At 42.8% G+C, this 143,853-nt stretch overlaps 5 protein-coding genes across 5 annotated transcripts in view; 3 read left to right on the top strand and 2 right to left on the bottom strand.

Moving 5' to 3' along the window:
* Window positions 1-5,750, bottom strand: part of TTF2 (transcription termination factor 2) — an 18,153-nt gene extending 12,403 nt beyond the window's left edge. Inside the window, exons 1-8 of the mRNA XM_080613617.1 lie at window positions 5,648-5,750; window positions 5,457-5,568; window positions 4,890-4,976; window positions 4,145-4,211; window positions 2,677-3,651; window positions 2,478-2,589; window positions 1,120-1,311; window positions 734-891 (exon numbers count right to left, since the gene is read on the bottom strand). Of these exons, the coding sequence (XP_080469743.1) occupies window positions 734-891; window positions 1,120-1,311; window positions 2,478-2,589; window positions 2,677-3,651; window positions 4,145-4,211; window positions 4,890-4,976; window positions 5,457-5,568; window positions 5,648-5,732 (1,788 nt within the window). The 5' untranslated portion in view covers window positions 5,733-5,750. The remainder of the gene's footprint in view (window positions 1-733; window positions 892-1,119; window positions 1,312-2,477; window positions 2,590-2,676; window positions 3,652-4,144; window positions 4,212-4,889; window positions 4,977-5,456; window positions 5,569-5,647) is intronic.
* A 2,724-nt stretch (window positions 5,751-8,474) lies between these two features.
* Window positions 8,475-16,286, bottom strand: GPR161 (G protein-coupled receptor 161; the record flags this gene model as incomplete). The annotated part of the gene is made up of 5 exons (XM_080612299.1): window positions 14,981-16,286; window positions 13,724-14,448; window positions 12,179-12,283; window positions 9,431-9,550; window positions 8,475-8,722 (listed from the first exon to the last, which is right to left on the bottom strand). Exons 1-5 carry the CDS (start codon window positions 15,418-15,420, stop codon window positions 8,475-8,477), a joined length of 1,638 nt encoding a protein of 545 aa, XP_080468425.1. The 5' UTR covers window positions 15,421-16,286.
* An 8,230-nt stretch (window positions 16,287-24,516) lies between these two features.
* On the top strand, window positions 24,517-36,523 carry TIPRL (TOR signaling pathway regulator). The gene is made up of 7 exons (XM_080612205.1): window positions 24,517-24,737; window positions 28,289-28,468; window positions 29,302-29,401; window positions 30,499-30,630; window positions 31,014-31,109; window positions 31,866-31,928; window positions 33,600-36,523. The coding sequence occupies exons 1-7, from the start codon at window positions 24,637-24,639 to the stop codon at window positions 33,747-33,749; spliced, it is 822 nt and encodes a 273-aa protein (XP_080468331.1). The 5' UTR covers window positions 24,517-24,636; the 3' UTR covers window positions 33,750-36,523.
* A 1,125-nt stretch (window positions 36,524-37,648) lies between these two features.
* Window positions 37,649-44,138, top strand: SFT2D2 (SFT2 domain containing 2; the record flags this gene model as incomplete). The annotated part of the gene is given in 9 exon segments (XM_080613493.1): window positions 37,649-37,835; window positions 37,918-38,037; window positions 38,112-38,197; window positions 39,529-39,615; window positions 39,928-40,013; window positions 41,087-41,168; window positions 43,153-43,188; window positions 43,307-43,362; window positions 44,105-44,138. Coding segments are annotated over 9 exon segments (774 nt in total).
* Window positions 44,139-47,336: 3,198 nt separating this feature from the next.
* TBX19 (T-box transcription factor 19) lies at window positions 47,337-68,203 on the top strand (the record flags this gene model as incomplete). The annotated part of the gene is made up of 9 exons (XM_080612772.1): window positions 47,337-47,446; window positions 55,226-55,452; window positions 61,089-61,353; window positions 62,899-63,033; window positions 63,797-63,858; window positions 65,299-65,360; window positions 66,116-66,217; window positions 67,071-67,203; window positions 67,969-68,203. The coding sequence occupies exons 2-9, from the start codon at window positions 55,256-55,258 to the stop codon at window positions 68,201-68,203; spliced, it is 1,191 nt and encodes a 396-aa protein (XP_080468898.1). The 5' UTR covers window positions 47,337-47,446; window positions 55,226-55,255.
* Window positions 68,204-143,853: the final 75,650 nt, after the last annotated feature.

A 143,853-nucleotide genomic window follows, 5' to 3' on the forward strand; every position in this document is an offset into this window, starting at 1 on the left:
AATCCACCCAAGCCTACCTTGCTCACAACAGACATCACTGTCAAGGAGAGGGATCGAGAACATTTCTTTCTCACCAAGTCCAAGACCTACACTGACTCTTAAAACAAAGCACGAAGGACTACATACTATCATCGTGAGATATTAAACAGCCTTCCCCAGCACTGGAAAGGTCTCAAGAGGATCTGACAATGACACAACACACATACATCACACACCATCTTGCAGAGACATGTGCCTTCCAATACCTTGCAGATAACCTCAACTATGGGTTCTGCACCAACTGATAAAAAACTGCTTTTTCAAAGATCAGAACAGACTACTCCAGAATCTGTTGGGCTGCATGAACTCAATCATCTACAACACTTTTTAAAAAGACTTTTTATAGCTCACTGGGAGACCTAACTGGAGAAAAGATCAATAAGAAGGTTCTCAGTCTGTTCCTCATTAGAGGCCTGCCTCTGTTCTGCCGGTCATGTACAAATGGTTGTGAGTTGGTTGTTTTGTCTGAAGCACTACTACTTCATTCAAGCATTAAATATTCTGAAGAAAACCACAGCAAGAGGGTAGAATATCAGTGCAATTCTCATGGATGGAAAGTAATTAAAGCACCTCCTGCCAGCAGGATGAAAACTGCAAAGTGCTTCGAAGTGCGAAAGGGCAGGATGCTCTAGGATATCACCCAGATGTTGCACCTCATTCATCAGCATAACGTCCTCCGTCCATGCCAACTTACCTTCAATCCAGAGGGATCTTCAGCTACTGTCTGATCTTCTGGACAAGATTCTAAAGATTTGTGAAGATGATTAACAGCTTCACTTATGGCACCGTGTACAGTCCTGATTCGGTCTTCTGTCATTATTCCTCCATACAGATTTTGCATACCAGAGTTCACTGTAAAGATGCAGTATTACACAGGAGATGTGTTTACACAGCTAACTTCCCAAACAGATCTTTCATCTCCGAGACTGATCTCAGTGGCTACAGATGCCCAGTGGGCAGTACGCAGCTCACAGTAACAGAAAAGGTTTAGTACTCTCACACATATCCACAAGTTGCAGGTTATTTTAGAAATAGTTCTTACCAGTGTTTTCTTTAATCAAAAAGTCTATCTGTACTTACTTCCAAAACTGTGGCCACAATATTCACTGGAACCCAAAGCAGCAGCAGCAGAGGGGTGACTGTGTGAGCCTGAAAGGGTCCTTGCTGTAGGATCCTGGAGCGGTAGTGGTGTTACCAACTTTGTACCACCTGGCCTGCCAAATGGGTTAGGCAAAGATTCCTCACAGCAGCTGCTGCTTGTGCTTTTCTCCCCTTCAGAAGAGAGAAATAGCAGGTTGGCAAGGTTGCACAATGGACTTCAGAGCCTTCTGTTACAGCCCAGAGAACTGCCTTTTTTTCCCCCCAATAATCTGCTTGCAAAGTATTATTAAGTGGTCCCATGGATTTACCAGGGTAGCAGGTTACCATATCCCTCGAGCCACTGCAACTACTACCAGGCCTTATCTACTGTTAGCCTGCTCCTACATGGCAGGCAATGCAGCTCTGCTCAAGCCTGAATGTGTGATTTATACCAACACTGTGAACTTTGCAACTGTGATCAGGTTAGTGGAAACACAAAGTCAACTCTATACGCTGTTCCCACAGGGCTTAGATGTTTTTAAAAGGGATTTCTCATCGATGTTTTGGTCAAAAAACCCTTTCAAAATATCCAAGAAGAATAAACAGATCAAGAACTCATTAGCTTTTATCTCCTTCCTGGAAAAGTCTGTCTTGCTTAAAAAAATATACAGTACAAGACACTGGGACTGCTTGCTGTGTGGTGGCCTTCGAGTTACTGCTTCCTTGCTAGAGATCTTCAGTTTCCAGAGTTATCAAAGTATCTTTTCATCAACACAATTGGTATTATGATCACAAAGTAACTGTCTTGTTGAGGTGATCATACAGGTCAAAATGCCTTTCTTCCACAGATGATTAATACTAGTGAATAGAATTGGGAAATCACTTTATAGGAATGGCATACTGGAAGCTGCTATTTTGTATCTGTATCTTGTATCTGAAACATTCAGACACAGCAGCCAAAACACGCATAACCAGCATTGTTTCCTTCTGCAACAAAGAGGAAGTTAACACTTCACTGGTTCTCAGAGGGACATCTGCCACAATCATGTAGCCAAAGCTAGACAAAGAACTAGCCCTGGGTCTTAGCTATGGGAGGAAACTCTTCTGGGAAGTCATCACACTTCAGGGAAAATGCCCAAGTTGTTCCATGCATTCTCTCCCAGACACACACTTTGCAACTAACACTTTTCACCTTCAGTGAATCTCAACATACAAACTTTATATAGATCACATGCCATATACAAGTTTATGCTATATTTCCTCAATAATAACAACTATATTAAGACAAACTGTTTTGCAAAGTTCTGGGAAAAAAAAAAAAAAAAAAGCATAAATTTAACCCTAATTTCCAGTAGTACCTGCTGTTGAAACGTTAAGAGTACTAAGTGCAGCTTCCAAATCCTGCACTTGCTTTAATAATCGTTCCCCTTTATCTGGCAGCAGCTGAATGTTCACTGTAGCCAATGTACTCTGCAAAACACACAAGAATCCAAAAGCTGAGTGTGCTTTCTGCCAACAAAGAACAATCAGGTCAGAATAACAGGTCCAATAAATTACCTTCTTCTGCTTCAGCTGGACTACAAGACGGTTATGAAGGGCTTTAGGGTCCTGAGGTCCTTCCACATGATGTGATGCTGCAGCTCCTGGCAAAGATGTCCCCTGTATACTCTTTCCTGATTTTCCTGAAGGAATCTCTCTTGACTGCAAACTCTCAACTGATTTTTCAGGTTTACTTTTACCTAATGAGGAAGAGACAAATTCTACATCATCACTGTCACTACCAGAGACTTCATCAGCAGGCTGTCCCAGCCCTGGCCTTATTTGTGTCTTGGGCAGCGCTGCCTCTGCTCTTCTTGCCTTGAGGGCAGCATGTTGCAATGCCAGTTGTGGCACTGCTGGAGAAATCACATCTGTAGACATCAGTTTCATTTCTCCTTTCTTCCAACTAACGTATTGTTTCTCTCTGGTTTCTTTATCCCCACAGCTTTTTAAGCTTTTCCCTCGAAGCTGCTCCTCCTCTGGAGGTTTGGTGGTTGTGCTTTGCTTTCCAAGACTTGGTGGAAGAGGCTTTGATCTCCCGCCTGCCTCCTTCTCCACACACTCTGAAGATTTCTTGGATTCCCTGCCACCACCATCATATTTCTCTTCCTCCAAAAGCATGTTTTTCCCTTTCAAGGTCTCAGAAAGGTCAAGTTTAGATTCAGACACTGTGCTCTCCTTAAGTTCTGGATCGCTCCCGTATCCCTTGGCCTGCTTCTTCTCAGTTTTCAGCCCTTCTAGAGGTTCTTTCTCTAGGGAGAAACCAGAGGTTGATTTCTTTTCTTTATGTGACACCAGGATGCTCTCTTTCTCTGCTTTTCCTTCATTTGCTTTACTTTCCTCTCTGTTTCCTTGCTTCATTTGTTTGCAAGATGATGGTTCACAATTCTTGTATATCACTTTGAACGGATTTCTTTGCCCACTGGGATTGAAGAGAGGTGCTGTGCTGGGGTGGGATTCTAAGGCTTTTGACACTTTGGTAGCTTTTGGATCCTGCAATATATACAAGTAAATGCTAATGTGTAATTATGAAATCCTGCTAACTATACACACAACCTGATTATCTTTAGCAAAACTTTATTCTCTACAAACATCTTCCTTCCTATCATGTTAACAGGACCAGGATAAACATTTTGCAAGGAAAACAAAACAAAAATACTGGGTTTCTGCTTTCTTTGCCATTTCCATGTTTTGTAGAACCATTTCTTTGCCATTCCATGTTTTGTGGGACCAAGTCCCAACAGCATCATCCTCAAGAAAAGAGGACAGCCAAAGATCAAACCCAAAGGGGTTTTTTAAGACTGAAGAACACTTCACACAATTGAGGAGTAAGAGAAGTCTCATCTAGAAGACAGCAGGTGATGCACTTTTCAGCTAGAAAATACAATCTCTTCCTCTATGTAGTCTCAGAGGTTATTACAGTATACAGAATGAAAAGTCATGCTGGAATAAGCTGATATTATAATATAAATGAAAAAATTCATACCTTCCATGGGATGCTTCCACACCACTTCTTTCCATTCAACTTACTTTTAAGGCATCGGTAAAACAACCTGCTAAAGAATAAAACAAGATTTGAACTGCAGGAGCCAGTAAAGAACTGTAAGTGCTCTTTAAAAAGTACTTTGCACCAAAAACATCCCAGATAAATCCTCTTGATCTGCACTTTACATCCAGACTTCTCTATAGGAAAAGGCCATGAACACTCACCAAAAGGCTTTTTACAGAAGCACTGTTCTCTGGCTTAGGACCCTAAGAATTTTTAGGGTTTTGGGTTGTTTGGTTTTTAATTTCAGCAATAAAAAAACCCCAACAGCTCAAGCAAAAATATTGTCTATGCTCAGAGCCTCAGAAGTGCCCTATGATTTCAAGGTGTAACGAAACAACTATTCTTTTAGTTACACTACCCAGGCCACTTCATCTTAAAGCACCTCAGGAACAGAAATACTTTGGAACAGGACCGCCAGTTTAATGCAAGAACTTTATCAGAATTAAAATTGGTGAATTTGATGCAATCATCATGAGTCTTGGATGAACACAACCACAGAGACATGTTCAATTCTGTTAAACATATCTGATCACTGAATATAGTTGCTAAAAAAACAACAAACATTTTGAAACATGCTAAGTGAAGGCCTCCAGGCTGGATGAGCCTTTTCAATTTTAGAAGTCAGCCCCCATCAAACAAGTCCAGACGTTCAAACCAGTACCACAAACTCTGAGGACCTTACTGGTATTCATCCGTGTCCTGAACCTGAACCAGGACTTGCAGCTCCACCACGCAGCCCTCATGGATCAAGCATTGAGAAGGAGGAATACTGAAAAGAGGAAAAAAGAAAAGAGGAAGAATAAAGGCAAGAGGCATAGGGAACAGCAGCAGCAAAAGCAGTTACTTGGGACAAAATACTTGGAGAGTCTTCTCAAAGACTATGTAACTAAGAAAGCAAGTTTACAATGTTAAGAAATTCTTCATTATGAGGGCAGTGAGGCGCTGGCACAGGTTGCCTAGAGCTGTTGCTACCCATTCCCTGGCAGTGTCCAAGGCCATGTCAAGGTCCTTGAGCACCCTGGTCTAGTGTGAGGTGTCCCTGCCACAGCAGGGGGCTGGAAGTAGATACGCTTTAGGGTCCTTTCCAACACAAACCATTCTGTGACTCGACAATTGCTGACACAGCACTGAACTTCCCTCAGAACAGCGATGTGCCGCCATGTGCGTCCCGCCCCGCCCCGCCCCGTCGCACCGCCCCCCCAGCAGCACAACAGGGCGCAGTCCTCCCGCACCGCCACCCTGCACCTACGGCGCCGGGAGGACGAAGCCGCAGGCCGCGGGACCCTGCGCGCCGCACACGTAGAAGCTCTTCCCCTTGTTGGGGCCATCGCGGACGCCCGTCTTCAGGAAGCAGAGGGACCCTGCAGGGCGGAGGAGAGCTCGTCAGCGTCAGCCCCAGCCCCAGCCCGAGCCATACGGCGGACACCCGCAGCCCCTTACCATGCTCCGCGCACGGCACAGCCTCCATCGCCAGCCACAACCGCCACAACCAAATCAACCAATCAGAGCTGGGAAAGTGAGCCATGGACCCAATCGCCACTGCGCTGTGAAGTCACTAATCCCCGGCCCCCCCTCCCCGCTGCTCCACTCCCAGCTCCTCGCAGGTCACGCCTGGGAACACGGCGGAAAGGGCGGGATGAGGAAGGCGCACTGCCATTGCGGATGCAGATCGAGGGGGCGTGGCTAAGGCTAGGGGGCGTGGCCTTCGCAGTGGTGTCCCCCGGGTTCCCGCTCAAGCCACGTGGGAGTAACTGCAGTATAAACACACACCGCACACCATGAGAGCCTGGAAATAGTTTTGCTTTTCTTTTGTGTTGTGTTTAAGATGGGGAATACATGTTTACAAAATGTGTGCACTTCTTACTTACTGCTTCTGTTAGTGACAATTCAACTGAGATAGCAACTGTGGTAGTAACAGAATTAGGGAAAGGTTGTAATGCATGTACAAAAATATTAACAACATTTATACTAAGTAAGGGGTCAGTGATATTAACAGGGACAGCCAAATTCAGCCACGGTATAAACTGGCATAGCTCCAGCTGGATTTGACTCAGTATGTCTGTAGAAAAACAAGCTTCTAACAAAATACAACTTTGTGCTTTCGCACAAGCCTTGGCATTTTTCCTCCTAAAATACTATTCTGGGCTAGCACTGGCTTCCCCACGTGCATACGTACTCAGATGTGCTCTTTCTACATCCAGCAACATTCAAGTTTGCTCAGCTTGTTTTGAAGCAGGACTAGGAAATGGGATGCAGGTAAAATTCTTCCAGCCACCTGATGCAAGTGCACAGCTTAAGGAGTACTGAGTACTGCGAGCAACAGTGACTGTAATGTTAATGACATTAACAGTGATCTCAGTGCAGGGCATTTTCAATTAAATACCGGGATTTTTTGGTTTCTTTTCTTAAATGAGTGCCTATGGTGCCAATTTATCCAACACACTAGAAGCAAAAAATTCAGGAGTGAGGACCTCACTATTATTAGTAGTTTCATTCCTGTGTTAGGCGAAGAGCCATTTTACTGGTGCTCAAGTGTTCTTGCTGTCACAGCCTGTTCTTTATCAGCAAATCATGTACTGAATTTTAAGCATGCAGCTGTATCTTACATGGCAATGTAATGGGATTCAGGCTAGTTCATAAAGTCAAGCTGCTTTGTCCAGAGATGGACATAAGCTTGTGCTGAAATATGTTTCCAAGGTGGGAACACAGGCAACAGGGTGTCTATGTACAGTACTGGGGCTCTGCCTCAAGAACAGTTTGCTTCTCTGCCTCCAAGTGCATCACACAGAGCCATAATTTAACAAGTGTACATCCAGTTTTTGCCCAGATGGAAACATCCTGCCCCTTATTTCCAAACCATCTGCTGCAAAACCTCAGACACATCACTTCCAGGGAAAGGTGGAGGCACTGGGGGAGTGGGCACAGAGCAAACATGCAAAGCCTTGGTCCTTAGGTCTATTTGCTACTGACATCCCCAAGAAATTATCCTACTCATTTATGTCTCCCTCTCTTTGAAATAAGCAGTAGGTCAGGGTTGCAACCCCCACAAAGTAAGGAAGGGGCCAGCACAGGAAGGCACAGAAAGGTTCCTCAAGCTGGGCATCCTTGTATGATCCACCTCATCCCTCTTTTCCTGACAAAGCTTTTCACCTTTGCAGCCTGTTTAGCTGCCAACAGCTTGACTGTTGCAGAGTTTCCCTTCTTTGGCAAGCAAGGCTGATCAACCCTCTCACAAAGGCCTAGCAAGGTCATGTTTGTACAGTGCTTACGAACATGCGAAGTGCAATGTAAGTGCCAAATGTTCCTATTTTAGAGATTCACGAATATTCCAAGAAATAGATGCACTGAAGTACCTATAGCTTAAACACTACATTCCCTCATGATTAAAAAAAAAAAAAAAAACAAAGCAAAAAGCCCTCATAGAACTTCTGTCTCTGGAAAAGATGAATGCTGGATATGAAGTGGTAATACCTTATTTATATTCTGTCAAGCTTATCAGAGCCACAGAGTGCCCTTTTAGTAAGAGCAAAACCAGAGAAGTGAATTGAAGTTCTCAGAGAAACTAAGAACTCTGCATTGATGATTTCCTCAAATACTGTCTCTGTAGTATTTCTAGCACAAGTCTGCTCCCACCTACTACATCTAAAGCAGCTGCTGTCACATAAGGCAGAAGCAACACATAGTACACTTTCAGATCTAGTGTTCTGATGATTGAACAGCCAGAAATATCCACTAGCAAGGGTAAGAAACACTGTAACTTGCATGAGCTCTCTGAAAAGTTCAGGTTTTGCCCTTAATAAATGCCATGCTCCTCATTTGGGAGTCTGTGACAGTAAGGCATAGTATCCAATGAACAAGCTCCTATCAGAGCACTACAGCTATTAAGTATAAACTGATTATCCTGGTGTACAGAAAAGGACCTATGTAATAATGAATTAAGCACTGCACATACATTTCCATTTTTCATTCCTAAAGCTTTGGCCGACAATGGGCCCAGATTCAACAGACTAATGATCTGGTCAAGGAAATCAAACCCTGCATTCCTACACACTGTGTGATACATTTAAGACATGGCACAAGAGTCAATAGCACCCTAAATAGTAAACAAACACTGCTGTAAAATGCTGATGCAAGTATCAGAATTTTTCAAGTGTTGAGAAAACACTGAAAACATCCTGAGAAGATACCCTGGTTCTGTTGAAACACCAACAGCCGTAGTAGGTCCCGCTCAGTGGTTTCTTTCAGGTTTCATACTCCAGCGCTCCTGTCAAATATTCCCTTCATCAATGCTCTGCAACTTAAGTCTCTGGCTAGCATGGGGCCTGACACCACGCCGTGTGTTCATGGTGGTTCCTGGTAGAGTCCGTGCAGGGAACAGAGATCCTGGTAAAGCATCTTCCCCAAACAAGCTGATCTTCACATCAGCTTCAATAGCTCTTGCTAAACTGGATGCGTAACTGTCCAGAGATTTATGGACTTCAGCTTTTACATGAAGAACAGAATTCTTTGCAGATTCTGGAGGAAAAAAACCAAGCAAACAACATATCAGAAAACAAAGAGGATCAACATGGCTGTGCAATTGCTTGAAGACTATATTAACCCTTTTGTCAAGGTATCATCATGCCCTCTGAAAATACTTCACATGTACAATACTTTACATATGATTGCAGCAACTTTGCTAGCACAGAATCAAGTAAGTTAACTGAACATAAGTGAATTGGTTCATCTATTTTCACCCAGATCTGCTGAGAAACACACTCAAAAGTAAGTGGAGTAAAAAAAAAAGGTAAATGAAAGTGAAATTATATTCAGACCATTTAAAGTCTGTAGATGGAAGAATTTCAAGTCTGTGAATGACAAAGTTCAGAGGAGGCAACAAATGAGAAACATTTGGATAATGGAATCAAAGTATGAGGACAAGAAAATGTATTCCTTGGGAAATGCAGAACCAGATGCAACAGACACCAGATGAGCGGAGTTGCAGAGAAGATACTGCTGTGCAACGTAAACGATAGGTATGCAGGGAATCCCAGCTTCTAACTTTTGTCCTTGTCGCTTCTTGAGAACTGGAAGAAAGACTAATCTTACTTTCTGTTGTACCTGCATGAATGGTCAGGTCTGCCAGGTGAACAGTGGTCAAATGTAATTTAAGTTTCTGGGAGGCTTCCTGAGCACAATTATATAGTTGATTCTGAGCATTTCCATATTTACCCCTAAACCCACCTTTAATTTGCTCTACTTCATCTTCAAACGTCACTGAACTCCTCCTTCGAGGAGGACAGACACAGTGTGGGGCTTGAGTGCCATCTGAGCTATAATCTTCAAGAAGCATTGTCTCTGTTCCTGAAACAAAGCAAGAGTTCTCAAGCAAAACAGAGTAATGCTGGGATACAATATTTATGTGGTGGCAAAAACCTTCCCATCAATAGCAGCTCCTTCAAAAGATGTCTAAACCCAGCATTTGCGAGTAAATTTCAGCTTGAATTAAACACTGCACAAAAAAAGAATTAGGTCAGAGTTTTCACTCGAACGATTTGGAAATCTTTTATCATTAGCTATCTAAAACCTCAAGCAGCTTCTCTAAACGCTCAGCTGCAGAGCTTATAATGTCAATAGGACAGCCAACAAAGGTGCAACCTTACCTTCAGAAAATGAAAGATAAAGCTGAGGGCAACTTCCCCCTGATGAAGACAAGAGACTAACACTGGCGACCTGAGAGGCAGACAACCATAGCTGCCAAATGTCAGGCTTGTCATCAGACCTGGATGAAAATGTGAATGGGAGAATTTTTGTGTTCAATGCAGTCTGTATCTAAAAATCTGGTTTTACTTTCCTGAAGTATATTTTAATGGGGAAAAAAATCTCTTGCTGGTTGGGAATGATTTTTATCTGATGAGTTGTCTTTTTTTCCAGTTGAGGAGTTTTTGGGCTTTTTTAATTTCATCACCCTACATTTGTTTTGCACCTTTCCAATATAAAATAGAGTTTACAAGTACAAGGAAATTAATCTTGGCATCTCTGCAATGCTTCTACACAAAGGGCAAGACTGCAGCCCAGACCTCCCTTGCAATGCTGGTCTCTGCTGTGTACAGGAGAAGCAAAACAAGCACTATGGGGAGATGCCAGGACAGTGCTGGGCGAACAGTCCTCAGGGAAGTCCATTTACTCCTCTGATGTGACAACAGGCCTAGGACAAAAAGCCTTCACAGCTTTTAGAACTCTTCCAGAGGGTGGCTTCCCATATCTCTTCACCCACTTGACTGCTTTTGATCCCCAAATGTATTCTTTTTGCACTAAGGAGGTGTTCCAGCACCCATTTTACAGAAAGTGAAAGACATAACTGGGAGTGTACCTCTAGACACAACACACTGCTCCATAATTCTACTCTTTGCTGACAATTCACTGCAATATAGCAAAGTGGTAAACTCCAGTGTTATGTCACTTCTCCCTCCAGCAAACAAAAACTAGCCACTGCCCTAATACACAGTCCCAAATAAGCTAACAACCTCCTCTGCTGTTCTCTGGATCAGCTGGATTTAAGGCTATCTGCTGAAAACAGTAGACTCTTACAGATTTCCAAGGGTACCGGATCCTCCTCAGCAATACAGTGTGCAGTGGAAGGGTGGCACTAGGAAGAAAGATACTTTTTCTCATGGAACAGAATTTTAGTGCGTTTTTTTCCAAATGCACTACTTGAGTACATTTTTTTCAAATGAGGGTAGTGAAGAAACTAGCCTCTTGTTCTTACAGGGTGGATCATCGTCCTTTGAGTAATAGATCTTAAGGCAGCATTTACAGCAATTAAAACTTGGGTGTCACATCACATTTTGCGTATAGCTGGGACTACTTGGATTCTTGTCCTCTCCTACTACTTCATCTCTTTTTCACAACATGAAAAGCTCAGCTTAAGTTTACCAGAGCAGATGAAGACACAGGCCACGGGATCAGGTACTGCCGCAGGCAGCACTGAAGAGGTACTAAGACTTCTTTCTGCTCTTTAGCTCCTCACAGTATAGGCATCCAGTGAAACAGTATTTCACAGTGGATCACTGCATTGACAATCCCTGGCTCTGGAATGTAGTTGTACTTCTAACAGCACTCAGTGTGTATTTAATTTGCTCATTTGTTTAAACTGCTCAGTACCATTCCTCAAAAGATAATAACAGAACATCCTCTTAACTGAGATACGTTTACCAGGATGCTATTCTCCTTTACATACAGCTGCAGAATACCTACAACAGGCATAAAACTACCAATGTAGAACAACCACCAAAATAAATCCCAGCTCCATAGACTTCCTTTACAAAAGTGAGAAACAAACCTCTAACACCAAACATTAGATAGTCACCCTCTGGTGTCTCTAGAACAGTCATACTCTTAAAAATAACTGCAGTGCAGTTAAGGAGAGGTAGCTGATTTAACTACCAGGAAAATCTAGCTACAGTTCTGGATAGAAAATTACCAGCAGAACGTTCCCCTTTCCCAAACCATCTTCAGTTGAGAGTTCTTAAGTAGTAACAAAATCATAAGCTGACACCACCCAATGTGTTTATGTTTACACTGCAGGATGACCAAGACATGGTCTCTCACAAACTAAGAAACAGAGAAGCACATTCTCTACAGCACTTTGTTGCTCTGTTCCCCATGGGTACAGGGAAAGTCCCTGAAGAGCGATCAAAACTAAAGAAGAAGGGCACAAAAACAGCAGTCCTGCTCCCAAGACACATTATCAGGGAGGGTCATCATTCCTTAGAGTAAACGATATTTTGCAAGTAAATATATTGAGAGCAAGGAAGGAAAAAAGCAACTGCAGCAGTTTTGTTAAGTTTTGTTGTTAACAGCTGGAACAGATGCTTCATGTCATCCATCCACCAAGAGACATCTGTGTGTTTAAATACAGACTGTCCTAGAGAGTTCTGCCAAGGTACAAGTGCAATCTTCTGCTCAAGAGAGCAAGACACTTTTAGTTACCTGAATCCTGTGAGCAGCTGAAACCTGTGTCTCCTGTGCTGCTGCTGTTTCCTAATGGCCGCCCACCTGCCATGAGGGCAGTGAGATGAGGAGATAGCCCCAAATCTGCAAGAGAGACTCGTTCTTGTTATACAATGAATGTTTAAGGTGTCTGCTGTAGTAAAAACCTCTTCTAGTAATGCCTTCTCTACTGCCTTATTTATTATACTACATAAAACTTACCTTGCTGATCCAGAGTCCACAGCATCTGGACTTCCCAACTCAGAAATCCAGTCAGCAGCTTTCAAGTATCCTTGCAGTCTTCCCATATGGCAAGTCTCCTTTTCTACCTGCACGATCTCCCACTAGCTCCTTTTGCAGTCACATGTTTTATCAGCCAGACAGGCTGAACACGGAGCATACACACTTAGAGAGATGGGGATATTTACCATACACCTTCTAGACAGAGAGTAACCTGGCAGCCACCAGCAGCTGTGACAGGCCATTAGAGTGACAGGAAGCTCATGAGCAAGGCTGAGGCACTGAGATGCCTGGCTTCTTTCAAATCCCCAAAACAAGAAGGGAGGAGATTCTAGGATTCTTATAGCTGTGCTGTCTTTGGATCCCACTTCCAAGATTTTGTTGTGGGTTTGGTTGTGGGTTGTTTGGTTTGGTTTTTTTACCCTATTAGCTTTCAGCTAACACACCTGATAAACTTGAAGCTGTCAACTTCTTATTGCCTGGAAAGAGAAAGAAATTTCCCGTTTTTAACCACCACCAACCCCCCCCCCAGTTCCCAATGTATTCATCCATAGCATCTCCTGGATACAGATTTGCCAAAGCACCTGCAGCTTGTGATGTGGTTGCAGCTGCAAAACTCTTTCATTTAGATGGGAGCCTCTCCCAGGTTGCAGAAAAGACAACAGAGCCTTGGTGCTCTCCTCTTCCTTCTGCATTTTAGATCTTCCTTCTCAATTAAATAACTTCAGTTCCTGCTTCTGCATGAAATGTCCCAAGGGACATTTCATACAGAAGCATGAAGATGTTCAATTTTTGGAAGCTCCTGAACAGGACCATGGAAATTATAAAAAAAAATCAGAATGTTGTTGCATCGCTATTTTAAAAATGGTAAACTGACCAACTGAAGCTCTCAGCCTCTAGCTTGGGGAGATATCAAATAGGTTTATTCTTTTACATAGTTTTACTTTGTTTATGATCGTTTCTTCACAACCATTAAGCCTAAAAACTGAATTTACAGAAATAGTTGCACCAATGACACTGTAGTAGATCTCAAACAGTTGAAACGCTTGAGAGAAGAAAATAAACTGGTTTTATCACCATGTTTTCTCTGGCAGAGAAAATTTTAGTAGGAGAAAGAGGTTATTTCCCACAAAAAAAGAGAAATTCTCCTTTCAAGTGTCCACAATAACCTGAACAAAAGACTGCTGAAACCTCCAAAAACATCCCAGTTTACAGAGCCCAGAAACATGCCAAGCACGCACAGACATTTAAGTCTTATTCTTACTGGTATTAAGGAAGAGTGGCTTTTGTGGCCATGCATCTTACCTGTGATCCTGTTGGAAATGCTGAATAACCTCGATGTCCTGTGCCGCTGAACAAAGGTCTCTCGATAGTACCGATCCCCAAAACACATTCCTAGTAGTTCTTTGCGCACTGTTTTGTTCCACAGTCCATAAATTAGTGGATGGCAAATGGCACTGGAAAAGGACAACCATGTAGCTAATGTCTCCAAGGCAGGGGAAATACTATTCTTTCCCCAAAGTGCTTCTGATGTAATTACTACCATGTAAGGCCCCCATGTAATCACGAAAGCACCAATGACAACCAAGATGGTTATGAAAGCTTTGCACTGGTTGGCTGAATAGACAACCCCCTGGAAAGTATTCCTTCTGCTGCCTGAAGAGGATGTGGAAGTGTTGGAGTTCTTCCTCCCATTCCTTTGGGAGTCCTCCTCCACAATGATGACACTACCACAGTGGATTTTGCGGGCCTTAATCCTGGCCACTCGGAATATGAATCCATAGCAGATCATCATGATCACGAAAGGCAGCAACGCGCACCAGATCTGCCAGAAGGCAGTGTATCCAGCCTCTTTATGCCAGGCTGCCACACACATCCACTTGAACTGGTCAAACTCCAAAGATGACCAACCGAAAAGTGGAGGGAGGCAGCCAATAAGGGAATGTAGCCACACATAGATAAGAGCTACCACTGCTCTGTTGCCTGTTATCTTCATTGGGTAAATCATCGGGTACAGGACAGCATAGTACCTAGTGGACAAGAAAATAAAGAGTCAATGGAAGCACAAAAGAATAAAAAGAAATATAAAAAGAATATAAAGAAATAAAAAAAGGACATATTTTAACGATGTTGATATCTAGTTCTCCTTTCTCCAAACCCTGAAGTGAGTTCAGGGAGCCTGTTTACAAAAATAGTTACATGTAAAAATATGTATCATTGCAGTCAAGACTGTAAAACTTGGCTAAAGGCATACATGCAGCTATTAAATCTGTCCCTACATGCGAGTGCATGGGTATAGGGTATAATCTGGACTTTTTAAGTCATTATTTCTTGTTTCTCAAGTAGTATGTTATTATACAATCAATAGCTTTAAAAACCTCTAAAGGCATGTGTGCATTTTGCATTATTGATGACACCACTTTCTTCTGTTGTGCATCAAAATTTCACAAGGGGCTGAAGGAAAAAGGACTCCACAGTGGTATGCAGCATTATCCACTGATATGAACACCCTATGGAATGATGAGGCAACTCATTACAATTCATCAGAAAAAAAGTGCTTACCGGTCTATAGCTATGAGTCCAAGAGTAAGCATGCTGGCTGAGCTGATCAGCATGTAGAGCAGTGCTGAGAAATTGCACCAAACAACTCCAAAGATCCATTCTCGCCTGATGGAGCTGGTGACAACAAAAGGTAGCACCAGTACAGAGAGCAGAAAGTTGGAGAGGGTCAGGCTGAATACAAACTTGTTGCTCAACGTGAGAAGGTAAGACTTCCGATACAGGGTGATGACAATCACCAGGTTGCCCAAGCAGATGAAAATAGCAATGACAATTATAGCAATGGACTCGGTGACTCTGACTGTCCCGTCTTCCTGCGTGGTGAGGTTCCTCAGACCCTTCACATTGCTGAGGGAGGAATTGCTGCTCATGGTCAGAGTATGCAGAGCTGGATCAGCCAAGACATGCTGAGCAGCTAGAAGCAGCACAACGCTCAGAAACATTCAGTCAAGACTTCTTCAAATTCTCTGCAAAGACTGGAGGTCCTTTTGCCTGCATTAATAAAATTTACCTGTAGAATACAGGAAACCATTTTAGATAGGAAAGCGAAGGGGCAGAAAATTGCTTATGGGTACACCAAAGAGGTCAGTGACAGTACCAAACCAAGAACATGGAAGAAACTGTCTGAAAGACAACAAGTGGGGGGACAAGGAAGAAAATCAGCACATTTTACTTTAAAATTTTCTAAGTATCTTACTTGTTTCTAAACCGTACTTACCAGCTGTGCATCTCATTCAGTCCCTTCATCTAGGCTGTGAAGAAACAGGAATGTCACTATCAGTCTTTGATTCGCACTTTAAAATAAGTAACTTTTGTTTGGTTGGTTTTTGTTTTGTTTGTGGTTTGTTTGGGTTTTTTTTATTTCTGCCTGTTTATCCTGCTTGTTACCTATTCTGCCTACACAGCATTTGCTGGTGGTCTGTGGATGCCCAGCTAATCATACCCTGCTGACTCTTTCTTAACAGTTGCTATGTAACATTCAAAGACTCAGGGATCATTGCATGTACTCTCCTACCATCACTTCTCCATGTTCATAATCACTTTAGCTACAGTGGTGATTCTGTTTTACTGCCAGTACCAAAGGACTGGGGAAACTGCCTTTCTGTACATGAAGACATTTTTCTGTACATATTCTTTGCAGTGAGTGTGGTGAAATACTGGCACAGGCTGCCCAGAGAGGTGGTGGGTGCACCACCCGTGGAGACATTCAAGGCCAGACTGGATGTGGTTCTAGGCAACCTGATCTAGTTGAGAATGTCCTTGCTCATGAGAATGTCCTTGCTCATTGCAGGGGGCTGGAGTAGATGACCTTTGAAGGTCCCTTCCAACTCAGACTATTCTATGATTCTATGAAGTTCAAAAGACACTTCCTTGCATTAGGAAGTCCACCTCTTGAGACAACCTTTAACCCCTGACTTCTCAGTGCTAACATCCATCCCACCAATTCACAACCTCCATTTGTGACCCTTAGTTTTTTCTCCCAATTCCTCAAGCAGCCATCTCCCTGCTGCCTCCAACTCCTACCTACTTCATTCAATCCTTCCCCCACCCGCAGGCCAGCATACTGAAGAAAAAGCACCACCAAAACCTCCAACAGATATGCAAACCCGAAAACTAGAGAGTCCACCAATTAATGTGAAGTTCATATTAGCATTCTTTTTGTAAACTAGAGACTTGGGAAAAGTTATCTCAGCTAACTCTGTGCCCATCCATAGCTCCCGAAAGGCCAGGAGTACTCACAGAAACACTTCTGTCTGCGCGGCTGCGGTGGCTTTAGGCGGCTATATCAGGCGGGAGAGCCACGTTTTTCCCATTTTTATCTGTGCTTTCCTAAGAACATAATTAAAGACATTACTGGGCCGTGCTTTGTAAATGTAACCTAGCTCTTCTCTAGTGAAGCTCTCTGCCAACTCTTCCAAAAGTGCTTCTCCTCACGTTTCTCTCCAGACGTGCCCGCACACCTCTGTGAGCCTGCCGAACACTTTTTGACGACTGCAGATTTTGGAAAGACGGCTACCCCTGAGGAGCTAAGGCCGCTCCCTGCACCAGCGCCGGCCCGGGTACCTCTGACACTTCCCGGTCCCCTCACGGCCCTGCTGCACCCTCAGGGGAGAAGGTGGCCTCCGTGAGAGGGCAGGGCAGGGCAGCATCCCGTTCCGTCCCGTCCCGTCCCATCTCATCCCATCCCTGCCCGGCTGCGGGCAGCGCGGCCAGGCGTGCCGGCACACACAAAGCCGGCCGTATCGGTGGGAAGGACGGGGGTCGCCATTTTGCCCCCAATAGCCAACAATGGGCGAGAGCAGGGTCCTCCGCTCCGGGCATCCATCGTTCCTCCCTACTCCCCATCCCGGCGGCCCGCCGCTCCCACCACCCCTACCGCCCGCCCCTCCACGGCCGCCGGTGCTGGCACCGCACTCACCGCCCTCCGCCAGGGCCCCTGGTTACAGCGTCCCAGACCCTTCGCCGCCGCCAGAGAGGCCCCGAGCCGCAGTCCAACCGTCCCCGCCCGCCGCAGCCATCGCCATGCCCCCTCCCCGCCGGCCCAGCCCGACTCGGCCCACCCGGCCGTGTCCTCCCGCCGCGACCCCTCCCCTCCATCGCCGCCCGCCATTTTCGCTGCGGCCGCCGCCGCTGCTATCACCACTGCGAACTGTAACTGGTCTGCGGCTTCTTAAACAAAAGACGGAGAGTCTAGTTTGGAAAGTCCCAAATCAGCAACAGTTTCTGGCGACCCAGGTGGGACCCTGAACTCGGACTGGACCTCGCTCGGCAAACCATCGCAGCAGAAGGGATTTGCTACACGGACTCCAGCACCCACCGGTGACATTCCCCGGGGACTCTACTGACGAACCCCCCGTTGTGGTGAGTTTTTGAGCAGAGCTCTGTACAGAGACATTGTTAGTGTTGTTTCGGTTTTGATCTCCCTCCCCGAGCAACTTGTATCAGAAAATACGGATCGGAGGGGTAAAAGGTACTTTAAAGTGTCCCCGTGCAGGATTAAGGTGACGACCAATCACGTGGAATTTGGGTTTTTGGCATAGTCCTGGGAATTGGTTTGCTTATTTCGGAATTGTCTTTATTGTGTTGGTAAAATGAATTGTTTTGGATGCTCCGGTAAAGGATGTTTTGCTGCTGCTGCACTATTTCATGAATTCATAGAATAGTTTGAGTTGAAAGGGACCTAATAGCTCATCCAGTTCCAACCCCTTGCTACAGGTAGGGACACCTGACACTAGACCAGGTTGCTCAAAGCCCCGTTCAGTCTGGCCTTGAACACTGCCAGGGCAGGGGCATCTACAGCTTCTCAGGGCAACCTGTGCCAGTGCGTCACCACCCTTGTAGTGGAGAATTTCTTCCTAATGCCTGATCTAAGCCCACCTTCTTTCAGTTTAAAGTCACCTTGTCCTGTAATTACCTGCCCTTGTAAAAAAGCCTCTCTCCAGCTCTCTTGTAGCCCTCCTTTAGGCACTGGAAGCTGCTCTAAGGTCTCCCTGGAGCCTTCTCTTCTCCAGGCTGAACAACCCCAACTCTCTCAGCCTATCGTCAGAGGAGAGGTGCTCCAGCACTCTGAGCATCCTTGTGGCCTTTTCAGGACTCGCTCGAGCAGGTCCACGTCCCTCTTTTGTTGGGGGCCCCAGAGCTGACCACAGTACTGCAGGTGGGGTCTCACGACAGCAGAGTAGAGGGGCAGGATCACCTCGTTTGACCTGCTGGTCACGCTCCTCTTGATGCAGCCCAGGATACAGTTGGCTTTCTGGGCTGCGAGCGCACACTGCCGGCTCATGTTGAGCTTTTCATCAGTCAACACCCCTAAGTCCTTCTCCTCAGGGCTGCTTTCAGACCGTTCTCCACCCAGCCTGTGCTTGGGATTGTCCCGACCCAGGTGTAGGACCCTGCACTTGGCCTGTTGAAGTTCATGAGGCATTGGCCTACCTCTCAAGCATGTCAAGGTCCCTCTGGATGACATTCCTTCCCTCCAGCACGTCGACCAAACCACCAAAGATCAACAAGGCCAAGTGCAAGGTCCTACACTTGGATCAGGGCAGTCCCAGCCACAGCTGCAGGTTGGGTGAAAAAATGTTTCAGAGCAGCCCTGCAGAGAAGGACCTGTGGGTGTTGGTCGATAAGAAACTTAACATGAGCCAGCTTCAGTGTGCGCTCACAGCCCAGAAAGCCAATCGTATCCTGGGCTGCATCAAAAGGAGCGTGACCAGCAGGTCAAACGAGGTGATCCTGCCCCTCTACTCTGCTGTCGTGGAAATCGACTAGCAGGTCAGGCTGCTAAACAAACAGCAGAAGGACAAGTGTTACTAATACTGCCAGGAAAACACCCAGTACTGGAAAATAGTCCAGAATATCAAAAAGAAGATGATCAATTAGCTGAGTTACTGAAGGCAAGAAAAATGAGAAAGGATGCTGGATCACTGAAGACAACAGTAATCTTAACAAGCCCTCTCCTAAAGGAAATGATAGATCAGGAACACAAGAGTACCCATTGGGGTGCAGAAACATTAGTGGACAATCTAAAATTGTAAGTGTTAAGAATAGGAATGGGAAGAATTCCTAAGAGTATTGTGAAGAAGTGTGAAATATGCCAAAGGAATAATCCTCAAATCTAACCGCAACCTCTTCCCAGAGAAGTGAAGAAAGGAAATACAGCAGAACACTATTGTGAAATAGATTTCTCAGAATTACCCCGACAAAATGTGCATTGGTATTTATTGGTTTTGGTAGATACTTTTTCAGGATGGCTGGAAGCTTTTCGTTGTGGAACAAATCAGGCTAAAGAGGTAAGGTATTATTAAAAGGGATTATCCCAAAATAATGGAATCCGAATAGGAATGTCATCAGATAGAGGGCCTTGTTTTGTAGCTAAAATAATCAAAAAACTAGCTTAAACACTACACATAAAATGGCATCTCCATACCCCCTGGAGACCCCAGTCCAATGGAAAGGTAGAAAGAATGAATCGGTCAATTGAGAGACATACAAGTAAAATGTGTCAGGAAACCAAATGAAAATAGCCAGACATACTGCCTTTGGCCCTGTTAATAAGAATAATCCCCAACAATAGAGACAAAGTAAGTACATTTGAGGTTTTATATGGGCAACCTTACCAGGTGATGAATATGAACCACGTTCTGCCAGTATGCCGGGACAGGGGTATTTAAAGGACTATGTAATGTCTTTAGGAAAAGTGTTATTTTCTGTCAACAAGTATTTGCAATTACATGCACGATTAGGATTGGATACAGCAGTTCATTGCTTCAGACCTGATTTGGTCTACCTGCGGATGTAGAACAATGAACCTCTAAAGGAACATTGGAAGGGACCCTTTCAAGTCTTGCTCAACCTACACCATGGCGAAACTGCAGGGAGTGGAACTGTGGATCTGTAAAAAGTAGTAAGATAGAATTTTTGCAGTCAGCCATTAAAGTTAACTGTCAGAACAAGATAACGAGATGGTGGTTAAGGTGGGAACTGGGTTAGTGGTTACAGTTCATAACAAGTTCACCAATGTGCAGCTTTGCAAATAAGGGAAGGGGGCTCTTAAATTAGAGTAGTGGGAGATGCAAACAGGGGTGGGAGTTCACATGGGATGTTCAGGTGCCTTGGATAGGCTGTAAACCTTGGAGTACCCAACCAGTGGGAAACAAAGGAGGGTTGTTGCAGTCAGGGATAGGGAATATAAGGAAGAACTTTGTAGTCACTGGGTGTGCCTACTTATTAGGAGACCTGTTTTTGCAAAAATGTTTAATAAATCACTGTTTCACTGTTGCATCTAACCTGAGTCTTTACAAGAAAAGTTTTGAAGTTTCTAGCAGATCCACTACACTTAAAAGAAGGCTGCAAATCCAGAGAAGTGGGAAGTAACTCCAGCAGAACCATTAAAAGTGAAATTCAGAAAAAGAACTTGATAAAATGTCGGACTTTAATGAGATACGATTGATATTACTAATAATTCTTGATATAAATGCCAAGATAACATGATTTTGAAATTGCTGCAATCCTTTGGAAAAATGCACAATGCTAGTAGCCCTATGGCTTGCCAAAACCAGCAGAGCATCTTGTAGAATGCGGGGTGTTAACTTTTAATTTATCTCTTCTATGGAATTCCGTCCACAATGGGTCCCAGGTAATAAAAATACCTAGGGATCAAAGAATGTATTGTAGTAATAATACACATTGTTGGACAAAAATGTGTATTATTACACATTAAACTCCAAAATTATTACATTATTAAACTCCTTTTTGGAGAAGAGATTACTTGGACCGTATCAAAAAACCTACGTTGTAGTGGTAACTACAACACTACATACAGGAGAAAAGATATGTTGGGATATAAACTCAACTCCTCTTAGAAGAAAACAAGAACTTGTTACAGAAAATAAGACATGGGTTGCCAGTGACTACAGTAATATATCTTGGGACTAAATTTACCAAACATGGAAAATGACTGAAGAAGGGAATTGGCATTATGCTGAACAAACAGATAGGTGTTTTGAGAGGGTAGGGAATCCAAGAGGGCAATGAAGAATATCAGAAGCCTACCCAAATGGAATATACAAAAAGATAGAATAATGAGACTTTACTGCACAAAGGTATATAACTGTTCTAATTATCCCCAAGATTTTCAAAGGATTAGGCTCTTGGCTAGAGCCCTTGGGTGACATGGTCTAGTGTGAGGCATCCCTACTCATGGCAGGGGGTTTGGAACTAGATGATCTTGAGGTCCTTTCCAGCTCTAACTCTTCTATGATTTTATGATACTATGATTACTAACTTCATGTCTGTATGGAGAAAGAGCATGATAACTCCTTATGGCATCGTCGAAAGGGATACAGTAGATGGTTGGCAACAACTGTCTACTGGAACTAGGGTAGAATGGGTCCTAGAATCTCTGCAGCCCACAGTCAGTGTCCTTACAGAATAGATTTGCAATAAACAGCATTACTGGACAAATGGAGGTTCTGGCAAATGCTACTAAAACCAGATTTTCGGACCTAAATCAACAGGTGCAAGCCAATTCAAAGATGACTTTGCAGAATAGACAAGCTTTAGATTTATTGTTAGCCCAAAAACATGGCCTGTGCGGATATTTACATTTGGATCCTGACAGGTGTTGTACACCTACACCTAATGTCACTGAACCCTTGCAAAAACAGTGAGAAAGAATTAAACAAGTGACTAAAGCAAGTAGAGAAATTAATGAAAGAATAGAAACCAGTATCAGCTCTACTTCATAAATGAGGCTTATCTCTGCCAAACTGTCTCTCGAGCATAATGTAAACTCTGTTATTATAGTTATTATAATGATTGTAAGAATCTGTATAGGAAACGTTTGGAAAGCAATAGTATATGGGAGTACTAAAATTGTATTGATACTGGATTATTTAGTTAAACTAGGCTGAGTTAACATGGTAAAAATTTTTTATGTAAAGAAGTATAAGCTGGAATATACAAGACACTCCAATATTTAAACTAGAAATCTTTAACTAAACACCCCACCCTATTGTTGTTTTACAATGATACAAAATATGGAAGTGAGACTTCCAAAGGGGGAAATAATGCTTGCAACATCTTAAAAACCAATGCTAAACCTCAAAGGACTGAGCAAAATGTGTAAATGTTTGCAACATCTTGCGAGAGGATGCTTGGTACAATTGTAGTTCTGCTACATAACTGTGATAATGTACAAAGACTTCTCTAAACAAAGAACATCCTTCTTGCTTCTCTGGAAAGTGAGTCAGGACTGATAAGGAGGAACATCTGTCTCCAGCCCTTGGAAAACAGCCTAGAAGAAAATGAGCAATAATTAGGTGGGGGAGTGGGGGGCAGCCTGACCACCAACTCAAGAAACCCATTGACTCAAGAGAAAGGCAGAGCCTGCATGCCTGATCAGCATAAGACGTGAGAGGGACCTTTAATATTCCACCACCAGTATGGGATAGAATACTAATTAATGAACAAATCATATAACTCTCAACCAATGAATGCCGATTTCTTTGTTTGTCAAAATGTATAAATAGCTTAAAGTTACAATCATGATTGATTTGTGCTTGATTTGTGGAGACTTCCACAGAGAACTCTGTGCAGAATAAATATCTCCTTTCCTAACTAGACTCTGCGTCTTTGTTTATAAAGCCCCCAATGGGCAACAGAGCCAGCCTCTACCTGTGATGTGAGGTGAGCGAGCAGAGCCTCCGGGACATTCCAGGTCCTTGCAGAAGGCTCCTCACCACCACAGGAGTTCTGCCATGTCTCAGCTGAAGGTGAGCACTGCTTCTACCCCGGGGCACAGCCGCCACACTCCCTGGCACCACAGGGCAATTCTCAGCCCTTCTTTGCTGAACATGCAGGAATCCAATTAAAACGAAGGAGAATCCATATTACACAGACCAGGTGAAGTGACTTGCCCTGTAACACACAGAGTGTGAGTTAGCTACAGAGCTGAGCCAATCTTAATTGCTAGGCTTCCTAGCTCCCAAAATGCCATTAAAAGTAATACAGATACAGGCTGTGGGAGTTTTCCCACACACTCCGCTGAAACAAGACACTGGTGAGCACAGTATGAAGGGTAAGTGATTAAATGCCATGCTTATGTATCCCTAATTCCCGGGTTCCCCACAGCTTGGTTCCTCCTGCACACAGAGGATGACTGCTCTGACTTGAGCTTTGCTGTGTTCTGATTGCATTGTGGTTTGGAAGAGGTGGAGTGTTTCACAATATGGGCATCACATCCCCATGGCTGCCACCTCACCTTGCCCTGATGCTGTAGCAGGTCCAACAGAAGGAGCTGGACCATGTGAGTTGTACCCCTATGCCAAGAGCAGTTCTCAGGGAGTTAGGCAGTCCTTTCAGTGATGCAGAAAAGCAACCAGGATAGTAAATATGTGTAGTTCTCAACCAGTACAGCCAGTGCTTTTTGACAGGATTTTAGGCTTGCCATGCTGTCACATTTGGCATTTTTAAAAGACCATCTTTGAACAGGATCCAGGGAGCTACCCGACCATTGCAGAAGATTCCACGCATACATGTGCACATATCTGAGATGGCACAAGGCTCGTGTCTTGTGTGTCGGTGCAGGGTGATGCTTGCTGAACCTTTGGGCATGGTCAAGAAGACCGCTCCTACCCTCCCTCAGCAGCAGGAGCCTTCCATAGCACACGAATGTGCTGCTCAGCTCGGTATCCCCGGGGGTGGGGCTGGAGGCACCAGCGCCCGCCAGCCACGCACACATTTTGTTCCGGCTGCTGTGCTGCAGTCCGGTTACCCGGTTCCAGAGGCTCAGGTGAGCTCGCCGGCTCTTCGCACCCAGCCGCCGGGTAGCTGAGGCCGAAGACGCCCGGGAAGAGGGACGTAGCTCCCGCCCGCGCTCCCATTCTGCAGTACTACGGCTCCTGGAGCGCAGTGCCCCGCCGTCGCTAAGCCGAAACGCGGAAAGCTCCCGCAAGACCCCGCTGCCGCCGCACCGCTTCCGGGATGCATGGGCAGGGGCGCCCCCGGAAGCGGAAGTTGGTGGTGGAGGTGGTTTTGGCGGCGCCGTTGCTGTTAGGAGAGTACAGGCTACAGTGGAGAGGCGGGGTGGGGCGGGATAGGCTTTGTCGCCTCTTCCGGTGTCGCTTTCTCCTCTGCGGGGCTCTCCCCTCCTCTCCGCTATGCATCCCGTTTTCCAGAGCAGCCGGCGTGACTTCACCTTCGGGCCTTGGAAGCTGAGCGCCGCCCGGACGCACATCATGAAGTCGGCGCAGGCCGAGAGGTGAGACGGCTTGGGGCCCGCTGCGGCGGACGGGACGGGGCCTCTGTTGCTTGCTGCCCCTCTGCAGCTTGTGCTGGGGCTCGGGAGGAGCCTCCGCTGGGCTGGGACCTCAGCCTCCGACAGCGAGGGGTCTGGGGCGCCTTGTCACCTTGTACAAGAAATAACGTTCTTTAGGCGGGGAAGACGCTGCTCAGTCCTGCAGTATGGGCGGGGTGGTGGTTGTTAATTCGGTTTTGTGAGGGTAATCTTGATTCTTTGGCTTGAGAAACTGAGGTGATTTGGGTTGCAGATGGTCTCCAGAATTCTGCTTTCAATAATCGTTTAATGATTTTGGAGACCTGGCATGCTAATTAGAAGCCTATTTTTCCTTAATTACTTTTTAATGGTGATTAAGGTTCTTTGACATGTAGTCCACAGACTCATATGCTATTTTGTGGTAATGGCTATTTGAAGATAGTGGTTCTCATTAAAAATGTATTATTTGCATTTTCCTTGTAGTAGTAATTTGCACTGCTGTCAAGCCGCTGGAGAAAATGCTCCTGTGTCAGCAGCAAGTGCTTGAGTCAGGTTTGCTAATGGGGCACTGAGCAGTTCAGCTATTTGGTGCCATAGGTGACATCAGTGGCAGCTGAATTTGACAGATACTTCTTGGTTTCAATTTCTGGAATAAGTACATGGAAATCTCATTGGTCTTGTTCAGTGTATCTTAATACATGTTGCTTTTAACCTTTGTAAGGCTGATTTGTTTGATAAAGTCCCATGTCTTAAAACAGTTTCTGTGGTTGGTTGTTTTAACTGGGTATCTGCCTTAAAACAGGTAAAACCTATATTCCTTCATTCGTCTTTGTTTTAAGCTTTGAACTTAGGGTAATCTTCTCAAACTGCTTCTGACTAATGGTCCTTTAATTTTTGCATTTACAGGTAAGAAAACTTGAATCGTGTGATTTTAGTAATTTTTTCTGTAATGAGGATTCCACACCCAGCTAAACTGTACCCATGTCCTGCAGGGGGAGGGGAGTTGTTATTAGATTGTCCAATTTTTATGGCATCTTTGTAAACACTTATTTTGTAGGATGCTACCTCTTAAAAATGAAGGTCTTTATTAAGATCAGGAGGATGTTAACTCTTCTTTTCCCGTGAACAAGAAAGAGCCTTGAACTAGCAGTCTAGAAGCCAAATTGCCTACTGTACTCATCTGATCTATTCAATTTCTTTAACTGTACCTATTTTAAAATGCACAGTCACCTCTGTAATTGTCAGAAATCACCTTTGTCTGTTTAGATGTTTTTGAAGACCAGTAGGTTTGGGTTTTTTTTCAGAACATGTTGAAAAAGGCTGAAAAGTAAAGTTGTAAAAGGCACAACACAGCATGAAAGAACAGATAACTTTGCAGAGTAGGGAAGTCCAAAAGTGGCTGTTTAGGTCTTGGTACTTTAGATCTCCAAAACAAATCCTCCACTTAAAATCTGAAGAGTCAAGAACTATCCAGTTGTAGTGCTTTTAGTCAGTGTCCTTTTACAATCAAAAGGAGCGTGACCAGCAGGTCGAAGGAGGTGATCCTGCCCCTCTACTCTGCTCTTGTGAGACCTCACTTGGAGTATTGTGTGCAGTTCTGGTGTCCTCAACATAAAAAGGACATGGAACTGTTGGAACAAGTCCAGAGGAGGGCCACGAGGATGATCAGGGGACTGGAGCACCTCTCGTATGAAGAGAGGCTGAGAAAGTTGTGTCTGTTCAGCCTGGAGAAGAGAAGGCTGCGTGGAGACCTCATAGCAGTCTTCCAGTATCTGAAGGGGGCCTACAAGGATGCTGGGGATGGACTATTCATCAGGGACTGTAGTGACAGGACAAGGGGTAACGGGTTCAAACTTAAACAGGGGAAGTTTAGATTGGATATAAGGAAGAAATTCTTTACTGAGAGGGTGGTGAGGCACTGGAATGGGTTGCCCAGGGAGGTTGTGAATGCTCCATCCTTGGTGGTGTTCAAGGCCAGGTTGGATGAGGCCTTGGGTGACATGGTTTAGTGTGGGGTGTCCCTGCCCATGGCAGGGGGGTTGGAACTATATGATCTTAAGGTCCTTTCCAACCCTAACTATTCTATGATTCTACAATGTATTTCTCTTGGCATTTTACATTTTTTTTATTGCTTGGGGAACATGCATCTGTAAGGGTTTTATTTCTGACAAACATATCACAAAAATCCTTGGGAACCTCTGTGGAAAGGTGAAGGATTAAATGTGCCATATAAAAGAACTCCTTTCTGGGCTGGAGTTGGTCTTGGCAGGTCAAGGGGCCTACACTTGTTGGAACAGAAAACTTCATAACCTTATTCTGCCTTCTTTGGGAAAGACATAGGATCTACGAATTTGCTATTTTTGTTTGTTTGGTTAGCATAATGTTCTTTTGTAGGCAGAGTGACAGAAATAACCAGTTTTGTTCAGGAAGGCCGTATTATCAATGTGAAAGTTGCTATTGGGACACTAGTGGTTTTTTTTCTTGCTTCCTTATAATTAGTGTATTTCCTGGAATTCTCTCCTTTCCAGATGTCACATATTTCTTTTTGATCTTGACAAGTAGGTAGTGGGAGGGAGGAAAAGAAGTATGTGAAGCTTTTTGGTAAATAAGGTCAGTATGTATACAAAGTAGTGGTGTATGTGTACATGTGCATTTACAGTGTATGTATATATGTACACATGTATAAATAAGCATAAAGACTGAGGTAAAAGAGAATGTGAAATAGGGTGCTTTGAGATTTCCTGCAGGGATAATGCTTACTTGGTTCATGCAGTCCTATGTTCAGTTGGGTCTGTGGCTATGGCTGTGGCTTTTGTGCCTGAGGTTACAAATACTGGTGTGTATTCTCTACCAGCTTGAGAAGGTAGTAGAGCTCAGTAGCATCTTCTGCACTTTCCACATATTTTTCCAAGGTTGTTTTCAGCCCCTTTATGTAGGCTTCTAAAGTTAGAGGTGTGAACGACTGTGTACTGAATTTAAACTTGTTGACAATGAGTGCTCATTCCTAAAAGTTCATTTGGGGTACTTGCTGAAGTGGTTAGTGGACTATCCAGAGATTTGCTACAACAGGCTGAAAGCTGCTACTTCATGCTTACCAGATTTTTTTTTTTTTTTTTTGATTCCTCATGTCTGAGACTTCTGTATGAGCCTGATGGAGAAGGAATGTTTCAGGAATACTTTTGTGGTGGAAAAGTGACATTGGATCAATGACTGTGATTCATGTAAAATTATTAAACTGGGAAAACAACAAAATTGTAAAGAACACATTGATGATGTGACTTCTAAATGATCATGATATTGAGATTTTGCCTGGAAGTGTTTGTTCAAGGCCTGATTGGACAGGGTTTTGAGCAACCTGGTCTAGTGGAAGGCGTCCCTCCCCATGGCAGAGGGGTTGGAACTAGATGAACTTTAAGGTCCTTTCCAACCCAAACCATTCTTTGATTCTAAAGAATACTTATTCCAAACCAAGGACTGCTGTCACTGAACTATAGCTGACTGATCTCTCTTTATGGGACTTTTATTTTTCTGTGCAGACTGGCTGATGAATTACACATGCCCTCCCTGCCAGAGATGATGTTTGGAGACAATATCCTAAGGATACAGCACGATCATGGTTTTGGAATTGAGTTCAATGCAACAGATGCTTTAAAATGTGTCAATAATTGTCAAGGTATGATCAAAGTGGCTTGTGCAGAGGAGTGGCAAGAGAGCAGGTACAGTATTTTATCACCAGTGGGCAAGTACTGGTGTGTTGCATGTGAAATTGTCATAAAGTATTTAGAAGAACAGGCTGAACTCTTGAAGACCATGTTGCATTTGGTTATACCATAGATACAGTGTGTGATCATAGGAATCACTTAGCTTTTCTTTGCCATGATCATCCTATCTGTTAAATGGGGTCAGTTCTATTTTTCAGTTGAATCTTGGCTTTCTTAAAATAAGCTACAAGTTAATTTTAATGCTGTTTCTATTTATTCAAATTCTTGGGGCCTCAAGCATTACAAGATTGTATTGTGTCGCATTTCAAAGTGCAGAATGCTGTGCATGTTCAAAATCTTAGCCTTAGGAATATAGCAGAACAGTCACTGTGTATGAGAACTAATTGCACTGCTTAGTATTTACCAAATGAGTTGCAGATCACCTAGAAATAAAGCACAGAGAGAAGTGAAAGGTGTCATGAAAACTAAGGCAAATAGCAGTGTTAATGATTGCTGTGTGTTATCAGCAGATTGCTTTCTGCCTACTTAAAGAAAAAAATGATCTTGAAATACAACTCTTTCAACAACACTGAACCAAAATCTCTGACTCCTAGGACTGAGGTAGTGTTTATAGCGTAGGAATTCTGGTAATGGTTTTCTAATCTTGTACGGAAACAGATGTTGTGGAAGAAGCAATACTGTACAATTAAGTCTTGACATTGTCATTGCAGCACAGACAATGCTGCTGTTTTTCTTCTTGAAGAGTGTGGGAATTGTAGTACATATTCTTTGTGAGGTGATAATTTTTTAGGAATTGTTACAAAGAATGTTGTTTTGCACTTCTTAAGGAGTGAGCCTGAGCACACTAAGGAAGTTGTCAAGCCATATGATTGGACTTACACAACAGACTACAAAGGAACACTGCTGGGAGATACTGCAGCATTAAAGGTAACCATTTTCTCCTGCTTAAATGCTGATTGCAGATAGTTTCACTCAAACACAAACACTTGTTTTTAGACTTTCATTTACCTTTCAGTAGGCATCTGTAAAATCTGTCATGTTTTGTAGTTTCTGACTTTAAAGTACAGTTTGGGCTTTTCATGTCTCAGCATGTTATTCTTATCAAATCATGGGTTGGTTTGGGTTTTTAAGCAATTTAGGATCATATAAAAGGGTGCCGTTGTGTCCCTTAGTGAGTACATAGAGAGTAAAAATCTTCATAGCTGAAAATCTTGCTGGATGACCTTCTGAAGCCCTGGGGTCCTCACACACAATGGAACTATTAACTGTGTAATTCTCTGCTACCTTTACTCTTTGTTAGTTGCCTGTTTGTCTAAGCAGATATGTAGATCTGGCTGCTTTCTTCCATGGCTTTATATTTTTTTCTGCAACAGCAAAAACATATGTAAACCTACAGGCCCTCCCTTGTCTTTACTTTCAAATAAGACTGAAGTTCCCAGTTTCTCTTTACTGTATACAGATTGCATGCTACTAAGCACGTACTCTGTATTAAGAGTTACAGATTACTTGATTTATTCTGGAGTTAAAAGTGCAGCATAGAAATAAATGGTGTCTTGTTGGCAGTGGAAGCATATGAGTGTCTATGGAGATCATGAGATGGAAAATGCAGGTACTTGATTTCCATGGAGAGGCTTTATTAGAATCCTGTTTAGGGTTTGTAGTGGGCTAGAGATAGTAAATGAATGGAATCTTGTTTATAACCCAAAACTTCAAATCTTCAAATGTTTTGCAATACAGAAATTGAGTAGAATTGTTTGCAGCTGAAACCCCACTGAGCCTGTCCCCAGAGGAAAGTTTATTCAGAATTTTCCACTCTTGGTGTTGCTTTGATTGGTATTTCCTCTTGGAAACTTTGGGTTTTAATTTTAACTTCTTCTCTTAGAAATCTTGCATGTTTTAAGCTTAGTGCCCTGAAAGCTTTTTCCTTTCTAAAACCAGTAACTGTGGGATTTATAGAACAGGACAAACTTTATGTAGCTTGGCAACAAATTAACATGCTACCTGTTGTTAATCTTTTTCTTTAGGTTGTTCCTACAACAGAACACATAAATACAGAGAAATTGAAAGCCCGGGAACAAATCATGTTTTTTGAAGAAGTACTTCTGTTTGAAGACGAACTTCATGATCATGGAGTATCAAGTTTGAGTGTAAAAATAGTGCGTAGCGAGAGGTGTATCGAGACACTTGGTGACTTGGTTAACATATGCAATTCAGCCTTTTTTTTTTTTTTTTTTTTTTAATGCTTTTCCTTATGGGATTTAAAGTTTAAGATGCAAAGTTTTTTATCCACAATCTTAGAAATACCATCTTACTGGAAATTATGTTGTCTTGACATCTCTTTGTTGGTTGCTTCAGGGAACAATCTTTTCCTTCTTTTGAGGCTGTCTGCCTTGATGTCCAATGACAGCTGTAGCATATCAACAGCCCAAATTTTGACTTTACTACTGAAAGCTCCTCATACTATTTTTCACTGTGAATATCTGAAGTAGCTGAACTTTGTGAAATGCTGAATGAAACATCCTTTTTTTCTTTTTTGCAGAGAGTTATGCCTTCCAGCTTTTTTGTCCTGTTGAGGTTTTTCTTGCGAGTTGATGGGGTACTTATCAGGATGAATGATACAAGGCTTTATCATGAGGTAAACCGTTCTTCTCCATCATGAATGTTTTACAGATGCTCCTTTGTCATGTTACTTCCAGAGAAGACTTGCTGATATTCCTGTTATTTAATACTGATGTTTGGGGTATAGAGGTTACCTGAACTGAGCTTTCAAGTATATTTATTATTGTGGTGGTGCTGAAATAGCAGCCAAGTGCTGAATGCCATGGGGGCTGGCTAGGTATTGTGTGAGCAGAGTAGGCTACCCCTCGTGTGCAGTTATCATTTAAATATATTTTGCAGACACAGATTAGAGAAGAAGTACAAGAGGGAAAACGGGCAACTGTAAATGGTGTGATACTGTTCTTATCCTTGTCTCCAAGTGCAGGTTTTTTGGCTTATCTAACATACAACTGCAAGTTTTAACTTTAACTGTCCATACTGTATTTGAGTTCTAGTATCTCATATGTAATACAGAGCATAACAGTTGTGGTTTGTTTATTCTCTCTAGCTGTATTTGTACTAATGTAGGAGTTCTAGCTGGGTAAAGATTAACAAGCATATGTAGTCACAGAATTTTTTTTCATGAATGCATGCAGAAGGGTGATTTTGGGGAAAGAAAACACTGCTGAGTATCTTTCTCTGTCTTCATGAGTTTGAACGTCTGTTTCTGCTCCCAGGTGACAATCTGTGGTCAACCAAATCCAAAAGCTTACAAAATTCAATGTATTTAAAATGCTCTTTTTGCTTTGATAGGTGATAATTCTGTAATTTCGCCTTTTTTTTTTTTCCTTAGGCTGACAAGGCGTACATGTTGCGAGAGTATACCTCCAGAGAAAGCAAAATATCAAGTTTAAAGGTACTGCATTTTTTTAAATGGTTTTTGGTTGTTTGTTTTGTGTTGGTTTTTGTTTTATCTTCTTCTGTTTGCTTTTTAAAACTGTTTTTACAGTCAGCATAGAAAATACTATGTAAGTCAACTGATTTCTAGGTTTGGAATTGATAGAGAAATCTCCTTTCTGCTTACACAACGCTTTGGTGATTTTCAGGGCAGATGTGCATTTGTAAATGCTCAGATCACATGACAAGAGTGAGTTATTTTTGAATTAAAATATTTGTTTTATTTATTTTTTCATAGACCTGTTCAGCCACAAAATTGGGGAGTCCATGTCCCGTGATGCTAAATTTCAGGGCTGGTTGTATGCTTGCAAGTAGTATTAGGGGTTAAGATCTGTTTGGTAATAGACTCATTCAGTTTTTCTGAAACTGAATAACCTACCTTAAAACTCCAGTAATGGCTCAGAATAATTTGTGGCACATTTGCAGTTGCAGCTGTTGATTTTTATTCCTGACCCAAGACTTGATCTTGGGTGTTCTTGTTACTTTCCTTCTCCCTTTTTTAGGGTGTTTTTCCTTTACCTGTAAAAAAAGTAACTAATGCGTTACTAACCTTCTGAGGGAATGTTTTTGCAAAATGGTTTCCTTTTTGTGGAAGGTGGCACTTTATCATTTCTTAACATGTGATCCCTATAAACAGGACTATATTCAGACATGAGCTTTTTGATACTTGTGTGGGGTATGATATATAAATCAGTGATGTAGGTTTTACTTCACCTCATATTTAAAAAACATCATCTGGGCTGTTGAATAATTTTCACTGCTGTTTTAGAGAGGAAATGCATCCAGCTTTCCAGTTCCCTAGATCAGCTTGCATAGGTAAAGTAAGGCAGATTCCTGCTTCACTTAGGTTTGAAACAGTTAAAACAGCAGCATGATTCCTTGTGTGTTAGGAGTAGCCAAAATACAGGTTGCATTTGAACAACTCTGAATACATTTCTTAAAGTATGTTGCTAGAAAGTTTGTGGTTTTTTTTTTTTTGTTTGTTTGGGTTTTTTTGATTTTTTTTTGGTTTTTTTTTCATCAAATGTCTTGCATCTGGTGAAGTTGTCAACAGGAATCTCCAGGGAAAGATACTGATCACCTTAGTGAAACCCCCTAATTTCGTTAAATGAAATAAAAATTCAGTGAGTTTTAGTATTTCATATAAATGTCTGACTTCATAAAATACCGTGCATGTTGAGGTGTATCAATTATCAGTAGCTAAATCGGAGCAACTCCAGTTAACATATAGCAATGGCTAGAAGACATTAAACATTGGATCCCTTGTGGCCATCCTAGTCTCATCTAGAACTAGAACCTCAAAAAGACTCTTTGTTACATGCACATGATAAATTTATTTAAAAAAAAAAACATTGCAGCTGTTCATTAGTGTCTCTTGTGCTCTTATGATCTGCTGCTTAAAAACATTAAATACTTTTCCTTAGCATATTGACCTACACAAGGAGTAAAAGACTGTATGTACATTTGAAGTCATAAGGTAAATTTTAATAATTATACCTGACTTCAGATGTTTAAAACAGGTAGATTATAGATTGTCTGTAAAGTTGGGGTTTGGAATACCTTTAATTTTTTTTTTGTTCCCTCCCCTTCCTTTCACTCACTTGTTTCATATAAAATCTTTGCTTCTTAGCATGTTCCACCTTCCCTGTTCACGGAACCTAATGAGATCTCTCAGTATCTACCTATAAAGGAGATAATCTGTGAAAAACTAGAATTCCCAGAGAAGATGGAGCCTAAACCAGAAGCATCACTGGAAACCACGTGTGTTAAGTCTAAATAAATGTGACTTTATATGGACTTGAAATAAACTGGAGGTAACATGATTGTGTAACCATTGCCATGGGGGGCAATTTCACTACTAGTGGAATAAAGAATTCGGCTAATTTTCTATAGCCCTGAGAGAAAACATTTCAAGCAGGTTTTGCTAATGGTGTTTTTTGGTTTTTGTTTGTTGGGTTTTTTTTAACCTGTATCTGGAGTTAATGATAGACTGGTGGTGAGTTACCGTTTTCAGCAGTACTGGAGAAAGACTCACAATTTAAGAGTCTGAGTTCTGTTTAACTCACTGGGTAGTAGGCAGGAGTATTGTCTGGACCCTCCACCACAAACACTTCTATGAAGATTTTATTACTGCTTCTTCAGATACTGAGACTACCGGAGTCTTAAAATTGACATTTTATTTTTATTGAGAAACCATCCAGAAGGAAAGAAAAAAAAAATAATCTCTTGAATTTATTTTGAGCTGTCAGTTCTAAACTACACATTTCACTTGACTTCCCCTACTGTAAGCTGATAACCTACTAAGTTACATTTAGGCGTCTCTGATCCAGACTTTAAAATATTCATTTCATCTGAGGATAGGCTTAATGATAGGAAAACGAAATAACTGCATTTGTCTCACACTATATAAAGGTAAAATTATCTTATTTGTGAGGCATTTACTCCAAAGCAGGAGAAAGCTGGAGGTTAACAGACACACACTGCAAAGTCTCTTCAGAAATACTGTTTATTCTAGTATTCCCTAGAATACTCTCTAGGCAGTTCTGGAGAATTTGGGGCCTGTATGCTGCTACAGTCATGTCCTACATTGGAAATGCATTTCACTGTATTGACTTTCTGTTGGACGTACTGCATGGTGCCCATGCATGATGGTTATCCTGCCCTGACAGTCAAATTGCTAAATTGCAGAGTGGCCTAAGGATCCAGAAAAGAGAGGCGTTTAGTCTCTAGACCCTAAGGGATGCTGGTATTTGCAGATTGAGAAACAAGATCCTACATAGTCTTGAAAGAGTGCCAACGTGTATTGCAGATACATCATTTTGGTTTATTTTTAAAATTCTTTAATTCCTGATACTAACAAAACTGTTCTGTGTATAGTCATGGGTTTTAACACTTTGTAGATTAAACTTTAAATATTTGTATTGCTTTTGGAAATCCTCAATTATGTTAATAGTTTGGCCTAAGAATGGAGGAACTAGAGACTTGTCTAGGTTTACTGTTCACACTCAATGAAGTGAAGAAGGAAATGGCTGTAGCAAAAAGCAGGCCTTGTGGTTGATGGCACATAAGAACGTGTACAAGTTCTCATGGCTTGAGTTTTCTGTACTTCATGGCTTAATAGAAAAAATCCAGCTCAAAACCTGGTATTCAACCAAGTCTTTTGAGAAATGGCTTCCACTTAGAAAAGACCCTGAATTTTTAGGAAAAAGTCTACTGCCATCTCAGTGACTGTTTTCTTAATAAAAACAACAAAACACTTTGTTTCGCTTTTATTTGAGGCAGCCAGGTCCAATGAGCTGATCAGCAGGTTGAAAGGCAGGAACTAAAGCCAGTTTTTTATGTGTCACGGATTTACTCAGACCACAGGGAACTCACTTCTCTGTGCCTCAGTTCCACGTATGTGAAAATAAGAATTAGTAAATGCTTATCTTAATGAGGGTCTGTCAGGATTATTTTGTAAAAAGTTATTGATTAGATTTATTTTTTTTTCCTCAATATGCCTTCAGCTTTATCTTTGGAATCCTTTGTAAAGGACTGTTGCAAAAAGTCTTGTGATCCATAAGATAAAATGAGTGACCAGAACTGAAATTAAACCGTTTCTGAAGTAAATTATTATCAGATAGCCATGATGTGGGGTTTTCCAATAGGTGAGTTTATGCCACTCTGAAATAAAAGTGAGGTCCTCTGTGTTCCCCATTAGAGTCCTAAATTCTGTTGGCTTTTTTCATGTTCCTGCATTTGTTTCCTAAAGATTTTATGTCAGGATGAAGAAGGGGCTGCAAATGAATGCAGCATGGAAGTGATCAAAATTCATTTCGATCCACTCCAGTGATAAAGGGATATGGAGAGTGAAAAGTAAGGGCACAACAAATGGGGGTGAAGAGATACTTTGTTTTTAGAGGTAAATTATGGAACTTATTTTACTTTAAGCACATATTATTTTACATGCCTTAAGGGCTCAAAAAAATACACTTTAAAGATGGTAGTGACTGAGAGCTGATATAGTGCTAGCATGAAGGCAACTGTATCCGCATTCATTAATTAAAACTGTGATTTGGGTTTGGTCAGTTGTGCTAGCATTAATCTCCCTTGGGCTGAAGTGTATGTTGGGGGTGAACCCAGAGCATCGACACCTAGCGATGAAAAGGGTGCTCTGCATGTTTAGCTTACATGCTGTATTTCACCTTGTCCATATTGCATACTGAGTTGTGACCTCCCGATACAGTTGTCTTGAGTGGACTTGAATCCTGAGTCTATAGTTACATGATATCCATCTACTTTGGGTGCTCTGCATTTAAGTGGAACACACATGTTGGGGAACTCATAATGTTTAGGAAGTTACTACAGAGTAAAACCTGGAAAACTTTGTGACTCTGTCATACCACAGAGATTACCAAAAAGCAGCAGTATAAACTGGTGTACCACAAACTCTCTGGTAAAAATTTTACACAGAAAAGTACCACTTTGGATACGTAATTTTAGGAGAAGGGAGTGGGGTGATTCTGTAGCTATTTTATGGGAAATTTAACGTGGCGGTTTATATTCTTTCTTGTATGTTGCTAAATAAAATGTACCAATCATTTTACAGTTCTGTTTTTGTCTGAGCAAAATAAACTGGAATAACTACTCCTGATGCTGAATTTTGCATGCTAATAAGGTGTTGCATCCATGTGCCTTTGCCTCTCATCAGGCCACTCTGGCTAGTTAGGAAAATAAAGTGAGGTTTTTCAGAACAGGGGAAGAGTCACAATAGTGGGAGCAAAGTTAAATATATATTAATATTTCTGTGAGCGTCACTATTTGCAAATAATTGGCAAAATGGGTGGGAGGAGATACGATACAACTAGAGAAGTAGAACTGGCAGAGGGTGTCGACTTGTTTTCTGAAGTCTGGAAAACATAGGACAGTTTAGATGTCAGCTGCTTTATGCTTGTGTTGTCCCAAAATCAGGTTCTTCACCTGGTGGGCAGAGATGATTAACACAGAGTTGAGGTATTACATGTTCCGGTGTAAGCTGCTTTAGGTGACCTTGCCTTGGCACGGGGGTTGGACTAAGTGATTTCCAGAGGTCCCTTCCAACCCTACTGATTCTGCACAGAGATGGGTGCTAGGCGGTAACTGCACAAAGCCAGCACACCCTCAGTCTGCCACTTTTACACATTTCAAGCCGTGATGGTGAGTGTTTTCTGTATAGGTAACAGTCTGTATCTACAATCATTGACCTCCAGGTTCTCTTGTCTCAGTTTAAAGACATGGGATATATTAATTCACTACACACGTTCCATAACGGTCTCTTACCTCAAGAGGTGTGATTAGTATTCAGATGAACCAAGTTCCTTTAGGAACACAGGTACCTTCTGCTTTGCTAGGCTTTTCAAAATAACTTCTGCCTTCCTAACCTTTCCAAAGTTAGCTGTTACACTTCTGATGATCCAGCTGGTTCATCTATTAGCCGCCCAGCTCTCCTCAAGGTCTGTGAGCTTGCAAGGAAGCATAGGTTTTCCCTGCTGCCTACAGTTCCAAACTCTAGATTTCCAAGCTTTCACACATACAGTCCTTTACAAAATCTTAACTTCCTTACTGCCAGGTAACACTTGGAAGAGTAAGACAGCCCTGGCTCCAGGGGAAAGTGGGGTGCCTACTGTCTCTTAAAAACCCAAACCAAGCATATGAGTTACTATGAAGATAATCCCTCTCCAGTACGTGAACCTGAGCACTGGTGCTAGGCTGCTCTTTCTCAATCTCACGTGCAGTCCGTGTATCTGCTCCCTGAGAGCCGTCATAGGGCGGCTGCCCTGTCCGGAGAGCACAAGACCAGCAGCGCCGTTTTCACTGCCGTTTCTTCAGCGTCTCTCGCCCGACCCCCGTGATGTCGCGGCACCATCCCCCCAACAGGCTCAGCTGCCCCAAAAGGTCTCACTGACACTTCTCCCCTCGTAACGCTGCAGAGGCGGCCAGTTTGTGCCCCTCACCACCAGGTGCGGCCCCGCCTCCCCCGCCCCACGGACTACATCCCCCGGCACCCTCCGCGCCGGCGCCGTCGGCCTTCAACTACCTGCGGCGTGCAGGTAGCGCGGTGCACGCTGGAGCTGGTAGTCCCTGAGAGGAATGGAAGAGCTGTCCGGCAGCGTGTGGGGCTGAGCTGCGCGGGCCGAGGCGGGCGGTGTGGACAAGCTGAAGCGGGTGCTGAGCAGCCGCGACGCGGAGGAGCCGAGCGGTCTGGCTGAGGTAACCTGGCACCTGCCTCCCGCCCTCCCGTGGTGTGGGGGGAAACCTGAGTGCCGAGGCCAGGGCGGCGGGGAGAGCAGTACCCGGGTCGCCCCTCGGCGCGGGTCGGCGGGACTGGTCTGTGTCTCCTCAGCCCCTCGTTGGGCTTCCGGCTCAACGGGACGGAGCCGGGCGGGGGCTGCCGGGAACAGTGGCTCCTCCGGAGCTGCACTTACTCTTACAGTAACGCGTGTTTTACCCCGCGAGCAGCCGCTGCTGGGAGAGGGGCCGTGGCTTCAAGAGGTGACTCGGTCTCCCGAGCGAACCTGCGCCGTTCACGGAAGTAAAGTGGGGGAACGGGAATGTGCGCTTTGTGAGGGCAGGGAAACTGTCCACATACTTCACTGTGAGGTTGATGAGGCACTGGCACAGGTTGCCCAGAGAAGCTGTGGCTGCCCCATCCCTGGTAGTGTTCAAGGCCAGGTTGGACGGGGCTTGGAGTAACCTGATACAGTGGAAGGTGTCCCTGCCCGATCTTCAAAGCCGCTTCACACCCAGACCGTTGTGTGATCCCATGAAACCCAGCGCCCACCTGTTTGTCTGGGGAATTGGTGGAATAACAAAAGTAAAAATATCGCCGGTGTCGGGACGGGTAGCCCCCTGTGCGTACAGACCGGTGGGGGCAGCGAGAGGAGCTCCAGGTGGTGGCTTCTTGACGGGGCTGCCCCTTGGCAGCAGCCCACTTCGTGCAGGCCGCTGAAGAGAGTGCTTAGAAACGGAGGCACCGCTTGAGCCGGGAAACAGTTTAGCATCTGGAGGGAATTTACAGACTTGATCTTGTATTAAACCTGATAAATAGGTTAGTAAATCTGTTAGTGTTAGTGATAGACTCATAGAATAGTTAGGGTTGGAAAGGACCTTAAGATCATCTAGTTCCAACCCCCCACTAAACCATGTCACCCAAGGCTCTGCCCAACCTAGCCTTGAACACTGCCAGGGGTGGAGCATTTACCCCTTCCTCAGGCAACCCATTCCAGTGCCTCACCATCCTTACAGTAAAGAATTTCTTCCTTATATCCAATCTAAACTTCCCCTGTTTAAGTTTGAACCCGTTACCCCTTGTCCTGTCAGTACAGTCCCTGATGAAGAGCATCTTTGTAGGCCCCCTTCAGATACTGGAAGGCTGCTATGAGGTCTCCATGCAACCTTTTTTTCCCCAGGCTGAACAGCCTCAGTTCTTTAGCCTGCCTTCATGTGGGATGTGCTCCAGTCCCCTTATCATCATCATCCTGGATTTGCTCTCACAGCTCCATAAGTGATAACTTGCACTCTATTTTTCTCCACATTTCTAGGTTATTGATGCAACTTCATTAGGCTGGGGCACCAGAGTGAAAGGCTTCATTGCTTGTTTTGCATTAGGATGCCTCTTCTTGCTCTTGGTAAGGACTTTTTGCATGACCTTTCCTGATACTTGAGTCTCAGGAGCCCAGATAATTGCAGCCTTGCTGTATGCCGCTGCTTGATTTTTCTGCATCTCAGGGAAGACATCTGACTCTGCTCCAGTTAGATGTAATGCACTAACTCTTTATAAGAATGGCCATAAATGCAGTTTACTCTTGTGTGTATATGATTCTGCAGTTTGGGTTTAAGTTTGCCTAAGACTTCTTTTGTGTTGTGACATTTCTGGGATATGTTTATTTTGCAGTTTAAAAACAATATTAATTTTCCTGCCCTCTATGTTCCTTTTTTAGGGTAGTTGTCTGCTGTGGGTACCAAAGAAAAGGCTGCTGCTCTTTGCAGTGTTTTATACGCTGGGGAATATTGCATCTATTGGGAGGTAAAAATCTTTGGATTTATATTGGCTCCCTAATAGAGATGAGAAGGTAAAAGCAGAATTCTAGGTGAGAGTGCGTAAGTGGTAGAAACCGTTGTATTTGTGTGACAATATTTGCTTATGTAGATCACTGTCTTGTTGCTGAATTTTAAAGAACAGTATTTCCCCAGTAGTGCCCTGAAATGGTAGTGGTTTTTGTTATCATTATTAGCAATGCATTCAAGGTAGAAGTTACTCATCAGTAAAGAAGAATCAAACTCATACTTTGAGCATTGAGGGTTTTCTTTATTTTGTTGTTACACACACACACACACACACACCCCAAGATATGGTAACTCTTTTCATTTTGCATTTGGTAATGTTCTGTGTGTTGTGATGAATATATCTGGGACAGTCTGTCTGTCAGGGTAGCTGTGTTTGATAAGCCTTCATGGCCACTGAGGTTCCTGAAGCATAGCCCCTCTGACTTCATGACAGCACAACCGTCTGAGAGTGAGGAAACTTGGCAAGATGTTAGAAATCACAAGGGATGGAACTGGAAATAGCATAGTAATGAGGCAGAATAACATGGTATATGAGGCAGAAATAGCACCTTAGATAAAACTTTCACCTTCTATAATTCATGCAGTATCAATCACCAGAGCTCTTAAATGAGGGCTGCAGATCTGGTAAGGCATCAGAGAATGGATCCAGGCCTGAAAACAGCCCTTTATGTAAACGAGCTGGATTACTGGCAAGCTGTGCAGAGCCTCTGTGGCTGGTGGTTTTGAATGGCAAGTTAAAAATCATCTGTTAAGATGTTAAGAATGATCTAATTGAAGCTGACCTTGACCTATGCTTCTGGCTTGGTAGTTTTGCTTACTTAGTTAGTTGTAACTGAACAAGTGTGAATAAAATTATAGAATAAATACCTTGCACAGAGAAAAGCAGAAATAGATTATCTTATTGTGTATCCTGTTTCCTTGCCCCATGTGACAGCATACAAAATAATAAAATAATCCTCCTTAATAAGGAATCTTACCTTATTCGACTCTTGCCTTTCTACCTCTGTGTTCACCTTGTTTTCTTTTTCACAGCCCCCTTTTTCATATGGAACCAATGAAACAATTGAAAAGGATGTTTGACCCTACACATTTGATTGCTACTGTTGTTATGCTAGTAAGTGTCAAAGGAATATGTTTTAACTCATGCTAACCTCTAAACAATTTCCATTTTAAAGTCCTTTCACATGCATTGATCTGACATCTCAAGATGTGTTTGTGAGTGGTTTTAGTTGGTGGGGATTTTTGTTGTTTTTTTCCCTTAAAACATTGAACATCCTGCACATCTACTATAGTAGAAAGGTATGTGTAGCACCAGCAAACTACCTTCCTATTATGAAAGACTGAGCTGAAGCCAGGTTGTTATGCTGCTTAATGCAAATTGTTTGTGGCTGGCATTTGTGAACCATGCATATGCTTTTTGAGGGTGCTTGAAGTCACAACATCATATTTTCATGTTATTTAAAAGATGAAAGATGGGGAAACTACTTTTTTTAAACGTTGTACTATGGAAGTTGTTGGATATTCTGTTTTGTATAATTTCGCCTTTTTATATTCTACCTGATGTGCTTTAAAGAGTTGTGTAGATATTTCTGCCTTGATAATTGTCATTTCCTGACAAAACAGAGGGGGTTGCCTTGGTTACCTTGCATTAAAAATCCAGAAATCGTCCCAGTTGGCTGATGGCTTCAGCTGAAGTCAGCCCTTGGAATTATTTTTTTATCTTTGGAAGGTGGAATTGTAACCAACCTTCTACTGTGTGTGTGAAAATTGCTTCTAAGTTTCAGACTCTTGTTCAAAGTGCATTGTGCTTCTTGGTCTTTTCAGCTTTCTCATTTTCTCTTGGAAAGTCTAAAAACTCGAAGGTGGTTTAAACTTGCATAAAACTGCCCTCCCATTTTCAGTGTGAATGTCTTTGGAGTGTTCGCTAGGCATCATATTTTCTCTCTAAACACCCAAAGAAGACTGCAGGCAACTGATAGAGCTTCAGAAATTGACTATTTGCTGTCAGACCAGCAGCAAGTAAGAAGCTTACTGTGGGGAGTGTTTGTTTTGTATGCATTCAGGATGCCTGGAGCAAGGAGGATGCCTGGAAAGTCGTTCACTGGAATAAAGCCAGTTGTTAGGTGTATGATGTCGTATTTAGACCAATATCCAAATCACCACCTTAAAACTAATGGAAAAACTATGTTTAATGTTGATAGTTGTGGTTGAGGTGAAGTGTATGATTTTTTTGGCAGTGTGTGTGTTACTGCTTTGAATATGCAGTACTAAATCATTTTTTACTCAAGCAGAAAAATGCATGTCAAAATCTTCAGTAGCACAGTGGTACATGTGTATTGAAAGGCTGTTAGATGTTGATGAAGGAAGATCAAGTATTACCATCTGTCACAGCTAAATGAGCTGTCATGTCTTAAATTGAAAATGAAGAATTGAAAGGATGCTCCTGTTAAAACAGAAAAGAATCCAGAGTGGCCTTCTCCTCCCTAAGGTTTTAACTTAGTAAAAACACAGTGCAGCCCTCCCCCCCCAAAAAAAAAAAGTGCTTGTTTGAATGGCTGTGCTGGACCTCATATCAAGCAGGAGAGCTATGAAGCAGTAGCTGAAAGTTCTTGAAAATGTAGTGTATTTTTAATTGGTAAGAATTAGCTAATGACATAACTTCAACCCCTTGGTAACCTTGAGAATCAACAGAAAATGTGGCATGTACAGAAACAGAAAGACTAGTTATAACTGGAAAGTCTTACTTAGGCAAAATGATGCAGCGTGATTTGTGACTGTGACACCAACAAGTGTGTGGGATGAAGCAGGAACCTGCTGATATTGCAAAAGTACTGTAAGAACCTCTTCCTCTTGTTCCTTTGCAGCCATAAAATTACTTTCTGGAGTTACTGTGCTGATATTTCCTCATTGCTTTAATTCATTTCAGAAACGTAATAGCAAGAGCATTTTAAATAAGGGGAACTTCTATGCAGGATTGGATGAAACTATGAAATTATGTAGTCTCTTTCCATCTCTGGAGAAACCTGTTACTGTGTTACAGTATCAATAAAAACTGGAGTTGTTTCTATGTTTAATAGAAATTCTTTATTTTCTTCTAGTTGTGTCTCGTACTAACACTGTGCTCTGCTTTCTGGGTGAGTACTTGAGTCCTGTATGCATGTATGGCTGGAGTATATTTTAAAAACAAGATTCTTACACTGTTGTCTCTGCCATGTTTCTTCCTCCCTCCCCCCTTCTCTCCTCTTTCAGTGACATAAGGAAGGACTCGCTCTGCTTTTCTGTATCTTACAGTTTTTTGCTTTGGCATGGTAAGTGATTTCTTCCCCACACACTTCATTTTCTATTGCACCTGACATCAGTAGCAGAATTGAATGGATTTTGACCTTATGTGAGTTGGGGGAAGGAGAATTTTATCTTGCCATCCTGCTAGGTGCAAAACAGTGCATGAATGAGAAGCTGACTTGTTCCTGCTTCTTGGTCTATCGTGCCACTTCAGAGGCTTAGGAGATGGAGCTCAGGGCTCCATTTCTGGGAAAGTTCCTTAGAAAGTGTTTAATTTCTGTCAGCTTGAAGTACACCTGCTTTTTTTCTTTCACTTTTCCATCAATTTGTTGCCTGGGATTCCTGGTACTTTACACTCTCCTAAATTTGTCTTGTTAAAAGACTTAGATATGCCAATCAAATTAAGTGTTGGTGTTCTTTAAGTTAACATATGCTCTGTGTGATGTCACAGAAGTAATACAGAAGCTGATATGATCTAGTCAGCCCTTACCTTCCTGTAGGCAATGGAGCATGGAGAGTATTAGGTGCAGGAGAACTACATTTAAAATGCTTCTACAGTACGTCGCCTGCTTTTGCCATAGTGTTTCACAATCTGGCTGGGCTAAGATGACTTGCAAGGATATGAGATTCTGGTGCTCACAAACTTGTATAACCAAAATGAAGCTTTATCTTCCAGTTACCTGTTTAGAGCATTGGAAGAGTTGTTCTTGTTTGTGACTTTTACTGAAATCTGACATAAAGAGTAACTTAAAAAATCTTTCTTCTTAGGTACAGCATTTCCTTCATACCATATGCAAGGTAATCTTTCCTACTCCATTACTTTTTGTTATCTTGAAGTTTAATTATGAAAGCACAGAATGGTTTGGGTTGTAAAGGATCTTAAGATCATCTACTTCCAAACCCCCTGCCATGGGCAGGAACGCCTTCCACTAGACCAGGTTGCTCAAAGCCCCATCCAACCCAGCCTTGAATGGTGATATAACAATACAGAAGATTTGTTTATAGAACTGTTGTAATGTATGGGTTTAGAAGTTTCTCTATAGTGGTGTTTTAGGGGGAGGAAATGCATGTAGTTGAACCTGAAAATGAAACTGAGCATTTTCTCTAGTGGGAGAACATGAATGTAACAAAATTAGAGGGCTTCCCATTTAAAAAATATGTAAGTGTGTGACCCCACACTGAACTTAAACTTTGCCTTTGGAATGCGTAAATGTTGTCCAAAATACTATTAGATAATTGTATTCTTCTGTGTACCTTTTTTTTTTTTTTCCCCTGTTGTCCTCCATGAGCACTATTCTGTGTTTGAGCACACAGTTCTCTATTCCTGCTCCATCAGCACTGCCTCAGTAGAGGTGTCCCTCACATTGCAGTTGGGTGGGTGGACGGTGAGCAGACCACTTGTCTCTGATGCATTCACGTAGTCATGCAAATTATCTAAGTGCAGTTAATATGTGGTCAGCTGATCTTTAAAGTCCTCAGTGTCTGTGTGGTAGCAGCATGAATGAGTCTCATCAAGCAGTGTAACTGAGTGTCCTGGGTTCAGCAGTAGCAGCAGTCAGTTTTTCTCCTTCTTAGTAGCTGTTGCAGCACTGTGTTTTTGACTTTCAGCCTGGGAATGGAGCTGATAACACAGATGTTTAGACTGACCAAGGACTTTGTGAGTCTCATGCTCTGCCAGGGAGGAGGAGAAGCTGGGAGGAAGCAGGGACAGGACACCTGACCCAAACTGACCAAAGAGGTATTCCATACTACAGCACGTCATGCCCAGGACGTAGAACTGAGAGTTCCCGGAAGGGCTAGAATGCTGCGGGGTGGGGGTGAGGTACTGGTCGGTGAGCAGTTGTATTCTCTTCCCTTGTTATTTCCTTTATCATTATTATTATTGTTGGTAGCAGTAGTGATTTGTGTTATACCTTAGTTATTAAACTGTTCTTATCTCAACCCGTGGGAGCTGCATTCTTTTGATTCTCCTCCCCGTACATCCAGAAGCGGAGGGAAGAAAGGTGGGGGGGGAAGTGGACTTCGTGGTTCTGATTTACGGCCTGGACTTAAACCACGACAGTCAGGTGGTAGGAGAGTGTCACCGTGTTCTTGCCAATATGTGAAACATACTCAGGGTTTGTCAACAAGCAGTTTTAATTTGAAGTAACTCCTCTATCAGAACAAAACTCTTCACATTCTTACTCACTTATAAATAATTGTGTTCAGGCTATTACCAAGTTTAGCAAAAAATTTCTCCACTTTGTTAAAATACTTTATATGATTATTACACAATCGGGGAGTAAACTAGTATATGAATGCTCCCTCTTGATCAGTTTCAATCTGATTCAGATTATACCATTATACCACTTTTTTTTTTTTCTTGTTTGTCTCATTGAAACTACTTTTTGTTAATTTTTGATATTGTCAGCTTTGGTCATCTGCTTGACAGAGTGCATGGTGGGCATTGCTGGAGATCTCTAGCTTTCTATGTTAATGACCTTCAAGGCAGGAATAATGTTGTGTGCACTCTACTGCGAATAGAGATGTTTGTGGTTTAAATCACAAAGCTCCTTCCTTCCCGAAGTCCTTGCTTAGCTGCCTTAACTCAAGGCTGACTTTCCTGAAGAAACTTTTATGATGTTGGATGCCCATCTCTGCAGGATTTGATGTTCTACCGGTAAGCACATTTTGCCCAGCCTCACTGTTGGTTGTCTATCCACTTGTTTTACTTTTTTGCAGTACAGGTAATGTAACCTTATCCAAGCAGCCTTAGCACACCATTCTAGCGTGAAATGTGCATATTAGGGACCAGCTGACTTTCCAGATGTAGCAGTAATGGAAATGGGGAGGGTGGTAGTCATCTGTTCCCAAAGTACTGGGATTCTATACACTGAAATGTAGGGATTTTTCATTACTTCCAAGTTTTGCTGTTTTTTGTGATGGAGTCCATTGTGAATGTTGGTACTGTGTGAGATGGTGTGACAGTGATGGCAGCAATTTCATCTTGCTTAGTATTTACAGTAATAAGATTGCTCATGAGGAACAAAGAAATTTCTGCACAGAGTTGAAATTGTTTGAAGAAATCATGCTTCAAAACAGTGTATTAAGCTTTGTGTATGGATACTTACAAGGCAAGTTTGGAGAAGGACAGAGACTCTGCCATGGGGTGGCTTCCAGCTCAGTGCAGGATGACAGTCTACTTGTGGGTAGATTGCAGCTGGCATGCCGTAAATTTGGAGGCTTATGGCACTGTTGCTTTTACATGCAGTTAGAAACTCATGTTCTGGGAACTGCCTCGTGGAGCAGTGTGGGCACTTGAAGCTCATCCCCTTGTGCTGTGTGCTAGAGGTTGAAAGAGCCTCTGAGTTTCTGAGAACAGTTCTTGCTTAGTTTTGGTACTTAATCACATTAATGAAAGTAAGATCACTGTTATTGGAGATCCTCAAATCTGAGGAGGATGACACTTAAACACCTTTGTCTTAAATACTGATGTTTACAACTATACCAAATACTGACCATGTAGAGCAGAAAGCACAAAAATGGCATATTTTCTTAAAACCACCTGCCTCACTGTAATGTGACAACACTAAATGTTTTTAACAGCTGTGGAATTGTTTTGTAAAATAAAAACCAAACTCTGAAATTCTCTACAAAGTTTTGTACTGTTTGTACTGATCTGTTTGCTGTTGTGCCTTTTCTAGGTATTTACACTGTTTGATTTCTACATTGATAAAAAATCTTTTTCCTAATTTAAAACTGTCTCTGTAATGAAGTGAAAGCTTTACTTACAGGTGCTGGGTTTTTTTTTCCCCTTCAATAAAGTTGTCATTGCATTAAATGAATTGCTCTTATGGTTAATGCGAAGTGTTTAATGGTGCTGATTCTGCAGATGATACTGGAATTGCTGTGGGTTGGTTTGCTGGTTGGATTCCTTGTTGTTTTCTTGGTTTTTCATTTTGTTTTTTAAAGTGATTGTCTTGTGTAAACAGCAAAGAAAGTAAGGGGATCTCTGCAGAAGTACCACTGCAGTGCAGCTGCTTCTCCCAGCATGTGTCTAGCTCAACCAAATGCTTACTGGCGTATCTGCATGCAGATAGACAACTGGTTGGCGCAACTCGAGTTGTTAAGGTGAGGATGATCTTTTTATTATTTCTTTCTTATTTACCTCAAGAGTCAACCTACATGTGCCAACAAACTATTGGCTTAGTCCATGCTACAGAGCAAATAATTATTGATGTTATTCTGTCAGCAGAGGTAAGAGTTATAAAGCAGCGTGCCTCTTTGTGGAATAAATACACCGAACACTGATGTACAGTGGAAGTAAAAAGCCAGTGAGTTATGAATGTGTGTAAAAAGTAGAGTTAGATACAATCATTTTTAAAAAAAACTTTCAAAAAGTGTTCCTGTTTGAGTTTATACCTGTTACGTATCCAAACACTTGCTGTGCTTGTAATATTCCTTGGCAGTGTTAACAGGGCTGTGCATTGGGCTGTTCAGAGTACATTAAACTTTGATCTGATTGACAGGGCAAACTTCGGCAGTTGCATTTTTTTTGCAAGGGCAGTGGTAAGTCTTGTGTGCTGGGGGAGACTGAAGTTTTCAGTTACTTTTTTTGTTGTTCTTCTAAGCAAGCTCTGACTCGGAGCTGACAAAATGGAAATTTCTGTCCTACAGGAAACCCAGAAGTTGTAGTTGAAATAGAGGCAGTCACTGGTCTTCCTGTAATGCAGAAACCTTGTTATTTTATCTTCTTGAAAAGGTTAGAGCTTCCAAAGACTGTCAGGAGAGGTTGATCTATCTATTTCATATCAAGAGAGCTATGAATCTAAGTCCTAAAAGGGCAATAAATCCTTTCTGTATTTAATAGCTTAAAGCTATTTTGCTTGCCTCGTTCAGCCTCCTACATAACAAAGCTGTTGAACTTAATACCTGAATGATTAAGAAAAAACCAACCAAACAAAAAAGCAAAGAAGTATTAAATCTTCATTTGAAATATCTAAGCAACAAATTATCAGCTGCCCTCTGGAGAAAGTGTATTCTGTAGATGACTTTGCTCCTTGGAAATAATCTGAAAGGGTTTGTTTATTGGTTGTGCTACAGCAGCTGGTCCCTGAATCCATTGATAAATATTGCAGCAGTGTTGTCAAAACCACATTCAAATTCAGTGGCAAGACTTCCAGAAGACTGCTGTACTTATCTGCTCCTTTCCCTTCTCTTTCCACAAGATTTGATTTGCAAGAGAGGGTATTTCATGGATGCACGGAGCTCAAAGTTGAGGGTTGATGTTTATTACCTCTCCTCACTTGTATCTTTCCTGTTGAGCTCAGTCTCGGTTGCTGTATCAGTGGGGGTACAGGCTTGTAAGTGCCCAGCCATGAAGAGCTGGAGGTGCCTAAAGGGAACAAAATTCTCTGTTTTCTCACTTTTCTTTAGAAAGCTTCTGATGAGTTAGAGATGGACTAGTATATCTAAGATGCCAATTTTGGGGATTGATATTTTTAAGCTAGCCTATTTGAAACCCTTTTAAGTTTTTCTTGGGATCCCTTGTGGCACCTATAAGAGAGCTTATTCCTGAGAGTTTATGCTTTTAAAATGTCTGCAGAAGCAAGCGTGGAGTAACACTTGCATGGTGTAAAAATGGTACCTCCAAAGTGTTGGCTGGCCAACGTGATCTCATAGCAGCTATTAAAGTGCTGTTACTTCCAAATATGTGGAGTTAGTTTATCATGGGCAGGTACTTCAGTGTTTTCTAGTTGTAACAGGATGTGACAAGCTCACCACTTCTGACAGAATCAAATGCCTCAGCCCAGTTACACCTGCAATGTGTTAACTCTCATAGTTAACAGAAAAGTTTTAATTTATGCATCCAAGTCAAAGGTGCATGTTTGATTTCCTGCATATGAACACTGGACCTATTAATTTTGTTCTGAGATGTTGTAAATCAAATTTAAAAGTTTGCTTAGATTCTCTTAAATGTATTTTTTTATTACTTTCTCATCTTCAAAATGGGACAGGAAGAGTTTATGGCTCTAGGTGTTAATCCATGTCTGGAGATGGCACTGAAGATCTTCAAGCAGGAAAAACTAATCAGGGAAAGGTATAATTAGTGTTTAAAACTGAGAAACATTTATCACCAGCGTGACAAGTGTACTGGGTTGGCATGGCAAGGATTTGGTAGTGGAGCAGCTACAGCAGTGGCTTCTGTGAGGAGCTGCTGGCAGCTTTCCTGTATCTGATAGAGCCAATGCCAGCTGGCTACAAGATGGACCCAGTGCTCACCAAGGCTGAACCCATCAGCAATGGTGGCAGCACCTCTGGGATAAGGTATTTAAGAAGCAGGGGGGAAACCTGTGCAGTTGCAGCTGGGGAAGAAAGCAGTGAGAATATGTGAGAGAAACAGCTCTGCAGACACCAAGATCAGTGCAGAGGAGGTGCTCCAAGTGCCAGAGCAGCCTGTGATGGAGACCATGCTGAGGTAGACTTTGCCTCTGCAGCTCATGAAGGAGCAGATCTCCACCTGCAGCCCATGGAGGACCCCACACTGGAGGTGGGGGATGTCCGAAGGAGGTTGTGATCCTGTGGGCAGCCTGCTCTGGAGCATGTCCTGTCAGTCCTGTGGCCCTGTGGAGAGAGGAGCCTGCACTGGAGCAGGTTTGCTGCAGGACTGAGGACCACTAGGCACCCGTGCTGGAGCATTCTTTCTTGGAGGATGCACCCCATGGAAGGGGCCCACCCTGGAGCAGTCTGTTCCTGAATAACTGTGCCCATGGAAGGGACACACTGGAGCAGTTTGTGAAGAACCTTGGAGAAGTTCATGGAGAACTGTCTCCTGTGGGAGGGACCCCACAACGGAGCACGGGAAGAGTGTGAAGAGTCCTCTCCTGAGGCGGAAGGGGAACACATAATGCATGATGGACAAACCACAGCCCCCATTCCCTGACCTCCTGCACCATTGCAGGGGTGGAGGCAGAGAACTTGGGAGTGAAGTTGACCATGAGAAGAAGGGAGGGGTGGGGAAAGGTATTTTTTAAGATTTAGTTTTATTTCTCATTACCCTGCTCTGACTGGATTGGTTAATAAATGAAACTAATTTTCCCAAGTCAAGTCTGTTTTACCTGTGAGCATAATTGCTGAATGATCTTTTCCTGTCCTTATCTCAGCCCATGAACCTTCTATTTTCTCTCCCCTGCCCAGCTGAGAAGGGGAGAGATAGAGCAGCTTTGGTGGGCACCTGGGGACAGCCAGGATCAACTCACTGTGCTGCATCAGGGGTTTTTAATATTTATTTGAAATCATTATTTAAAATTCTTCCCTGTGAGGGAAGTGAGGCACTGGCACAGGTTGTCCACAGGAGCTGTGCCTGCCCCATCCCTGGCAGTGTTCAAGGCCAGGTTGGATTGGGCTTTGAGTGGAAGATGTCCCTGCCCATGGCAGGGGAGTTGGACCTAGGTGATCTTTACGGGCTCTTCCAACCCAAACTCTTCTATGATAATTTCCAAACACTACCCCCCAATTTTTTATTTTTTTATTTTTTTTTTTTTAACAGGTTGTTCTGGAAAGCCTCCTGTGCCTTCTGGGCTCAGAATTAACCTCAGTTATAATCTCAATTATAGCACCAGGCAGGGAGGTACTATTTGAACAAGCTGCCTGCCTCACTGCTAGAAACCTACCTGGTGGAAGTTATTGAAAGTATCCCCACACCCCTGACATTAATGAAAAGGCTAATCTTCTCTAAGTCTCTTCTAGCCTAGCAATCTCTTAAGGGGCTGGATCCATGATTAAAAACCATAAGGAAAGCAGCTGTCTTTTTATCCTCTCTTAATTATTCCATGGTAGTTGATAGGTGTTGATTTCCTGGGAGTGTTATGGCGATGGAGGTTACGTTTCCCTGTGTTGTTGGGACTAAATGTTCAGAGGGGGGGTTAGTTGTTTGAATGCTTTAGTTGGAGCTTTAGAGGTGGAAAAAATGAGTGTTGTTCTCTGCAATTTCATGTGATCATGAAGGGCTGCCTTTTATTTGGAAACATGCACCTAAAGGCCAAAACAACAGCTATCCAATGTCAAGGCAAGGAAGGCCTCTTTAATTACTTTTTTTCTTGGCTTTGTTTTTTTTCTTTCTGCTGTATCTCACCAGCTGGTGGCCAGGAGGCTTTTAGAATGAGCTTAATTAGAAAGTTGAAAATAACACCCTGCTTTTTCCTGCTGTAACTTGGGGAATAAACTCCAGTAAGTGTTGCAGGATTGTTCTTTCACTGCTCTCCCCAGCCCCCATTGCTTCATTTAAAAATATGAGTCACTAACTGTTATTAGTAAATCCTGGTCATGGCTGGAGGTGGTTCTGAGTGCTGTACTTGCCTTTTTAGCTAGTAAGGGTTAGTTCTGACTGGCCATGAGCCACGAGGAATCTGATCTCTGCTCAGAAGAGCTCAGCTCTCCCCGCTGGGCTTCAGGGAAAGTTTACAACACTGCAGGTTTTGTACAAGCATCTTTGCTCCCTCTGATGCCCCTACTGATTTGCTCATTTAATTAAACAGGGGACAAGTGCAAGATGGGTAATAAATAATCTTCTGTCCTTTGGCCCTGCTCTGTCCCATGCGTGGTGGTAATGATTGTCAGTCACCTCATTACTGTATTACTCTGTAACTGCAGCTAGCTACCTTTTCTTCAAATGTCAGGTTCAGGGAGCTTTAACTTCCAGCCCAAGAAATAACCCACCTACATACATCACACATTGCTCCTAATCTGAACTCTTACAGCTGAAACACCCTTCCCCACACTGAAAAAAGCAACTGGGCTATTCCCACAAGCCAACCACAGGTAACTACTCTCATTTTGGAAAATTTTGTGGTTGGAGGCATCCTTAGCTATGGTAACACAGTTATAAAACTAAAATTCAAACTGTATGAATGCCAGGTATTTTAAGAGATTTGTGTTTTGGGGTGTTTTGTTGTTTGTTTTCCTCTGGGACGCAAGACTTTGAAGCATCATGCACCTTGTATGAGCGATAACCATAAGCACCCAGGTGTAACTTACATTTAGTATCTGAAAGTGCATTTTATTATTGTGCAGGATGCAAATTTTGGTATGATACTCCAAAGCAAATGCCTTCATGCTTCTCTCTTAGGGACACTGGCTGTAAAAAAAATCAGTCTTATTGATGAAACGCTTGTTTCCCAGCTCATTACTGGAATGGGTCTATTGTCCATTCCTTCCACATATACTTTCTGCTCCACAGCTCTGTCCCAGGAGTGCTCTGAACAAGCAATGCATTCAGGGCAGGACCTCCCTTTCTTTTGCTTTGTGGCTGTCTCCATTTCCAATCCATCTTTGCTGAGCATATTCTTTGCCTCCATTCACCAGTGGCTGCTGTTAAGACAGCGTTTCACTGCTTCATTTTGAAACTCTTCCAGCATCATGAGCTGTTGTTGCTTTTGTGCACGCTTTTGATGTCCTTTAAGCTCTAAGCATCTTGAGGAAAGCAGATTGGATTTGGTTTTCACAGGCTCTAATCTGGTGTCACTGCACTTGAAGCCTTGTGGGAGAGATGAGCAGTCAGTACTTCTGAAAACCAAGCTGCTTCCCTTTTTATTTGTCTATAGAAAGAACTGTGTATAACTACTGACATATTGCTACTTTTATGAACTACTGTCTCTTTACTTGCCTCGGCTTTAAATCACCTGATTTCTGAGCAACTGATTCTAAAAAAGGCTGTGTGGAAATAGGGCTTCAACTTAAAAATAATAATCCCAAAATAACACAGATGTATTTTAGAGCTGTCTGAAAACCTGAAGTTGAACTGAAATATCCAGTACCTCAACCAGCTCTGATTTCTGTGTTTATTTACATTTATAATATAATGAAACTAAAACCTGTCTTACATCATTTCCTATGCATTTGCTATAGCATTTTATCACATGCAGGGGAAGATTACAGTAGTAGCTCCTTTCTTCTCTGAGCATTTGGAAAGGAGAACCTAAACCTAAACATACTGCATGTTACACACAAATACTACCTGAGATGCAGTTATTTTTCCAAATGCAATATGGCACACTTCCAAGTGTGCTTTCTAAATATCCTATAGATTTTAAAGTACATTCTTCAGTTGTTCAACAGTGAAAGTGGGCTGGATATTAACTAGAAGTTGCTGACACCTTTTGGTGTAACTCACAAGGTGAGTTAACTGATAATCTAGGTAATTTTGTTATGATTTGGCAATTTTAAGAGGTATATAAAGCCTGAAAAGAAGAGAGGGAAGATGTGTTAGAGTGTGAAGTTTGAAAGTAGCATGATTGGGATTACCTAGATGTAAAAATACCTCAGACCTGTCTGGCTTGAACCTTCCAATGGTGCTGAGGTTGCTGGGAATTGAGGGCTTTCTCCTAAAGTCCTGTTCTGCGGAACATCACACTGCTGCACACCTGCAGCTGGGCAGTTCTGAGGACTTTCAGGCAGTATTCCTACTCTGTGTAGAACTAGTTGCCAAATAAGGTGCCATACAACACAAATAAGATCAACAAGCTCTGGCTCTTGCTGCTCAGGTAGATGGTACCTCTCAGGTTTTTAATGGCAAGATCTGTTGAGCTTGATTTAACTTAAATCCCGTTTTATGAAATTTGCCAGACTCTTTCTTGTCTGTATAAATCCCATCAGTGACCCATGAGGTCATTTCCTCTTTTAGAAAGAACCAGAAGCACAGGAATTCAACAGGAGCTATTGAATTAAACAAATGCAAAGTTCTCAATGAGGAGCCAGAACATGTATTTCTCTAAAAACAACTTTCAACACTATGTTTTCATAATCAAGTCCCTGACTATGTCATGTCAGACAGAAATTTCAGAGACACAATCAAAACTAGATGCACCAGGAGAAAACAGGCACTCAAATGCCTTGTTATGTGTCAAAGTCCAGTATTTATGGGTCACTGATATCCACGTGGCCTCCACTTAACCCTTTAGCATGGAACTGACCCAAGTTCCTCATATCCTTGGCTGAGTGCTGAAATGTTGTGCTTCTCAGCAAAATGGTGGCTTCTTTGTGCAGGGTATGTGCAGTTGGATTAGGCTTGTCAGAGAAGGTCTCAGCCTGAGGACTGGAAAGTGTCTGTTTTAGGCGTGATGAGAGAGTTTTTGTACAAGATGGGCATGGAGCAGGTCAGCAATGCCAGGCCTCAGGCAGTTAGGCTCACATCCAGCCCCAGGACCATGGGGTTTGTCCCTCAAAATGCAGCCAGAGGGGAGTTCAGCTGCTTGTAAGGTGCAGCAGGGGTTTTGTGAATGACAGTGGGACCAATGGATGGACTCAGTAGGCATCAACAGCGGAGCGTAGGGCTGCTACCTTCTCTTTGTGCATTGAAACCTCAGTGTAAAAGGTTCTCTTGCTATTATGATTTGATTTAGGAACACAAAGGAATGAGGTTAATATGTTTATTCAACTTGCTTGGTGAAAATATTTAAAGACTACCTTCTCTGTGTAACTATCTTGACTGTTACCAGCTCCTTTGGTCAGGGTCCCCATCAGCGTGAATGCAATTTCCATGCATTGTTTCAGTCTGGAAATGAAACAATTTTCATTAATGGGAACCTGGTTCTCAAGCAGAACAATTAGACCCACTTCAGGTTGAAAAAAGATAAAAGCATGCTAATTTGGATGGAGGACTCTTCTTTCAAGGCAGCCAATTGAGTCATCAGCTTGCCACCCACCTGACTGTCTGACAGGTAATTAGGAGATAGTCCTCTTTTTGTGTGGAGTGTGTGCGTAAACCTCCACACTCTGGTGTCACTGCCCATTGGAACTTCCAGAGGAAAGAGCTAGTCAGTGGCAAAAGAGTGAGGAGAGCATGTTTGTCAGACGGTGCCCAACAAACTGGCATGTTTTTTGATTCAGCTCGTTATTTTTGTCTTTTCACAGCTACCTGAAGTTTCTGGCAGTAAAGTCGTCATGGCAGACCTGGGCTGCAAAAAACCCAGCGACTGCACCGTCTCCAGACTGCTCAGCGTAGTGGAGAGTGAACTCCGGGCTGGGAGAGACAAAGGTGATCCCACTGAGAAACAGCTCCAGGTTGTCTTAGAGGATGCGACGCTCTGGCAGAGATTCAGAGAAGTCACTAATGAGATGATCGTGACCAAGAATGGCAGGTGAGTGAGCTGCTCAGCACTGTGGGCTAAGTCTAGATGACAACCAGGGGGGCTAACTGCTATAGTAATAAACTGTGTGTGTAGGTCTGAAAGAACTGCAGGGAACGTGTAACAGCTTTGCAGTCCCCTAAAACTGGCATATGGTCAGAATAGGGTGTCCCTGGTCTTTTTTGGTCACTGCTAAACCATTCCCACCATCCTTTATTCCTGCTTATGAAGCACGCTGGAGAAATATGTTGACTGGCTTAAGGCTGCACAAAAAGGGAGCTTTTGCAAGGGAATTGATGGTACCTCTCAAACCCTTCTGAATGACTTCTTGTACTAATAATCTACCTTTATTTGCAAGTTCTTAACTGTAGACCTCAAATTACTGTACAGAAGCAAATTGGTGGTGTTATCCCCATCTGCAGTTCCTGTCTCTCTGGCTGTGGGTATTAACAGCTTGTACAAGCAGTCTGTACTAGAATGGGGTACAATAAGCCTGTGCCCTATGTGCCGTCCAGGTTGCATGGTCCCACAATGGTATCACTCCGTAGATGTTGCCGGTGCCCTCAGAAACAAATGTGGAATATCAGTTAACACACACAGTTTTAGAAATGCAAAATATTGTGTTGTAAATGAATCACATATCTTACTAATTGGGGAACAGGAAAGGCATAGGAAAACTTGACAAGGATACTAATTGTGAATGAGACACTGGATTTTAGGAGGCTCTTCACAGAAGTTCTGCTTTGAACTGGGCTGACAGCAGAGTCTACCCCGTAACAGACAGACAGCTACTACAGTAAGGTTCTCCAGTACTTTTGGTACTAAGGTTTTTATTTATTGTACCCCTGCCACTCCTCTGCCACCACCCGCAGCACCCCCCAACATGTACAGGTTTCTTTTGCAAGACCTCTCAGGAGATCCACGTAGGGATCATGCGGTGTGACTTTAATTGATGTTGCAGACTTTGATTTAGCAGAATTTGTGGGCGATATTACTGTTGACTGTAGCTTGACAATGGACAGGGATGAAAGCAGTTGAAAGGCAAAATTCAGCCCGTTGGCTTAGCAAGGTTATTCTGTTGAGAAGACAGCTGACTTCCCAAAGTATCAGCTCTTGGTGTAACACTGCCTTATTGCCATTCTGATTCCTCCTAACAACATACAGGGACAGAAATCTTCTGCTAAGATTCTCTTTATACCAAGAAGCTGCTTTTTGCTTCATTTAAATTGGTTTAAAAACTGCTGTTAGGTTACAGCAAACTTCTGAGTGGACTTTCACTTATCTTGTGGTAGCTTAAACAGACTCCTGAGCAGTGCAAGTGACCAAAAATGAGGTAAGACAGGTTTGCCTCACATTCATGAAATTCATACAAAGCATCACACCTTACCAACAGGGGTTTTCAGTTTCTTTCCTCTCAGCTAGTGTAAATCGTGACTGCACGGTGATACTAGTTCTCTCTAAAATATCTAGGTGAGTACATAGATAAAATCCTTTTATGATGATAAGGGAATCTTGTGACATTTAAATGTGCCTGGTTACATTTTATTTCATTTGTAAACTCCCTTGTTTTTCTTTATTCTTATTTGTAAACTCCTTATCAGCTTGATCCTATTTTTCCTAAAGCCAGTGACAGCTCTAGTGATGTCAGTGGGGACAGGAATAGATTCTTTATGATCAATACAGTCATCTCAAAATAAAAAATTATAAAAGTATGTCACACTGTCGTCTGCATAAATCCTTTTAACAAAGTCACTGTAGCATCAGGGACTATGAAAAAGGATCTCTTGCATTTCTGAAAGTATCTTCCATAACAAACACATCAGCTCATTAAAAAAAGAATGCAGAGAGTGGCCTGCAGCAAAGCTCTCTGAGCAACTCCATGCAGTTCAAAAGGAGACGAACTTGAGACAGTTTCCATTGAGTGCTGAGTTTTTTCAGGTTCAAGATAACCTCAGTGATTGTCTCCAGAGGGATTCTCAATAGAAAAAATATTGACCTAATTCTGCTGCTGCTTAAATCAGTAGGACTTACTCAGTGATTCTTCCTGAATGGCATATAAATGCTTTTGAAAACTGTGTGTTTCAATTAACAGGAACAGCCAGTCTGAAGGTCTGTGTGTGAAAACTAAGACAGTTTGTGCAGACACATTGTTAGCAAAATTCAGAAATTAAACTGAAACCTGATACAGGAGCATTGGAGAGCATGAAAGGCTGATTGATTAGTGATCCTCGAGGGTCAAATTCTAGCATGCACAATTCTCTCTGCTGTGACAGTCATCTCTAATTGGTACTGAGGGTCCCAAAATGTCATAATTAGATGAACCAACTTCAGTGTTAACACATAAATATGTCTCCATATCAAACTTCATTATAATAACCACCTGCCATAGCAATATGCTTAGGTACACAGGAAAGAGAGATATATTCTGAACAGGATATACTTCAGTGCAATTAAACCGCATGCTATACCACAAAACACATCCCAGTAGCTGCAGCTGATGTAGTGGGAATCAGTCTCCTATTTTGCTCAGGTTTACTGTATTCAAATGGTACCTTAATATAAACTGCTCTGTGTTTATACCATATCAGCTATGCAGCCCAGGGGCAGGAAGGTGCCACTGTTCCCCTCTGCACATCTGGAATGTGGATCAATGAATCCACAGTGGATGAATGCAGGCAAATATGAGTGGGGGGAATGAAGCCCTTTCCAGGCTTAAATGCTAAAGCAACTTTACTAGTACTACACATTCAAGTTTTATATCAAACACCTTCCCACTCAAGTTCTGTACTGTGGAGTAGTTGTAGCAGATCTGCTCTAAATAAACTGAAGAGGCTGAGGTGCTCAACTATTGCAGTAATGGAGGTCACGTGTGTACCTACCTGGTCATTGAAACAAACATCCTGACTGAAGCAAATATGGAAAAATCATCATTTGCCATGCTAAAAGACAAACAAATGTGGTTTTTCATAGTAAAGCCACTTACTCAGCACAGGTAAAGGTAAGCTTTTCATCATTAGAATCTGTACAGTCAAGACATGCTGGTCCGGGTGAGGGAGAGGTTAACTGCATGTGAAGCAGGTTAATGCACCAAAGTACTATAATCTCTGTGACACAGGAGGTTAGAGTTGATAATGACTGTATTCTCTTTCGGCATTAGCCTAGAGGCCTTCTGGGGATACACTCAAGCCTCACAAGTAGAAAGGCAAGGAAGTCTGCATTGTGGGCAAAGGAATTAACAATTTGTATGTAACACAAATAATTCTGAGAAACCTAGTGATACTAAATTTTCACGTGGATGAATTTTCCTCTCCACTTCAATTTCAGCTAAATATCTAAGTGTGTTACTTTGAGGACTGATTGTACGGGGCCTAGGCGGTGCAGGAAGCAGCGCATCCACACTTTTAATCACATTCCTGCTTGATAGCTGGTGCATCCTGGCCAGAAAGACGCATTAAAAATAGCATATAAATCCCTGGCTAAGCTTCTATTTAGTGAGAAACATCACAGTTCAATATATCTTCCTCAGTGCTGCACAGGCCCTACATCATCAAGGATTTGTACTTCGATTAAAAATCTCAAATTTCTCAAATCCTGTCTTCTCCTGTCAGCAGAAGGTGATGAATGTATACAGCAAGAACTATTTAAAGGTATCCAGAAAAGTAGGCGGTGAGTGGGATGTTACTGTTAGCAATCTGCAGTTGGGTGTCACCGGAGAGAATGGCTGTAGGGGCAGAGACTTGTGTCCTTTTAGAGCCTGCAGTTCCTTTGCTGTCTATTTTGGACACCTTGTGCTGCTAGCTACATAAGCCTATAGAGCCACCTTACCTTAGCCCCATGGCCATGGATCACAGGCAGTTACTGTGGTTGCTTGGTGTATCCGATCTCTCTGTACCCATCGAGAAAAGGAGTTTGAAGATTCACTGGCTTATGCATAAAAATTTGGTGTGGCAAAATGGCAGTTACCAGGAGAGGTCAGTACGGAGGTGTCTGGGACAGGAAGGTCTCTTCTTATAGAAGAATGTAGGAGGTTATACATAACAGCTGTAATAATCTTCCACTGGAAAGACGTGTATTTATTGACAAGTTAAGAAACTTAGTGAACAGGATACCTTTGCTGGAAGACTCCTCTATTCTGCTGATCACAATTTTCTCCCCAGTTCCTGAAACTGTTGGAGCCCTACTAACTATTGCTGCAGAATTTCAGGCACTGAGATGCCAATTCAGAGCTGTATGATATGGATCACAAGTACCAGGACAGACAGAAAACTGCTGAAAATCTAGCTGTGAACTGCACAAATCTCTTTTACAAAAGAGAAAATAATAATTAAAAGGAGACTGAGAAAAGGTGACACTGGACTTTTAAGAGCAAAAGGCTCATTTTTGCAAAACTAAACAAAGGCAGGGTTTCTTGTGCATTTTTTAAATGCTCAAGAGGGTGGGAAGACTTGATGAGAGATATTTATTGCTTAGTGAAGGACAACATTGCATCTAAGGTGAAACTAAAAGTAGAACCACCTGATCAAGCTGATGAGGTCAGGGAACATGGAAGGATGGGACCAATTTACTGGAAAAACTGCCAGGTGCAAGGTCTAATGGCAAGGATTTTAACCAGACTTCTCAAACTGGAGATTTATTTAATGATGGTGAGACGGTATGAGAATGCTGTACTTAGGACAGGGAGAAAACACATTTCAGCTAACTGCAGACTTTTAAGTATATCACCAGAATAAGAATTCAGGACGTATTTTGAAGGAAAGAGTAATGAAGTATGGGAAAAACAATGAAAATGAGATAAAAAGGCATTTTACTAAATTTAAGTCATGCCAGACTAACTTGTCACAATCCTGATAAAGTAAAGAAGTATTTTTACACAAGGAAAATGTAGCAGACTTATTAGGGTATTTATAATAGCACTACCTGGAAACCATTACTCAAGTGGGAGATCTGGGGGATTAACATAAGAACCATAGGAAGTGACAGAGGGAAGGGACTGACTTTGCTCACAAAATGACAGAATATGACGATCCCTTCAAGGGAAGGGAGAAAAGCCTTTTGTATAGAATAGCATGGTCAATAAATCTATCTGGAGTCTGAAGAGTAACTGGCTGGGATTATGTCCTGATTGCTGGAGCCTGCAGGGTGATCTCAGAGGATATAGCCACAGTCAGTCAAAGTGGGACTCGGACACTTGCCAGAGCACAGGAGCGTGTGCTGAGGTAGTCTGAGCACCAAAGAAGTGCACTTTATAATAGAATTCTACAGTTAATGCAGTGCATCTGTGGTTCAGCTCCACCTTGTCAGCCATTTTCATCTCTTGTCCAATCCTGTTCATGCCTCTTTTCCCACACCTGAGGATGTATTTAGCATGTCCAGATCCCATGGACCCTGCTGATGCTCTACACAGTTCATTCTGTTCATAACTCTTGGCATGATCAAGACCTTAGTGTCCTACTTTAGCGATAACATGTTTTTTTCCTAAATTATTGAAATAAAAGGAAGGATTAATCTTAAAGAGACTTCTTCAGCTAGACAGAGGGAGGATGTTTTTCACAATGACCTAATCTGTGAGCATCTGGTCACAGATATATTAAGGAGAGTGCTTCAAAACCAGTTTCCAGTGGTCTCCCCCTTTTTTGTTTCATGGCCAGGCGGATGTTCCCTGTTTTGAAGATCAGCGTGTCTGGCTTAGACCCAAACGCCATGTATTCCTTCCTGCTGGACTTTGCCCCCACTGATGGCCACCGCTGGAAGTATGTAAACGGAGAATGGGTGCCGGCTGGGAAGCCAGAGCCACCAAACCACAGCTGCGTCTACATCCACCCAGACTCTCCCAACTTTGGGGCCCATTGGATGAAAGCTGCCATTTCCTTCAGCAAAGTCAAACTTACCAACAAGCTCAATGGGAGTGGGCAGGTATGGCCTGATGTTTCCCCATACACCTCTTGGCTTCAATTGCAAGCACCTACCAATCAAGAAATATCAAGGGTGCATTTATGTAATTATAGAGGCCCTTACAGGCCTCTTCACCCACAGATGCCAATTATTCTCTGGAGGCCAAATGTAAACAGGAATAAACAGGCCTTAATTGGCGCTTTCAGATTTTAATGGACTTCTTGATGTTAAGAGAGACAGAGTGCTGTGGTTTACTTAATCATCGGGGGGCTTTTCAGAGTTGGTCTTGTGTGCTGGGGATTTTTACATAGGACTTCAGAGAAAAGGGGAAAAAATGGTCACGGGTATTAGGTTTTTGTTGTGTTCCCCCATGTTGTTTGGTATAAGTGGAATGTTGGCAGGAGTCAGATAGCAGAATAAAAGGCTGCTCCTAAATGAAATAATTACTATGTCTGCTTTTGCATCATGATAATTATCAATATTCTATTGAATCAGCGTTGGCCTTTGGAAAGAAACCACATGTACCAGAAATAAATGACTTTCTCTTTGAACCCCTTAAAAATGCAAACAGGAAAATTAATTTTGTTTCGTATTTTATTTTTGATGATGCATCTAAAGGTAAAATGTTGCACAAGACCTTTTGTTCGCTTGTTTGCTTTTTACAAAACTCCTACATTGGATGATACTTGTCATCCTAGAATCAATTTCTTTCATGTAAATAGTATATGTTCTCTATCTGTAATTTCCATTAGGTTTTGAGGTAATTCTGTAAGCTTAGTACCCTAATTAGGTAGGAAATTGTCTCTTATTTACAGACCGGAGAACACAAACATGACCTGACTTTTCCTAAGTCACACATGGAATCAGCACACAAAATTTATTGTGGAGCATAGAACAGGATCTGAATTCGCAAATTCTTGTCGTGTATCCAGGACCTTTAGAAAAGTCAAAGGTCTCAGAGAAGTATGCATGGGAGTAAAAAAGCTACAGAAAACCAACTTGAAGGGTCAAAGAGACCCCGGGGTTAAAAACAGGGGAATGTGATATGTCCATATGGTAAAGTAGAAAGCAGGGGAGGAAAAGCCATATGAGAAAAGCCCAAGCAAAAGTCACTAAATAAAAAGCCAGGTTAGAGACGTCTACCAAGACTTGTTTAGATTCACTTCATCTTGCTCAGAAAGATGACTAGGTGACTGCCTCAGCTCCCTCCTGTCCTGTTTTCTGTGATGGTGATTCTTTCAGACAGTAGAAACGGGACAGGGATTGCCCTTTAACTGTTTCAACAGCCTCTAGTGCAGCGGAAGCCCAGTGTTTTGAAGACCACAGCTGCCAGCACAAATATTCACTAATGCTGCCAGATCAAAAGCTTTAAATCCAACTCCAGTGAAGTCTCATTCTGTTCAGCCCTGTTCACCCCAGTCATGAGAAGGCAGCACCTGCCCTTCTGCTCTCAGTAATCACTGACTTTAGCAGTGACATCTGGTCTATTACAGAGCTAGAGCAAAAGAACCGCTGTGGGATACCAAAGTGGCACTGGGGTCTGTCTCTTTGTTTTGTTTTCTGCAGATAATGTTGAACTCCCTGCATAAATATGAGCCTCAGGTACACATAGTTCGAGTAGGAGGCCCCCACCGGATGGTGATGAACTGTTCCTTCCCTGAGACACAGTTCATAGCTGTGACGGCCTACCAAAATGAAGAGGTAGGTGGATGCCACACTGTGCTTTTGGTTACCATTGATGAGATATATTAAATCTTATTGACTAGAAGATCAGCATGCCTTCTCTTGTTTCTTTACTGGCCCCATGCAGTGTAATGGTTCACCCAGTCTAACACTGTCTTCTCTCTGCAGCAGAACATTTTCTAATCTAGTGTCTGGCTGCAGTACTAAGCCAGGTCTAGCCTAATATCCTGCTACAGCTATTCCAGACTGGCCCATCTGTCCTGGCATCCCAATCCCATACTGGAAAAAAGAAATATAGTCAAGTCCAGTATCTTTCTCCAGCAATGGCTGACAGTTATAATGACAGCCCTATTCCCACTCCTTATGATATATACAATGGCAGAACCGCACAACATTCCACGGGAAAATTTATTCTTAACCCCAAAACTGTAATTCGGAGATGCTTTGGACTGTGACAACTGCTAACTCACATGCCACATCCCATGCTAGTGTTGCTGCAGATTTGATTCATACTTGGTAGGATTTCAGTGTTTAAACTCTCTTGAAAGGGTCCACCCTCCCACAGAATTTGCCAGACTAGAGCATGTCACTAGGCTGCCTCAACTGATGTTCTGCCTGTGGCACTGATCAGTACAAAGCACTCTGCAATGAGCAAAGCTGTCTCCTAACCAACCCTGGAAAACATGTGTTTTGTTAGGCAGCTCCACTTAGATTACTCTGGAACATGTTTTGTCAAGTTTCTGTTCCTTCACTAACATGCCTTGTTTTCTGTAAACTCAAGATAACAGCTCTCAAAATCAAGTATAATCCCTTTGCCAAAGCCTTCCTGGATGCGAAAGAAAGGTGAGTACAGATTTTTTTGCTTCTGTAGCATTTTCTGCTGATGTTGTAAAATCTGTGGCATCACAATGTGAAAGATACATTATATAACTTAATCTTGTTTCTGCTGCCTTAAATTCAGAGTTATTCCACTGATATTAGTGGGGAGACTCTATATAATTATTACACTGGGGTCTCAAGTGAGTGAATATCCTCTTGGGGATCTTAGGACTTAGCACTGTCTACACAGGAAGTCTGAAATGAGATGGTGTGAACTACCCCAGTAATGTTATACACCGTGTGTGTTCACTACATTGTACTTGCACTCAAGTGAATCCCATAATTTAATAGCTTGGGGAGAACAATAGTTAAATGCAGCTGTCTTAAAACAAAGCTCAAGTGAAATTGACTGTAACTGTAATTTAACTACACTGCTACTATTAAATCTGTGTAATAATGTATGATGTGCTTATTTAAAGTAACCTGTAGGTGCTAGCTATATAAGATGCTAGAGATGCTTCCATTGGAAACATTCTAGTTTATCTTTCAAAGTTTTACTTTCCTCTTCCCTGCTAATGCAGAGGGGCATCCAAATTATGCATTCCAATCTATAATTGCTAATGAATTTTGTTTGGACCCGCCTGTATCTTCTGACACATAGAATCATAGAATAGTTAGGGTTGGAAAGCACCTTAAGATCATCTAGTTCCAACCTCCCTGCTATGGGCAGGGACACATTGTGCTAGACCGTGTCTCCCAAGGCTCTGTCCAACCTGGCCTTGAACACTGCTAGGGATGGAGCACTTAACACTTCTCTGGGCAACCTGTTCCAGTGCCTCACCACCCTCACAGTAAAGAACCTCTTCCTTACATCTAACTTGAATCTCCCCTGTTTAAGTTTAAACCCATTACCCCTTGTCCTATTGCTACAGTCCCTAATGAAGGGTCCCTCTCCAGCATCCTTGTAGGCCCCCTTCAGACATAAAGTTTCCTACGTACCTGCAAGAGAATCTGTATTTCTTTCCATTCTTCTCACCACTTAAAAAGCTGCTGTGTCTCAGCATCAGGGTTTCCAGCTGTGGAGGGGGACTGCTGACTTGGGCTTGCCTGGCTGAGCAGGTGGCGCACAGCCCTGCTTTGGTCTGGGCAGGAGGCCAGGCCAGGCTGAGGCTGTTCATGCAAGCAGAAACCATGCCCACAGGTAGATTTAGAATTCCAGGTTCAACCCTTGAATTTGGCACAAACTTAAGAACATTTTAATGTATGCCATGAAACATAAGTTCCTGCTTCCTTTATGGCAGGCTGCAGAAAAATCTACTGCTGTGTATAAAGTGGTTAAAGAAGATGGACTTCACTCCTTTTAAAACTACTTTTTTTTTTTTTTTTTTGTGAATAGTTCTGGTTTTAACTTTCTTTTATCGTTTCTCAATGAGAAGTTTTACTACTAAGTATTTTGCTTTTCAGAAACCATCCCAAGGATGCTCCAGAAACAGTCTCTGAAGGTCAACATATGACATATTCTCACTGTGAGATTTTATTCATGTCAGCTGGAAGATTTGTGTGATATGATAGGTGCTGGGAACCTGGGACTTGCTTAACTGGATCACACCAGTCATTCACTGGGTCCTGAATTATGTTCATAGAGAGGAATCCTTTAAAAAAGTAAAGAAGATTGAAGAAACCTCACAGTAGGAAATATTGCAACAGTTTCTGCAGAGGAATCATTCTGCTTATGATCTACTTTTCAGTATTAAAAGTATTAGAATCAAGATGCTGTATGACATTTTTAGGGCTTTCTCCCCCATTTGTTTTGTATTTGTAACTGTGAATATTTTTGTCACCCATAAAATTACTTCTCATGAGTGAACAGGTAAAAAAATGGGGGGAGCAGAACTGGTGTCTGTTTTAATAGTCAGTTTTTCTTTCATTTGTTCTTTGATGTTTGTGACATTTCCTGTTAGTTGTTTTCAGGTCTTGATCTTTAGGGTTAGTGGTTTTGGGGTTTTTGGGGGATTGGTGGTTGGGTTGGTTGGTGGGGCTTTTTTTAATTGCCAGTTGTACCATAAAGCAGTATTCTGGACTCTGCTTGGTGTTTCTGAGGCACAGCTGATTCTGCAAGAAGGCTGATTACTTTCGTTATCGTATTGCAGTGTTTAAGTGCAATAATAGTTTTCTTCTTTCTCTCCCCTCAAAGTGGGTGGCTGGGTGATTTCCAACCCAGATACAATGTGTGCATCAGGGAGCTCTAATTATCAGTACACTGGACCTTTGCCTCTGGCAGCTCCACATGCTCCCCATGGCTACGAGCGATATTCAGCACTGCGAGGGCATCGGGCTGCTCCGTACCCACCTTCCTACATGCAGAGAAATCATTCCCCTGCAGGTACAACTTTAAAGCTGCTTTGCTTCCAGGGAACAGACGCTCTTTGCCTGTCTGACCCTTGCTTTAGATTAGCATAAGCATTAAAACAAGCAAGAGCTGAGGCTAGGAAAGAGCATAAGTATGTAACAAACTGCACTGAACCTGCATGCACAAAGTATGGTTAAGACAGCAAAAAGTAGGTACAAAGAGCTGGGTGCACTGAAACTGTTAATTATAAATGAGGGTGAATGAACTTGCTTAAAGTACAACTTCTAATTATACAAAAAGAGCATTGCAAGCCTTCTTCCAATGTCATGCCGTGAAACATTTATGCTCTTGAGTCAAAGCAGCCCTTAGGAACATGGTAGGAGCTGACTTGAGATGAAGGCATCTTGGTATTGCCAAAATGTCTTCTGAGTTTATTTCACTCTCTAGATCTGAATGCAGAGTTCCAGAAATTGATTCCACTCTAATCAGATGAAATCAGCCAGAAGCAAGAGTTAGGATAAAGTAATCTGTTTGCTAATTATAATTTAGCAAGGCATCATGTTTAATGGAAATATTTAAGCTCAAGTTATAGGGAAGTATCAAAACATTGCCACTCATATGGCAAATATCATTAATGAGACTATTAGACTTGCAAAAAGGCATATCCTATGTCTATCATGCTGTATCTTCTAATATATCACACCTAGAATTACAATGGCATCTTGCTACTCTCTTAATAAACACATGAATTTTGTCTTTTTACTTATGGAACCTCATGATCAGATTGATTCCTCAGGCCTACCGTTGTTCTGTAGCATTAAAAAAATGTCTCTGCAATAGTCACTGAGGATTTGTTTGTTACTCTTTTATTTTTCCCCTCCCAAAGTTAATTTGTTTGAGAGCTCAAGCAATAATCTCCAGGTATTCTCAGGGCATGACAGCTGGACTTTGCCATCCTCTCCACACGCTAATTTGCTCTCAGCACCACACACAAAGGGAGCTGCCAGCCCTGGACCCAGGTAAGGCTACAGGAAAAATACTGTTATTAGGAGCAGTGAGGCTTGTAGGACTGCCCTGGTGATTCACACTTTGTTCCAAGCTTTAATTGGTATCCAGGATTTGAAACATGTCCTAAGTGCCCAATTCAACATTCCTGGACAAATCTGTCCAACAAGCTAATTGTCTCCTGCTCTGAAATCAATGGGAACTTTGTTCTTCCCCAGCACTGCTGAAAACCAGGATTTGGAAGAGCCACAGAGAACTCTGGTGTCTACAGTCTGCGAGCATTTTAAAGCCAAATTATTTTTCATTATATATTTCTCACTGTTCTCCTGCATGAAATGAGGATCTTAATCCCATACAGGGATGAAACAGTCTAATTCATGTTCTATTGTAAAAGTATTGTTAATAGGGTAGTAAACACTTCTAGGAATGGATGGAATTTAGAAGCAGAGAGTCAATTAATTATCAAGTATTTCCCCTTCTTTTCCCAAAATAAATGCACGCATTTCTTCTCTAATTTAGGTGCCAGGAAAACCAGCTGCAATTCTTTAAAATTTGTAAGCATTCACAAAAAATATCTTTAAATCTTGAAACCTCACATATTTCTCTCCATGCCTTCCCCAAGGTCACCAGGTCTGATGATTGCTGATCTAGTTTGGTAACTTGATGCCGATAGCTGCCTTTTAGCAGATAATGCACTTGACTTTACTGTGGTAAATCTCTTGCAGGTGAAAAATGCTTTGAAATAGGTAATTCAATTTGTACTGCTTTTTTTTTCCCAGCCACTACCCTTGCCTGTGGACAGTGAGCAACGGTGCTGTAAACACTGCCAACCCAGGAAGTGAGGTGAACAGCAGGCCTTCAAGCATGTTTCTAAGGAGTAATGTCCCCTTACCCACTGCATCATCAGTCCAAATCCCTCTGCAGGGAGTGGTATCCAGCAGCATGGAAATGCAAGGGGAAACTGCTCTAGCCAGGTTGGCTGACTCTGCATGGACATCTTCACACTCCTTTTAATAGACTGGCAGCTCATGAGGGAACCTCAGCCAAACCAGACTGATGCAAATGGCAAGCGACCCCTTAGAATTGCAGCTCCGAGAAGGGATATGTATGCAGAAAACCAACTTCATCAAACATCACATTCCATAACGTACCTCTTGTGTGCCAGCAAAGCCAAAATGCATAACACAAAACCAGGAAATATTATGGGAACCAGCTTATTACTGTAACCTTTATGCGTCATTCAGAAAGAATCTTTATAGTCAGTTTAGCTTCTGTATCACATAAAAAATGATCAGACATGGGACTGAGTGAAGCAGATATGGCAGCTGGATGTTCGCTTGTCATTTTAAAAGTCCTTTCTGTAACTAGCGGCTGAATACTGGGGAAATTGTGAGCAACTGGTAATTGGAAGGGACAGCGCTGCTTTAAAGACTTTCTGAATCTGTCACATGGAGGTTTTCACAATACCTGAACCTAAATCCTTCAGGGGATGAAATTAGTCTGACACTCTCATGCCACCTGCATACAGTATTCTCTGTCTCCTTCCCTCCTCCAGCTTCTGTTTGCTATGTGTGCTATAGGGATAATGGATATACTCAAGCTGAGAAAATGGCTGCATTGTAGCAGCAGGATGAAGGGCATCTAGTTTAGTATTTATAGTCTGATGTAATGGTCTTTGAAATGAAAAGTTTCAATGTTTTCTATATGTGCTATTTTTGAAAGAGTGGAAGGAAAAGAATTCTAGAAAAAAAGATTCAGCTTGCATTTCCACTTTGCTTCAGGTACAGAGTACAAATAAAATACAAATAAGTGGTGTATTATCTATTTAGTGCCTTTCCAAGGTGTAAACACACATACAGGCTTTTTCTCTTAACAGCCTCTGAGCAATTTCAATCAGCTCTGCTAGAAGCACGTTGACAGGACATGAATTTTCTATTCGTAGGCCTGGCTGTATGCTCTTGGGCACAGTATTTCATGTCTTTATACCTTTTTCTCCTCTCATCTTTTGTCTGTTTCAGCTTCAATTTCCAGACTACAGCTTTTCCTATCCTGTGTAAGTGTACAGAATTTAGCATAGCGGACGCCTGATCCTGTCTGGGATTTCTAACCACTAGTGTGATGCAGATAGTAACAGTCATCCCTCAGTCTTCCTCGTCCTCTCATGCGCCTCCTTGGGCAAGCCTTATCAGCTTCTCAGAGGAATGTGCTGCCATTTGATCTCTTGTAGGGGTAAAGGAAAAATTGTAGATATGTCTCTGAATAATGAAATGTCCAGCAGCAATTCAGTCCTGTTTACAGTTATGAGCATTGGTAGCGGCTGGATAGCTAGCTCTGAAAGAGAAAATGCTTAGCATAGGTACAGAAGGGGATTCTGAGAGTTGGTGTCTCTACAGAGGTGTTTCTGTTTCTGCTTCCGCCAGATACGGTAACATTCCCTTTGAGAATACTTATTTATTGCATACAGGCTCTGGGAGCAGCATTTTATTTTGGGTAGATATGAGGGGCAGCAGCAAGGAGAATGTTTTCATTCAGGCCACCAAATGTGCATCTCTCCAGTGAACCCTACAAGCTCCTGTTTCACGTTGTATTACCTTGGCCATGAACCATCCCCTTAAGGTGCTCTCAGTGTTATACATTTTCATGACTTTCTTATCTGGCCTTTCAGATTTCCTGCAGGCAAGACAATATACCAGAATGCACTCAGTAACACTGTTAGTTTTACTGATTCATGCTGATATCTCTTAAATGCAAGGTAATGAAGTTGCTTTGGATGTGCATTTTTATTAAGAGGCATTGGTCACACAGGAGCTAATCATAGAATCATAGAATAGTTAGAGTTGGAAAGGACCTTAAGATTGTCTAGTTCCAATCCCCCTGCCATGGACAGGAACACCTCACACTAAACCGTGTCACCCAAGGCTCTGTCCAACCTGGCCTTGAACACTGCCATGCCTAATACGAGATATTTAAAAGATGCCTAAAGGTCTTGGATTTGTTTTTACAAGCAGAAATTTGAGAAAACCAGCCTAAAAGGAAAGAAATTCTCCTTATGTGGACAGTCAGGCAGTGAAACAGGTTGCCCAGAGAGGTTGTACTACCTTCAGCCTGGGGGATTTTCTAGTCCCAGCTGGAGAAAACCCTGAGCAATCCAGTCTGACCTTGTAGCTGACCCTCTTTGAGCAGGAGGTTGAACTGGAGACTTCTCAAGGTCCCCTCCAACTGATATTCTCCTATAATCCTACAGTAAATTACTTGTACAAACATCAAAACAAGGTGCTGTTATCAGTATCTGGAGAACTGAGTGTTCCTAAAGATCTGATTCACTTTCAAAATATAAACTGAAGAGTCAGCTTTGGTTATGCATCTATTCTAGCCACTCCCCAAATAGTCTCATGCCTAAAAAGAGTTACAGTAAATACAGACCGTAGTATTTCAGTCATTTAGAAGTCTTCATCTTACATCCAATTCTGCAGCCTCTTATCCTCAAGCGATTAATTTAGTTCTGAAAAGTTTTTACTCCTTTATGTGACAAAGGCAAATACATAATGAAATACGAGCATAGCCTTAGTTACTTCATCATTGCTATCACAAAGCCTTCTTTACATTGTAACTTTTAGCAAATTAAAAAGTACTTGATTTGGAAGCAAATAGAATGCAAAAGGTTCTGTGGCCTGCTCAGTCTAATAATTGTCAGTTCTGACTGTAAATTCTGCCTTTCCACATTCTGTCAAAAGCTTGGTCATGAGTTTTTCAGTGTTATGTTTCTCTGCCTTGCAGCCAGAAATGTAAGTAGATGTTTCTCTCAAAAATAGCTCTGCTTTACAGATAAAGTTTATTAACTAACTTATGCTACCCTCTTCTGGCTGATCAGCTCCCCACATGCTGAATCTATATAAGATGGCTATATATGCTAAAAACCAGGCAAGTGGTGCTTTTCTATGTTCCAGGACTTGCTATGCTTCCTTTAGGGTTAATGAGTTGGATAATTCCTTAGTTTTCCCATATACTGCATTACAGCAACATAAGAGTGATTATAAAGTGTTACACAAACTGCATTTTTATTTCACAACTAAACAATCTAGGAGAAAATCCAATTAGCTTTCCTGATGGTCCCATAGGACTGAAAGGATGAAAAAAGGGATCAAAATGAACAGGCACAGCCATTTTTCTTTCTTATCACTGTAACAGCAGCCACGACTCAAGTCATAGGAAGCAAAAGTTCTGACATCTCAGACACAAGCTAAGATTTTGTCATTCCAGACAATCTGATTTAGCCAAAGCCTGAGAATTGACATGGAGGGATAAAAATACTCCAGGCTTGCTCAATACCCTTGGCTCTGCCTCAGTACCAACTGGCATCTGCAGCCCAAAGCCCTTGAACTTGAGGATGGCAGGGAGTGTGCTGATTCTTGGTTTAATGCTGGTGAGTCCTGTGAGGAGCAGGGAGTTGGACTCAATGATCCTTATGGGTGAGTCCATTCCAACTTGAGATCTTCTGTGATTTTGCTACTTTTGTAAAGGCTTTGAGAATTGGCACCTAGCTTGGACAGATGACTCCTAAGGAGCAGCAGGAGCACTGGAGAAAGCTTTTGCCACTTGCTCACAAGAAAAGCTGCTGGTTTAACTTTGCAGATCTCCTTTCCCAGTGGAGTTCCCCTCAACGCAGTAATAGGGCGGGAGGTTGACTACACCATTCTCCCATGGGAGGCAGATTCCCTTGAACTGTTCCAACTGGGTTGGAACTAGATGATCTTAAGGTCCTTTCCAACCCTAACTATTCTATGATTGTATGAAGACAGCAGTAATGCTGGTGAACCAGACATCTAGCCGCTTCTTTTCCTGTCAGAGAGATGGCTCACTGTATGCCATACTCTTCGTACGTTCTGGCCTTGATCTTTTGTTTTTCAAGATGTCTTTTTAAAAATCAGCTCTAGGAGGACAGTTGTATACTGCAGTTGAGAGAGACTTTGCTAAAATCTGTGTGTGCTCATCCTTGCTTTCCTCCAGCTCTCCACAGTAGGTAATGTAACAGTCCCATTAAGACACTCTGTTCTGATAACTGGATTTAGGGTTTTTTGTATCCTACATTTCTGGAGTATCTACAACTTTGTGTTCAATACAGATAAGAACATATTCCTGTCAAATATGGATCACTGTTTCGGTCTGAAATGCCATGCGGTGTGCAGAGTAAGCAGAAGAAACTTGTTTCTGAATTTGAATTCAGTCAACTGCTGGAGCAATCACAAATTTTCTTAGGAGAGAACAATTTTCCAAGTGCTAGATCACTTTCCACAGTCTTACATGCTTAAGAAAGTTGTGTCACACCTCCTGAATCTGTAAGAGATGCTTTAGTAATGTTCAGAAAACCAGGCCTAGCTGATGATATTTCTACTTTCTCCTGGGTTTTTTGACCTCTTCTGCCAATAATATCAATACTCTGACCATTTTGTTGGCTGGAATTCAGGAAACGCAGAAATGGAGAAAGAATGCCTGGTATTAAAGTTATCAACACTTTAAAGCATCGAAGAATCTGGAGGTTTTTGCTATGAAAAAATATTTATGTCAAGTTTAAACTTAACTGCTATGGTTTGTCCACACTTACATGGAATCATAGAATAGTTAGTGTTGGAAAGGACCTTAAGATCATCTAGTTCCAACCCCCCTGCCATGGGCAGGGATACCCCACACTAAACCATGTCACCCAAGGCCTCATCCAACCTGGCCTTGAACACCGCCAAGGATGGAGCATTCACAACCTCCCTGAGCAACCGATTCCAGTGCCTCACCACCCTCTCAGTAAAGGATTTCTTCCTTATATCCAATCTAAACTTCCCCTGTTTAAGTTTGAACCCGTTACCCCTTGTCCTGTCACTACAGTCCCTGATGAACAGTCCCTCCTCAGCATCCTTGTAGGCCCCCTTCAGATACTGGAAGGCTGCTATGAGGTCTCCACACAGCCTTCTCTTCTCCAGGTTGAACAGCCCCAACTTTCTCAGCCTGTTTCCATACAGGAGGTGCTGCAGCCCCCTGATCATCCTCGTGGCCCTCCTCTGGACTTGTTCCAACAGTTCCGTGTCCTTTTTATGATGAGGACACCAGATAGAGTGCTGGCAAAACAAGGCTTTGTCTTTCTGGGCCCTTTTGGTGTACTCTTACACACAAAAATTACAGATCCTTGAGTATCACCAGTGGAGGCATCTCTCAGTAGCACTGTGGTCCTAGTACTCTAAAATCTGTGAGCTCAGCTCTGAATGAGACATTTTCTTCAGATGCTGTATCTCTAAATATCTTTGCTCTCCTCTATTCACTTGTTGTTCCAGAGGACAGTATAAAATACAGGAGGTGCAAACTGTATCTAGCCTCCAGAGGAGTAAGGCATAAGCAGAGCAGAAGTGTGGCAGTTTAACCAAGGGGGAGAGAGACTGTGAAGCAGGTATAAAATAAGCATATTGGCACATGGCAAGATGAGGTAAACTAAAGGCTGCTCTCATGCTGAGGCAAATGTTCTTGCTGGTGCAAACTCTCTTCCCTTGGACAAGCTGACTTTGTACTGGCTGATAGTGTTGCCTGCAGTGCACAGCTTGGATGAAAGCATGGCTCATCCTTGCCTTTCTCACTACCTTGGCCTTCACTTTCACACCATTTGTGTAGGTGCTCCTTCCTGAGGCTCATCATGGTCTGTCAGTGGGGGTACTTATCCTACACCCAGCCAGTGGTGGCTTGAGCATGGGCGAGGTGCTGTGTGTGCAGTTCATGTGGTATTGAGGGGGAAATGTGGTGTTTAGTGTACAAACACAGTAAAATTCCTCCATGTGAGTGGTGTCAAGATGGTGTAAGGCACTGCTTTTTCTGAAGTTATCCGTAGCCTCTAAGGAGCAGTGTGGTCATAGAGTAGTGGTACTTCTTTCCTGATTGCCTAAGTGCTTGGGAGTCAGCTTGTTCAGAAGTTCAGGAGAGGATTCAGTCTAATTGAGTGTTGGTCTTGGACAGGTGCTGCTCTTTCTGAAACCACTGTGTAACTTGGCAGACTGAAAGGCTCAGCTGACTACTGGGGATCAGGGAACCCACTTGTTCTGGGGCAGGATTTTGGCTACTTTGAAATTCCACTGCTCTAATGGAATGGGTTTCATGAGCTGAGCATCTTCTTTTCAAACTCTAAAGTCTCCAGACAAATCAATTTTAGCCCTAGGACATGCTGTGTGTGTGTCTGCACGTGAGCTTGTGGATAATCTGTGTCTGTAGCCCTTCCAATAACAGTAGCTGGCAGATACAAAACTGGCTCTCTTTTCTGCTGTGTTTGAATGTCCTCAGGTGCTTGCTGTCCCCTGCTATAAAAGTTCCTGACAACACAAGTAAATACCCAGACAAAAAAAAAAAAAAAAAAAAAAAAAAGGAAATCAATTTGTGTGACATATGTTGGTCAATTAAACCAATTTTGCCCTAAAATGTCAAATGGCCAAAGGGGATACATTGCTTTTGATCTATTCTGTCAGCATGCGATAAAATGCTTTGTTCAGATTTATTTGAATCTTTAGCCTGAGTAACCTAGAGCAGATGCTGGGTTTTTGGGTTTTTGGGGTTTTTTGGTTTGGTGGTTTGTTTTTTTTTGACATTACTTATAGCAAGAAATCTAGTTTCTGGAGGTTTTAAATGTTTTCATTAATTTCTCTATTGGAAGAGTTGATATAAATAGACAATCAGCCTATGAGTGTCAGATTGGCAGGAGCTCCAGGAGCATGCTTTATTCCCTTGCCACTGGAAGGAAAGCATCATTTTATAAACTGATCAAGATTTCTCAGAAAATTAATTGAGGCTTAAGATCCAGTGCCCCAGTGAGAAGACTGACATTTAGAAGGCTTATTTCCAAACTAAATGTGTTTGTGGTTAATTTATAAACATCAGTTCTTGGGCTGGCATTGTCCCTTAGCTTAAATTATTCACTTCTTGTTGTGTGTGTGTGTTTTCAATTGTTTTTGGTTTTTCCTTTTTTTTTTTTTCTTTTTTCTTTCTGAACTGCTGTTCTTAGCAGCACTTCATCAATTGCCTTCTCAAGACAGTTTTACATTATGCTTCATCTGATCTTGCTTCTGCTGAAAGAGGAGATGCTTGCTTTTCTCTCAGCTGCACATTCCTGCTGCTTCCCTTCTCCTACAGCAGCAAGGCAAACTATACTAGCTCACGCAACACAAAGGAGACAGGCAGTGGGACTGGGGCAAGTGGGACTGCTTTTCTGACGGCAGGCTGCTGTTAAATCACATTAAACATATTTTGAATCAGCAGCCCCAGCTTAATTTTGCTGGCCAGCCAAGAAAAGAACTGGCTTATTTCACCCCTCCTTCAGGTACTTGGTTTTCTGTTGCTGTGCTCATCCTAGAGCCCTTTCCTGTGCTGACTCAGTTGAAATTCATCCACCTTGAACCTGGTGAGCAGATCTGTCTGCAGTATTTCAGAGGCAGTCTTAACAGTGTTTTATACAGTGCCACAAAACCTCTCCTCTTTCTCTTGGGAATACTTCAACAAATTCTTCCTATGATCATATTTGCCTCTGTCACAGAAGGTAAGCTTCCATTTTGGGCAGCACTGATGCATGAGGCATGACCTTTATTTCCCCTTACTTCTTGGGGGTCCTATGAATCAGGGTTTTCTTGTAGCTTTTACAGCATTATCTGAACCAGCCTGCTTACTGCTGTGAGATTTGCTTTGATAAAATATTGGTGCTTCCATAAAAGCTGGAGCAGAGAAAAAGCTTGGATAAGGGAGCAGATGCATTGTTAGCTACACAAGGTCATGAAAATACTGCCACGGTTGTTTTGGGGTTTTTTTACTTAATAGGGTAAGGAGTCAATAAAGATAATGTGTCCCTTCACACAATGTCTGTCTGTGACTATATCACGACTTTACATAAAATGTGATGTCTGATAAATGTTGAATGTGAGATTCATCCTTAATTTCAGTATGAAAATAGGAAAATAGAGAGAAAAGGAGTGGGAAGTAGGAAACACACAACCTCCACAGTGTTTTATACCTGATATTATTTCAGGCCTGTATTTCATCCTGGTGAAACAAAAAGCTCAACCACTGCATCTGGTGTTGTAAGGAGCTAGGTGATGTGTGAAATAAATTTGACCTGAAGAAAAAAGAAAGGGAGTGCAGTCTCCTGCCATAAATAACAAATTAAAAGCTACCATCTTGCATCTGACAGCAGTGGCAGCTGCCCAATTGGATGTTAAAAATACCCCTGCCAGTCTTGGAAAAGTACATGTTTGCATGGTGGTGAGAACTGGTACTTTGGCCTTTGTACGGGATGCAAGAAACCAAGGGCTGATGTCTGAATGTGTAATGGCTGCTTCCTCCAACTGCACAGGCTCTGCATCCCCAGCTTCTGACTCATGCTGAGATGCTGGATTTTCAGCAGAAAGCCAGCTCATTTCTGTACTCCTTCTCCTTCAGAATTATACATGTGTTTTGTAGAAGGCTTGTTTTCAGGGTAGCTTCTTTTTCTGGCATTATTTTCTTTGCATTTAATCAGGGAGGGCTAAAGCTGCTCTACATACCCATGGTGGCACAGCCCCCTGTACAATTTACACAGTCCAGACTAGAGGGCTTTTTGTCTTTGTCATTGCCTGTTAGTGCCAGCAGCCCAGATTTGCCTTTCAAAAAGAGGAAAGAAAACAGAAATAAGTATTGGGTGATGGGGGAGCACCCAGTCAAAGCCAAGCCACAGACACCTTCATGTTTGGTTGGGTTTTTTTTCTTCCTTTCTGCCTAGCGGTAAGTTGCTGGTATTTTTTTTCTCTCCAATCCAGCAGATGGTGTTAGATGGCTATTTAATGACTCACATGGGACTGAAAGATCTTATAGGTGATAGAGCTAAAAGGCTGCAAGAAAAAAAAACAAACAGTTTTGCAGGGGTTTGTTCAGTGAATCTGAAAGTTGTGATAGGCTCTTGTTTTAAGCATCTGTGTGTATGCTTTAGCTTACTACTGGTAGGGGGTGGGAAGCTTCATAGCTGTAATACTCGATTTAAATTCAGACTTCTGTGGTATCTATCGTATTTCTTCCTCCAAAGTTTTAAGTGTTGTTGAGTCCAAAGGAGCAGAATGAATATACCCCTGACACCCACTGAACACTTTGGGATTTGGAGGTGTCTAAATCTTTTTCGTTATTTTTTCGATTGCATTTCCTCCTTGCATGCACCTGAAGAGGTGGTACTGCACTCTGCAGCATGCTGTTATGACAGAAGTATCTCCTAAATTACACTGTCTGTACAAAGGATATAAGTAAGGTGGAATGAATGCGAGCTCAGTAGGTTGTACAATGTCCAGTCAGGCTGAAATACAACACTAGTTTCTGACTGCTCTCTGTTAGCTGGTGCGATGAATGTACTGGGCCTATTACAGATGATGTTATTACCTGTGGAAACTGGTTAAGTGTGAAGTGATGAGTACCTCCGGGTGGAAAAAAAAAATATGAGTGGATATATACATACACATATGTTCTGTAATTTACTACTATTTTGGAAAGATCTTGGGGTCCTGGTGTTTATTTCATAAACTATCTGGTTAGCACAGAGCAGTTAGGAAGTTGAATTGTAAGGAAAGACAGTAAAATGTCTATTCTGTTGCCATACAAATCAATGGTGTGACCCACCTGTTGAATACTGTAGCCAGTTCTAATAACTCTGCCTCAAAATATTTATAGAAGAGCTAGAAAAAATATAGAAACAGGCAACAAGAATAGTCAAAGGCATGAACTCACTACTATGTGAAGAGGGAATAAGCAGTTTTACCCTTCACCCTGGAAGAGAAGGGAGTGGAGTAGGATATGGGGGGTGTGTGTGTGTAATACAAATGACATGGGGAAAAATGAACAGAGAAAAACTATGATTTATTGAAATGCAGCTGGAACCAACACCCTAGAAGTTTGGGTGTTGGGGGGGGTTGGAGTTTGTGTTTTGTTTTTTTCGTTTGTGTGGGGTTTTGGGAGTTTATTTTTTTTTTAGCCTGCTGGTTCCTGTAGTGTACATTGAACTCTTGGACCTTGTTGTCACCTGATTTTTCGTTTTCTTGTACTTTTTTGTGCAAGTTGGAGAAATAAATGGATCTAAAATAGGTTGGACAGGTTCAGAAAACCCATTGCTGTCTGTAAAACATGACTGTATGAATATAACATGAGAAGGGTCAGTCTACACATTCTCTTTTCAGTCTTTTGCCCAGCTTAGTTTTTACTGACAGCTCCTGGTATGTCTGCTCAGTGGCTACTTTAGGTGGCTACTGGGAATGAGATTGCAGACTTTTGGAGGTCTTTCTTTCCTGTGAGAGAATGATGCATATTTAAGTGGTAGAGTTCTACAGGAAAGTTATAACTTGTCATTCAGAGAGCTGCTGATAAAGCTCAGTCTAATTCACTTCTACCTTTTAAGCAGCCTTCATTCTGGACCCCAGGGCTCGGTTCAAGTATGCTGGTCAGATTTAACTTAGCATCAGATGGTTAACAGACTGACATAGAAAATCATTAGCAGAACACGCTTGACATGCCAGTCAAGGGCATAATTTATACAATCCCAGGAAATCTGTTTTATAAAGTGACATCTTTTAGTGATGGGTTAATGTGCTCTACTTGGTAGACTTGCTCCTGAGCAGTCACTAAAAATATCAAGCCCTAGGGCCTACAATTGTCCTGGGTAGAGGCACAGAAAATGAGACAGAGGTGGAGCAGTGTGACTTGTTTGCTAATAGCCTGCAGGACTGGTGTTTCTTGGGAAGGATTTATTTTGTGGTATTTTTGTTTGTTTTTTTAGGAATTATCCCTATGCCTGGCCAGAAGGCTGGTTTCTGGCCTGCAGGCCATGAGAAGTAGTCCATAAATCCACACCTAGTCATGAATATGATCTGTTATTTAACTTTAGAGCATCCCAAAGCAATTTACAGACTACTTAACCACAAAGAGAGCCCTATCAATGTGTGACCTGGGAAGCTGAGTCATCCCTAAGTGTGAGCAGCCCTTTGATTAGATGCTAGGTGGAAGTCCTGTCCATTCTGGCCTGTAGTGGGAGAAAGAAAGCCCCCAAAGCCAAAACAAACAATACCCACTCTCAAGGAAGTGCTATTTCCTATTTTCTGGTGTTCCTGGCCAGCTTGCTGTATCTTTGGAGAGCTGAGATCTTGCCTAATGCCCTGAGTTTTCAGAGGGGATTTGTTTTCTGCCATGTCTTTCCTCTTGCTAGACTGACAAGAAACAATGAAAGAAATAAGCATGTAAGAAAGGCTTCTGGCTAGTGCATCTCAAAGCCCTTGCTGGTTTGAATGGGGATGTTGTGGCTACAAGTGATGGCTTGACTTCGCAAATGAAGATTTGGGAAGGGCTTTACCCACACTTACTACAAGTGCGCTGATGACTAAAAGGCCAATGCGGGATAGGCAAATCCAGTTGCAAAAAGCACAGTGAAAGGTCTCCTTGGGTGGTATAGGCAAGGCACGATTCTTTCTACGTTGTCTTTTCTCCTCGAGCTAATTCTGTGTGTGTTCTCAAAGGAGACAACAGCGTTATGTATGGTGTGTCTCCAAGTCTCCTGATTGGAGGCCAAGGTGGACCACTGATGGTAGTCAATATGGCCAAGGCTGAGGTATTGTTTCAGGGAGTCCTTATATCTCCTCTTTGGGGCACTTCTCCTGCAGCAGCCGGTGGTGAGTTCACTGTAAAACACAATCTCAGGGAGGTGATGAACTTCCATCGTGGAGATGTGCCGTGCCCGGTGCAGCTGTGATTTCAGCAATATGGCCTCGATACTGGTGACCCCTGCCTGTTCAAGGACAATAACATCTGACACATAGTCAGTCCGATGGATGTTTAGAATTGTACAGAAGAGGCAGCGCTTTGATATCTGATGTATGTGAAATTCTGCATTGCGGATCCGATGTGGATAAGCTGGCTGAGTGTGTAATATACTGTGCTTGGGCATTAAAGCTGTCTCCTTAGGCTTGCTTAGCTCTCAGTTACTTTTAAAAAATCTCTTCACTGCTTTCATCCCTTCTGGTTCATGTTCACAGATGCAGTTGTTGGTGGAAATGGACTCATCCTCACATTTGCAGTATAATAATGCTCTTAAGTCTTGTTTGTTTGTTTGTTTGTTTGTTTCATTCTGCTAGTGTCAGTTTAGTTTATCAGCTTCTGAGGCAGCTCTATCTGTCCCCACGCTGAGTGGGCTGAAGGGGGGCAGAGGTTTTCAAAATGGTCCTTGGCAAGTTCCAAGTTCATAAGTAACTGTTGCTGTGGTAACACATCAGCACAGTCCCTGGGCTGAGTTTTCACTGGTAGGTGCTAACATCTGAAATTGTTAATCTGGACCGGGAGCTGTGTGGGTGGCAGAGAACTTAAAAATGGGATTAACCACTTGAGGTGTGTTAAGCAAAAATATTCTACATCCCCAGATGGCTCTGAAGACCTTCTTGCTTCAGATAGATACGTTCAGAATCCTCCTTTCCTTGCCAGAGACCGCTAACCAGTGTTGGGAATCTATGCTGGTACTGTCCATACTGAGGCCAAGTCATAAAAATCTTGAGGATGGTTTTAGCGCAAGTTCAGTGTTGGTGAAAGACTGCAAATGGAAGTGTTGCTCAGGAGTCTCAATGTCTTCCTCTCTTCTCTCAGTTATGCTTCTTAAAAACAATGTGTTCTGTATTTAAAAGCCATCTAGTAAGATTAAAAATGTTATTTCATATATAAATATTCTGTCTGGACTGGAAGAACAGTGCACAAACTGGCCTGTGTGCTTGTTTGTGTTTTAGTGTTCGTTCTCAAATAGAACTGAATCTTCATTGTATCTACATTCAGTTTTACTTTCTGGTGTGCACGCACAAACTCCCTTCCCTTATGTCATCTTCCTCGGATGAAGAAAGGTTTATTTCACCATTTTTTTTCTTTTTTTCCTTTTTAGGAGGAAAATGTGTTTGTTACTTCTATTCATACAGCTCTGGAGCTTGAGGTCAATTTTTTTCTAAAAGACTTCCTATTTTAAGAATGAATTTAACCCTATAGCCTTCAGTTTCTGTATAAAGGTGGGTTTTGTTTTTCTTTTTCCTTTTTTTTTTTTTTTTTCCTGGTGGATAACATTGTATTTCATGGATTATAAACTTGGATTTAGGAAAAAGTCTTTCTTTTAATAATCTGTTTTGTCACTGCTACTCCATCCTTTCTCACTAATGTATTTTGTTAATATAAACTATGATGATTTCTTCTGCACCTCTTGGTGATATCTTAAGAACGGAGAATGGTTGAGGTTGGAAGCACCACTGGGGTTCGTCTAGCCCAACCTCCCTGCTCAAGCAGGGTCACCTAGAGCACATTACTGGCATCGTGTCAGGATGGCTCCTGAGTATCTCCAGAGGAGGAGACCCCACCATATCTCCGGGCAACCTATTCCAGTGCTCAATCATCCGCACAGTGAAGTTTCTATGCTACAGGAAGCTGAAGTATTTATCTCCACTTCTCTCATCTGAGGCAAAATGAGGCAGCTTCATGTAGAAATCAGTAAGGTAGCTAACATCCTAAGGAAAGCTTCTCACCACTGAAATCATGTCCTTGTAATAAGGGTGTGCAAGGTTTGGTCTTTGAGACTTTGCAGTCTTCCTTCAGTTCTGCCCTCAGGCCTTGAGTTATCTGGCATGTGTTAAGTGAATTTAAAGCATGAAATGGAATTTGGGTGAATGGCAAAATGCCTGATGAATTTGGGAAGGGAGCTAGCATTCACTTTGTCATTCTCTGATCTTTTCTTGCAAATAAGAAAGGGCTGTTCACAGAGATTGTTCTAGTGTGAGTACTAAGTCCCATACTCCTCCCTCCTCTCTCTCCCCCAATCCTGGGAGAAAATACCGTGGAACATACAGAATTTGCAGATAGCTAACTAATTCCTTACTCCTTCTTTTGCACCTGCTGGGAGGCCCATGGTAAGGAGGCCACAGGGAAGTGAGCATTACTGTTCTTTGCAGGGGAGATTTCACCCAGGGATGTGGGTAAATGGCTTCAATATAATTTAGCTGTGGCTTTTGTGTTTTGGTGGGGTTTTTCTTTTGCTCAGTCTTACTGTAATTGCCTGTGTGAACTTTCAAAGCAATATAAATAATATCAGAAGAAGATGCATGTACTAAACACTTAATTTTGTGTGCAAAAGGAGCTATCATCAGTAATAATATTAAAACCACACTAATGTAATTCTACTGGAAAACTCCCCTTTGTAGGGGGGAGCCTCATACTGTCGTACTGCTGAGCTTGAACTGAAAGCACCCATTAGGCTTAAGCTGTCCATGGTCAGCAAGATAATCCAGCACCTTCATATGAGATCCAAAAACCTCAGAAGCTCATGTCATCTCTCCAACTGTTCATGCCAAAGTGCTGGATGTGAAAGACGAAATTGTGACATGTTTTGCAAGTCTTTCCCAGTGACTTCTGCTTGCTTTTTGCTACCTTTGCTGGGTGGCTGAAGGGTCTGCCATTCCCACCATCCAGTGACTGCTCTAAATCAGAGATACTCAGCTTTTCCCATATCACAGTCATCCTTTCACTGTTCCCCCTCCCAGACCTGCAGTACCATCTGCCCTTTGCTGACAGGAGCCTCAGGCAACAGTCCATCACCTTAGTGTCCTCTCTGCTCTGTGAAACAGGCAGCTACAATGAGGCCATGGCTCTTTACAAAAGTAGCTACTTTCTTCACCTTCCAACAGTGTATTCCTTATGCTCTGCTGGTAAGAAACCTCAGAGCAGATTGGTTGGGTTTTGCTCTGGAAGTGTCACTGAGCTTGTGTATAAAACGGGCTGGAATGCTTTGCAGAAAGCATTTTCATGGTGGGAATGCAGAAATTTTATTCCTTCCTGTTGCTGTTTCTTGTCTTGCTGCTCTGCATGGCTTCTTTTCATAATTTGATTACTCCATGATGCTGAGGAAGGAAATAAACAGAATGCTGTCCTTAGTAGAGTTGCAGCCACTGGGAGACGGTCGGCAAGCAGGTAAGAGTCTACATGGTCAAAACCAAACACTTTTTGAAGAATGACAGCAAAGATTGTTCTTGAAGCTATGGCTTCTCTGCACTAAACTCAATTTTAACTAAAATGAGTCATGGTCTTGTTCTTACATAGTGATGTGATATACACAGCTAAAGAACATCCTACCATTCCCCAGAATGCCCTCCACCTTTTCACACACAAATATCTACAGATTGTGTGTATATATATATATATTTATATATATATAGTGTATATACTGCTGCTTGAAGATCAAGGCCAGTCTGGCAGGTAAACTGTAAGGCAAACTGCTTACTGCTGAAAAGGAAGGCATGTCTACTGGATTGCTTTAAGGATTAAAAAAGAAAGTGGGGGAAGAAAGTGGGGGGAAGGTGAAGCCTTCTATGTCTTAGCTTCAAGTTGCCATCAGATTGCTGTTGTGCACTAAGTTAGCCTGTTGTGCCAGTACAAATTTCCAGTTTTAGAGAATTTGCTTGCAGTTGGATGCAAGGTAATTGTCCTTGCTCCAGATTATATATTTGGAATAAAACCTGGTAGGTAGGTTATTTGTAAGCCATTCAGGCCTTTATATAGCTATGTGACTTCTCCTCTAGGGAAACTGAATCAAAAGAGAAGTTTCTAGACAGGGAGACCACTACACCAGTGTTCTTCACTCTGTTCCTGAATGCCCCCAGAGAGTAGTACTTCCTAATAGGAGTGCATTAAAGGCTTCAGCTGATGTAAATGGGTTAACAGACTGTCCAAGTAGCTCTCATTTCTAAGGTCTAATGTTCTTTGTTCAAGTATGTCCAATATCTGAAAGCAAAAACAGATAGGGGTCAACATTATAAATTAGCATGGCAAACATTAGCCTTATGACTTTGCTTGCAGCACAGATGCTGCCCTGGCTGACTTCCCTTTTTTGTCTCACTGAGAGGTTTGCCTTTATCTGTAGTTTTCACATTCCTGTAGCTAATATCAGACAAGTGGATGTTGGGGCCGTTAATTTCATTGCCCCAACGGCAACCTACCATCCTACACAAGGCTCCTACCAGCAGCCATTTTAAGCTGCCTTCAAGGAATGAGTTAATTAATCCATGAAACTCATAAGAAGGGTGAAAGGTGGAAACAAAGCATATGAGGCTAACTTTATTGGCAGTATCTGTGGGATTTATGAGAGCCACATACGGAGTAGACAAAGACTCAGACTTCCTTGTCTCATTAGAGGGAATCTAACATCCACCGCATTTACCCCAGAAGGTTGATGGAGAAGGGTTAACTTTGATGGATGTTGTTTCAGGACTTTAGTATTGCTTAGCAACAACTCGTCTCTCCTCAACCCTATCTTTGCACTTGAAAGGTGGTGACTAGGGTATTTCCAAGATAAAATGACCTGCCTGGAGTCATTCTGTCAAAGCTCAAGGTACGGGTAGGGCCTGGGAGCCTTAACTCTTTGGTCAGCTCTGGATTTGTGCACTGGATCTGTGCAAACCCCTGCTTTAAAGTGTGCCTTTAAATTTTGGAGCATCTGAGACTGATGCTGAACATTGTAGGTTAATGTTTAGGACCAGATACTAAGTTTTATTTATAGACACTGTTTAGTGGAAGTGGTAGTAGGGTTTTTTGTTAACCACATCTGTCTGGAAGTGGTATGTGAGTTGAACAAAACCAAGTGTTTGCTGCCTCCTCCCTTATGCCCCAATTGCTTTATTTCTCCTGAAGTCCCAAGACTAGCATATTCAAAATACAAATGCTCCTTGATAGGAGTTTCTGTGACTTTGCTGTATTATCTGAGCAGCTCCTGGTTTCAAGGGACCTTCACATAGACAGAATTGATTGGTGGCAGGAGGAGGAGGAGGAGGAGAATATCTGTTGCCAAGGCAACCGCTGGTGACTCATCCCTGGTAGCAGGCAGCGAGAGCTGTGAGGCTGCAGTAATTTTCCAGATGCTTAATCCAGCTCTGGGTAGTTTATTTCTTTTGCTGACAGGCAGAAATCCTCCTCTGCTTTTCTGTGCTTGCAGGCCCACGCAGCCTGCAGCCGTACGTGATGTGGAATAGTCTTTTGTGGTGCTTACCCAGAATGGCATCACAGAGATGTGTCTGAGTAACGCAGATGAGCTACTCCATGGATTGAACCGTAGCCCCCAAAGGTAGTAAAAATAGAACTGTAAACTGCCCTTCTGCAGAAATACCCCAGTGTGTCATTGGCTGCACTTAATTCCTGTCTATCAGCTAGCATCACGTTTACTGTTAACTTCAGCTATCATGTATTAAATCAGCTCATCTTGTTCTTTTTCAGTAACAAGGCTGTACCTGTGCTGCATACAGAATGTGCTAAAAAGAGAAAAGTGAACTGCATTCAGCACATGCATTTCCATTAATTAGCTTCCCTTTTGTATGACCTACTAATTTTTGTGTGAGAATTTCAAACTGCATGTGGTGAAATAGGTGAAGAGAGGCTGAGAAAGTTGGGGCTGTTCAGCCTGGAGAAGAGAAGGCTGCGTGGAGACCTCATAGCAGTCTTCCAGTATCTGAAGGGGGCCTACAAGGATGCTGGGGAGGGAGTCTTCATCAGGGACTGTAGTGACAGGACAAGGGGTAACGGATTCAAACTTAAACAGGGGAAGTTTAGATTGGATATAAGGAAGAAATTCTTTACTGAGAGGGTGGTGAGGCACTGGAATGGGTTGCCCAGGGAGGTTGTGAATGCTCCATCCTTGGCGGTGTTCAAGGCCAGGTTGGATGAGGCCTTGGGTGACATGGTTTAGTGTGGGGTGTCCCTGCCCATGACAGGGGGGTTGGAACTAGATGATCTTAAGGTCCTTTCCAACCCTAACTATTCTATGATTCTATGAATCTATGAAATAGAGCAGGCTAAAGAGGCTTATCCACAAAAGGAGCAACAGCTTCTGTGTCCCTCGGCGGTGCTTACCTTGCAGTTTTCCTGCAATGTCTGCATTGTAATACAGGTGTCACCCCATTCGGGGCACTGTTATAAATGTCCAAGTAGTTATTTACCTGCTCTGTTGGCCAATGTGGAATTTTTTATGTTTGCAGTATGATGTTGAAAAACCCAAGTGTAAATAGATTAAAGGCAGCTTCCCCTTATTTACATGAGGAAGGTTCACATTCCCTTCTTGAGCTGGTGGAGCAATCGGCCCAGGATGATAGTGGTATTTGATTTCTTTGTTCAAGCAAGTTAGTGTAGCTGTGGGGTATGATAACCTGCTCTGTGGAATGGAAAGAAGGAAGAGCTTGTGGGGAAAACAGGAGAAACAGCAACCAGCAACGGAGCCCGGCATTTGTTTAGTGAGGTGTGTGTGTGGGAAGTACTGATGCTGCCAGCTGCTGTCCCGTGCAGCCCCTGGAAGGCAGGAGACTTTCTGCTGGTGAATCAAGCGAGAGAATCGTCTTTATCTCACAGTGTAGTCTCTTGCTTGCAAGTCCTCATCAAAGTTTTGGCAGGGTATGCAGCTGAAAGGAGCTGCTGCATTGCTGACAGGCTCTGCAGTGTGTTGCTGGCTGAAGTCAAATCCATGTAAATACACCAAGTGTGTGGGGCATGAGGAAGCTGTGTGATGCTTGTTTTCTGCTTCTTGTTGTTGCTCAAGTAATCTGCTAATAAATATATGAACCATATAACATGAATATGTATTGCCTTGAATTTTTGTCTACTATCAGTAGGTGAGTTGTGTATTTAATGAATGTGCTGTGTCTACTTTTCAAGGGAAACCAGTTTTGAAGTGCAACAGTATGGGCTCATCTATTACTGTGAGATCCTGAGCTCTTTCTGCGTGTGTGTCTGTTTCTAACTCTGGCCAGGTTTTGTATACCCAAAGGGAGAAGTGTTCCATGATCAATGCCTGATACTGCAACCTTGCTGATGGCTTCGGGTACTAACCCTATTTTGCTTCATATTCTTGCATGAGAACTAATGTTACTATGCAACAGGTTGATTTATGTGGGGGATTTTCTAGAAAGTTGTCCTTTCTAGAAACACAGTTTTGGAAATGTAACAGAAGGAAAGCTAAATATGTGATTTTGATCCATTCACCTTGCCTCCCAAGACAGGAATAATTTGCTACCTGGGTAGCATGACATATGTAATAATAAAAATGCTGCTAGTCAGATCATATGCAATTTCAGCAGCAGTTATTGCAGGTCTGCAGAGTTGCTTAAGTTTTATTATAACAGATAGTTATAGCTAGTTATAATAGTTAAGGTTATTCTGCAGTCCTAGGAAACTCCTTATGGGAAATCATCAATTATCATCAATTGCATTAAGCTTATATACCTTTTGTGGGTTCTAGAAAAGATGCTGGCTTCTCTGGCTTTTTGGAAAAACAAACAAACAATTTAAACTCACCTGTTTAATGCTGCAATATTGACTGTTAATAAGGATGTATTGACTTGCTAATGCATTTTGTGATCAGTTAGACTTCAGTAGGTTGCCTGAAATCTTGTGGAAATGCATCTGCTACACTGACTGTAGATAACAGTGTTTGTAATTAATTGTGTGCTAATTTGTTTGCAGAAGACATATTCTGGACAGAAGCTGGCTAAGGCCACTGTATCCAGCGGAGGTCCCCAAAGACTCTTTGGCCTGTGGAATGATTTAAGGAAGGATAAAAACCTGACTGCTTTTCAAGGTTACACTGTATTTCCAGATGCCTTTTTGCTTTTGAAACACATAATTACTAATAAATGGGACTGGCTAAGGCCTTGGGTCACTTGGAGTTGATGCAGAAATCATATACTACTAGCCTTGCTGCTTCTCAAAATACATGAAATTGTGTATTTCAAGTTTTCCTCTTTGTATATTTTTCTGAAGGCCTTTTTGTACCAGGGGTACACTCTTTCAAGTCTACTTGATGGACAGCCTGTACTATGGGAGCCTTATAATGTAGAAATAGTTTCCCATTTTTCTTTCAAAGCCACTCGGTGCAGTGCCAGCATCAGCCAGAGGATCACTGCTGAAGCTGAAGAAGACACCTCATCTCCCCGCTGTCAGCCATGCTACAGATGAGGCAAGCCATCTAGCTTTGCACACAAGTGAAGGATCCAGGCGGCATGTCAAAACCTGACCCTGTCACAGAGTCTTTCTTCATCAGTTGCCAACTGTGCAGTGGCTTTCAGTCATTGCAGAAACAAATATGAACAGATTTGGAAATCTAAAAAAGCTTTGCAGATTGCCCAAGTCTCTTTGTGGGGCTACAGTAAGAGAGGTATGTTCAGTGGAGGTGCACTGAATGGTGCATGTCAGCATGTATATTATTTTTGAGCCAGCTGACAGCCTGGAGCTTGCTGGAGCAGGAGCATTATCCATCATTGCTAAGGCTGACATCCCACTGAGCCAGTCAACTCTGCAGCTAGAAAAGGGCCTGGCATTGCATCTCTGGGGGAAGGGAGCAAAATCCCTAGACTTCAACAAAGCTCCAGCTTTCAGACAAGTGAGTTCCAGGCTCATTTATCTCCCTGGAATTGTTGTACAAATAGGTTTTATTTTTGCTTATCTTAAACTAACATAAAGCAAAATGTCTTATACAGAAAAGAAATATTTGAGCCATTGGAACAGCTTGAACTAAATCCCAGATTCTAAATGCTGAGCATAGCTTTTCACTTGGATTTTGAAACCGCCTGTTCTCCTTATAACATGCTTTTTAAATATCTGATCCAAGCTATTGTTTATAGAAAATAGGAATCTTATGTCTTTGGGATATGAGGCCCTGGGGAAGCTTAAAATCCAGATATACCATATTTCATGCTGCCCTATACCAACAAGGGAGAGGAGAGCTCAGTTCTCATCTCGGTCAGTGTTTGGCATCTCTGTATGGAAATTCTTAATCAGAAACTGTTTGCTTCTAATTTAGTTTTGGCATTTGGATGACTGTCCTTTGTAAGCAATATCATAGGCTGCTGAAGACGGAGTGTGGTCATCCCACTAATGAGATATATAAATTGACTTGTTCACTTTTATTTTCCTCCATAATGTTTCCTGGTAGTAAGATGTATTACTTATAGAAAAATAATAGCTGCTGTTTCCTATAGGGACCTTAACATCAAGGTTTTAACACTATAGCTCTTCCTCGTTTCTTTTGCTTGTCTACAGTTTGATGCACTACCTTGCTGTGCAGTCTGACTTAAATGCATTCTCTGAGTGAAAGTGTTAGCTAATCTTTGTAGACTTTGTGATTCCTAAGGTCATGGAGTTTTGGTTACACCTTATCAAATACACCAGTTACTACAGGTATAGGATAGTTGTCATGCACCACTGCTGAATGCCACTCTCATTTTTGCAAGGGGAAGCAATAGAAACACTACTTTCTGAAACCTTAAAAGCCATAGCTATGAGAGTGTTTGGGAGAGGTGCTGTATGGTGTCTGGCATGGCAAGTTCCTAGTAGATGCTAGGTAATGCTGCTGTATTACCCCTAAATAGCACTGATGCTCATCACAGGGCTATGCAGTTATGCTTTAATTGCACAGTGTTTTCTAATACGAAAATGATGAGTGAGAAGGTGGATCCAGTGTTACTGGATGAAGGCAGAGAAAATCAAAGTCCTGTTGCATTTCCAGGCTCCTTGTTCACGGTTTTTATTTTTCTCCTTTGAGCTCTTTTAAAGATGCCTGCCTGAATTTCCCATGTCTAGGGATGCATAAAGCTGCCTGCTAATATATCTTCTGTACAGGAGATATAGAAGAAGCTGCTTGTGATACTAAAGGTCCAGAAGTTGTTAAGAAAGAAGAATCTGGTGCTTTGGATCATTTGCTATTGTCCTCTAATTTAGTTTTATTTTTTGTGGAAGTGAAGTCAAGCATAATATTTATACCTCTGGCCTACCCACACTTTACCCAGGATAGAAGTCTGCTTTCTTCGCCTCATGAAGCACTTACAGCGCTGTCTAGGAGAGCTCTAGCTTTTTCTTTCCCCTACTGTGTTACACAGACAATTCCATTTATCTCTCCATGGTATGTCCCAAATATCTATGCCACTCCTGGACACTGATTCAGAATTTAGTGCCATCTCTGTATTTTCTGTGTTTTTCCCTGAGGTGTGGTGAGATTTCTCTGCAGATTTGTCTCTGAAGTTTGGGCCAAGTCTGCTCTGCTTATATAAGAACTATCAGTGGTGAATGCAGTTGTCTTCAACAATGAGCATCTTTAGATTTCTTTCTGTGCTGGCTGCTCACACATTTTCACCCATGAGCACTGCAGAACTTCCTCTGCTCAGCAGCAATCTGTCAGCTCTGAAGCTAATCAGCACCAGTGCGGCTAGGTGGATTGCTGCCGAACACAGGCTTAAAGTCAGTGAAGAAACTCCATGGAGGATGCTTGTTTTCCCCCACACATCCCATTTTCTTTTTTCCCCTCTTCATTATTACTGCATTTGTCAGTGACTGCTTTGGCTTTGCAGGTAAGAACCCTTAAGACCTCTCCCATTCATCTCTCGCACAGCACAAGACATGACTTGAATAACTTGTCTTTGAAAGAACTTGGGTGAAGACCACTGTATTTTAATAACAGCCCTTTATTCTAAATTCCCTTGAAACAGCTCACCTGTGTATATAATCACCTCTCATTGTGTAACAACACCATGTCATATACCTGTCATTCATTGGTCTGAGGCTTTTGTTGCCAAAGAGAGTATTTGGCACCTTTTGCTAGCACTATATTTTCCACAATACTTTCTTTAGTTTAAGCAGCATTTACATTTCCCAGACTGACAGCCACCAGCTTGGGATTCTTGGGACCATCAATAGACACAAGGAAGTTTTTTCCCCACAGAATGCAATTCCTGATTTTTTTAATTTTTTTTTTAATTTTTTTTTTTTTTTCACTTTTTTCCCCTATAATGTGCCATCTGAAGAGACTGCATTTAAACCATTTTATTTCAGGAAAAAAAAAAGTGTAGAAACAAACTTTGGAAAGTAGTTTTCACTTTGCAGTGCTTGTCTAATGAAGTGGATGAGTATTTCTAAGGATACTCAATACTGTGTTGCAGAAACACATTACGCTGTCCTCCTGCACCGTACTTCAATGCCTCCATTTTACTTGGAAGTCAACTGAGGGCCAGAGAGCATTTGCTGCCCTGAAGCAGTGTGTTCAACTAGCCCCTGAAGTCTTTGTTTTCAGTTTAGAGGAGCCTACCCTCAGGCTGCATTCCCATTTACCTTGTGTTCTTCCAAGTTCTGCAGCTCACTGGCAAACTGGGCATGGAGTGTCTGGTGACACAGGAGCTCTTGCCCAGTAGCTGGAGTCAGTCTAAAACTTCCCCATGCACATAATCATTTCACTGTTAGTGAAGGCCACTGCCCTTCAGCTTGCTGGGAGCACATGAGATTATTACGCAGGCGCTGTTATAATGAAGCATGAGCTCAATTTTTCATTTAGCTGTATTAATACAGTTCTTCAGATTTATTAAACATTCTTGAGACTGCTACCTATGGCACTTGTCATTATTTCTTTTAATAATGACTTTGGGGTGGCAGTGTCCTTTTAATAAGAATTTATGCCTTTATCTGATGTGTTGCCTGTATGTATAATAAAAACAAAATTTAAAACAATAAAGTGAAATAACTCTTATTTGGAGAGCCAGCACTGCATAGCTTCCAGAGCTTTCTGCTCTTGCATGGAAGTTTTACATGTATCTAGTAGAGTGGGCCAGGATTTAACTAATGCTGTTACCACAAAGTTAGCATGATGGTTTCCTCCTTGAGCACAGAGCCTAACTCAGGAGGATCTGGACCTAATTCTGCATGGTAAGGGATGGCAAAATATTGGTAGTTTAAGTGATAACCTCTTTATTCCTGCCTATGTTGCAGTTTACAACAAATCACGCACAGAGAATGTTCTAGCCAATGCTTCTTTACCTGCCAAGCAAAACTGTGTGACCATATCCAGGATCTGGGCATGACTGAGCTCAGCAAGCCGTTTGCAGGATAGGTGAGAAATAGCACTCAGATGCAGTGAGAACCGTTCCCTGTACTCAGTAGTGGAGGAAAGCCCATACAGTTACCTCCTTGAGAGGACTGCACCAAAGACTGCTACAAGAGTTTTGATGGGGCAACAGAATTTCCCCTAGTATGTATTTCTTTGAGGCTCCAGTTTTTCATGCGATGACATGTCCTTGTACAGGGAGGGTCAGAAGCCTAGGTTTTGCTTTGAGCTGTCCCACTCGTATGGCAGCATGTGCTCCCCCAGGAGGGATTCTGGCCAGTGTGACCAGGAGGCTGTTGGGTGCTCCAGCTTCCCCTTACAGCTGCCTCTTGCTAATAGTCTAACATTACCTAATAATCTAAGCCAAAGCGAAAGGCTTTGAGGCTTCCTAATGAGCACTGGAGCATTTTAACCGTTGTGTTGTTTCAGCCCACCAATTTCACCTGCCAGGCTTTGGTGCTCTATCCTATAGAACTAAGTAAGGCCCTGATACCACTTTTACTCTCCTTCTGAAAGGAGCCTTTAATTGCGAGCTGCTAGAGCTTGTGAATCAGGCAGATGTCACCAAAGGCAGACAATTCCTGAATACAGGCCACCTAATCCCATTCTCACTGCTAACAAAGCAGAGGGAGCCATCAACTCTTATCTTTTTAATGGTTAAAACCAAATTAGTCTCTCTTCTTCTCTCAAATGAAAACCGAATAAATTTACTCTGTTGGGATCAAAGTGTTCAAGGACAATCCTTGATAAACAATTCCCAGGCTTCAGCTGGAAATGCAAATAGTAGCTAATTCCACTGCAGTTTCCTGGAGCCCACAAAAAAGGAAATTGTGCTACTTAGTAACTTGAGTGAATTGTTCCTGAGAGCCAAACACACATATTCTTTGTATGTTTTTTATTTGGCGTATTATTACTTGGGTCACAAGTGCAGGGTTTGGATTACTCTGTAGTGTGGGAGATTTAACATAGACCTTCAGGAAAAATGTTCCAGCATAAGGCCAAGCATTGTGAGGAAGTTATAAACTTGATATTGGAGTCATTTTAGAGCCGATCATACTAATATGTAGGGGATTATCAGGGTAAACTTGATCTTGTTTTAGAGGAAACAGGTGGACTAGACGACTTGCAGAGTTTTCCTTAGCTGCATTTCTGGAATAGACAGTCTCGCTTTGTTGACATAAGTCTGACTGTGATGACATGCTGCTACTAGTACTTGATAAGCATAGAAATGGCTTTAAATAGCCGGGAAAAGGGAGCTGGGAGGCCTAGGTTCTGTTCCTGCTCTGCTAAATGGCTATGGATAAATGCTTTTGCTTTCCAAGCAAACCTTCTACACCTTATCCGCATCTCATCTCCTTCAACTTTGGTGCAGGGCTGATTCTCAGCATGTGTTTTCAGAGCACTGAGCACAGCACAGCTCAAGTCCTTGGGGCTGCAAAATTATAATAATGTTGTTTCCTAATTTAATTTAGAGATGAGGGAAGCTGTCCTGGCTCTTCCTAGTACCTGGTGCAGTGCTGTGTTTGGCTTTAGTCTGAGAACAGTGTTGATAACACACTGATGTTTCAGTTGTTGCTAAGTAATGATTATCCTGATCCAGGACTTCTCAGCTCTTATTCTCTGCCAGTGAGGAAGGGTACAAGAAGCCAGGAGGGAGCAGAGCCAGGACACCTGACCCAAACTAGCCAAAGGGGTATTCCATACCCCAGAATGTCATGCTCAGTATAGAATCTGGGGAGGGGTTGGCTGGGAGGGGCTGATTGCTGCTTGCGGATGAAGTGGGCTTCAGTCAGTGGGTGGTGAGCTATTGTATTGTGCAGCATTTGTCTTTCTTGGGTTTTATTCTCTCTTTTTGTTGTCTCACTTTTCATTAAAATATTATTTTATTTTATTTCAATTTGTATTTGAATTATTATATATTTGTTTTATTAATTATTTATTAATTATTTGAATTCAATTATATATAATCTGTTTGTATCTCAACCCATGTGTTTTACCTTTATCCACTTCTCTCCATCCCAAGAGCAAGCAGCTGTGTGGTACTTTGTGCCGGCTGGGGTTAAACCTCGGCAGAGGCATAAAAGGTGGAAGGTTGAACACTTCAGATGTTGTCTCTTAATAAGCTAGGTCACTTATTGCTAAAAGGGAATGTTTTAAAACATTGAGAATTGCTTCTGAGAGCACGTTGTGTATGAAGAGGTGGAGCCAGCAAGAAGGGCCACTGTTGGCTCTCCTAAAGATGATATATTTACTAGTTGTTTCATCTTTCGTGGGGGCTGATGGATGTTGTAGTGCTGGCAAATGGTTAGTAAGTAATTAAGATCTAAAGCTGAACACATGAGTTTTTAAAGGTACTAACTAAGACTCAACTTACAGGTTTGGCTCCTGAGTTGTGCTGGTTTTGTTTTTTGTGCCTTTTCTGCAGACTACTGACTATAGATGGATTTTTGTTTTCAGTTAAGAGGGGAAATAATCACTTTGTACTTTGCTTCTGACATTCATTTAGTGAGGATGGTAGTTACATAGACAACCTCCTCACAAGCAGATTGGGTAGTGTGGAGGGAGATGTGAACAGTGTTGCCTTCTCCCTTAAAACAGCTCCACTTCTTCTCATTTCTTGAGTCTTTCCTCCTCTGAGCACACATGCATGTACTGTGTTCCAGGTGCTATGAACATGGTGTACAATCACACCACAAAATTAGCATTTGAGTGTTTTGAGTTTTTTTCAGCAGCAGTTTCTACTTTATAATATATGCCAGCAGGAAGCAGTTCAGTGAGTATTTGAGTATTTTGTTTTTGTCGCCATAATGCCTGATATTCAATTCCTTGTTAGTTTTCTTTCTCAGGTGCCTACTGCTGCATTGATATTAGACTCTTACTGTTTTTTATTGGTTCTAAAGTGAAATGAAATTTTTATTCTTGGTATGAATGTCACAGTCCCTTTTTGGAGAAAATTGTCTTTTAAAACACATAGTGCTATGCAATCTCTGAGAACTGAGGTGCACCAATGATGTATTCAGAGATCTACGGATGAATCTTTCGTGAAGGTCACTTAAATCTCTTGAAATACTGCTATGCCCCACCTGGCTTGGATGATGAAAATATTGAGTGTAGATACTTGTGGTTTGATTTAATGTTGACATTTGCTTGTAAGATCACCTTTACCTGTAGCTTCTTTAGCAATGACATGGCCACATTGGGAGGCCAGAATCTGATAGAGGAATGAGATGGGAGAAGATGACTTTTAAAATCAAAGAAGTGCATGTAAATCTCAGCCACAAATGACAGTAGAACTGTGCAATTTATGACAGAACTTTATTATATACTTGATGACATACCTTATTTTATCAGTAAGCAACAGTACCTAGCTAATAACACTTTTGCTTTTAGCAGTAGTAAGACTAGTGATTATAAAACCTCAGATGTGAGGCAGATCCCAAGGTGACGTCTGTAGAGGAAAAATCTACAGTAAGAATGACCAGAGCTGGTTGAACTGGTTGTTCAGTAAATATATGGGCTTAAGACAAAATAATTAAGTGTGATTAAGTGCTCAGTGTGCTTGCTAAAAGAGCATAGTTAGAGTGGGATCAGCCAACGTAGGTATAACAAAGACTCCTGCATTGATTTTTGTGATGAAAATATAACAAAAGCAGGGAGCCATTAGAAAATGGCTTCTCATACTCATTCCTGCTATTTTTAACACTGGATATTTCTGGAAGAAGCAAACCTTGGAAGAAGCAAAGACACGTACTAGTTTGCCAACTATTATTATCTTGCAACTGCCATCTGGCCACCAACTCCCAAGTAACTGTCTAAAATAATGGAATAGTTCCTGCAACACGTAAGCTATCGGGGAGACCTTGGCTGGAGAGGTGATGTGTTATCACCACTGTTACTGGGTAATTATGTGTTAGCCCTTTTCCTCTCTGACCTTGCAGCAGAGTTCAGAAACTGTAAAAGACATAGGGAATGACTCCTCTGTTGGTACTCAAGATGGAAGCTACCAACCACTTCAATGAAAAAGGCTTCCAAAAAAGTATTATTGTTGATGAAAAGCTGTCTTTAAAATGCAGTCTTTCTACTAAAAAAAAACACCCCACCATAGCAACCTCATGCTGCTACTTCTGTACCAAGCGTGTTTATTCTGTCAGTAGAAAACCTGGGAGCTTTTTTGTAATTACAAACTTGGGCTGTGGCTCTGTATGATGATGAGCCCCATGACAGAAAGGAACAAGATTACGTGTTCAGTCCAGGCAACAAAAGGTGTTGAACTGCTACAAACTCTGCCCATAAAAGTTTGGTCTGGAAATGTCAAAGGGGCAGTTTCATCTCATAGCTTTTCTCATAGATTTTATGGCACATTGTTTCCTCTCTTCTGCATCTGGTATAAACTGTAGCTGAGCAGTCTCATCCTGATGAAATTTGTCCTGCTGACTATCCAGTGATGCACAGCTTCCCTTGTTGAGGGCCACACAACCACAGACTGCTGTGGGTTTGAAAAGCCCTTCCTCTCAGAGACATTTACAAGCAGGTTACTTTTGTTCAGGATACACTTGCATGTGTACCTCTTTCAGTGGTGGTGCAACTCTACCAACTTAAAGTCTTGGGGTTTGGTTCCTCCTTTCCAGCAACCACCAAATTTGAGATCTGGCACAGCTGAGAAGACCTCTGAGATACAGATGGGAAATGGAGAGGAGAGAAGGAAATAATGCTGAAGGGTAGGGACAAGCAGGAATCTTTTAAATCAGCTTTGTCTCAGAGAAATAATAGAACTACAGCTGTGATCTGAGAGGGGTTTATAGTAAAAAAAAATCGAGACTGGGACTTGGTAAACAAATCTCTGATGTGGTGCAGATCTGTGTGTGCTTTTTCAGAGCTGGGCGGCCTCTGGTCAATGGGAAGATAAAAAAAAACACCTCAGGACTGCCAAAACAACACATTTGCAAGTGACAATTACTTTCTTTTTTGCTTTTGGTGAGAGGAGAAATAAGAACAGGCTGTATTGTTTGGGTGGTGTTTGCTTTGTTTGGTTACACTGCCGTTTGTAGTGAAGCTGTGATACTCCACAGCATACTTTTAACATTGGCCATTGAGCATGGGTGTGAATTCTGCGTTTGAGTCCTCTCCTTGTCTGATGCTAGCTGTGACATCCCCAACCCGAGAAAACTGGGATTCTGAAAACTTCTCTCCTGCCTTTGGAATATGTCCTACCTTGGGTCTGTATGCAGTGCAGACAGGTCGTCTCTGAGGAATGAAAAAGATAGGGAAGGACACAACAGGCAGGCTGGTTGGTGCTGGTCTTCCTTGTAGAAACCTGTGCCTGACCGTACAAAGGTAAGAGGATAATGTCAGGCTGGACTTTCTCTTCTACTGCTAATGAATGGGTGTAAGCTTCCCCAAAATTATGTTACTATAGTTGTATTCCTTCTGGCATTAAATTGGCTGTTTTACTTCTCAGATTTTCCCTTCATTTACAGCACTTTTGTATGTGCATTTGTACTTGTGTTTCAGCATTGCTGTAGAAGACAAATACCATTTCCTGACTTCTTGATCCTGCCCCCTGATGGTACAAATGGGTAACACTGTACTTGGGAAGATCAAGACAAACATGGTGTGAATACACAGAGATGGGATCAGCAGTGTAGCTGCGCAACAGGAAAAGCAACTGTGGGAGAGAAAAAAGTAGATTGAGACACATAAAGAAATGTCGTAATTGCTGCAAGAAGATATTTGTATCTGAAATAAAAAGTATAAAAAAATTAAGTAAGTCTTTGTGACCCTGGAAGAGGTAAGAGTCCAATGCACCTGGTGGTGTAATTGTCAGTGCTCTGTGCTGAGAAGATGGGCTAAGTGTCTTAAAATAACTTTACTCTGGTTTGTCTCCCTTCCCACACCCAGATCAAAGGTGTCAAAACCTACGCCTGTGTTTGAAGAACCAGTCAGGAAACTGAGGCAGTCACCTTTTTTTTTTTCCCTCTATGAATTTTTCAAGAAAATGAGCAGTTGTGACCCATCATTGGGTCAGTGAAGACCTAATGTGCTCATGTAAGTACGCGCATTAAGCTGTGATCATTCACATACCAAGTGAAACCTTTTCTCCAGAAGCAATAGCTATTTACAAGCTGGTTATGAAAGGAAAATTGATCCTGTGTTGTGAAAGCAGGACAGCTCTGGTTCTCTGACTTTCTTGGAATTTCTTTCCATGTACTTTTTCCATGTAGATTTTTTTTATTTCCTTGTAGTATTTCCTAGTGTAGAGTCCTTAATTTTCTTCCCTGGGAAACAAACTTTCTGGTACTTAAGAAATCAGAGAAGTTGTTTCTCCTTTAGTGTTTGTGTGTGTACTTACATCTGGTCACAAGTGTTGGTTGGAAAGTATTGGTGTTGGTCTCATGGACATAGTCTGTCTTGTGTATTGTAATACAGATCTTTCTGGAAAATCTGGCAGACAGAAGTGGCTTTAAGTGGATTAGTCCTTGACAGTCTCCTTTCTGAGTAAAAATAGTCTCATTTTTGAAGTGAGAGGACAAGATAGAAGAACATAAGGGTCTGGTAGGTGGCTTGGGTTGGGAAGAGAAGCTAAGCAGAATAGTGTCCCTCATTTATACGCTAACTCTCTATTTTCTTGCTTGTTATTCTTAATGATGGGATGTGCAGTCCAGATGCTGTTAGTGGAGGAGCACCTGAGTGAGGCTCATATTCGAACAGATCATGAGCTGGATTCTCTCTCTTCACTGGTCTGCTGTTGTATGCAACTATTTCCTGGCCTGGCTGATCTTGTTGTGCAGGCAATCTCCAGGCTGATATTCATGCTGGCACTGCTGCTTAGTTGGCACCAAAGAGGCAAGGAGGGATGGACTGATGGCAGCCTGGGCCTGGGAGAAGGGGAGTTGGTTGGGTGCCACAGGAACAGCCCTCAGCTGGCAAAAGGCCAGCTCCACTTACTGCTTATCCCCTGTGTCTCCAGCTAATGTTGGGGCTGTGGTTCATTTGCAGCTCCCCGTTTGCTCTCAGTAGGTCAGAGCCAAAATTTATCTGCAGAAGAACAGTCTCCAAGCTGCTGCAGGTCCCTGTGTAAATCAGTATAGACTTAGATACCTGTGTGACCACGGACTGGCTCTGTATAAAATCAGAGAACAGCATGTGGCTGTATTTCAGCCTGTATTTGTCTTGCCAGTTGCATCCCTGGAAAGGCAATGTTGGACTATGAATATTCCTGACCATCTCATTTCTTTATGTCCACCCAGAGATGAGGTTTTCCAGTCAGCTAGAAGATTGGAAGTTTTCTAGGAGAAATGCATGATTTCCTGTTATTTCCAGGTGACAGCAGGCACAATGGGAGGGCAGTGGGTGTGAGAATGAATGTGCCAGGTTCTGACATCAGGAGAGGTCTGAATGCAAGACATGGAGCAAGGGGAAGGTTTGTCTTTCCTGGTGCGGAGCATATCTCACAGTGGAGAGCCATAAGGAAGGGCTGAGAGTATAATTTTTGGAGATGCCGTTGAGATCAAATGCCTGCTTTGTTTGCTCCTTCAGTAGCTGTAATGAACCAATGGATGTGCTTGAGCAGTAAGATAACCAGGCCTTGCAGTATGATCAGGTTTGCAGTGACTAGAGTCAATATCATTTGATATTTTGGCTTATCTGAGCTCCTGAAAAAGTAGCCATGGTTTTCTGTGGGCAGCAGGGGCTGGATGTTATACATCACTTTAATAGCCCTGAGAACAAGGAAAGTGCCGCTTGCATGCATATCTTAATGAGTGTAATTTCCTGTTCTTTATGCAGTTTGTCACATCAAGGCAAAGGGTTCTGAGTAATACTGTCTTGCTTATTAAGGTGTGTTGTCACATGGAGCAGATTGACAGGCAGTCAAAAGCCCAACAGAATGGTCTCCTAGGGGATTTGAGTGGATCTTGATGGAAACTATACAGCTGCTATGGGAAAAGGATGGGAGGAATGACCTGCTGCACTTGAGGGGTGCCTGGCAAGGATGCTCATTTGGGGACCCTATCACTATTTGTGCTGAATAGCCACTGGGGAGAGTTTTCCTTTCCATTGCTAATTGTGTCTATCTCCTCTTCCCCACCCGTCCACTCCCAAAGGAGCTTTCACCATCACGGTTGATGTATGGCATCAGCTAGGATAATGCTAATGAATCTTTGTGGATGTGCATATGTCACACAGTTCTTCATGAGGATGTTCTAGTCCTGAGGAAGTTGTCCTTTAATATGCCAGCAGACTAAATGCACCTAATATTCCTGATGGTGTTTTCCAGCAGTGGTTGTACAATAATTAAATAAAATTGCTTCTGCTTTGAGTTGTGCTTGAGACTGATTTTGTTCAGACCCAAGGAATATTGCAGCCTGCCATTTGCTGAAAAGAACCTGGGCTCTCTGTTAAGTTGGTATTACATGGCTGCTTGTTCAGATAGAGGCTTTGATGAGGGTTAAGGTGGTCTGGGCCCTGCTTTTAAGCTGTGTGCCTAAGAGCAGGGACAGAAAGCAGCTACAGAACTGTCATCTTGTTGATGCAGTTCCACACTGACACAAACCGAAGTTGTAGCAACCTCAGAAGAGCTCATCTGCATCAGGCAGAGCACACTTCATTCTGTCTGTATTACTTCCCTGAAGAAATTATGAGAAATCAGAAAACCAATTTCTAAGTGGCTGGGGGCAATTGCTCAGTTAGGCTTTGTACCTTGCTTACAAACCTTTGGTTCCTGTCCTTTTAATTAAGCTACATCTCTTCTGCTTGCAGGTAAAGAAGAGCTAATGGCATCTGTGGAGAGACTGCACATGAAAGGCTCAGCTGCAGATTTTTTTTCCTGCTTCTGTTGCCTTCTTGCAGGCTCTGTGAGCCCTGGGAAAGGCCATGCTGTGCCAGGGCAGAATGCCAGCCATCTGCACCTCTGCTTGCAGCTTGAGTGCGTGACCTGTGCTGCAGTGTAATGTGCATAGAGAAAGCAGAGCTCTGCCTTATCTCAGGCTTTGTTTCTCTCTGCTTTGGTTTCTTCTGATTTCAGAGTGGGAAATGCTTTCTGACTTGTACCTCATCTTATGGGGGGAGGTTGTGAGGGTGTATGACTGATTTTGAAGTGCTTCATGATCTATTGTTACACATGTAGAGCCTTTTTAAATTTCCTTTTAATCATAATGTATACCTTAAGAGGCCCTATGGAAAGGATTAGTTGGCAAATTTGATATCATAAATCCAGCATACGTTTTAGCAGGAGGTCTTCTTGTAAATGGGGCTAGGGGATGAAGAGGGCTTGAAGGAGGAAACTTCACAGTAGCATTACTGATGTATATAGGACATTCCTGATGAAAATGCAGAAAATTATGACAAGCTCTAGTGTGCAATCCCTGTAGATACATTGAAGTCTGGTGAGTTTGCACTGCCACTGCTACCTGGCTCTGGCTGGAGTTTGCTTTCAGAGTTATGGTATCAACACTGCAAAAAGGGACGCTTAGCAGGTGTTGCTGAAGCAGCAGCTGGATGGATTTCCCCACACTGCTGTTATTCAGTACTTCTTTGGCATGCAGCACAGTAATCGCATAAGAACCCCTGCAATCTGGGATTTGTCTGTATTTCACATGATGCACTGGTCCATCTAATTGGGTACCTTTGCTTCCAGAACAGAGCAGTAGTTCTCCTTGTCTTGTACCACACTTCTAAAATCATGATAGGAAAGTGAGCTTCTGGCTGCTATCATGCCAGTTATAATGACTAACACTAGGTGGATCAGATGAAGGTTGCTGCTTATCTTCCACATGTTTCTTTTGTAGCATCCGGACAGTTGAATTATATTATGTTATGGAAAAGAGAAAGCTCTCCTTCCTCTTCCGCCTCTAACTTCCAAAAGGAATCACTTTTTATGCGGAAAGTGCCCAGAATAACAATCACGTAGGCAGGGAGTCATAAGAGTTGGAACTAGATGATTTTTAAGGTACCTTCCAACCCAAACCTTTCTAATGTTCTAATGTCTTTCTGGTAATTTCCCTACATACTTTTGTACATACTATGTAATTTCCACATACTTGCATGTGTTTAGTTTTGTTCCTCCCCACCCCTTTTTATGTATGTTATGTGCAGTAAACCACCCTGTGCTGGCAGCAGAATCACAGGCCATAGGAGCAAAGAGAAAAAGGGCAATCTGCGTAGTTTGTGCCTAGATCATTAACTAAATTGAATTTTAGGCTGACTTTATGCTGGCAGAAGATTATTATCCAACTTGGTCTCTGCCTAGAGAAGCAGAGGCAATGCACTCTTCCAATGGATGGCTTAAAGTGCCTGCTATTTCCTTCCTTCCCAGGTGGGACTAACCTTGTAAGCGACTCTGATTAGCACAGACGGCTGTGTCTCTGTTGTTTCAGCCCTCCCAGCAGCCTGCTGTGATCTCAACAGAGGGAGTGGGCTTGGTGCTCCAGCATTAGGAGCTGCAAAGGATGTGTATGCTTGGTGGAAGCAGCAGACTAAGTCACTCAAATATTTATGGTGTTCTTCCTGTTGAAAAGATTAATGTGGAGACGACAAGTAAAGTGCAGAAAAATTGCTACGCTCCAGAAGTAACCGTGGTTCCCAGCATGGGACTATAAACAGCAAAACTGTGGAGACTGATTTATGAAGAACAAAAAGAGGTGAAATTCTGCAGAGCTCAGTTAAATGATAACAAGTGCTAGGCTATGAGGAAGGCAAGCTGCTACTTAAAGTGCGGCACAAGGACACAGCCAAATTCAAGAGAATGAAAATAAGTGTACAAAATGCTGGCTAAACATTGCAGAAAAGTTCTGGGCAGTGAGACATTTCTTCTGTTTCCTAAGAGGAGTGGGAGAGAGCCTCAGCACTCTGGATAACTCGGATTCTTAGTGCATAAAATGGGGCTACATTGTGTGTTAGAACTTGATGGCTATACAGGGGCGAAATGTGGGCTGTTCAGACCTCAGATGTGTCTGTGCAAAGGCAAGTACTTTGTTCTCTGCTTTGGAGCAGGTGTATGGAGAGCAGAAGGTAGACACTAAAATTCTTCATCCTAAAGCATCTCCCTATCTTTCTTCTTCTTTGATAAAATGAGGGAATTACAGTAACTCCTCTGGCTCTTTTATGAATCTCCTTTTTATTTCCTTATAGTCTGAGCCAGTTCTGGCTTGTATAACTGTTCTGGAATTCAGGGATTCCAGGTTCAGAGAAAGACGAGATGCAATAGGTAAAAAAACAACTAGTTTATTATTATAGAAAAGGATAGGGAGGAAGAGCCGGCAAAGGGCAAAAGAAACAGTGATGGATATTTTTGGTGAGTGTTTATCTTACCAACCCCAAAGACCATCTGATGACGACGAGGAAACCAGCTCTGAGAGACATCATCACAGTGCGAGGTGGCAGGCTCAACCTTAGTGGGTGTCCCCAGGGGGGCAACGCTGACCTGGGTGGTATGAGGGTCTGCCTCCCCGCATTGCATGAGGCTCAGGCTTTTATGCTAGCAAAAGGGCACACTCATTCCAACATAGGGGGCCAGTCTACATCAGAAGGAATAGCCAGTGTTGTGGTTTAAACCCACTCAGCCATAAAACAGCCACGCAGTCTCTCTCTCACCTCTCTTTTCTTCCCCCATGCTCCTGGAGGGATGGGAAGGAGAATCAAAAGAATGTAACTCCCACGGGTTGAGATAAGAACAGTTTAGTAACTAAAGTGTAACACAAATCACTACTGCTACCATTAATAATAGTAATGATAAGGGAAATAACAAGGGAAGAGAATACAACACCTCACGACCCATCGACTGATACCTCGCCCCCACCCAACAGCGACTCCTCCCTTCCGGGTAACTCTCAGTTACACCCTGGGCATGACATGCTGTGGTGGTATGGAATACCTCTTTGGTCAGTTTGGGTCAGGTGTCCTGTCTCTGCTTCCTCCCAGCTTCCCCTCCTCCCTAGCAGATCATGAGACTCAGAAAGTCCTTGGTCAGACTAAACATTTGAGCAGTAACTGAAAACATCAGTGTTATCAGCGCTGTTCCCAGGCCGAAAGTCAAAAACACAGCACTGCACCAGCTACTAAGAAGGAGAAAAAATGACTGCTACTGCTGAACCCAGGACAGCCAGCTATACAGAAAGGGTCTCTGGAGGTCAGGACTTTTAGGGGATTTTCAGGGAGGAGCCACCATGGACCATTATGTCATGTGTCTTGAAAGTGGTATGAGACTGCCTTTTCCTAACAGCGGTGTTAACTCTCCTATTTTCGAGGTTATGTTCCCACAACCTATGCCAAACAGTACTTCTCTATTTTTGTGTGTTTCACGACGGACCATTATCTAGTGTCACCGATACAATAACCTGCGTTCTTCCTTATTTCTGGAAACTTCTATGGGAATTGATGTTAGATTGGAGGCAAGTGCTCAGGCTTTCTTCACATGGTAGATTAGCTTGGCAATTTGGAAGGGAAGGCATATGACACATGCTTTGGGAACAAATTCTGAGATTTAGAGTCAGGTTATCCCATGCACATATGCCTGTGTCTCTGAGATGGCAAAGATCATATTCCTTCAGCTCACCCACTGCTAGGAAATCTCTCAGTCCTCACTTACCTTGGAAAAGCTTGAGCTCTGTTCCCTCCCACAAGATCATCAGTGCAGTCATATAGATTCACTGAGTGAAACAGGCTTTGAATATCAGATAATTCACCACCCATGTGGAAATCAGCAGCAATGCCAATTAAATCAAAAGTTCATCAAATTTGAAAGTGGGACGAAAATGGAGTGCAACGTAACCATTAACAGTGAAGCATTTCTGATTTTTGAAGTATTTTTACCTTCACAGTATCACAGTATGCTAGAGATTGGAAGGGACCTCTAAAGATCATCTAGTCCAATCCCCCTGCCAGAGCAGGAACACCTAGATAAGGTTACACAGGAATGTGTCCAGGCGGGTTTTGAATGTCTCCAGAGAAGGAGACTCCACAACCCCCCTGGGCAGCCTGTTCCAGTGTTCCGTCACCCTCACTGAGAAGTTTCTTCTCAAGTTTAAGTGGAACCTCTTGTGTTCCAGTTTGTACCCATTACCCCTTGTCCTATGATTGTTTGCCACTGAGAAGAGCCTGGCTCCATCCTCGTGACACTCCCCCTTTATATATTTATATACACTAATAAGGTCACCCCTCAGTCTCCTCTTCTCCAAACTATAGAGACCCAGCTCCCTCAGCCTTTCCTCATAAGGGAGATGCTCCACTCCCTTAATCATCTTAGTTGCCCTGCGCTGGACTCTCTCCAGCAGTTCCCTGTCCTTCTTGAACTGAGGGGCCCAGAACTGGACACAATATTCCAGATGCGGTCTCACCAGGGCAGAGTAGAGGGGAAGGAGGACCTCTCTCGACCTACTGACCACCCCCCTTCTAATACACCCCAGGATGCCATTGGCCTTCTTGGCCACAAGGGCACAGTGTTGGCTCATGGTCATCCTGCCATCCACTAGGACCCCCAGGTCCCTCTCCCCTATACTACTCTCTAACAGGTCGTTCCCCAACCTATATTGGAACCTGGGGTTGTTCCTGCCCAGATGCAGGACTCTACACTTTCCCTTGTTATATTTCATCAAGTTTCTCCCTGCCCGACTCTACAGCCTGTCCAGGTCTCGCTGGATGGCAGCACAGCCTTCTGGCGTGTCAGCCACTCCTCCCAGCTTAGTGTCATCAGCAAACTTGCTGACAGTACACTCAATTCCCTCATCTAAATCATTGATGAATATATTAAATAATACTGGTCCCAATACTGACCCTTGAAGCACTCCACTAGATACAGGCCTCCAACTAGACTCCGCCCCATAGACTACAACTCTCTGGCTTCTCTCCTTCAGGCAGTTTGCAGTCCACCTCACCACCTGATCATCCAGACCACACTTCCTCAGTTTAGCTATGAGGATGCTGTGGGAGACTGTGTCAAATGCTTTGCTGAAGTCAAGGTAGACCACATCCACCGCTCTGCCACCATCCACCCACAATGTTATTTCCTCATAAAAGGCTATGAGGTTAGTCAAGCATGACTTCCCCTTGGTAAAGCCATGTTGACTGCCCCTCATAACCCTCTTATCCTTGACATGCCTTAAGATGGCATCAAGGATAAGGTGCTCCATCACTTTCCCAGGGATGGAGGTGAGGCTGACCGGTCTATAGTTACCCGGGTCCTCCTTCTTGCCCTTTTTGAAGACTGGAATGACATTTGCTTTCCTCCAGTCCTCAGGCACCTCTCCCGTTTCCCAAGACTTGGTAAAGATGATGGAGAGTGGTCTAGCAATGACTTCCGCCAGTTCCCTCAGCACCCGCGGGTGCATCCCATCTGGACCCATGGATTTATGGATGTCCAGATTGCTCAACTGGTCTCTAACCCATTCCTCATCGACTAAGGCAAACTGCTCCACTGACCTGACTTCATCTGAGGTCTCAGGAGTACAGGGCTCTTCAGAACTGCCTCCAGCAGAGTAGACAGAGACAAAGAAGGCATTCAATAACTCAGCCATCTCTGTATCTTCTGTCACCAGGGCACCCATCCCGTTCACCAGTGGGCCTACCTTGCCTCTGGTGTTAGTTTTATCAGCCATGTATTTGAAAAAGCTCTTTCTGCTGTCCTTGACCCCTCTGGCCAGATTTAATTCTAAGGAGGCCTTAGCCATCCTAGCTGCCTTCCTACATCCTCTAGCAGCAGCCTTATATTCCTCCCAAGTGGCAGCCCCTCCTTCCATGACCTGTAAACTCTCCTCTTCCACTTGAGCATACCCAGCAGTTCCTTATTTAGCCACGCAAGTCTCCTGGTCCTCTTCCTTGACTTCCTACGTGTCGGGATGCTCTGACCTTGAGCTCGGAATAAGCAATCCTTGAATGCCAACCAACTATCTTGGGCCCCTTTACCTTCAAGCAGCCTTGCCCATGGGATTTCCCCTAGCAATTGCTTGAAAAGGCCAAAATTTGCCCTGCTAAAGTCCAGGGTTGCAATTCTACTTGCTATTGTACTGGTCCTACCACACAAGATCCTGAATTCCACCATCTCGTGGTCGCTGCAACCAAGGCAGCCCTCAACCTTTACTGCTTCGACCAGACCCTCCTTGTTAGTGAGGATGAGATCCAGCAGCGCTCCTCTCCTGGTTGGCTCATCCACCATTTGCATGAGGAAGTTATCACCCATACACTGGAGGAACCTCCTGGACTGTGGCTGGGTTGCTGAGTAGTCCTTCCAGCAAACATCAGGGAAGTTAAAATCCCCCACGACGACCACGGCCTGTGACTGTGAGGCCGCTCTCAGCTGCCTGTAGAAGGCCTCGTCCACTTCCTCACCCTGATCTGGTGGCCTCTAACAGACACCCACAACAGTATCGCCCCTGCCAGCCTGCCCCTTAATTCTCACCCACAGACTCTCAACTCGCTCGTCCTCTGCCCCTGGACAGAGCTCAGTACATTGCAGCTGCTCTCGCACATAAAGAGCAACCCCACCACCCCGCCTGGCTGGCCTGTCTTTCCTGAAAAGGACATAGCCCTCCATGAGTATATTCCAGTCATGTGAGCTGTCCCACCACGTCTCTGTAATTGCCACCAGATCATAATCTCCTGACTTAACACAGGTCTCCAACTCCTCCTGCTTATTTCCCATGCTGCACGCATTGGTGTGCAGGCATTTCAAGGAGGGAGATGAGCTCACCGATTCCGCCCTAGGATTATAGGAGGCCTCCCAGTCTTCATCAATTCTAGAGTGCTGCCCCACTGGGGCAAGCCCAGTTACAACCCCATCCCCCTTCGAATCTAGTTTTAAAGCTCTCCAAATGAGCCTTGCTAATTCATGCCCCAGCATCCTTTTGCCTCTGTGAGTTAAACCTTTCCCACGTGCCATCATCCAGACTGGAGCCTTATAAAACCAGCCGTTATCAAAGAACCCAAAGCCCTGCCTGCAGCACCAGTCTCGAAGCCAATTGTTTATGGACTGAATTTTCCCATTCAGTCCCACATCATCGCTGGAAGATGGAAGAAGCGAGGAGAAGATCACTTGAGCCCCAGACTCTTTCACCATCCGCCCCAAGGCCCTGTAGTCTTTCTTCATCCCCCTCAGACTGCGGGAAGCAGCTTCCCCCCCACCTCTCTGGAAGACCAGCAGCGGGTAGTAGTCTGTCGGGTGCACCAGGCTGGGGAGCGCCCTGGTGATATCCCTGATCCGGGCTCCAGGCAGACTACACACTTCCCTATGATGAGGGTCAACTCTGCATATCGGGCCCTCTGTTCCTCTCAGAAGGGAATCGCCTACGACAATGACCTTTCTTTCTTTCTTGTCAGAGGCAGTCTTGAGGTGCGAAGTCGACCGCCTTGTCCTATGTGACCTTGTAGTCTGGCCTTGCATCACATCCTCACCTACCTCTCCATCAAGATCCAGGGCCTCAATCCTATTACGGAGGGGCACCTGGGGAAGCAGGGCAGGAAGGGAGGAGGGCTGCCCACGACTCCAAACTGGAACTTGTTTCCAGCCCTCATCGTCTTTTTGGTCCCTTACCTCTGCCTTACAGCTACAGGGCAGGGCCTGTCTCAGGCCATCCCCCTCTGTCAGAGAGGGCAGGGGGTCCATCCCCTTGTGGGGGGTATCTCCCTGGAACCGTTCCTGCTGGCACGCCAGGGAGTTACTCCACCAGTCGATCTCCCTTTCACACTCCCTGATGGTCCTCAGCGTCTCGACCTCCTCCTTAAGTTCTGCCACCAAGCCAAGCAGATCTTCTACCTGCTCACACCTCACACAGGTGGAACGCTGGCCTCCCTCCCTCGGCAGCAGCAGGCTCTGGCACTCCCTGCAGCCAGAGACCTGAACAGCCACGGTTTGGGACGGGGTCTCTGTCTGAGTTGCTACAGTCTCCTTACTGCAAGCTCTCCTTCTGGAGGCGACCATATTGGTCAGCAGTCTGGGACACCAGCAACAGAGTCCGCAACACGACCTGCTTGTTCCTCCCTGCGCCTGGTGGGTGTCACCACCCTCCCAAAGGCTCTTTCAAGGCAAGGGGCAGGGGTGCGGTCGCCGTTACCGCGGGAACGCCCCCTGCCACGTCAGCCGCTCTCTCGCAAGGGCTGCTGGGGCTTCGGGGATCGGGAGATGTCGGGAATCGCGATGTCTCTGCGCTGTCCCCTCTGATTTTCCTAATCTCTGCTGAACCTCGTGGTCTCTGAAGCGGGACGGCTCCGGCTCTAGCTGGGCTGGCTCTGATCAGCTGGGAAGCATCCTAGAGCATTGGAAAAACAACAAAATGCCAGAAGATAAAAAGATACAATTCAGGAGGGTGATGTGCAATTCACACCAGCACAAGGCAATCTTAGTCTCATTCAAGCACTTCTTTCCTGTTGTCTTTTTCCCTTCTCCTACTGTAGCCCATATCCTAGTTCACAAAAATGGTGCTTCTTGATAGTTGGGGTTGACTTTTTATTAAACAAATTAGTGCATTAGACAAGCAACCTAGATACATTTCCAGGTATCCTTTCTGTTCCTTACTGGTCTCTGCATAGAAAGTACACCATTGACACTCGGTATGCATGCAGATATCTGTAGTTAGGTACTGTAGTGCTCTCTTACCATTTTAGAGCATGTTTTCATGGGGAAGAGCAAAGGTGATGAATACTAGTGAATTCTAACTGTGCAGTTACAGAAGCAGACCCTATATTCTGTGTGTGCCCTGTGTGAAAATACAGGACCTGCTGCACCAAGCCATTATGAAGAGCAGAACAGCAGATCCTTAGAAGTAGGTACAAAAATTGCTTCTTATTTAATGACTTAGGTTGGATCAGTGAATAACATTTCTTCCATACCCTGTGTGGAGAGAAGCTTTATTACCCGAAGTAAGAGAACTGAGACCAAACTAGTATTTTATTGTTACCGCTGTGTAAACACGTACGGTGCTTCATTACTCAGTACCGTACTGTACCACAGTCACATCCCATACAAATTGGTTTTCTGCTTTTCTCTCTTCATCTTCACAGAATCTGTACTGCATGAGGTTTCCTCCAGTTTCTGTCATTTAATCTGGGCTTGGAGCCAGACAAAATGGCACAATTTTAGCCTGTGGAGGACGTTGAATATCTTATTGGTGAATGGGGTTTTTTGTGCTGTAAAATGTTTCTCTAGGTTGCTTACACTCTTTTCCAGAGGATGATGATTCCACTTGATGAGGGAATCATACAGATAACAAGTCCTGGGACTGTCTGCCCTCCTACTCTTATAATGTTACAAAATATTTGCAACTGGCCTTTGCCGGGGGAGGGGAAAGGCTAGGACACGAAGTATAGAATTACAAGGGTAAGCAGTAAATAAAGGGTAAATAAATGTGCGTGAGGTTTCCCAGCCAAATTGGAGTACTCTGAATGTGGTTTTACACAGGATTCTTACGCCCTTCAAGCATTCAGGTACAACATGATTTGACTAGTCACTAACACCCACACTACTGATTACCAATCATAGCAAACCTTTGCAACGCAACTGTTTCTGCAGCATTCTTGCTGCTTGTCTATTTATCTAGATGTCCCTGGAGGCAGTTTTGCTCTATCTCCTTCTCTCTGACTCCAGACAGCACCGGGAAGGGTTCAAAGTTGTGTTAGAGGGGTAGGATGCTGGCATTACTTTGGTTGTCCAGGGGTATCTTTTATCCTTCACGGACAGCTCTAAGCTTCCAAGAAGCAAAGCCTTTATTTCCAGGGCCAGGCTATACTTTGGTTTGTTTTACTCAAGTATAAGCAGTGCCAAAGCCTCCAGTAAAATTCCACTGCCTCATTACATTGCAATATATCATGTGAACTTATACATATTAAGAAAGTTAATACACTGTCATAGTATAAAGACTGATTGCTATTATAGTTGGAAAGGGAATTTTCATTACAATAAATCAGTATAGTATTTTTTGGACTCTGAGGATTACATAATTTTCGTATTGATTGCTGTAGCAGATTTTTGTGACTTTAATCCATGATAACAGTATTGAAAGTTCTTATTTTTGTAGCAGCACTGACCATGCTGCTTGTTTGTTATGCTTTTTATTATTGTCATGCTACCTACCGCCTAATACTTCTTATTTCTTCTTTTTATGTGTCAGGTAAAAGTATTTACATTTTTACCTATGTTCTGTGGGTGCCTCTGGGACGATGCTAGCTATATATTTTGTCTTTCTGTTATTGCTAAATAAGCTCTTTTGTTAGGCTTCATGTGCTAGTAGAAGTCACTTCTATTCAACAATATATTGAACAGATCTTGGTAACATCAAGAAAACCAATAAGATCTAAATAGATTTTAGACTATTCCATTGTATTTCTTACTGGTCTGTAATGATATCATCCTTTGTGGACTGTGACCCAGCCCATACAGATAACAGTAGAGTTGTTACATGCTCCAGCTGTCGTTGGAGACCACTGGCTGATGTCCTTGCCCCTAACTATACATTCAGCAGAGCAGAGTCCTTTGAGGCTTGATTATTTTTGCTACGAGCCCATAATATACTACAATCTCCCAGAGACTTGTCTCTTGTTATGGGCTTTTAAAGATCTTGCAGGAACGTCTGGGCACTTTTTGCGAGAGATGCCTGCTGCTTTACACTTTGTCAGCAGTCAGAAAGCGATGGTGTAGTGGCCACATGAGCTGCCAGTTCTGAAATTAGTTCTTTCTTTCAGACCTGGTGATCCCTTTTTTTTATATAGGAGTAATGTGTATGTGTGCCTTCCCTCATTACTACACATGGGCAGGTCATCTGTCTTTGCCAGCTTTACTATGATGCTTCTTCCCCAGTGGTTTCTCCTTTTTGTTCTACGTTTTGTTCTTTGTTTCAAAGTGCAAGGAAACTGGAGGAATTTTATGCCACTTCCCTGAAGCACCTCTTCAATAAAATTTTCCTCTCCAACCACTTTCCCATTTTTATGTTTAATGAGTATCCTCTCAGTGTTCCAAGTTAATTATGTAGAAGCTCTAAATATTTCAATTTATGCTGCCGCTTTGCTGTCTCTGAGACCCCTCTTGAGCTTCCATTGAGGGAGAGAAGAGATGGTTTCTCTCTATCCTTCTGTTTCAGATATTTATTTCATCTGTCACTTCTTTGGAGGGTTGTCGCTCATTTGGAGAGTAATCACTCCATACAGCAGTCTCTTTTTCCACAGGCAAATAAAACCAAGACAGTCCTCAGATGCGCAGCCAGCAGTTTGTCCCGGCAGGTGAACGAGGGAGAAGTGAGACAGAAGAGCATGAAGGCTCAGGAGATAACCTCATTTAACAGAATTGAGTATGGTCCATAGCATGGCACAAAGAAATTCTTGTGGTGGCTTTTTTGAGAGACTTGAGTCAACAAGAGCTGCTGCTTTGCCAGCCTTCAGATGCGCCGGCGCTGATCACTTTGGCCCTTTAAACCCCGTCTCGTTTCAGAGGGAAGTGAGCCCCGGGAATTCAGCTCCTTCCACCCGCAGCGGGTAACTCGTGCAGGGTTTAGTATCCTTCCTGGCAGAGCTGAGCAGTGTCCCTTAGAAACCTGGGAAAGGGCCTTCCCACGCGGGGCTCAGCTCGGCGGACAAGTGAAGTGGGAGCTCCCTCTCCCGGCCGCCGGCTGTGCCGGAGCCGGAGCTCGCCGGGAGCAGACCGTGGGGAGTGGCTCCGTGTAACTCAGCAGAGCGGTGCTGGCAGGGGCAGCGCCAGGAGCGTTGTAAAAGGGGGGTACAAAACCCCAAGTACCACGTTCTACCTTTGCCTCATACTGATAAAACGCAAACACGGTGGCTGTATTGGGTTTTCTCTGTCCCAGTGATGTGCACTCTTGAGGTTACCATCCAACTTGACCATCTTGGTCTTCAATTGGCCAGGGCCAGGCAGTGCCTTGCTGCTTTGTGATGAGAAGCATCAGGACTTTTGTCTCATACCCCTTCATACTTAAGATAGGAAGAAGAAAACATCTGTGCCATCTCCCTTTTCCTGCACCAGCTGTTCAGTCTTGCCTTTATGCACTCTTCCTCTGCTTTGTACCTGCCATTCTGACAGTTTCAGTGTCTGTAGGATGTTCTGTGAAACAAAATGGACTGAGTTGCTGTGTCTATATTGTTTAATGGGCATCTTCAAGTGATTTTTCATGCTATTGATTCTTGCTGTGTATGACTGCAATCTCTACGCTATTTTCAAGTATTTGGGAGAGAAAACGTCTTAAAAGAACTAGCAACGCACTAAGTTTGAATACCAAGACAAGTCATTTCCCTACTGATTATCCCCATTTTAAAATGGGGTAGAGAAAAAGTTGTTAATGTGAGGGCAAGTGTGATAATTTCTGGCAGAAAAACAGTGTGCATCTGTTCCTCAGGTGTGGGGAATAAGGGACATGTTGATGGGAAAAAGGGATAATTTGGAGGAGGCTTGTCACTGAAAGGTGGAAGGGAATAGTGAGCAGGGTGGCCCTGTGTGTGTGGAGGCTGATTTGTTTTAGGAAGACAAAATGTGTCTGTTATCATGACAGGAAAAACAGTGGGAGGATGATGATTTTGGAGGAATGTCATGGCAATGGGAATCTTGTATGACTAAGGGCAGGAGATGACTGTTTTGAAGGGAAGTATATGTCCAAAAATTGAAAGCAGTTTGAAAAACAAAAAAGTAGAGAAATCTTAGGGGAATCACACCACTTCAGGTTGTTGAGGTTTATTAATTTCATGCAGCTGGCCTTCACTGCTAGGAAATACTCCTCATTCTTGTTTAACTGTCCTGTAACACTAGGCAAGTGGTCTGTTGTTGCAGAGCAGGAAGGAGCGTGTCCATCACCAGGACAGCATGCCTGAGTATGACCTGCAGCTTCCCACTTGCTCTCCAGATCTGTTGTGTATCTTGTAGCCCACAGTGGCAGGGAAAGATCATGTTGTTGTCCACTTAGGGTGTAAGTGGGTACTTAAGGTAAGTCTGTCCTCAGCTGTTCGTGCTGGGCCTTATCCTGTCCAACAGGGTAACTGAAGGCTCTCTACAGATTTTGAAGGGCTTCTTTATGGCTTTGGGCATCAAGTAAGTTGAGGACACTTATTGGAAAGATGGGTACCAGCTGACATCCTGATGCTGAGAGCAAGGACATCTCCGGCAAGAAAGATGACTGGACCGCACCGCTAGACATTTTTTTTCTACGTGATTAGGCTTCTGAAATACTTGTGAAGTGTCATGGGGTACTGTGTGTGTGGAAGAGCCACAGGAACAAGCCACTCTGTAAGGCTTGACTTATGAAAGAACTCTATGGAACTCTGAAGCTTTTTCTTCCTTAAGTTGCTCATGATAAATGGAAGAGCTGAAGAAACAACAATGCATCCTTCAACATAGTAAAACAACTGAGATCTTGCATCAGATAAGGGGCAGTGCTAAAATAACATTACCTGCTATGTTCTACATTATGATGGAGTTGTGATAAATGTAACTTGCTAATCAGATTTAGCAAAGGGCTCATTTGAAAGCTTTTCTTCCTGGTGATAAGTACTCACTGATCAGGTCTTCCTGAGCCTGGAAACTTTGTAAGAGCTAAGTTCCACATGAGAAGAGTGGTGATACAGTTGTTTTCACAGTCTCTCTGAGGAAGTGGTGTTTCAAACCTGTGACACAACACAGGCACTCTTCACTGGGGAAACACAAGCTGATGTTGTTGAGCAACAGAAAGTTGACTCCTGTTCTTGGGTGTGTGAATGGGGACCATATGGAGTAGATAATTTTTTTCACAAGGCTATGGGCTCACTGATGGGAGGTGAAAGTAATCCTTAATAGAAGTGTTCTATGGAAACTGAGAAGAGTATGCTCACATTCTTTCCTCTGTCAAGAGTGAGGCTTTCACTATTTCAGGGAAGTGGCTGTCTTCCTCCTTTCGCTGCAGTGCACTTTGCCCCAGCGCTAAGGTCTCAGCTCTAAATTTGCAAGGCACAGAAGAAAAGCGACTCTAGACCTTTTCTGCCACTTCTGCTGGGTGGCTCATTTAATCCAGCAAGTCTCCTACGGATTGCCTTTTCTGTGTCTAAATATGAGCACTGCTTGCTAAAGACCACTGTGTTGTTGAGCTTGCTCCCACCATGGCAAAAAAAGTAGAATGATGCATGAAAAATAACTGAGTTCCTCACTTCGGTTGTATCACTGGGAAAATCATGGCTTCCTGTGGCACTTTCCATATATGTTTGTCTTTTGAGATGCCTCTGTTCAAATATGTGATAGCTGGCTAATCCAGAATCATGTTATGACAGCCTTTCACTAACATGTGTCTGTATCTCTGAAAATGGATGAAGAAAGTGGTCCTAGGAATTGCAGAGAAATGACCATTTGATAGAGGGCCAGATCATTTAAATACCTGCAACCCAAATGTGTTAATGTCTTTATGGAAATAAATTTCTTTTAATTTCCTGCTATCCAATTAATCTAATTACGCATCTATTGCTCTTGCAGCTTTCCAGAGCAAAGACAGCAGGATATAAACCAGCAGGAGGTGCTTCTAATATTTCCTTTTTTCAGTTTTGCATCCTTCTGTATCACACTCCACGCTTGCTGCTAGCTGCTTGAATAGTCTGCAACCTGAAGCTGAATTCATTGTGTTCATTCTGGAGGGTCTGCCTGGTTAATTGTCTGCAGACTGATGGGAGTTTGCTCAGTGGTGCTCTGTATTCTTATTAGCAGTGTGGACAAGGGAAGACAGAATGAGCTAGGGAATTTAGCTGATCAGAGCAATTTGTTTCAATTGGTGAAAGCTGTTGAGGTTTGTTAGAGACTCCAGGAGGAATGAAACATCTCGGCAATGCAATGAGAGATGAAGTTTGACATGGATAAGGCTACAATAATGCCCATTGGCAAAAGTAATCCAAGTTTCTATTCAGCTGTGTGGGCTCTGATTTTGCAATCTGCTCTGAAGGCAGAATATTAGGAGAGATGTTATCACAGGCAGCTTAATGAAGTATATCCTTGCAATTTGAAAAAGGGAACTGAGCTGCTTGCATGTTTGACAAAATATAATATAGTAGCACAGAGCAAACTCTGGTCCATGGATGTTCTGGCAGAAAGTTAATGAAGAACACACCACAAAATTAGCACTGCGGTTCCCTCCTGCTGAGAACAAGAGTTCAGCAGGTCAGAAAAAGTTATCTACTTGCATGGATATTAAAAGCGCCTCAGATTAAATGATTCCATCTGTATTCTTTAGAGGCATAAGCTAACTCCACTTGGAGGCATGGAAGAAAGCGCTATTTGGCATGGCTGCTGTTTCTTAGAGGTTTCATTTTTTAGATTTCCCTATGAAGGGTTAGTACTGGCTGCTGCCACTGGGACAGAACATCACAATGGGCTTCAGGTCTGATCCAACCAGGAAATAAATTCTATTTCCATAGCAAAATTACAGCAATACATAGTACAGTGCTCTCTCATATGAGTAAGCTCTCAGATAGCACTTAGTTTTGGTCATCCCTCCCTTAAAGAAATGCAATGTTAAATGCTAGATCCATGAAATTTTGTGCTGTTGGACAATGTTTCATTCAGCAGGAGATAGCTGGAGATAGTTTCAGAAAGAGGTGAGGTTTGAAAACAGTCTGGAAAACTCTGCAATCCTGCAAAAGCAAGTTTTCTGGCTACCAGTTTGGTCTGTCCAGGAGTGAGGCATAGCAGAGTATGTGAAAAGCATTTTGACCTCTTAAAGCAAGGAGCATAAAGATGTACCAGAAAATACAAGGAAAACAAAGGATAAACAATACATTTACAAGTTGCACAATGATTCTACTGTTTATAGTGAGTGTTTTAAACCCATAAAAGGAGGAAATTCAAACATTTTCAAAACACAGTTCTCCCCTTACACATGCACAGAATAGACAATACTGCCTTTTCATAAGGTGATCAGATGACACTGATATTTAAGTACCTTACTTCTTAATTTGCCTAAATTACTACACAAACACTTTTTCCTGGAGCCGTAACCGTTTTGAAGCCATTATCACACCAGACAGCACAACTTTGCTTTCTATTTTTTCCTCAATTTGCTAGTCTGGATTTGTTTCTGTTTTGCAAGCATTATTGTCTTGGGAAAAAGGTGTTGTTCTGACAGTCTAAAGGTGAGATTCTTCTCCTTGCAGGCTATAGCAGCACAGGAAGAGCCAACGTAAATTCCCAGTGAGCACACTTGGTGCCTCGGCATGGTAGAAGAGTTCAGTCACCAGGGCCTGTCCTGTCCCATAAATGCATTATGGGGACTGCTGACAAGACCATTTTGCAGTATAAACTTATAGGCACAAAACCAAAGCAAATAACTTCACAAGGGCCCTTGAAGGATCAGGGATTGCCGATCTGAGGTCTGTTTCTGCTGAGTACCAAGATGAACATGTCAGGTCTTTCTGCTTTCAGCCTGGTGTTGTGCCAGTCAGTGCTGGTTGAGAATTTGAAATGCCTTGTGCCATTTAGAATCATAGAATCATAGAATAGTTAGGGTTGGAAAGGACCTTAAGATCATCTAGTTCCAACCCCCCTGCCATGGGCAGGGACACCCCACACTAAACCATGTCACCCAAGGCCTCATCCAACCTGGCCTTGAACACCGCCAAGGATGGAGCATTCACAACCTCCCTGGGCAACCCATTCCAGTGCCTCACCACCCTCTCAGTAAAGAATTTCTTCCTTATATCCAATCTAAACTTCCCCTGTTTAAGCTTGAACCTGTTACCCCTTGTCCTGTCACTACAGTCCCTAATGAAGAGTTCATCCCCAGCATCCTTGTAGGTTCACTTCAGATACTGGAAGGCTGCTATGAGGTCTCCACGCAGCCTTCTCTTCTCCAGGCTGAAAAGCCCCAACTTTCTCAGCCTCTCTTCATACGGGAGGTGCTGCAGCCCCCTGATCATCCTCGTGGCCCTCCTCTGGACTTGTTCCAACAGTTCCATGTCCTTTTTATGTTGAGGACACCAGAACTGCACACAATACTCCAAGTGAGGTCTCACGAGAGCAGAGTAGAGGGGCAGGATCACCTCCTTCGACCTGCTGGTCCCGTTCCTTTTGATGCAGCCCAGGATACAGTTGGCTTTCTGGGCTGCGAGCGCACACTGAAGCCGGCTCATGTTCATTTTCTCATTGACCAACACCCTCAAGTCCTTCTCTGCAGGGCTGCTCTGAATCTCTTCTCTGCCCAACCTGTAGCTGTGCCTGGGATTGCTCCGACCCAGGTGTAGGACCTTGCACTTGGCATGGTTAAACCTCATCAGGTTGGCATCAGCCCACCTCACAAGTGTGTCAAGGTCCCTCTGGATGGCATCCCTTCCCTCCGGCATATCAACCAAACCACACAGCTTGGTGTCATCGGCAAACTTGCTGAGAGCGCACTCAATCCCACTGTCCATGTCACCGACAAAGATGTTGAACAAGGCCGGTCCCAACACCGATCCCTGAGGGACACCACTTGTTACTGGTCTCCATCTGGACATTGAGCCATTGACCACAACTCTTTGCGTGTGGCCATCCAGCCAGTTCTTTATCCACCGAGTGGTCCACCCATCAAGTTGATGTCTCTCCTATTTAGAGACAAGGATGTCATGTGGGACAGTGTCGAACGCTTTGCACAAGTCCAGGTAGATGATGTCAACTGCTCTGCCCCACCCCTGTCCATCAGTTCTGTAGCCCCATCATAGAAGGCCACCAAATTGGTCAGACAGGATTTCCCCTTAGTGAAGCCATGCTGGCTGTCACCAAGCACCTTGTTGTTTTTCATGTGCCTTAGCATGCCTTCCAGGAGAATCTGCTCCAAGAGTTTGCCAGGCACAGAGGTGAGACTGACTGGTCTGTAATTCCCTGCGTCATCCATTTTCCCCTTCTTGAAAATGGGGGCTATATTTCCCTTTTCCAGTCGTCGGGAACTTCACCTGACTGCCATGATTTTTCAAATATGATGGCCAGTGGCTTAGCAACTTCATTCGCCAGCTCCTTCAGGACCCGCGGATGGATTTCGTCAGGTCCCATGGACTTGTGTACGTTTAGGTTTTTAAGATGGTCTAGAACCAGATCCTCTCCTACAGTGGGCCTAGGGTCTTCATTCTCACAGTCCCTGTGTTCGCCTTCCAAGACTTGGGTAGTGCGGTCAGAGGCTTTGCCAGTGAAGACCAAGGCAAAGAAGTCATTAAGAACCTCAGCCTTCTCCAAATCCTGGGTAGCCAGTTCTCGTGATATCTTCCGAAGGGGGCCTACGTTGTCCCTAGTCTGTCTTTTACTTGCTACATACCTATAGAATCCCTTCCTGTTATCCTTAACATCCCTAGCCAAGTTCAGTTCTAACTAGGCCTTAGCCTTCCTCACCTGGTCCCTAGCTTCCCGGCCAACATCCCTGTATTCTTCCCAGGCCGCCTGTCCCTGCTTCCACCTTCTATAAGCCTCTTTTTTCCTTTGAATTTTCCTGAGCAGCTCCTTATCCATCCAAGGAGGTCTCCTGGCCCTCCTGCTGCACTTCCTTCTAGTTGGGAGGCAACACTCCTGAGCTTGGAGCAGGTGATCCTTGAGTAACAACCAAGAGCCTTGGGCCCCCCTGCCCTCTAGGGCTGTATCCCATGGAACCTTACTAAGCAGGTTCCTGAAGAGGCCAAAGTCTGCTCTCTTGAAGTCCAGGGCAGTGAGCTTGCTGCACGCTCTTGTCACTGTCCCAAGGATCTCAAATTGGACCATCTCGTGGTCACTGCAACCAAGGCTGCCCTGGAGCATCACATTTCCAAGGAGCCCTTCCCTGTTGGTGAGCACGAGATCAAGCATGGCACCTCTCCTTCTCAGCTCCTCTATTACTTGCAGAAGGAAGTTGTCTTCCACACAATCGAGGAACCTCCTGGATTGCTTGTGCCGGGCCGTACCTTCACTCCAACAGATGTCAGGGTGGTTGAAGTCCCCCATGAGAACAAGGGCCTGTGAGCGTGAGGCTGTTCCTATCTGCCTATAGAGCACTTCATCCACAGATTCCTCTTGATCAGGCGGTCTGTAACAGATCCCCACAGTAATGTCCCCCATCGCTGTTCTCCCTTTAACCTTGACCCACACACTCTCTGTCGACTGCTCACCCATCCCCAGACAGAGTTCCATGCTCTCCAGCCTATCCCTAACATAAACAGCAACTTCCCCTCCCCGCCTGCCAGGCCTGTCTTTTCTAAAGAGCCTGTAACCTTCCATTCCAACACTCCAGTCGTAGGAGCCATCCCACCATGTTTCTGTGATGCCTACTATATCATACTGCCGTAGTCGTGCACACGTCTCTAATTCCTCTTGTTTGTTCCCCATGCTACGGGCGTTTGTATAGAGGCATCTGAGCCGAGCTCCAAATGAAGCCGGCTCATTGGCTGGAGCGGCTGGAATATCTCTGCATCGCTCCGAGTATTTATTGTAGGTGCTGGCAACTGACTGGGTGTGTTGGGATGAAACAATGCCCCCCTCCCCCAGCACATCTAGTTTCAAAGTTTTGTTTGCATTCTGTGGTCTGGGGGGGGGTGCTCAGATGGCTTTACCTCAAAGTCTGTGCAAAACACTCTAGGGCCAGACTTTGAGAAAGAATCTTGTGCTTGGCTACTCCCACGCACGACAGTAGGAGTTGTTGGCTAGTGAGTACTTTCAGTGAGGAGCACCACTAATGAGTGTGTTTCATGGCATTGACCTTGTATCCATCCAATTCCTGAGACACTAGCTTGATGTATTTAGTTGTTTTCTTTGAGGAGGGAAAATAAAAAGAAACTTTTTTGTCCCCCAAGTCCTGTTATATGCATTTATCACTTCAGTTTGCAAATTGCAGGCCTTCTATAAAGCTACCGCATGGCATGTTGCTTGAGTTTAGGTCTCTAGATGACTTTCAAAGGTCCTTTCCAACCCAAAGTATTCTATGATTCTCTTTGTATTTTGTGAAAACAAATCAAAGACTGTGACTACATCTTTACCTGATGAAAAATTGGATCTGAAGCCAGTCGGTTTTTGCTGGCTGAGGACTTGATGCTTGCTCTTTAAGAGCCCCATTCTTAGTTTTTTCTTTTTTAGAATTTCTTGTGCTGGGAGACAATTCTGAAGTAAAAAGAGAAAAGACATCCAACACTGTTCTCATGTGTGACTCTTCCAAAATGCAGTTGAAGGGTGAGAAGAAGGAGGCATAAATAGTGTTTAGATGGGGAAGCAGTGAAGCTTTATCACTTGGCTATTTGCTGTTGTACTGTAGTATTGCAAGGACTTTGAAATATGCTGCTGCCATAGGGGAGTTTTGCTCCTCTAGCCAGGAACAGCTACAGTCTCGTCACTGTAGAGTGAGGCTCTGGGTATTTTGTCAAGCATTCATAGGACTGCCACTGAGTACAGGATACTAATCACTACCTTCAAAGCTGCGCTTACAAGCAGTGTCTAATCCTTAGTGACTCTCCCTCAGTGCAACTGAATTCTGAGGGGTTGCTGTTCTTTTTGAAAAGAACATTTAATTGTTTAAAAATATAATTAGTATCAGCCTTATTAATTTGCAGTCTGTGCTCTGCACTTGCAGCAAACTGCAGATTTAACAACTGCAACTGTAAGTTTACAGCTGCCTGCGTGGTTAACCCAGGAGAGTGAAGGTGAAGAGCCTCAGCTGTGCCTCAGTTCATACAAAGGAGTTAATCATACATTTTCTGCTGAGGGTCTTGGAAGTTACAGTAAAAGTTAATGGGCTCCAGTCAGGTGGTGTCTTGCAATTACACATAATTGCCCCTGAGTCAGTAAGACCAGCCGTGGCACTCCGTTTGCTGGTGCATGTTGATAAATCCTGGCACTATGCTTGTGCTTCAGCACTGGAATGATCAGATGCTGTAGTAACTCAGCTGGTCCGTGAAGAGTTATGTATCTTCCTGGTGCTGCCATGGGTCTATCTGGCTTATCTAGCAATTTTCAAGATACCAAAGTAATAATGTAAATTTAATATTCTCTTTCTCATTGTGCAATTTGTGTCATTCAGGCCTGGTACCTCACAAACTGTCCTAGTGTCCTACGACGAAATTAGTGACATCCTCTCCCCCTCCCGCTTTTGTTTTTTCTTTATTCTATTTTTTTCTTTCTTTAAATAAAACAAAGCAAGCTAGAATGGTATATTTTTGTGATAAGTATATGTTTTGGGAAACATAGGCAGGAAAAGAAGGCAGGTTCCTGAAATAGCTGGTCTAATTGGTCTAATTCCTGTTTTGCTGAAGTTCTGCTGAGTTATGCACAGGAATAAATACTGGAGTCATTTTAACTGTGAGTCATTTTAACTGTATCAGATAATGCTTTGTATCTTTTAGCATCTAAATGCTTGCTTCACTAGTCAGGAGCCAGTATCTACTTCAGTGATTTATGCAGTCACACTATGAGTGTGTGAAAATTTCATATGGAGTAGTTTGGATACCTGGACCAAGAAAGTGTGTTAGAGGAGACTGGTTGGCTTAGGAGTGGCAAACAAGCCACTGCATTGCCTAGTCCGTGCTCTCAATTTCATGCATAGTGACAATATTCAATAGTCCCATGTTGTTTTATAGTGGCTGATGTGAAAAGAGTTGGTGTTATCAGTCAAGTGTGAATATGCTGGCACGTAGGCATCCACTGTGGGCCTTTGGGGTGGGCTGCTGTCATCAGCGTAAAGGTCTGCTTCCATTACAGAGCCACTCCTGTCTATCTCATGCTTACACTTCCTGTCTGCAGAATGTAAGAAGCCACCAGGGTCAGAAATAGCAGCACTTGGGGCACTACCAGTAGTGATGGTAGAAGAGCTTTGATTACTCCTGGCTTTTTGTGAGGCTTATCTTTCTGTAGAGACTGGTGTTTTTCATTTAGGAAATTGTTTCTGCAAGTCACATTTCAGGCCTATTTATATTGCTACTTAAGCCTTGTACCTTTCCTGCTGATCAGCTGAGGATTTTAGTTTTTGAAATTTGTCATTGTCACTACCGTTCACTCAGAGCGTCACCAGCTCTCTTGAAATCATAGAGCTGGAACCCAAAAGTGGGAGCTTCATGTGGGCTGGCCACTAATGCCCGCAGAAGTTTGTTCCTGTAGTAGAAATGGTGGTACAAGGAGGGTCTGGGTGTCACAAGTGAAAGCACGGCTTGCTAAAGAGCACAGCGGTCTTGTGGCCAGGAAATAGTGTTTCTTCATGCTGTGAAATATGTGGTAAGGTGGAGGAAAATATGTATGTAATGCTGCATGCTTGGAGGGGAAATGTTAGTTGAGTGGAGGAATAGGGTGTGTGTGGAAGGGTCTGTGTGAAGTGCATGGGTAAGAAAAGGTTTGTTTGCAAGTGGGTTCATGAGAACGCTGTGAGTTAGTGAAGGAAAGAGTGGGCTTTGCTGACTGCTTTGTGTGCTTAGTAATGCTTTGAGTTGCAGAGGAGGAGAAATATGGAGAAAAGAGTGGTGTTGTAGGGTTTTCTGAGGTAATAAGCAACCTGTGGTTTGAGAAGACTTATGAATAACTATGGGTGGTAATCTGAATGGTTGGAAAGGAGAAGACATACCCTGGTTCAGTTTCCTTCCCTTTCACTATTGTCTGTAGTTTTTAAGCAGCAGGTTAGGGTAAGACCTTGCTGGTGAAGGATCATGGAAAGATAAGAAACTTTGATCCCAAACCATACACGCTTCTTGGCATTTGGGCTGTAGAAGCTGCTCTGAAGCATGGCGGTTTCCAGAGGTTACAATTCAACTTCTGAGAGGCTGGTATATTTCTTGTCTAGAGGTTTAGAGCATTAACTGGCAAGTAATTCAGGCAGTGAGTTTTAATAGCATTTGAAAACTTAACTAATCCCTGTTTCTGGATCCTGTCACAATTCTTGGGTTCTCTGCAGTCTTTTTGGCTAAAACCCAACTGATTCTTCCATCTTACAGAGGTTCTTAATGTGTGCTGCAGTTGGTAGGGCTGTGCTCCCCCTCCAGGCCAGCTGCCCCTCATTGCATTGACAGGCCACTGTCCAAACCCAATTTGCCTTGTTTAGAGACATATATTTTGCAGTTAATTGTGGAGTATCCAGAGTACAGTCCAAAAGCCAAGTCTGGTGCTGACAATCTTGAAGTGATACCTGAGGTCATCCTACCCCTGAAACTGCAGGCTAAAGGAGCAAATAGCAAATTTAATGGCTGGTAACTGCAAAACCCGCTGTTTCTTTCAATTTCTTTAGGAAGGAGGGTCCAAGTGTAAGTCAGGATGCCTGTGAGGTTTTATTTTAAATTGAAAAATAAGCAAATAATCCTTGCCAGTTTAGGTTAAATTCGGTTACTTGCCAAGGAAGGTAGGCAAACACGTTTACCTGGTACTGTATTCACAGCTATCCGTAACAGATCTGTGGTGCCTAGTGCTATGTGATATTTACCACGCAGCAGATACTTTGCTGGTCCCCAGAATGTATCCTGTGAAAGCCAGCTTGTAAGCTGAAATTCTTCTAATTTCAGGGTGATAGCTCAGCTGAAAAAAATGGCTTTGCACTGAAAGGGGCATTGAAAATCCAGGGCATGGAGGCAAATTCAGGTTGTACTACTTAAGGACAGGTTTATATGATCATATAAAGTGTGGCGACATACTTCAGTGTGGCGACTGCCATGATGCCCCTCTTAGTGCCTGTGCCTGCCTTTTTCATTATTTTTCAGCCTCTGATTCCAAGTAGGTCTGTAGCAAGCACTCCAGCTTTTACCTGTTGCTTCATGCAGACCTTTTGAAAACAGCAGTAGACTTTCCATAGGATGAACACATGGAGGAATTTGTGAGAGCTTTGTCTTTACTCCATCCCCCTGGCTTAGAGGCATACGGAGGGAATATGTGATCGCTCAGTTGCTAACTGTAAATTGTGTGAAAGCAAGACTTCAGAGAGAGATTGATACAGGCACTTGTTAAGCCCTTACTTCTGTTAAGCCCTTACTTCTATTACTTGTTAAGCCCTTACTTCATTCCCAGGTTTGAGGGATAAAGGACAGTGATTCCAGGTGAAGATGAAACAAAACTTGCCGGCTAATATAGTGCTTTCAGTCTTACTGATTTATTTATGCTGAGGATTTGGTAGCTCCTGCTTCTCTTTCAGGTAGGCTGTTTTATTGTAACTGGTTATTAATGTTGGCATGGGAAGCAATGGAGCAGCTGCAGGCTTTGTTTGCTCTGATTTTGAATTTAACTTTTGGCAAAGGCAATTTTGTACCCAAAATCAGTAATTTCTTTTCCATCAATTTGTTATAAAACCAGATAAATAAAAATCTGTCAGCACAGAAGTTCAAAGAATGGAGTCTCATACCATTGGATAAAAAGCCAAAGAGGGTGAAATGAATTAGATACCAAATGTCATAAACCAATCAATTATGATGCAATAGAGTATTTCCTGCCCTGCCATAAAAATGGACTGTGTTTTTCTGTTGTATAAAGCACTGTAGTCTTCTCTCACTTAAGGCTAAAGCTGGCTAGACAGACGCGATTTAATTGTTATGAGAAAAATCTTTCTCCTCTTAGTCCCCAGGTCCTGGTCAGGAAGCAGCAAAAGAGTATGTATGCAAACAGGAGAGCTAGAAAACCCATGTCCAGTGTGGATCTGGAGTCAGTGAAAGAGGGGTTAAAACTTAAACAGAGGAAGTTTATATTGGATATAAGGAGGAAGTTCTTTACTGTGAGGGTGGTGAGGCACTGGAATGGGTTGTGCAGGGAAGCTGTGAATGCTTCATCCCTGGCAGTGTTCAAGGCCAGGCTGGATGAGGCCTTGGGTGGCATGGTTTAGTGTGGGGTGTCCCTGCCCATGGCAGGGGGGTTGGAACTAGATGATCTTAAGGTCCGTTCCAACCCTAACTATTCTATGATAAATTTAGGACCAATTATTCTGTCACTTGTTTGCAAAGACCTTTTTAGGTGAGTAACAGGAATAGGGAAAAGAGTGCAGTGAATATGCAATAATTGTAAGACTAGCAGCAAGTATTTACAGCTTTGCTGGAGAAGGCCGGAGTTGAAGTTTGACCAGCTAAAATATTATTAGACTAGTTGTCTATTCATTTGTCTGCATCTTGGAAATATTTAACTATATGGTGTATTGGGTCTTTACTGTTAGTGCATAGCCACTGGGAAGTGGTTATCTGTGAGCATTTCTGTTTGCAATAATATACCATGCACTGTGGGGATGTAAAGGAAAGGCAGGCAATTAAAAATATCTTTTTGGCTCATTAAGCTTCATTTAGACCCACAATCAGTTGTCTGGACTCTGTGCCTTGTTACAGACTTTTCAACATTCAGCCTTGCCATAGTCTTTTTTAGACATTGCTTATGGTCTGCATGAGATGTACTTTGTGTACCTGTTTGTGCTCTGTGAATTCTCAGCTGTGTGTGCTTGGTCTTTCAAGCTTATTTCAGTTCAAATTAATGACTTCAGGGAATGTTACTTATGCCCACAGAAGGTTTACTGTATTTGAATCAATTGACTTTAATAACCAGAAGAAAAATAAGCATGGAGCATAGATCCAGTATAAAAATAGCTATGCAAGGTAGGTACGTTCTTTTAGGAAATGCACACTGGGAACTGTTTATACTTTTGGTAACAAAGCTATTCTTTTGAAAGCTCCAGCTTGAAAAACCCCTGAGAACATCTCCAAAATTAAACAGAATATATACCCTCTATAGACTGAACAGCTAGACAATCTGTAGTCTGTAATAAAACAGAATTCAGACTTTTCCTTTAGGAACATGGTAACATGTATTGTAAGGACAAGGACTAGCTTGTCTAACCATGATGCTCAGCTAAACAATGCTGAGAATCTGACCCAGAGCTGGGTTATCTCCTCAAAAGCTCTTCCAAGTCCAGAAATAAAACTGTTCCATTTGCATTTGGTGAAACAGCTAAAAGGCGAGTTGACCATCAAGCAGATGTGACATATCAATGGCAGTTTCTACAGATGAATAACAAAGCTCTTGAGGAGTGCTAAAAATAGTTATAAGCTATAATTGTGAAGAGGCAATCCCTCGTAACCAATCTATAAATAAGCAAGCTAATGACTAGTACGCTGGGTTTATATCTTTCATATATTTAAGCACTTTTGAATGCAGAGGTAGCACAATCTGGAGGTTACAGCAAAAAACTGGGAAGTGAGGACTGTTTTCAGTCTCTGAGATCTCTGAGTTTGTGAGACTTGCAGTAATCACAGCCATAGGTTTTGGGGATCTTGCAGAGCAGTGGTACTATTTTCAACTTGAACCAATTTCAAAATGCAGTCAGTTAAGATTGGTGGGACATTTTAAAATGCAATCCCACCACTAGATGGGGGGAAGTAGTTGTCTTGATAGTGCTGTACAGTCCCCCTTATTAAAAGGAAAATCAAAACAGCTTTATTGTACATGCTGCTTTTGTATCCCATATGCTGCTTTAAAGCACAGTTCTTTTGACCCAGTGTGGATGTCTGTATGAGTGTGTTGCTTGGGCTGTCTTTATGTTGCAGAGAAAACAATAGCCACATCAGCAGTTCATTTTCTTTTTCCCTAAAGTAGATCTCTAAATATATAGGCATTTGAATGACATTGTAGATGTGCTTGTTTCTCCTGTCCTGGATTATGAAGGGGGTCCTAAGTGGTCTTCATCTCAGATGGAGACATCTTCACTGCAGATGTCAAAAAGTAGATGAAGCAAGCCTCACACCTTTTCTTCACTACTTACAGGTGTTTCCTTTCACAATCTTCCTTTCTGGGGAAGCACTGCTGTCTACCAGACTGAGAAATTGGAGAGGGCCTCATCTGCCTTGGAAATCTGAAAGGTTTGGGAAAAGTCTATTTGTTTCTCTTTTACCATCTGTCTCCTCTAAAATGGATTAACCTCGGGAATACAGTTGCTTTGCCTACAGCATGGGGATCCCATTGTGGCCAGAGCTCCTGCATGCAGTAGGTTGCTTATTCTATCTCATCAGCATCACGGATCCTCCAGCTCTGTGGTTATGGCTGAGGGAGACTTAGACTAATTTCCATGCCTACTCTCTTCTCAAAACAGCTTTCGCTTTAACTCATGAAAATGCTCAAAAGTTTTGGGGTGTTGAAGGTGGTTTTTTGGAGGCAGTGTTTAGTTTTGTATGACTTATGTCTGTTATGATACCTAAACCAAGATGATGACGTCTCCTCAGGTAGTCCTTCACCTTTAAACAAGTATTTCCGAGAGACTTAGGGCTTGACTCAGCTTACAGAGAAAACTAATAGCGAAGTTCTTCTGAGTTTCATTGGTGATTTAATCAACAAGGCTCAGGATTTAATCAACAAATCCAGATTCCCTTACTCAATTTTTCCAGCAAAAGTGCCTGCAATTACAGTTTAATTGGAAGTTGTTACATTGTAAAAAGCATAAAACTTCTCCCAGTCTCAGTCTCACAAGGCTGTCCAACTTCTCTATTTCCCCAATATATTTGTTCATGCTAAGGTAAAAAAGGCACAAGTTATTGTGACCTGGGTTGCTGATGGTTTATCTCAATGTCTCTTTGTACCTTCAGGCAGAATCTTACATGAGAATGGACATAATATACCTGCCAATAACATATAAATTTTGCAGGGGATTCCTGCTTTCTTTCTGACATGTAAAAATGTGGTTTTACTTGCAAAAAGTTCATGGTGAAGAAAACTGTCAGAGATATACCTTTGTATTTAGATATTCCTGTTTTGTATTCAGTACTTTCTTCTTTCCTTCAGAAATGATTGACAGAAATCGCTTCTAATGGTCCTGCAGGCTTTTGACGAAGGTTGATTTCATATCTATGTATGTATATACACAAACATAAAATACATACAAAATTTTGTGTGGCTCTGACCAAACTGTTCTGGTTTGTGACGAATGAGGCCTCAAAGATTGGCTCATTTGGAAGAACATGTTTGGGGTTTCTTATTAATTAAAGGAGTAAGTGCCTTTTTTTGTTTGTTTGTTTTCTTTTTAAGATATTTCAAATTGTAATTTTAAAATAAAAAAATAAATGTCTAATTTTGCAAATTTAAAACCATAATAGTTCTGTTTTCTGAGATCTAAAAAAATTCTATACTTTCATCTGTGTTGTGTGAGTTCACAAATATTGTTGCTTGTCTTGAAGAGGTCAGGAAAAAAGGAAGAAGGGAATGAAAAAGAAACCAGCAGCTCTTACAATGCAACGAACATCTGCATTAGGCAAGCCATTGCCTAATTGTTGGTGTCATTCCAAAAGGTAAATAATGCTGAGAAAGCAGGGAATATTTCAGTTGCCAAGGCTGATGATCTTGACTTTTTATTGCCATTATTAAAAGTTTTTTACTAAGTCCGGTTGAGAGGCAGGACATTTTTTTTATGATTAGAAATCCAACTGAGAAACTTGTAGGGTCCTTGCATCCGCTGGAGACAGGAACTCTGGCTGGATACCATGCAGGAGTAGTTTTTCTCAGATGTTAGTTTTCCATCACTTTTCAGTTCTACTAAAGTTGAAAAACACAAACCCTTTCACTGGGAAATACGAGTTCAACAGAACTGTGAAAGAAATACGCTGCAGTTTTGTGGTAGGAAGATTATTTTTCTACCTGAGCTATGGTACAGTAAAACTTCTCAGTTTTCCATCGTCCATCTCCCAGCTAGGACAGGATTGCTCTTTGGGGCATAAATTACTTTGTTTTGCCAGGAATGCTTTGAATAAGGAGAGAAAGTGTGATTTAGGAGCTGACTGGGAGCCGGGAGAGCTGCATTCGGTCCCTTGGACTGTTAACTTCAGCAAGTCACTCCTTGGCTTTATGCCACCTATAAAATGGGATGAGAGACATGTTCACTTGCTGTTAGTCTTGCCTCTGTAGGTTGTGGAGCATATGGTGCACGAATTGCTTTTTCCTCACTGCCAAGGACACCAGGGACCCAGATCACAGCTGTAGCTTCCAATGCAAGCCATAAACAATAACAGGAAATGAGATTTTTGTCTTGCCTCTGTTTCGGAGAGACCTTGTCAAGAATTTCTTTGTGTTCCTCTACGTAACTGTTAAAGATACCCAGCTGATTCCCAAATGGGGGCTAGCCAATATAAAGGTGAAAGGGGAATTGCCAAAGTCTGCTTGCCAGGAAAAAAGTTCCTTTTCACCTAAGAGAGAAGAGAGGAGCCAGCAAACGGGTGTGGCAAGGGTAAAGAAACGTGATTCACAAAGCAGCACAAGTATTAGTGCTGGGAAGATGTTGAGCAACATGGGAATGCAAATAGAAGAGACAGAAGTCTTATGTAGAGGAGGAGAAGGATTTGGAGGAAGCATGTGGGTGTCATATGATAGTCCATACAGGGTGAATGAAGAGTTGCAGACTCCTGTAGCTTGTTTTGCTACTGGCAACATAGCTATTCTACTGAAAATTTCCCCAGGGAAATGCTGTATTTGAATGAGAAATTTGATTTCTCATTCTCATTTCAATTTGAACGGAGTTGCCTTTGAGGAAAAGCTGCCTGAAAGAATTCAGGTTAAATCAGTGTTTTGAAAAGAGTGATGCTTTTCATTTTGCTTTGGTTTAAAATGCTTTTCTCTTTCCCTTGTTTATAAATAAACCCCACAATTGTTTTAGATTGAAATGGAACAAAAATAATTGTTCTACATCAAACCACAAGTGTAAGCATGAAATGGGATTTTTCTTTTCTGTTCACAATTTCTTGGCTGAATAATTGTGAATAAAGGGTTTTTTTCACTTACATTTAAACAGTGGAAGAACATCCTGCTCATTTTTAACTATTGCTAAGTTGCAAAGTACTGCTTAGGCACATACAATTGTTTCTTGACAGTTAAGTAGACAAAATGTTTTGCTGGGAATGAATGTCTGCAGTGGTATGCACTTATAACTCACAGCTCAGGTAATCATGGCTTACGTGGTTTCTCTCCTGCTGAATCTGAAGGCATAAATGAGGTGCAGAAGGACCACCATACAAACATCACTGGTAGGACACTGGGAAATAGGTGGCCTCCAAATATTACTGAAATCCTTCTGCTTTATCATCATCTGTCCTATCTGCAGGGCCAGTTGTACATGTAAGAGAGGTAGGCAGCTGCCCAAGGTAAGTAGGCTGCTATGGGCAATGAGATGGCTGCCTGCCTGGCCTGTGCCAAAGCCTTGCAAAGCCAGGCTGCTGCCTTAGAGGTGTGAGCCATGTGAGGCTGTGGCTGGCCCTTCCTGGGACTACAGCCTCTACCTACCCTGCCATTGGACATGCAGGTGCTGGGGCTTCATGTCCCACAGCTTTTCATACCATCTTTTCCCATGACAGGAGCAGCTTGTCCCTGGTCTCTGATCCTGGGGTATCCAAACTGATTCAGCGTATGCAGATGGCAAGCCTTGAGCTGGCTCCGCTTGTCTGCACAACAGTCTCTGCTTCTCACTGCATTAGGTGGTGCTGAGGCATTCATCACCTGTAGCTGCTGATAAACAAGGAGAGAGACTTTTCCTTGAAAATGTCTCCCTGCAGATTAAACTGTGCACATTGCTGAGTCAATCTGATTTTTAGTAGACTGCCATAAATCTCTGTGTGTCTTTCTCTTTTTAGAACAGTATCTTCAGCTTTCCTTTTAACATAAAAAACTAGAAGAAAGTCAAGCTGACAATAAAAATGATTCCTTATATGTATATTTGCATAAAATATATTACAGCAATGTTTGCTCTGTCAGCTGGAGAATACAACTGTTTTTTCATTTACACTTTGGTTTTTGGGCTCTGACATACCAGACGCTCTGGAAGACAGCGTTAGCCTAGTTGTCTCTGGGTTGAAGCAATATATAAATGGTTCCATTTCTGGTGCAGATCTAACATCAGAATGTAAGTCTTTTGAGTCAGAAAAGAAACTAATTATGGTCATGAGTTTTGAACTGCTACCCTGTCTTGACAAATGGTGTGTATAATTGGAAGCAGAAAAATACCCTTAGCACTCTAATCTTGTTGGAAAAAAAATGTCATCTACCATCAAATAAATCTCTCTCCTTGCCAAATGACTGTTGAAATGACAGTTCTCTAGCATTTGCTGTGGACTATATGGAAATAATAATCCAAAGCAAAATGAGTTAGTGTGTTAGCATTATATACATGCAGGAAGCTGTAAACCAAGTATCAGGGAAAAGGAATTAGGATTGGAGAAGTAGAGTAGCATTTGGAACTCATATATATATGTATGCATGTATTATCTTGGTCTTCTGGCTGTTGGATAACAAAGACATGTCTCTTAACCTTGAAAACTATCTGGCATGTACTTGGATAGGAGCCTTTCCACAGGCATCCATACTTCCCAGGCAGTGGTGGTGGTGATTTATTTTCTTTCTCAACCAATCCCAAACTGATGCAAAAGGGAGTTTTTAAACTTCATGTCACAGGAAATAACCATCATTTAAATGAGAGCTAAAATTGAAGACTTAGCTTTACTTTTTATCATTCTATTTCTCGCATTCCTTCAAAGCTTTGGATTTGTTGTAGTTTTGTTTCTTGTTTCTTTCTGTGGTAAGGTCTGATTTGTCTAGTACTTCTTGTTTCCTCTTTTCACACTCTGTTCTGGATGTGAGTTAAGCTTGAATCCTTTTTACTTAGAGCTTCTCTCCCTGATTTCTTTTTCTCTGTATTAAGCTGAAGCCCGTACACTTAAAGAAGTCCTTTTTGGAATTGAATGTAACTAACATTTTGGATGTCGCAGGTGCTTCCTGTGTTTGACACTGCTTTCTAGAAGATGGCTTAAGCTGGAGCAGAGTCCTAGTGAATTCAGTACACTTTTGTTATTGTTCATAGTTATATAACAGTTGCCACATGGAGATCTGAGCCTTACAGCATCAGAAGGTGCATCTCCTGTGGAGAGATACAATGTTCAGGAGTAGCTGGGAGACACTCCTTGGTCCCCGACTCTTGCAAACAGTAATCTCTTCAATCTGATCTTGCTAATATGAATTTAAAAGATGTATTGAGAGACTATTTTTGTGATATATCATACTTTCTGGCCAAAAGGAAGGAACTGGCTTTTGGTGATGTTCCATTAAAGAAGTCCAACTGGAAAATTTCTGACTCAGGGTATTTTGTTTTGGTGAAAAATAGTACTTGTGACAGCTCATGTGAAACGGCTATTTCTCATACATGTTTGCTTGTCATAAAAATTACATATGTGGTGCTGCTTCTATCTCCACTTGCTTTTGGGAATATAGCCTTTAAAAAACCCCAGTGAACACTGAATCAAAAGGCAGGTCTAGAAGTGTGCCCAGGAATAGAATTCACAGATTTCTGGTTTTCTTTTCCTTCTTTTTCTTTCCCTCCAGCCCTTTGGGCTGTAACAAAGTGAGTTGAGGCACCACCACCAGTTTCCTAGCTTGCTAATTTATTTCTCTGTCTCAGTGATCTAGCAGATGTGCTCTGGTAACTCATACTGCAACAATTTGAAATGTCACCTTTCCCTTGGTGTTCACTGTGCTGTCAGCTTGCTGGATTTCATGGTCATGTAACAGCACTGGCAGACAGGTTTTATGTGTCTTCGTGTCTTGGCTACTCCAGCTCGGTGTGTGAGTCTGGCCTGTCAGAATCACAGAATAGTTAGGGTTGGAAAGGACCTTAAGATCATCTAGTTCCAACCCCCCTGCCATGGGCAGGGACACCCCACACTAAACCATGTCACCCAAGGCCTCATCCAACCTGGCCTTGAACACCGCCAAGGATGGAGCATTCACAACCTCCCTGGGCAACCCATTCCAGTGCCTCACCACCCTCTCAGTAAAGAATTTCTTCCTTATATCCAATCTAAACTTCCCCTGTTGAAGTTTGAACCCGTTACCCCTTGTCCTATCACTACAGTCCCTAATGAAGAGTCCCTCCCCAGCATCCTTGTAGGCCCCCTTCAGATACTGGAAGGCTGCTATGAGGTCTCCACGCAGCCTTCTCTTCTCCAGGCTGAACAGACACAACTTTCTCAGCCTCTCTTCATACGGGAGGTGCTCCAGTCCCCTGATCATCCTCGTGGCCCTCCTCTGGACTTGTTCCAACAGTTCCATGTCCTTTTTATGTTGAGGACACCAGAACTGCACACAATACTCCAAGTGAGGTCTCACGAGAGCAGAGTAGAGGGGCAGGATCACCTCCTTCGACCTGCTGGTCACGTTCCTCTTGATGCAGCCCAGGATACGGTTGGCTTTCTGGGCTGCGAGCGCACACTGAAGCCGGCTCATGTTCATTTTCTCATTGACCAACACCCCGAAGTCCTTCTCTGCAGGGCTGCTCTGGATCTCTTCTCTGCCCAACCATTTGTTACTGGTCTCCATCTGGACATTGAGCCATTGACCACAACTCTTTGCGTGCGGCCATCCAGCCAGTTCTTTATCCACCGAGTGGTCCACCTATCAAATTGATGTCTCTCCAATTTAGAGATAAGGATCTCCTGTGGGACAGTGTTGAATGCTTTGCACAAGTCCGGGTAGATGATGTCAACTGCTCTGCCCCACCCCTGTCCATCAGTTCTGTAGCCCCATCATAGAAGGCCACCAAATTGGTCAGGCAGGATTTCCCCTTAGTGAAGCCATGCTGGCTGTCACCAACCACCTCCTTGTTTTTCATGTGCCTTAGCATGCCTTCCAGGAGAATCTGCTCCGGTTGTTAATGTTGCAAGTGTGTTTCCTCGTTAGCCCCTTGCAGCACTGCAAAGTGGTTCTGGGTGGGGACATAAGAATTAGGAGGAAGCCCCTTGCTGATAATTGTCCTCTTCCTCCTTTTTTTGTTGGTGGCTTTTTTTTTTTGTTGCTGTTTCCCAGCTTCCTGGGTTAGCGGCCTCCTCCTTTCCTCCATGAGCTACAATGGACGCTTGAGGCCCTTGCACAGTTTGGGCCTGGAGCAAGCAGTCCTGCTTCCTCTCAGCTTCCCTGACATCTTGTAGTCTATTGACAGCATCCCGCAGCTCAGCCACCTGCTGCAGGAGGGCCTCCACCAGGGAGCACCGAGTGCAGCCCTGCCCATTGGGCACCCTCCCCTCACAAGACCAGTGCAGGCACTCTCTACACTCCGAGCTCTGCACTGCAGCCTCCCCTCTCATCGGCTCTGTCTGGGTGCCTACGCTGGCCACCGCCGGGGCAGCCAGAGCAGAGCTCCCAGAGCAGAGCTCCCAGACCAGGCCCTGGTCATAAGGTGAGCACTCCCCACCCCGCTCACCTGCCCACGCGAGCTGCCTCAACCCACCCTGCTCACCGCGCTCCACTGCGGCAGGTTTTCAACCAGTCCGGGCTGGTGCCGCCCCTCGTGGCTCCGCCCCCTGTGAGTCCCTGCTCGTGTCAGCTGAGCTGCCGGCTCCTGGGCAAGGCCTGTCGAGGACCTGAGGCTCCCTCGGTGGCTCTGGGCGCTCTGAGTTGAGGCTCCTGGATGCTGAGCTTCCCCCCGCTCACGTGTTGAAGGTGTCCTCTCTCGAGCTACTCACCTCAGCAACTGACCACAGCAAGTAAATTGTTAATTTCAATTTCTAATGAAAATGGCCCATTTGCACTGCTTTGCTGGGGTAGGAACTGATCTCCCAACCAGACAAATGAAACCTGTCTAAGCTGGTATAAAGTTGGTGGAATTACAGCAAAACCAGAACAGGCAAACTCTGTTGCTGCTGCCTTGGGCTCAGTAGACTTGGACAGGCTGAAAGTGACAACACTGTCAGGTGCCGGGCAGAGTTGGTTGAATCTTTGTCTGTACAGTTTCATGTCAAAGGGGAAAAATTTCTGCCAAAGTGTTTGTGTTCCAAACCTCTCAGTTTTAATCTGAGTAGGGGGTAGGGATTTTAAAAAGAATCTTCAAAAATATTAATAAAAAAATAATAAAAAAACCCCACCAAAACCCCAAACAACCTTTTTAAAAAACCCCAAAAGTCCCGTGGACTATACTTGCTATTTATTAAACTTGTAGTCAATGTTGCTCATGCATTTTGCTCCGGTTGCTACAAAGCAAAAGACAGTTTGAAAAATGGTGTCGTTAACTTGCGTCATTGTCCATGTATCACAGTTGTCCACAATACTTAAACTAAATTGCGCAAGACTAAATTTAGTTCCCCTTCTACTGCTCCCCAGGTCCAAATTCTTTCTGACTTCTGGGAACCAAGCTTTGATTTGTTACTTACAAGCAGTATTAAAGTACCAAGACCTTCCCCACCAAAAAGGAGAAGTCTCTTTTTTCTGAGAAAATTGCAATTTCCTAGTCTTCAGTCATGCCCATACTTCCCTTGAAATCAGAGGAACATCCCTGGTGATTGAAGTGCAGAGCCTTTAAAGTTGTTCCTGGGATCTCTGTCCTATAACCACATCTCTGGAGGCTCAGACATGCTCAGATATCCTTAAGCATATGCCTAGCTTTTGCACAGCTTCAGAAAAGACAGGGAGCTGGAGGACAGTGTGCTGAAGTAGATTTGTTCTGGGAGTCCTTGGGGTAGCACTGCTTTTTGTAATGTCAGCTTATGTAAACATAAAGCTACCATGAACCACTGGGAGGTTTTGGCAAGCATGAAGAGGAGAAAACATTTAAATTTGCAATTGTCTATCTCTGTTGTGTCCTCAGTTGTATCCTCAACCCCAGGCCAGTTTTTCACCAAGTCAAACATGAAGAACAGAGCAAAGGGCCATGTTCTGCTGTTTTCTCATGCTCCTGCTTTTGGCTTTTCTTCTTTATTTTTCTTTTCTCTTTTTCCCCCATTAACAATTGTAGAAAGGATCCTTCCAGTTTCTCTGGCCAGCTCAGAATGGTTTTCTTGGATATATTTCATTAGTGCAATGACTGCTGTTCACATCCAGAGAATGTTTTACTAATCTTAATATTTAATGTTTATTTTAATATTTTAAGTATTTTACTGATTTTTATGTTATTTCTTTCCTCTGTAGGATTTCTCAAAGTAAGTACTGAGCATAGTGCTTATTTGGTGAAACTGAATCCAGTGTCTGCTTCAGGGATCTGCTCACATGGCTCAGTCTTGCTTCTGGCTCCGCTGACATAGGTAGGTTCACATTTCACATAGCTGACACAAACCATGACTGCCCTTCCAATAACCCTGCCCAGCCATACTTTCCTCTGGGTATTGTGTATGAATATGTAGTTTCGTTAATAAGTAGCACTGGTACAGGACATGGGCTGCTGCAAGGTTCACTGCTTTTATACAGACAAACCAATTCACACATGGCTGAAGTCTGAGATCTGCGGTGCCCAGCATTAGGGGTGACGAGCTTTTGGCCATACTCATTAGAGGGCTGTGTTTATCTTTGGCTCACACCTACTGCTCCTGTCAGTGTGCATTTCTATGCTCCTCCCAGCTCAACTGAGGCCATGCTACCTTGCAAGGAGTTATGTTACCTAATGTAACCTTACCTTTTAGGACAAGCATTCCTGCAACACAGAAGGATCTCTGCCTGTTCCTTAGATGTAAAGGTGCAACAGGCCTGTTCTGATCTCTTAGAGGCAATGGGGAAGACACATTGTACAGGGGTACCATGGCTGGGGGAGACAAACAGGATATGGCATGAATTCAATTACATGGTGGTTTGGAGAGCATGAGAGGAGCTAGGTACCCCTTCCTGCCCTGTGCTCTCTGCGGTGCTGGTGAGAAGGCTCGAGCTCCCACTCTACTACACAGGGACTCTGGTGAAGGACTGAGCAGTGAAGACTAAGAAAGGAGCTTAGGGTTTGGCTGTAAGATTTGTTTATATATTTGCTCTTGCCTTGGGCAAAGTACAGTGTGGGAAGAGATGGATCTAAAAATAAGAAAGATGGGAGTTTATATGAAATAGGAATAACTAAAAAGAGGGTGACAGAGAAAGCAGCAGAAATAAATGGGACAGCAGCACCAGCTTGAAGCAGAAGGTGTTTTAGGAAAACTAAGGCGAAAGTAATCACTAAAGTCCCCTCTTCCTACATCATCTACATGTAGTTCTACACAAGGCTCACCTTGTGTTCACACAAAACTCAGCTTGTTTCCTGTGGGGTTTTGTGTAGGGGTGGAAATCCATCCTCAGAGCTGCTTGCCACTTAGCTAGCTCTGCTTGAGGAAAAGGGACAGTCACCAGGAGAGAAGTAAGGACAAATGAAAAGCTAATACTGGGATGTAGCCAAACTTACAGCATCTCAGCACCAGCAGAGGACAAGCTCAGCTCCTGAAAGAGAAAATGAGATTGCCTCTCAAGAGATTGAAGAGATAAGCTGGTATCCAGTATAAGCCAGAAATTTTGCAAAAGGAGAGTACTAAGTCACCACTGTCACCTGGTGCTATCTTTTTATCCCATTAAGAGCTATAAAACCTATTTTAAAAGTGGAAAAATATCTGCATTTTCAATAGGCTTTTATCATCATAAGATTATAAAATCTTTCAATGAACATCTGCTGCATCTGGGAAGGCTGGAGATACTAACCTTCAGATTTCAGAGCCTGGGATGAGGAATCTGCTGACAGAGCTTTAAATAAGTCTAAAATATCTGTCTTGTGTGCCTGAAATAGATTGTTAAGGGAAAACACCCTTGCCTAATCACTGTAAAAGTTCAGGATAAAAAGCCTGATAATCTCTGTGCAGCTGAGCAGCCCATTCAGCTCCTTTGTAGAAAGTTAAGCTGGAATGTCAGCAATGTGGGAGTCTTGGCTTGCTAAATCTTTATATAATGATGGACCTATTGTATAGGTATGTAGTGTGGGCTGGTTTAGCTACCAGGAGGCTTCTGTTCCCCTTTCTGGCAGTGCAGAGGGGTAAGAATCTTACCCTGTGTATATGAATGTGTGTAAATTGTACCTGTAGTTATTTATATAGAATGAGGAGGAGGTTGAAATAGTGCTGGTTATTTCTGAAAACTCTTCTGAAACAAATCATCTATGCTTCTGTCTAGATAGTGTGCATGTGTCTGTCTAAGACACAGTTTATTTCAAATTGTTTTTCAGAATTAGTTGTAATTCTAAAAATAATGCCCTCACTGAGGGTGGAGCTGATGTTTTTTTGGAGCCACCGTTTATCAGTGGATATAGTTGCGGTTTGGTTGTCATCTGGGTCAGGGTGTTCAGTTTCTGAAGGTATATATATGAGGACAGAGAAGAGGTACTTCAGTGGTGTAAGGAATTTTGTTATATACCTGGCAATATTTGTTTACTTTCTACATAAATAACATAGTAGGACTTGCTGTAACACATCACAGCTTCTTAAAGCTTCCTTTAAGTCACGGATTTCCATTAGGCTTCCCACCTTAGAAACAAAATTAAAAGAAATGGTTAGCCACCATAGCTGGAGGTGATCTGGGTGTTTAGTGAGTGCAACATTGACCTAATGAAAAAAGACAATTTATCACATCTTTGTGGCTTTTTTGCTTTTGAATTTTTAAGTTGAAAAAATATTAATCTTTGATATACAGGGTTAAAAACCATTAGTCAACAGCTTTGAAAAAATTCCCTTGCTGAAAGCCATGGTGTCCCCTACAAGTCAGTTCTAGTTCAAATTGAGTGTTAGACACCACTGAATCAGGACACTTTTATGACTGATTACATGGAATCTCAGTTCTACCTGCAGCATTAATTCTCTTTTCAGAAGCATAATGGACCAAAGCTCAGAACAATGCAGAATCAACTCCGTACAGTCTCAGTCTCATACCAGCAAACTAGCCTTCTGCTTGCTTCCCAATGTTACATGTTTAGAATCTGTTTGGGTTTGGTTTGCGTTTTGGTTTTTTTCTGGTTTTTTTTCCCAATTTAGAAAATAATTCTGTTCTCTGATGTGGATGTACATACAAAACTGCATAAAAATATGTAAAACTGATGGATGGATGGTTGACAATAAGAAAGTTCTTGCATTACAGACAGATTAGAGGCCTCTCCTCAGCAGATCTCTGGAGATGGCTGAGACTTGACATGTGTAAAAGATTCACTAAATAGTCAGTAAGCAACTAATGATTTATACTAGAAATTATTATGTGGTACTTAGGATATTTTTAATTAAATGGATTGTTATATAAAGTAATAGCAAAGATGAGCCTGTTAGATTGGAGCATTTTCTAAGACTCAGCAATGACTAGGAACAAAGACTTTTGCTCTGTTGTTAGGACTAATACTTATTAGCATTTTAATAAGAGATATGCCACTCAACCTCTGTGTCATTTTACTCATTACATGATAATAGGTAAGATTTATATCAATATCTAATTGCTGGAGTTGTCATTAAGTCTTAAGAGATGTTCATTATGCAACAAGACATTCTCAGATAAGAAAGGCAGTAGAAATGTCAAATTTTTACAGCTAGAGGTAGTGAAAACTCAAGATTATTGACCCTTGGGAAATTATGAAATTCAGGAAAAAACAGGGTTTTGTTTCTGCTTGGAAACAGGGAAAAAAACATAGAACTTGCAGTACAAGTGAAAAAGTTTTTTCTATTTTGAGGAAAATAAATTGAGACATTTTGTTTGTTTATTTGAAACATCCCAGCTTCTCTGGGACCTCAGTTCTAGGGATTCTCCAGGCTACTGCCAAGAATTTAAAGACAGCTGTTATCCTTAGGTGTAGACAGTGGATTTGGTAAATCATGATTATGCTGCCTTGAGCAAGGGTTCTTTGGGCTTTCTGGCTCTTAAAAATGTCTGTATATCCATCATGCACTTGTTTCGAGCAGTGCTGTGATATCTGCTTCCCTGATGTCTGGGACCCCAAAGCTTTCATAACCTGAAACTGTGGGTTTTCAAAGTGCACTGCTCCAAAGGAATGACAGAATTCATGGGCTGTCCTGGGCCCAGGCTGCTCACAACCCGTGCATGACCTGCTGAGTCAGATACATAGGTGCTTTGAAGAGTCACTGCCTTCCTTACTGCCCCCATGGCAGGGGCAACTGAAGTGCTGAGAAACCAGATTTAAGTCACAGTTGTCAGCACTTTCCCTCTTCTTGCTGCAGTGTGTCCCACCAAGCTCATAGTTTAATCCTGTTAGACTCCTGGGGCAATCTGAGCTTGAGGGAGTATTGTGGAAGCCTGTGGAGTCCTTGTGGAATCTTTTGAGAGCCTGTTTGTCCAGTAAGAAGGAGCCAGGCAATGAATCAAAAAGAGCTCTTTGGAACTGTGACATTTCTATCTTGAATTTTTATCTTAGGGGATCACAATTTTCTTTATTAGTAGAGATGTCTCAAGCTGTAATTACAATTTTAGAATGGTACAGCTTCAAGTCGGTGTGCTGATCTCTGTTAGACTGACTTAAAGTCAGCTCTGCCACTGTTCCCCAGCTCAGCAGCAGGCCCTTAGCATTTCTCTCTCCATCCATGAATTGTTGAAGAGTGCTGCTAGAGAACAATTTCACACAGCTCCTAAATCTCAGCGCTCATTGATTCTTTGTGCATTTGTGTGGAATAAGTAAGCCACTGCATTTACTTCATAAGCATTTGTAAGGCTTCATTTGCTCTGAGATGCTTTGGGTAAAATATATGGTAAGTGCAAAATAACAATAATTGGGGACTACTGTACCAGAGCGCACAGCAAAGGAATATTGTTATAACAAAATTCTTTGATTTACTATAGTAGTCTGAAAAATTGGTAACATAAGAATATGAAAAAAAACACTGACTGACTTGAATTTAAAATGAGAGAATAACAAGCTTATCTTAGCATTGATTACATAAATAAACATGGAAAAGAGGCTTTTCTGCCTCTGGCAAATACTGAAATTAATATTTCAAAATATGACCCCTCTGCACAGCAGAAAGCATTGTATTTACGTTGTTGGCTTGGCCTCTCTCTAATGCTCATCATCTGGTTTGGAAGGGAGAGAGCATTGTGTTTCCAGTCACCTGAACTGAGAAAGTGCATGGCACTCACACAACAAGCACAGATTGAATTTCCAGCCTTGCATACACCATCCCACCTTCTCAGCTGTAAAAGGGATAAGGAATGTGAAGATTGCTATAGAAACATTATTGGCATCTTTACTGTTACAGCCCTTGGCTGCTTTTCCTGTTAGTCACAAGCTGGAGACCACAGAGACTATTCCTTGTGTAAGAAGTGATTTGTTTTTATAACTGAATATGGTGATATTAAGATGATCTAGACTGAGGGGCCTAGAACCTGATGTCCTCTCTCCATGGAGTGGTTCCAGCCTAAACACCTTCAAAACTAACCTTCCTTCTCAGGGTTTACAGTAATGTTTAACAGGTACCAGCAAAGGAAGCAAGAAGGGAGATTAAACTGTGCAATCTAGATCCATGCTACCTGAAGTGTGGGTAGTGCCCAGAGGGGTTTATGAAGTATAGAAAAAGCTGAGCAATCACTATCTCAGTTTGTCCAAAGTGATTGTGTAGGGAAGTTGTGTTCTTGGCTCTGAGCTAGGTCTAGACCTTCCATGATGTCCCAAATTATTGGCAGGGATAGCTGTCCATCAGCTGTCTGAAAGCACTTCCTTCAGCAACCTGCCAGGTGTTTTCATTTCACAACTCCCTGTTGCTGCTCATCAACAAAACATATAGTCATTCCACTGATATGGGAATTATACAGGTTTTTTAGCCTATTATCAGTCCATCAGCAATCAAATCCTATGTATCATAGCTTGCTAAACAGATTTCTTCATGGTTTCAGGTGTAGATTGTATAGTTTCTTTTGAAAGGAAGGATTCTTTCTCACCACTAGCAGCAGTCCAAGATGTCTTAAAGTCTAAATCATTATCAGCATGCAGTGCACTCAGATGTACGCTGTGTTTTCCTCATTGCATCACATATGGGATCTACTGTTGTTTCAATGGAAAACTCCCCTGCTGAATTGTTAGCAAAAAGTAAAACATGCTTTTGATGATACAAGGACCATTGTAGTTGTCTAAGTAAGGAGAATTTTGCTTTCACTCAGCTAAGCAAGTAAACAGAGAATTGTCCGAGGCATAATAATGGTTTTGTAGAGACCCTTATGAAAGGACTGTGCAACACTGCATCCATGAGGAAACACAAGAGACACAGATAGTCACTGTGCCTCTCAAGTGCATACCCCTTCTTCAGTTTGGCAAGGCTGAGCTTCCCTAGCTGGTTCAAGTGATGGAGTATGCCTGCAGGCAGCCATTGCACTTTCTTCTTGAAACCTTGTAATTTAAAATCTGCTCAACAAGTGTTTCCAGAATGAAGAACAGAAGGAGATGAAGCAGTTAAGCTTGTACTCAGTGAGTTTAAGCTGCAGGAGTATGTCCATCAGCTAAGTTGAAAGTTAATAGGGCATCTGTTTTATACCAAAGAATGTGGCCTACAGTAAGGAGAGACATTCCTTTGCATGTCTGGAATGGGTTTATAAGTGGGTTACAGTTAGCTCTGTAATTCTAGCTGATTTGATCTGAGGCCAGGAAAGAGAGATGGAGCAGCTCACATAAAAATGCAATCTCATACAGTATTATTTCATCCCTGGCAGTTCTTTTGCCTTCTTGTCTTACCTAGCTGTATGCGGATGATCACTGACTCCTCTCTGACTGTACCAGCTTGTATTTGCAGACTTGGAAGGATGACTCTGGCTCAAGGACATAGGAATCTTGCTTGACTGTGGTTGCCTGTGCCACCCAGGAGCAGAAGCAGATAGGCAGTGAAAAGAAATCCCATGGGAATAATCAGCTAAAGCAACCATGATTTTGGCCAGTTAAAACTACTGGGCGAAACTCTGCAAATCTTTCATCTGTATTCTGCTAAATTTCTGCTGTCATCAAAAGGAATAATCCTTTGACAATGATTGTATGGAGCTGCTGGACTAAGTATTTCTATATCTGTTTACCACTTGACTGCAAGAGAGCACCAGCAACACTTGTCTGCCACAGGAATGAGCAAGAAGCCATGACTAGTGTTTGCCAAGTAAAAAATGTCACGTAAAGTGAATAGGCAGAAG

Source organism: Psittacula echo, assembly GCF_963264785.1.
Source record: "Psittacula echo genome assembly, chromosome: 3".
Classification (NCBI taxonomy): Eukaryota; Metazoa; Chordata; class Aves; order Psittaciformes; family Psittacidae; genus Psittacula; species Psittacula echo.

What these genes read in the sequence shown, in the direction of transcription:
- TIPRL (XM_080612205.1), top strand. Translation starts at nt 24,637, where the DNA reads ATGCATCCCGTTTTCCAGAGCAGCCGGCGTGACTTCACCTTCGGGCCT. An exon ending in GAGATACTGCAGCATTAAAG is followed by an intron (nt 29,402 to 30,498) that starts GTAACCATTTTC and finishes CTTTTTCTTTAG; the next exon opens with GTTGTTCCTACAACAGAACA. An exon ending in GCAAAATATCAAGTTTAAAG is followed by an intron (nt 31,929 to 33,599) that starts GTACTGCATTTT and finishes TTTGCTTCTTAG; the next exon opens with CATGTTCCACCTTCCCTGTT.